General features: G+C 46.9%; 3 protein-coding genes, 2 long non-coding RNA genes and 1 other non-coding gene across 10 annotated transcripts; 2 read left to right on the top strand and 4 right to left on the bottom strand.

Moving 5' to 3' along the window:
* Positions 1–17,375: 17,375 nt before the first annotated feature.
* On the top strand, positions 17,376–22,907 carry nptx1l (neuronal pentraxin 1 like). The gene is made up of 5 exons (XM_006635202.3): positions 17,376–17,944; positions 18,520–18,727; positions 20,189–20,433; positions 21,005–21,184; positions 21,726–22,907. The coding sequence occupies exons 1-5, from the start codon at positions 17,507–17,509 to the stop codon at positions 21,945–21,947; spliced, it is 1,293 nt and encodes a 430-aa protein (XP_006635265.1). The 5' UTR covers positions 17,376–17,506; the 3' UTR covers positions 21,948–22,907.
* A 36,873-nt stretch (positions 22,908–59,780) lies between these two features.
* On the bottom strand, positions 59,781–88,299 carry LOC102682323 (endonuclease V). 2 transcript variants are annotated; one of them, XM_069194602.1, is made up of 9 exons: positions 88,176–88,299; positions 82,479–82,650; positions 79,494–79,628; positions 78,980–79,019; positions 77,724–77,836; positions 73,492–73,560; positions 73,221–73,349; positions 62,694–62,763; positions 59,781–59,953 (listed from the first exon to the last, which is right to left on the bottom strand). In XM_069194602.1, the coding sequence occupies exons 1-8, from the start codon at positions 88,253–88,255 to the stop codon at positions 62,707–62,709; spliced, it is 795 nt and encodes a 264-aa protein (XP_069050703.1). In that variant the 5' UTR covers positions 88,256–88,299; the 3' UTR covers positions 59,781–59,953; positions 62,694–62,706. The 2 variants fall into 2 exon arrangements, with proteins under 2 accessions (XP_069050703.1, XP_015211442.2); XM_015355956.2 differs by lacking the exons at positions 59,781–59,953; positions 62,694–62,763 and adding an exon at positions 67,339–70,849.
* A 992-nt stretch (positions 88,300–89,291) lies between these two features.
* On the bottom strand, positions 89,292–123,453 carry si:dkey-237i9.1 (SEC14-like protein 1). Of its 3 annotated transcripts, none has more exons than XM_069194600.1 (17): positions 123,036–123,453; positions 120,108–120,197; positions 105,004–105,153; positions 103,981–104,112; positions 102,802–102,930; positions 102,120–102,354; positions 101,637–101,746; positions 100,908–101,097; positions 99,259–99,347; positions 99,100–99,170; positions 98,427–98,598; positions 98,092–98,226; positions 97,381–97,515; positions 96,702–96,953; positions 96,128–96,306; positions 95,281–95,307; positions 89,292–93,348 (listed from the first exon to the last, which is right to left on the bottom strand). In XM_069194600.1, the coding sequence occupies exons 2-17, from the start codon at positions 120,168–120,170 to the stop codon at positions 93,243–93,245; spliced, it is 2,175 nt and encodes a 724-aa protein (XP_069050701.1). In that variant the 5' UTR covers positions 120,171–120,197; positions 123,036–123,453; the 3' UTR covers positions 89,292–93,242. The 3 variants fall into 3 exon arrangements, with proteins under 3 accessions (XP_069050701.1, XP_069050702.1, XP_006635264.2); XM_069194601.1 differs by lacking the exon at positions 123,036–123,453 and adding an exon at positions 122,547–122,816; XM_006635201.3 differs by lacking the exon at positions 95,281–95,307 and having other exon boundaries at positions 123,036–123,452.
* Positions 123,454–128,128: 4,675 nt separating this feature from the next.
* Positions 128,129–133,081, bottom strand: LOC107078443 (uncharacterized). The gene is made up of 4 exons (XR_001479379.2): positions 132,750–133,081; positions 132,349–132,475; positions 131,596–131,688; positions 128,129–129,605 (listed from the first exon to the last, which is right to left on the bottom strand). It is a non-coding gene; the product is annotated as an uncharacterized lncRNA (long non-coding RNA).
* On the bottom strand, positions 131,164–131,332 carry LOC138241328 (small Cajal body-specific RNA 16). Its single transcript, XR_011190554.1, has one exon. It is a non-coding gene; the product is annotated as a small Cajal body-specific RNA 16 (non-coding RNA).
* On the top strand, positions 132,430–140,164 carry LOC107078444 (uncharacterized). 2 transcript variants are annotated; one of them, XR_001479380.2, is made up of 3 exons: positions 132,430–132,479; positions 135,220–135,320; positions 140,058–140,164. It is a non-coding gene; the product is annotated as an uncharacterized lncRNA (long non-coding RNA). The 2 variants fall into 2 exon arrangements; XR_001479381.1 differs by lacking the exon at positions 140,058–140,164 and adding an exon at positions 138,433–138,617.
* Positions 140,165–143,555: the final 3,391 nt, after the last annotated feature.

Here is a 143,555-nt window from a genome sequence, read left to right as displayed (position 1 = left end):
CTACAGAATTCATTTCTAAAAGATCTTAGGATCAACATTTGCACAGAAAGTTCCCATGAAACTTCTTCCTCGAATCTCACCAGCACACCTCGCCCACACGCACACCCACACTGTGGAGCTGTCAAAATCCTGATTGACTAATCACCCCGCAGCTCAAGCAGGGCCTTATGGCCAATCATGCAGTCGGGTGTGTGAGAAGTGTGTCAGAACCTCCATTCGCCCTTCGTCCTCCCGGACAAGGGGAGGAATGGATCCCACATTTAAAGAGCGATCCCCCTGAAAAAAGTCTGACATCTCTAATCTTAGATCCGAATAATAATATGAGTCTACCCCATGCAAGCATCAAATATATTTTGGAAAGGAATAATTTAATTGCAATTCAAGAAAGGCATGCTCCTTCTAAGGGTTTTACTGGGGCAAGATTGCATGACATTTGCTGTAGTCCAATGGGTTTACCATCATCATACCATTCTTTGCTGTTGTCTCCACAATAATTGCTCCCAAGGGAAACCATGGTGAGAAAAAGCCATACGCTGTCGTATGGACCATCCACCTCAGGAATGCTGACAGATGTTGTACGTCCATTAACAGGAGCAGGAGGGCGGATGGGCTGCTGTTTACTGTAAGAAAACACTGGGAAAAGCCAAAAGGGCAACAGAAGCACCAAGCGTGAGCAAATATTGACAGTTAGATGAGAAAAAGCCACTCAATCTTCTTCCACTCGGATGAAGGGGATTCGGGAAGCTGCATGGCTTTTAGTAACGGGACCAGACGTCAGTGGCCATTCAATGTGCTGGAGATAAGGAAGGAAGTCAAGGGAGCAGAGGCGAGGGGGACCGCAGGCCTCCAGCGCCTCTGACCTGGAGCACCACGCGCAGCTACACGGACGCCTGCATGAGCCGCACTGTGAGCAGAGCAGGGTCTCCTTCCAGAGAGTCCCTGTAATCCTGACGAGTGCTGCCAGCAGCACAACCTGTTTAGGGGGTCGTGCGTTTGGCAACAGCGAGCACAAGAGGCTGCATCAAGATTTGCGTCAGCAAAAGCATCAAGACTGAAAAAAGTGAAAGCAACAAGCCTAAAATGGGGTGTCCTTCTTGAGCTCATACAACGCATTCAAGAGCTTTTGGAGGAAGCCTTCTTCTAAAAGGCACACAAGTACTCACATTTCACTAAATGGCCTGCAACAAATCTTTTGAGGAGAGACATCATGTTCCTGCATCAGCTCACCAGACCGGAGCTGAAGTCAGTGTGTGCAGCGTTAAGTGGACTGACAGAAGTGGTCCCTCCCTCGATGGGATGCTAGTCAATGGCTAGGCTGACAGCTGTACTCATGCCAAATCTCAAGAGTACAACCACAGTACCCACAGCGCGGACACCAGCCCACAGCCTTCCAGCTAAGTGCCCACAGCCCACACTGCTAGCCGAGTCTAACAAAGACAAAACTCAGCCAGCAGAGCGCAAAGTGTGAAAGAGACGCCAAGAACACAAGACAAGCGAAAAAATAAAGAAATGGATCACATTCACCGTACAACCAGACTCTGGCCATCCATCTGGGGTCTCTAGACGAGGACTCGAGCCCTGAGCTGGGGCTAATTGTTCCAGCTCACAGTGACTGAATGAGTGGGAACAATCTGGCAGCTGCTCCAGCTATGCACCGGGCCGCAGATGAAAACTTTAAGTGGGGAGCCCGCGTCTCCTCCGAGCCTGATTGACACAGGACTAGCAATTCAGCAAAGTCAACAGACGAGGGAATGGGGGCGGTGGGGTTAGAGACCTGGGGCTTCAGTGGGAAAATTAAAACACAAAGGAAGAAAAGTTAAAAACTTCAACTCAAAAAAGCATACTGTGCTGATTGACTCCCAGCAACAGACCTAGAAGGTTACCACACATCACACAGGATATGAGAGTTTACTGCAAGTAAACTGTAATCAAGGCAGTTTAGAATGCAGGCAAGGGCACCGACATCATTCTGAGAGTGACATGACATCATTCCGAGAGTGACATCACATCATTCCGAGAGTGACATCATATCATTCCGAGAGTGCAACCAAGCAAACAGAGGGATGGTGAGGCAGAAAACAATGCTGTTTGACCACTGTGTCAAAACAAACGTCAACGGAAACCTATAAGAACTTTTATACAAACTGACTTCACAGACAACTGTCCATTGCACTGCATCAGCCACTTTTCAAAACCAGGTGTGTCTTGCTGAGCTTTGGAGATCACTCCTGTTTGCTTGGAGAGACCTGAACATCTCTGAAACATCTGTGCCACCAATTGATAACACAGATCAGGGCTGACATGGAAATTAGAGGAAGAAACTCCTCATCAGTCAAAATTCTTTGTGCAAACCTGTTTTCAGCTTAAGACATTTCCTGCAAGAGGTGTTTGACTGTTTTTACAATACAGCCTACTTCGTATACCATGCCAGATGGCACAGAAAGAGAAAAAAAATCGAATTGTCCAGTGCATGATTGTACTTTGATTAGTGGCCTTTAACACAGTTCCTGCATGAATTCTCCCATCAGATTCATGATTAATCATTTTAATATTTTCATATTTGTAAATCAGTGTAATATGTGTTAAAACACTTTATTTCTTTCATCTTTCTTTTTCCAGTTTTATCCTTTTCTTCTTTTCATCTTTGTAAAGCACATCATTATTTTTTAATCTTGTTAATAAATCAAAAACATTGACTTTATGCCAGTTAATATTTTCATATTACTGTTGAACGCTGAAGAACAATCCAATGCTTACATATCATTATTCTAAGAAATGAAAAGCAGGAGCAATCACATTAATAATGATCTTCTTATTTTGTGTGAAAACAATTTGTCAGCATTGATCAGAGTAAATTTTAATTACTCAGTGTTTCCACTGTTTGTGGGTCAGCTTTGCCAGGTTAACAAAACATGTATGGAATAAAATCCTCCGTAACAATGAATTTTATCTTTTTAACTGAAGAGGAACAGCTTTTATTGTTTTGGGGGATGTGAAAATTATAGCATCAACACATTTTAACCTCAGTCTCCCACTGAGATTTTAGCATGCCACGTTCTGTAAGGCAATGCACAATTAAAAATCACAAGGGCTAGTCTATAAATTACTGGATCTATCACAGATACACCAGATAAGAATTTATTTGTTCTGGGTTTGGCTAAAACCATTCTTATTTTCAGTCTGAAGTGGGGCAATGGAAAACTGTGAGTCCAACATAGCTCAAACAGTGAAGGCATTAATTCAGAGCACAGATGGAGCTGGAGTTCAGACATCGACAGCTGCAGTCCGAGCTGTGGCTCAGGTGCACCGACTGAGTCCCAGTGGGGTTTTGATGTGTCTGGGCCAGTCAGGGCAACCTTAGTTAGCCCCGAGTTCATGTGTGGCTTAACAAGGAGCATGTTAGTTAGCAAGTGCATTACCCAAGGTCCACAGAGTTCCCTGGTTTTCATTCCACTCTTAATGATTAATTGATTAATTAAGGTAAGTATTTGATACAGAGACAAATTACCTGGTTGAGTTCAGGCCTTAATCAGTAGCTGATTGCAAAGTAACTGTACAAGGTGAAGCACATGCCTGACCTACGGCCCTGTGGTGTAACTGGTGAGAGATGCATCAGTCACCAGTCAGTGCTAACTGCTGCAGGGGGAGTGTGCCCTGGGCTTTTAAGTGCTGCCCTGTTTTCCTTGTCCCCTGACTAATTGTAAGACTACTGTTTTTATCCATGATAATGGCAGAATACTGAGCGAATTAGAGGATATGCAAAGACTCCCGCTACCCCCCGTCCAAGTTTACACGCCACAGAGGTGGGGCGGAGTGGTGGCTCTGTGGCTAAGGATCTGCGCCTGTGACCGGAAGGTTGCCGGTTCAAATCCCGCAGCCGGCAGAGGACTCCTACTCCTTAACCCCAACTGCTCCAGGGGCGCCGTACAATGGCAGACCCTGCGCTCTGACCCCAAGCTTTTCTCTCCCTGTCTGTGTGTCTGTGTCTCCCTGGAGAAAAGCTGGGGTATGCGAAAAGACACATTCCTAATGCAAGAAATTGTATAGGGCTAATAAAGAAACATTATCATTATTATCAGGTGCTCCAGGTTGATCGAGCGCCCCTGATCCACAACCTGGGGCTGGAGAGGAGCTACAGGAAATAAAATACGGATGTCTGACAAAAAGCACAGCAATGCAGGCCAGCCATCAGCTGGACACCCCTCTGTCTCTGTATCCGGCCAGAAGGTGGGCAGAGGGGTGGACGTGAACCAGCCGCGAAACGGTCAGTTCCTGAAGACACTGCTGCCTCCTCCTTTGCCTTGCCTTCCGTAAGCATTAACAGAGGAGGCAGGAGAGGGAATGAAATATTCAACAAAAAAGAACATCTATTTTTAGAGCTGGGAGAGCTTCAGTTCTATTATTCATGCCGCTGCGCGGGGTGGGGCGGGCTGACAGCCCTCCAGGCCCGGCCTTTCTGCCCACCCGGGCAGCGAGTTCCGGCTGGGCCGCGCAGGAGGAGCAGGGGAGGCTGGACGAAGCAGCGACCCCCCCCCAGCCTCGCGGCCCACCTGCCCGACTCCGCCGCGCATCACCCAGCTCCCCGGCGGGGCACTTGCAGGTTTCACCCTTCTGCTGCTCTTCCTGGGCGAGCCCCGGCGGCGTGCTGTGCTCCGGCCGGCCCGGCGGGGACAGGCCGGGCCGCGGAGGGGTGTGGGCGCGTGGGCCGCGCGGGAGCAGATGAGCGGTGGGTGTCTGTGTTGGCGGCGCAGGAAGGAAGCCTCCTTCCCCTCGCTGAGCCGCTTCCAGCAGTGCCAATTACGGAGCTGGTGAGTGTTCTTCAGTTTCACACACAGGGAGCTCTGACTGAGCCTGTCCGCCTTTTCCTCCACTGGCCATCTATGCCACAGCTTGATCTTGCTCTCAGGCTTCTGCGGGTCCAATCCAGGCAGGGCTGAAGTCATGTCTCCTGCCGAGCATCTTGCAGATGCTACAGGCAACACTGCAGACATCAGCACCGATGCCGTTTCTTCAACAAATTCCCCAGAACATCTGCGAGACCCAGGGAGTCTTTGTTACGGCGGGCATTACGAACCCTCTGATGGAGGCCGGGGTGAACGAGGGCGAGAAGGGCGAGGCAGGAGAGTGGTCGATGGGTCCTGGCGTGGCCGCGTCCAGAGAGGAGAGCTGGGCAGGGCCAGACCAAGGAATGGGCGCAAGGTCCGAGCTGGAAAGGGGCCCGAGGGGCAAGGTCCGAGAGCACAAGATGGCGAAGGTTGTCAGTAACGAGAGTTCAGGAGGTGGAAAGATTCCTGATACGGAGCAGTGAGCAGAGGGGTTAAGCAGTGAGGGAAGGGGTCTGGTGTGGTAACTGGGTAATGGGAGTTAATTAGGGCCTGCTGCGCTCGTAACCGTCTTCTGTTACTGCCAGAAAACTATAGTTCGGCATTTAAGAACACATTAATTACACTACATAATTGAGCAAAGTGCCTTGTTTAAGAACAGCGTTCGAATCCTCTCATCTGCCGCTGCACTATATGATCAATGAGCAGAGAGCCGCACAAGCAGGTGGTGTAGAAGTCACTGACCCCCCCCCTTCCAGAAATGAACAGCAACTCCCTAGGCCGAAAGCCCAGCCTGCTAAATAAACCAATAGATAATTACTTAAAGTACCTCCAATACTCAGTCCTTTAATTAGTGATCTTTCCCGCTAATTTAATACAATTCTATTCAGTATCCCCACATCTGAAAGACAGCACAGGTGTTTAAAAAGAGCGATCAATGAAGCCAGCTTTGAAGCGGTCAGCTGCAGGCGTCACAGAGCCCAGGGCAGCGGCCAAGGAGGGGCCAGGGTCTGAGCCAGCCTTGATTCCGCAGAGGTCAAGCAGCTCTGGCCCCTCCCTCTCCCTCTTGTGTCCTGCCTCACATTAACTGGCTTTCTAATTCAAATGAACTCCCAGGAGGGAGGGGGGGTGTTTCAGTGGCTCTGTCTTTAACGTAATCCATAATCTTTTAGACTGGAAAAAAAAGATAACAGGCTATTTCTGTCCCTGTGCCCCCGCGGGAGCAGGCACTGGGCTGTAGTCAGGTTACACTTGCCCTCGGAGGCGGCCACGTGCTCAGATGGATGTGCGCCACACAATAACCTCGCATGGGTACCTGCTGCCTGCTCATCGACGGTGCTCTGATCGAGGACCCGACGAGCACTGTGGTGCAGCGAGCTGGCTGTGCTCTCTGGCCTCCATGAGGTTCTGAAGACATGTATGGAGAGAATTTTCAGAACTTCCTCTGCCAGGAAATACACTATATATGTAATGGAACAAGTAATATTGAGCAGTGAACAAGGTTTATTCCCTGCTGAAAAGAGAAGAAAGGAAAGGAAACACAATGTTTTGGGTGTGGAGCCTTCTTCAGGTGTAAGGCTCACACCTGAAGAAGGCTCCACAGCCGAAACGCTGTGTTTTCTCTCTTCTCTTTCCGGCAGGGAATAATCCTTTACTTGTTCCCTTGCAGCCTGACGCAGCTCCCCCGCTGAACCACTATATATGCAGACGTGGATATACAGTACAGTGTGAGGGAGCTGCACAGGAAATATAAGGAAGATAAAAGTCACACAGGCAGATAAAATACTTGCACTGAAGAAATGTACAAATTAAAAAATGTAAAAAGAACAAGATTAAAAAAAGTTTTAGGTTGAAGCTCGTCTGATGAGATGGAGTCTGGGAGTCTGCCGCTGTCTGGAGATCCACAGCAGTGGAGACAGGACGCTGAAGGTGCGGCTGAGCAGTGATTTCATTTAGCCCCTGGGCAATGGATTAAACAGAAACATTACATCTATGGACCTCAAATCTACTCGCTGGAATAGTTAGGAGTTATCCCATTCAGAGCCTTTTATAGTTGCAGTAAACTCTCGTCATCAGAGTTTATATTTGCCTGGCAGTCAGTGTGAAGAAGCCACAATGGGTGTTGCAGAACCTTGATAACATGCTCTTTGCTCTTCACATGCTGCAGTCCAGACGAGCTGGATGAGCAGAGCGCAGTGGCTTATGGTAATCGGTGCACCATTCAATAAAAGTGCCAACACGGATGGTCCTGTTTTGCAGATGGAAAGAAGGCACCTTTACATCCTCAGAGGACAGAGACCTCAGAGGACAGAGTTATGTCAGAAAGCAGAGCGATGTAGATTTACAGAGGTGTGGACGGACCGTGTTGGAGGACAAGGTCGCTCGGGCAGTTTGAGCAGGGCTCTGTGTCCAACGCCTTTTCAGTGGCGCCTCTACCGGCGGCGACTAGCTGTGTTTCTGGGACTGAGTGTGAACAAACACACAGATGACAAAGACTGATCGTTTCCTCACCAGAAATTTAAATTTTATTAAATAATAAAGGGGAAGATAGCTCAGCAGCCCTGCCCAGCTGCTTTATTACCTCATGCAGTTTTCAGCCATAACCACCTACTGTACATTTGTACCTGTTAAAATAACCGAACAGGGCACATGACCATACTCAGGGGTACAACAGCAACAGGCCACCTGGGATTTGAACCCACATCCTTCTAGTTACAAGCCCAGAACCCCGACCGCGGCTCTGCACTCACATGCTTCCAGAAGCCTGACAGTGTGCTCATACAAGCCCAAAGGTCTCCAGGCAGATTCCTTGACCCAGCCTTTACCCATATAGACAAACGGAGAAACCGCTCAGTGCTCTAACATCAAAAGCATTTGAAGATTTTGTTTGAAATGCAAGAAGGAATCCAAACAGATACAAAAGATTTCTTTTGATATTCAAGCCGCATGCCAGGGAAGTGAAATACATACTTGTCTTTAATGAATGGCTTTAATAAATTCACTCACAACACAGCTGCACACACATGCATGGAGAAAGGATTAATCTACTTGATTGCAGAAGGGGGGGGTGGTCTTAGGGGAATCAGAACCTATTTTGTTAAATCATTGCATTCTCCTTTCAATTTACATCGTGAAACAGGAACAACATGTAAGAACGCAGGGGCTGAAGGAAATGTACTGGGAGGAAACTCACATTATATAGGGAGGATTAAAATTTCATCTTGCTGCAAAGGGATTTTGTAGAGCAAAAAAAAACAGGTTCTGCATTGAACAACCAGAAAAACAATGGGGAAAAGTAGAATTTTAAATTTGAAGAAATCTCAGAAGAAATCTGTAGCAGTACCCTATACTGTATATATATTTATTGTGGCTTCTGTTCTGTATATGCAGTTCTGACAGTAATGCTGGGTCTACTCACCTATTTCCAGGGCAGACTAGGCGCAGCAGGGCGTACTGTCCCATGAGGGGCATAGTGTCCCGTCAGGGGTATACTGTCCCATAAGAGACGTATTGTCCCATCAGGGTGGTGCTGAGCCCAGCAGGATGTAGTGTACCATGGGGGGGCTGGGCACAGCATAGTGTGCTGGTGCTAGGCGGGTCTCAGGACATCCGAACCTCAATGCTGAGTGAGGAGCAGGGCAGAAGCAGGAAGTAAGTAGGCTACACAACATGACACACCAGAAAGACATGAATAATCACAGGGAACTAGGAACAGGAGAGAAGTAGAGCGCCCTCTAGGTGTACTGGGCGTGACAGGGCCGTAGTGTCCCATTAGGGCAGGCTGAGGGTGACAGGGCATAGAGTCCCAATCAGGGCGTACTGTTAGATCAGGAACATAGTGTCCCATCAGGGGTGAACTGTTCCATCAAGAATGTAGTGCCCTTCAGGGGCATACTGTCCCATCATGGGTGTGCTGATCACAGCTGGGGGTATTGTCCCATCAAGGGAAACAGAGCTCAGCAGGGCATGTTATCCCGAAGTATCCCATGTTGTTACATTCACCTGTGGCTCATTACTGTTGGACTGAAAGAGAACAGTGCTCTGCAACAGCCCTGGTTCCTCCATTTTCAGCTTTATTCAGCACTCATTGAGGTCAAGCAGATGTCGTTCACATTCTAGGAGATTTTCAAGACTTTCAGTTCAGAATGTGAATTGAAATTCTATTGCCTAGGGATCCTGCCTTTATCCTGTTGGCTGCTTCTGTAATGTCCTGTGTCCCCTTAAGTGTTTCTTATATTCATGGATGTTGCACAATGCCATTCAAAATGATTGTGTACTGGGATATTATGCAAACCTTTCTTCAATTATTTAAAAGTCTGGACAACAGATTCTTCAACTACACTGGTCTTCCACCAGCAAGTTATAGTTAAATAACACGTGTCCAACTCTTTTTTTATTTCTTCTCTGAAACTCATCTCTAAAAAAGTGTGGAATGGAAGAATGATGTATTATATTAATTTAGGTTGACTCCTACATGAGAAAATTACACCCTTTAATAAAACATGGGCAAAGGATGTATAACTTATTCATCTGTGAATGAAGAGAAAAAGAAAAAAGAGAACTTGAGTTATGACTTCGAAGGATCTGTTTAATTAACTTCATGCCACCTATTTCTCATGTCTCATTATAAATACATGCTGGTGTTTGATCAGCCCTCGCTGAAGGCCTGTGCTGGAACACCTTGATGACTCTACATCAGCAGCCCTGGGAGGTCACGCCCTTGCACCTGTGCTTTCAGGACGGCGCTTTCCAATTGGCAGCGGAGGGAGGCTTGTTCAGAAACAGCTCGATCTCCTCTAATTGGGCTTTGTCTGTCAGAAAAGACATCATTCAAATTACTACTGAATTCGAAACACCAGCGTCAGATCAGAGCCACGCTCTTTTTCCGCCTTCGCCGTCTTGTTTATTCCACATTATATCTTGTCAATTACCATTGGATTTTCTCACTGGAAAACAGTCTTCATTTCTGCATCCAAGATGACCAGAGACCTCACAGAGTCACAGAGGATGAACAGGAACACAGGGCTAAGGAGGCACATAATTCCACAACAATTCTATTTCACCAGCAGTCTCCTGGTGGAATGGAATTATTCCCCTTCAGCCCCTGCGCTCCCGTTGTGGGGCAACGCTTGGATGAAGGCAGGCCCAACCGCAGGACGATATCCCTGCTGCCTTCCTGGAATTGTGGTCCTACGGGCCCCAGTGAACCCAGCTATCACCTGCCTGAAGCAGGGCTTTTAACTCCCTAAAGCAGATCTGTCCGCAGATTGGAACCTGAAAGTTCCAATCCCAGCACTCCAAAAAAAGCATTGGAGAAAGAGGTGGCAAGCTTTAAATGCAGCTAACAGTGGGATCACGAGTCAATCACAAGCGACAATACCTTGTTGGTTTGACCCGCTCCCACCCGCGGTTGTGAGAAAGAACCCGCACCCACCCGACCCGGTCTAAAATCTGTTTTTTTAGCCCGTGCCCGCCGGACCCGTGGGTGTGGGTCAGCCCTCACATCACTAATACCTCCAGTGAGGAGCCTGTATGTGACAGGAATGCCTCCAGTGAATTCAAAGGCAATGCTATAGGTGTGCCCGATGTATACAAGCAGCAGTGAGCATCATTACGGAGAAGAGCCTCTCGAGCGCCTTTTCCTTTTACAGGTTGAGTCTGAATCTCACATCAGTGGAATTGAGAGGGATGCCCTCGCTCTTTTTTTTTTCTCAGATGCAACCCTCCGGGGATCATAATCCAACTCAAAAGCCTTTGATCTGATCAACAGAAAACTAATTTATTACGAAGGCGCTAGAAAACCCAGGCAATTTCCTTCCGCTTTTTGTGACTTGCATCTGCAGTTTTCTACAGAGAGCAACAAAAAACCATGAAGAGGTACTGTATACAGACACACACAAGCATTATTCACAAGCTGCAGTGTACAATGTAACACACTTAAGCACCATGTGTAAGCTCCATCTGTCATGCTTGGATGCCCAGCCGTAATAAAAGTATAATAAAATACTGTATGTATTAACTGCTGCAATACTCCTTAATCGTATTTGATATACTTATTAAACAGTACTCTATAGGTCCTCCCAGAAGAGGAATCACATTGAAACAATTGGACCACTCTCCCTTCATGTGCTTTGCTGTCAAGAGCCAGTTAGTTACCCACAAGCATGTTCAGCTGTACTGTACCTGAGAACCCAAACCCTCTTCCTCCATTCGCACTCCCCGCAGCTGTACCCAAAATATTTTTACAAACCGGTGACTGATTGATGTTTTCATTGAGATGACAAGTGCAGCTCGAGCTCTCCTGCCTGTGTGCAGTCTAAGGCATCTCTCTGTCTAAGAAGACTGCAGGGAAGCAATGGAGGCTCTTCTCAACAACGCGCAGAGAGGGGATCACCAGCAACACTCAGAATGGAAACTGCACTGAGGGGTTCGTCAGGCGGGAGGGTCCCACCACAGGGGACCCTGCTGTGGCTGAAAAGACATTATTTATCCTTTAGGTTGTCAGGGAGAGCTCATTAAAAAAAAATCAAGTTTTACATTGTAAGGCTTCGGTCCTAAGATTGGGAGTTTATACTGCCGCCATCGAAGTGGGATGAAGAAGGGAGGAGGACAGTGTGATTGCAGGAGGAAGGGACGGGCCCACTGTGAGGATTTTAATGAAGTGAGCAAAGCCGGAGACGATTATCAGTGGAGTTATTAATACAGACATAAATCACTGCAGCCCGTTAACTGACTTCTCTTCACTGTACAGGGACAAGACTGAGACACCTCGCAGGACAGAGGATGCTGTCACAGTGGACATCCCTCCCCAAGAGTGACTACTCCCGTCACGAGTTCTGCGTGGTATTAGTTCTGGACTGTTCTCCAGGTATGCCTAGTTTTGTCCCCCATCTGTTTAATCCCTGCGCCTCCAGTGCTCAGGGCTCAGCGTTGCTGTCCGGATGTCACGAGGCCCACCCATCACCAGGCTGCTGGACGCCTGAGGGCACAGCCTCCTGCCCGACATCGCCTGCCCGGGGCCTGGAGGACCTCGCCCTGTGATCCCAGGACGGCCCATGTTCCCGTTTGCCCTTCCCTGGGGGTTTTATCCTTGTGTTGTCCCAGGATGGATCTCACGCTATCGGACTCGAGGACCGTGCCCTGACCCTCCTTTGGATCCGTTCGGACTGGGAGGCCTCTCTCTGTTCCCCTGTTCGCCTGTTCACGCCCTGTCACTGTTATTTTGATGCACTTTCGAACCCCTGTGAGTGTTTTTCGCCGAACTACCTCCCCTGTTTTCCTCCAGCTCTTACTGTTCGCACAGGGTCTAACTTCACAGCCGAGACAGACCGCGGAGCCAGTCCCTAACAGAGGCACTCCAGTCCAAAGGAAGATGAAAGGTAAATAATCTGGCAATATAACGGTAGTCCTCCCTGTCCCTCTGAGCACGCCCCAGAGTGGGGAAGGGGACCATTAGCTGCTGTTAAGTTAGCCCAGGGCCCAGGCCAAGAGGATCAGAGGGCACTCCACTCCTCACACATTGTGGACTTTCACTGAGATGGGGGCTGCAGAGAAAAAGCGACAGAATTAATTTCACAGAGGAGAAAAAACGCACTTTGAGCTCCCGGCTAATATTGCAGAGGTGGAGAAAAAGCCCGAGAAGCCATCTGTATTCATTTCCTGCCCTTCAAGGAAAGCGAACGCGGCACATCCTTAGGATGATGCCGCTGTGTCCAGTTTGGATCCGGTTCCAAGGCCAGGGCATGAACGTCAGCCATCCTTGCACGCCCTGAGAGAGCAGGATATAGCAGCAGCTCTGTGCCAGCATGTAAAATTATAGTTATCGATCTTTGTAATTAGGTAGCGTGTTCTATTATCAGGCAATGCATTATTCAGGAGGCGCAATGGGACTGAATATTACAGATTGGACCACATTTGTTACACTCCAGCTTTTGCCTTTTTCTGTAACCATTGATCCACTACGCTACTAATCCTTGTGCTACAGCTAAGATGCAAGTCAGGCCTCGCTGTAGATTCTAAAGGCTCCAAACACCACCTGCTCTGCAGAGGAAAAAAGGCCTTAATAAATATTTGTTCCGAAACATACAGGACAAGAGATCCTTGATGTTTAGCGAATGATCGCATGGGTCCTATGCAACCGAGACCTTTTCCAGGTGCAATGACTGGAAAATATCCACACATTGTGTGTGACTACTTGAGCTTCACGTTCAATTGGAATATGCTCTGTGCTCTTTCTGTGCAGTCTTACTATTTGGCTAACCATTAAGTTATATGCAACAGTTTACAAGGGCTGGAATAAGAATGCGACTTCTACACTCTCAATCATATGTACATTAAGCAAGTTACAACATACAGACTGTGGGACACAATGCAATCACTGGGGTGTGATAATAAAGGGGGATACACAAGGGGGTGTGCTATATGTGAGAGCTAAATGAGTCCAATAAATATGGTGACATTACAGCAAGTGCTGACAATTACCCACGCTTGTCTTAGAGAACCCAGGGTTACGGATGGGATTTCGAATGTGACTTTTATCGCTCTGCCCTGCGAGATCAGGTTGCTCTGGTCATGCGAGATAAATACTGTAAATAAAACGACGGGGACCTGTTGTAGTGCATCACCTCAGAGGTCACTCAGAGGCGCCCTCCGCAGGTGGAACAGAAAGGACCCCAAACCAGCTGAGTGTTTGTTGGTGGGGGGGGGGGGGGGAGGTTTATAGGGCCACAAGGCTCGGAGGATTACACTTAAGGAAAGCACATACTGTACGTTAGGTTTTCCCTTGTTTAACGTCAAGATCTTGCCTCGGGAATCCAAACAGAACAATTATCGCCCTACACACAACAAAAATCACCTACTGTGTCTCTGCAGCGAGATATATAGATATATTTATACGTGTGGGCTGTCGATCACTGGAACCACTGCTACTGTACACCGCGACGACTAAAAAGACAAAGACGTCTTTAAATCGATCAAAGAAAATAGTGCTGGATCGTAAAATAATGTATGGATCCCGTTAAAAGCTTGCAGCAACTGAAAACGTGTTACCCGCTCTCGAAGTAAGGACAAGAACTGTCCGCTTTTTTTTTTTTTGCAACAGCCTTCTCGCCGGGGAGCAAGGCGCAGTTCGTGTCTGAGCACACGGCGCTGGACGAGGAGGAGAGAGAGCGAGAGACGGGGGAAAGGCTGGCGAGTCTTCACGGAGCCCGAGAAAGCTCGTGTTCTGCAACGGCGCAGTTTTTGGATGAATTAGCCGCTCGGTCCCCCGCCCAAAAAAAAACAAAAAGGCCGCGATCGCACTGGCGGGGACCGGAACGGGCTACACGGGCTCGTCTCCTTCAGGCTGGGCGTCCCGACGGCTTCTGCACCGACGCGGCACAGCCCCGGCACGCCTGCTGTCATCAAAGAGCGGCTCGGAGCCCGACATCAAGAGGCTGCTGAGCAATTCTGACGTCCGCACAGCCCGCAGGACTTTCAGCGAGACGCAGCCTCTCCGGCTGTGCGGGTGAAAACCCTTTGCAACGGGTTGCCGCATTTCCGCTACCGTCCGCACGGCAGACCCCTTCTGCGCTCCTCTTCTCTCTCTCTCTCTCTGCTTTATAAATATTAATATTACAGCCGCGGGAGCGGTTATGCAACCCCCAGTTAAATTAATTATCGTGAATGAACGGCTTCTACATCCCTTTAGCGCCCCGCAGCAGAGAAGTTAAATAAATGATCCTCCCCCCCCGCCCCGCCCCCTCCACCTGTCTTTTATTGGAATTCCAGTTGCAGGTCTCGCTAAATGTCACTTGTGAAAAAAAAAAACCCGTCAGGTTCTAAACTTATGGGGTTTGTGTGTGTGTGTGTTTCTGCGGTATTTGGCGAACACACGCTCCGCCGACGTGCGCCCCGGCTCTCACGGTGCAGTGTAAATAAACTCGTCCTGGATCCGAGACGAACCGCTCCACAGAAGAAACCCGGCTCGTCCCGAGACTGAAGAAGGGGCACATAGGAAAGCAGTTTTTAAAACTCGCAGCGCTTTCCCGTGACTGGAGCACAGCTTATATATATATGTGCGAGTATTAAAAAAAGTGTGGAGAGAAAGTATTTTTTTCTGTTTTGTGGGGTAAAAAAAACAGATTGTTTCTCCTCCTCACGACACCTTCTTTGAAATGTATTAAAATGTAAATCCTTTTTATGTTTTTTTACGGAATGCAGTGCTGTGCGACTTCCAATCAATAACCTTTGCCCCGCACGGGGCTAACATTAAAACAACGTACGCTTTTCTCTTATAAATATGTATGGCAGATTTGCTCCTCGCCGGGGGCACAGCTCGCTCCCTCGGGCTGCTTCGCCAAATCGCGGCACATCAACCATCCGCGCGGAGGTGTCAGAATCCCCGCGCGCGAGTCCGCCGCGAACACGTGAGCTGAGCTCGGGGACGGGGGGGGGCTCGCTCTCTGGATTTGTTCCCATAGATCGCAGAATCGATCAAGGCAAAGTCGCTGTGTTTTTTTATCCCCCCAAAAAAAGAAATCATCATCATCGTCATCCTCCTCCTCCTCCTCCTATTCACGGTAACCCACAGCGGTGCTGTAGAACCCGCCCGATCTTGTCGACCAGAGACACTGCGCCGGTTTGCATGCCTTTTACAAACTTTCCCTTCCCAGGTGAGGTCTCTTCCACCGGTCCACTCGGTAAAAACGTGCTCGGTTGTCTTAGCCTTGTTTGCTCATCATCACCATTCCTACCTGACCGGAGAAGCCGGGTAAGGCCCACAGAGTACCTTCAACGGGTGGCATACGTTAAGATATAAGAATACTAAGGGATGCAAAGCACATACTGTACGGTGCATAATATGGTGTGTTGCATTGCACAGGCAAAAATAAAAGACAACCGCTCTGCTTTAGACAGGCGAGAAAAGTGCAACTGGAAAGAACTGTGCGATCGCCGCGTGATCGGCGAGCTGGGCGACCGCGCGGGGCAGCGCGAGGCAGGCAGAGCGAGGGCCCGGCGCGCTCCCGGGATACCCGCTCGCCTCAGGCGGGGGGGCGGGATCGTGGTTTAAGGTGGACCGGGAGAAAACTGCTTTCGCTTTGAGGTCTTCAACCAAGTTCAAAATCACGGAGAGGTGCTGGAGCTTGGTGAAGCAATGGGCAGTGATTCCGGGAGCTACATTATATGCTGACAGTCACCTTTACCAAAAGGGTTGTGGGGGTGTGGAACAAACTACCCAGCGCTGCTGATGAGGCCGATACCCTGCTTTCTTTCAAGGGCGGGGGGGAGAGGGAACCCTGGATCGATTAAGGGCTTATTTCCACACGGGCTAGATGGTTCTCTCTTTTGCAAACTGTCCAGTGTTCATATTCAGCTGCAGACAGGCGACCGTCCTGTATTTGTCCGGATGAGCAGGACTAGACATTCTCTGAAAACAAGAAGTTCACTCCTCGCAGAGAAGTCAACAAAACAAGGCCTGCCTTCATCTGCTGTTCTCTGAAGAATCGCCTCGTTCATATTTCTATGCCCACGACCTATTTTCAAACGATTATCGGCCGCCTTTTCTTTTCTGACTTGAAAGGCGCGGCCCTGCTCCCCCTGTGCTGTAGGCCTGACGAGTTCACCTCCGTCACGAACCCCCGCACGATTCCCCCTCCGCCCGGCAGCACAACAGAACCAAAACATTGTTCTGAGAACTCGAGTTGCAAACGCGGACGAGCGAAACGCAGTATTTCAATCCCCCCACACCGCCATGGTTGGTCTACACGTCAGGGAGGTACCCTGTGTTTGAGTATTTTAAAGTGGAAGTAAAGGGGTATTTGCAGACTATTTCGAAATGCAAAAATATGAAAGCGGTGCGGACATTATTTTTAATTTGTTTAATCTTTTTTCATAACTTGAATTTATGTAGTAGTATGTACCCCTGACGATATTTTTGTTTTGAATTGTTATATGTACTCTTGTTTGTATTGTAATGTTGGTTCTTTTGTTAAGCATCAATTAAAAAAAATGGTTGGCCTACACGTTGAGCTGGGGCTTAACCAGGCTAAATATCATTATTATAGAAGGGGTCTTCATGAACGCGTTTCTACCGAGAAACGTTAGAATACGATCAATTAAATACGATCCCTAGCACTATACATTCCACTGGTATAAAAACACACATGGTCCTCTTTAAATTCCACTTCTGATCACCGGCAGAGGTTATTCGGATTTGGTCACTTGCTACTGACACAGATTTGCAAGCCCGGCAGAGTTGCCTACAGTAGCCATTTTAAGTGCAACCAAAGCATATCGTCACAGCTCCAAGGTGAGGCGTACTCCGACACGAAGCCGTCAGAACGCCTTGCTCTCGCCCCGAGAATGAAAAGGCGGTCTGATGTAAGAATTCATTCAACGATAGGTGTTGCGCAGGCCGCCGAAAGTCAAAAGGACGCCGGTTCAATAGCTGCGGAGCCAGAACATCACATTCTGTCCACCTTAACAGGAAGGGAGGCGGCGATAAGGCTGTTACCCTGAGTTTCCTCCCCACTGTGATGCGGAAAAGCTGCTCTGCACTGCCGGGCCCTATATAAAGCAGGCGGGTACACAGAGCAGCTCACAACTCAGTGGACAGCTCCGCGGTGCTGATCTCTCCCCGCAGCAGTTCCGCAGCGACTTTCTCCTCCGTGAACTTCACCACAACCTCACGCCCAGAACCAGCCATGCGAGTCGCCGTGGAGGGGATCCCGTGGAAACTTTTTCTGCTCTCCGGCGTGCTCCTGGGGGGGTCGAGTCAAGACTTCGGGCAGACCCAGTTCATTTGCACGTCCGTGCCCAAGGATATGGACCTGTGCGCCGCGACGATGCAGAACAGCGGGCCGGCGGAGGACCTGAAGACCACGGTGCTGCAGCTGAGAGAGACCGTGCTCCAGCAGAAGGAGACGATCATGAACCAGAAGGAGACGATCAAAGAGCTGACGTCTAAGCTGACCCGCTGTGAGGGCATGGCCGAGCCCGGGGACTCCAAGCCGGGCTCCAGGAGGAAGGACACGGGCTCTTCTAAAAACACGATGGGGGATGTATCGAGGGGTCCCGCGGACACGCTCAGCCAACTAGGACAAACTTTACAATCGCTGAAACAGAGGCTGGAAAACCTCGAGGTACGTATGTGTCTGAAACACTGAGCGAAGAACGCCGGAGAGATCTCTTTTTATTGTTGTTGTTGTTGTTGTTGTTTTTGTCTTTACATCTGTGCCTTTTGTATCACCCCCCAAAACAAGGCTTTAGGTCTTGTTTTATTTTGCGACCGCCTGTTAAACAAACCCCACGAAAAACCCCACTTTATTCTTTCTCAGACTTCAAGTAGATGGTGTCCACACCTGCACTGTATTTAGAGGTTTTTCCAAAACTAAGTTTTTAATGTGAAGAGTTTTATTTTTTTACTTTTTTTTTTTTTACATTCATCGACTTTGTGGTACTCGAGCCACCTTCTTTCACGGAGAAGGCTTGACCGCCGCCGCCGCTGCAGCAGAGCCACCTGTGTGGCCGGGGTGGGAGGGGGAGGCGGACGGGACGCACTCAGAGGCTCGCCGAGGCGCTGAGCTGCGAGCGGGCTCGGCCGCTCTCAGCCTCACACGCTGCGCTCCGCGTCCGCCGAGAAGCCTTTGCGGCCCCGTTTGTCACCGAGACCCCCGTAACTCGAGCCGACCCCTCTCTCGTTTCCCGTCTCCCGCAGCAATTCAGCAGGAATAACAACTCGGCGCAGGCGAGCAGCCTGAAGGACCTCCTGCAGACCAAGATCGACGACCTGGAGAAGCAGGTGCTGTCGCGGGTGAACAGCCTGGAGGAGGTCAAGCCGGCGCTGAAGAACGAGACGGAGCAGCGGGGCAAAGTCGAGTCCACGCTCACCTCCCTGCACCACAGGATCAGCGACCTGGAGAAAGGTGAGTCGCCGCAAAACGGCAGCAACAACAAAACGACAACAAACACAAAACGCAACAACGAAGAATTAGATGGACCCGTCCCTTGACCTGTTCAGGCGCACTGTGCTTACAACGTTATGCGCTGTCTAATTCTAGATCATTTGAGACTAATGTGTGCAAGGCCGGAGAGGAGAAATGAACCCCCATTTTATTTTTGGGGGAAGGGGATACCGTGCTCCCTGTTTTTTTTTCTTTTTGCCTCTCGCCACACGTGTACAACCGTCTCCCATTCTTCCCGCAAGCCTTTTCCGTTGTTTTTTTTAAAAAAAAAACCCAACGAAACTGCGCTCTTGTGTTGCGGAAACGTCGCTGCGTCGATCCCACCCGAGCCCAAGTCGCCCGCTCGTTCGCTCGTGGGGTACCGCTGCACTGCGCCGCGCGCAAACTTGAGCAGGGGGGCTGCAGAGCGACACCTCTCGGGCTCCGCCTGCCTCCCCGGCCGGCCGCTGACAGCGCGTCGCACTGCGTGAGATCCGCCGAAGGCTCAGTCCAAGACAGGCGGCCGTCCAAAGTGTTGCGCTGGGGCCGCGGGTTTTCTGGGTGACCTAGAGCAGTTGTTCCCCCCCACCTCCGCTCTGTAAAGCGAAGCGCTTTCAGTTGCACAGTCGCGGAGGGGGGAAACCCGTCAGAAAGACAGCGAGAAGCTGCGAAGAGGTGGAGGAGAGTGAAGGGGAACTGAGGGGGGAGGAGGAGAAGAGCGGAGAGCGCTATTCCCCCCGGGTTCAGCCATGTGACTCCTATCGTGCCGCAGGAAGCGTGGAGCCCTGCGAATCGCTACTCGGGGTCTGTTATGTAACTCGAGGGCTACCCGCCGCAAGCAGGAGTTTTCATTACCCGGGCGGAAAAGCTGCCTGTCATCCCGAGAGGTCAGCGTGCAGATGTCCACAGAAATGTACCGGAGTGCTCTAGAACAGCCCAACGGTCGTTTTCGGGTTCTGTTCCCGAGGGATGGAGCGGTCCTTGGCCGTTTTTTTTGTCCCGCCTCGTTAGGCGCGGTGCGTTTCTGGGACTGCTCTCCCCGCGTCCGGCAGAGAAACGTGCCGTCGGCGCTCCCGGAAGTCGTGGGAATCGCAGAAGCAGAAACGCGCACCCGCGGGACCACAGATGAGCGCTGCAGTTAAGCCCTGTGTTCTAGGAAAAAAAAAAACGCAACGTCCTTTACTGATGGAAAATGTTACCCTTACTGTAACAACGGAGGAAAGGTTCCCATCGAGAAGAGCCCATCCAGGGGGTTTGGCAGTGATGAGTTAACTGATCTGAGGTTCTCATCCAGCCATTACTTGCTAGGAGCCCAGACATCCACTTCAACAACGTGGCTTGGCAGCTTGTTCCCCGCCCCCGCCACCCTTTGCGTCAGGAAGTGCCTCCCGTTCTCGGGTGTCGATGCACTAAAACGCCACTGGGCCCTTTCCTTTGCGGCAGGTCAGAAAGACAACAGACCCCTGGATAAGTTCCAGCTCACCTTCCCCCTGCGGACGAACTACATGTACGCCAAGGTGAAGAAGAGCCTGCCGGAGATGTACGCCTTCGCCGTGTGCATGTGGATCAAGTCCAGCGCCTCCCCGGGAGTGGGCACGCCCTTCTCCTACGCGGTGCCGGGGCAGTCCAACGAGCTGGTGCTGATCGAGTGGGGCAACAACCCCATGGAGATCCTCATCAACGACAAGGTGAGGGCAGCGCGGAGCACAGCCGGGAGGGGCCGGGACCGGAAGCAAGGCTCTTCTGGGAGAGCCTGCGCCTCTCCCCTTCTGGGGGGGGGGCCGCGTCTCAACCCCCCCCCCGAAGGCGAGAGGAGTAACGGCCGATTTCCCCTCTGGATGATCGCCAGCCCGGCACCCAAAATCCAAGCCGCGGTAATTCCGCGGAGATGAATGCGCCGCTGATTAAATTCACGGTGGCGGCAGACCCCACCTCCCCCCACCGGGGCCCTGACTGGAAAATGTCTAAAGTTTGAGAAATGCGAGCAGCGTTTTAATCGCCTCGCTGATTTACAGGCGGGGCTGGAGCGCGCACAGAGCCCGGGTTAATTTTGCTCAACTCCAAATAAATTACTGCTTTTTATTTTTTTTTCTGGCTCTGGCCACACGCCTGCATAATCGCCTTCTGAAGTGCACCCCCCCCCGGTAGGGCCCGGTGCTGGGGAGCAGGGGGGGTATCGTTCCGGTCAGGGGGCTGGTTTGTTTGGAGGTGTCTGGAGTCCTGAAGGCCCTCTCCTCCCTCCTCCCTCCCCCCCCCCAGGTGGCAAAGCTGCCCTTCGTCATCAATGATGGGAAGTGGCACCACATCTGCGTCACCTGGACCACGCGCGACGGCGTCTGGGAGGCTTTCCAGGACGGAGTGTTGCGGGGCAACGGCGAGAACTTGGCCCCCTATCACCCCATCAAGCCCCAAGGAGTCCTGGTCCTGGGGCAGGAGCAGGTAAGCCACACCTCTTCTGTTTGGGGGGGGGGGGTAATGCCCTTTGGCCCATTAAGGGAGCTGCAGCTGCGGTCGCCACACGTGTCCCAGGCCAGACACGCCCCCTGTGGGCCCCCAGTGGCGCGGAGAGACGCCTCAGCAGTGGAAGAAGCCCCTTCACGATCTCCTCTCTTTAAGAGGCCAGGCTGAGGAGAGGGCTCTAAATCCCATTTATAGCTTCCATACTGGGGCCACGCATGAGCAAACTATTATCCTTCTGATGGCGAAATGAAAGGACAGGGTTTTATGTCTTCCTGCGGCCAGCGGGTCCAATGAAAAGGTGCAGTAAATTAGCCGATGAAATGTGCCCCGGCGGTGGAGCAGTGGACCCGCGGTGCGTTACAAGTGTATTTCACTCTTCAGTGTAGCAGCCATATCACCCTGCAACTCACAACTGGCAGCCCACTGGAGCTCAGCAGGTGTGAGCCTGCTCAATACCTGGATGGGAGACCTCCTGGGAAAAACGAATTAATAATTATTATTATTTCCTCCTCTCCTCCAGGACACACTGGGAGGAGGGTTTGATGCCACCCAAGCCTTTGTCGGCGAGCTGGCGAATTTCAACATCTGGGACAGGAAGCTGTCGGCCGGGGAGATCTACAACCTGGCCACCTGCAGCAGTAGGGCTCAGGTGGGCAACGTTTTCTCCTGGTCGGAGAGCAGCATTGACCTCTACGGGGGCGCCTCGAAGTGGACATTCGAGCCCTGTCGCCAGATCAACTGAGGACTGCAGAAAGCGCAGAGCCGACCGACCGACAACAGGAACAAAAACGGCCCAGCACAGACACGTGTCTGCAAGCTCCTGTCCTTCGAGTCTTCGTTCTTTTTTTTACAGTCCTTTAAGAAAAAAAAACAACAACAAAAAAAATCGAGAATTAAGAAAACACAGATGCCGAAAGAGTGTAGAACTTGTCTTCTTCTTCTCCTTCTCCTCGCTGTCACTGGTCTCGTCTTGTTTTCCGCGGAGCCCCAGCAGGAGGCGCTCCGCCGGACTCCGACCTGCACAGTCCCCCGTCCTGCTCTTGGGGAGGCGGCTGTGGCAGAGCGCGCCCACCATGGGCTGGCGCAGGGCTGCTCCCACGCTGGGGACACTCTGAGCAGCCGCTCCGCTGGAAAGACACTCCGCCTGGGAAAAACCATGAACCCCACCCCCCCCCCCTCCCCACTGGGAACGTGCACTGTGAAAGACAAGGGACCCACATGAGGACAGGTTTAAAGGACAAAACCAAGGACGGACCTCCTTTCAGCTCTCCTTACTTCTCTAATATTCTTATTGTTTGCTTTAAATGTTTGTGTAAAAAAAAAAATGTTTTTAATTGCCAACTAAGTTTCGAGCCTGGGTGCCTTGGGCTGGTTGCGGAAATTCAGCACATCCGTTCTGATTTGCAAATGTTCGTTGTTTTTTCCTTTTTTTTTTACAGAAGAAATTTCCTCTTCTAATAAATGTATTCAAAAGCAATTTGTTAAAGGCCATGACGTGTTTCGGCAGGTGTTTGTACTCTGTATTGGGAATGTTATCTGTACAGTAACAGCATGAACGACGCAGTGCTGCAGCAGTATCGACGAAAATCGCTTTCCTGTCCTCTCGGGTTGGGTTTTTTACTGTATTGTTATATGCTAAAAGCATGGCAACACTGAGAGATTATAAAACATTTAATTTTTGTAATAAAATTGTGATACATAACATACGGATTAATTCCTGGTGTCCGGGGAGGTGTAGGGAGAGAGAGGGGGAGCGGGCGGGTGAGAGAGATGGAGAAGAATGGTTCACGCTTAGAAATACCAAGAGATGAGCCGCAATTTTTCCACGTTCCTCCCCTCTTCACTGTGAGTACTGAGTCGTGAGAACTGCCACTGTTAGATTCCTGGTTTTAATTCACAGCACTTTGCAGGCACGTCCCCCCCCCCATCATTTCAGAAAGGACTATTGCATTTCTATTTCTATTAGTGTTCAGGACCAAACCGCCAGGTGTCTGCAGTGCCGAAGTGTGGCCCCTCCAGGGGTCCAGTATCTCGGGGTTGGATTAAACCACAGCAATCTCCAGTCCAAGCCGGGACCCACAGTACCCGGATCAATACAAACTAGCCCAAGGGCTTGTAAGTGCTGCGACAGCAAAGAGGTGGTGATGTATCTGCTGGCCAGTCGCGTTTCAGCCGAGTTCTGTTCTGCAGCGTCAAAAGTCATGGATTCCAGATGTGCGACTTTGCACTTTTGCAGAAGTGGTAATTGTGCGTTTTTCGTAGTTTGGGAGCTTTGTACCCAGGTGGTAAAAGCGCTGTCAAAAACATGGGTTGAAATTAATTAGTTATTAGTTAATTTGATTTGCATCTATCCAAAGCAGCTTACATGTGGAGCCCCTCGTCCAGCTGGGTATTTGACTGGAGCCATGTGGGTGAAGTGCCCTACTCAAGAGTACAGTTCTGAACACTCACCACTGTGCCCCTTTGTTAGGGCAGCGGGAGTTTTAAATGTGAATTCATGTGAAGAGCTGGGGAATGTCAGAGTCCATGGAGCTGAACTCTCTGCAATTTTAAACACATGGGCGGAACATTCAAAGAAACCAGAGAAAACAGCATTTTCTCCAACAACAGCCCTTAGTTTTTCACAACTGCAGAAAGTCCAGTAGGAACTGAAGCTAATAGCTTATAGAGTACATTATATTGCCGTATGTCTGAGGTGTTTGTCCATGCTCTGGAAGATCAGGTGTGTCTGGGTTCACTATGTGCATCAGGTCCTGAACTGAGAAAGAGATGGTTTTGAAGCTCTGAAAACACAGGAGGTAAGTCCCATACAGTCATTACCATGCCATAGATGTGAGGACGCTGTTTCCTGCAGAAGAGCTCACTCTGCTCTATTCTGGCTCTAAATGTAATTGTAAAGGAAATTGCTTCACAGTGGTGCTAAACCTCACGTTCCTACTCTTTAAACGCAGTGATCTTTTCACTGGGATGTGGAGGTTTTGGATATCGGTGTTGGTCGTTCATGGTGATAATGCTGCACCTCTTCCACTGTCGGAGCAAAGCTGCTTGACCATGAACCTCGTTCAGCCGAGAGCCTCCTGTAGGCGGCACACCTCAATCGCCTCGTTAGCAAGAGGCCAGCCTCCTCTTCACTGATCCTGGACGGGACTTGAGGCTTATTTACACTTTTCTCAAATAATTTTTAAAAATCTGTGGTTAGTAGGTTCCTGGAACACATTCCATCCATAATAGAAATCTTTTTCCACTAAGGTTTCATTCCTATGTTAATACTGTTGGGATGATCTACTAATTCTCCCTCTCCAGCTCAAACTGGACAAATGGGAAACACTTTGATGCATCTGTCCTCACCTGTCCGTATGTAACTTAAAGGGATTTGGTTGTCCAGCCTTTAGGGGTTGAATTCCATTAAAATGTGAATTTTTAACACTGTGTACAGCACATTGCCTTTAATGGAGGGCTCCCCAGTCTCCCAGAAGGTGTGTCCATGGGTTTTCAGTCCAGCGAGGCTGGTCATGACCCGACTCAGCTCATCAATGGCTCAGTTACAGTATACACCTCCTCTCTGCTCGGAGGTCTGGAGAACGTGCCAGGACCCTGAGTGAGGATCCAGGCTGTAACGCCTGCGTGTGTCCTAACAGAAGTCTAATGGGAGTGAGGGGGTTAAGGAGCTTGGCAGAAGGGTGCTCTGGGAGAGAGGGGTGTGTGAGCAGTGAGCTGGCGGAGCAGTGCTGTGCAGCCCCCAGCTACCAGCTAGGGGGAGGGGGAGAGAGTCCGCAGAGCAGCCTGTCTCAGGCGGTACTTTCAGCACAGCATCTGCAAAAACAGCAAGAAAATGCCAGAGAAGTTGGGACGCATGGAGAAGAGCCTTAATGAGAACTTACACAAACCCATTAGTGTACAGTAAAGCAGATTAACAGTTACAAATGTGCTTCAAGAAGGCAATTCTGCCCTAATCGACCACATTACCCCAATGTCTGTTTGCAGCCCCTAAGCTAATGCAGTTAGCAGCTCACAAAAAGAGTGTTTTTCTTATCTAAATAATTCCCCTTCATTGTGCTAACCTCAATTTATGCAAAGTAGATGTGTTTACTTATGCCTCTGTATGTACTGTATATGGATCTACAGACACAAGCATGCTCGTGCATACATGCATCTAAGTGTGTGCAGGTCTCCGATCAGTCCCCATGGCACGGCATTCTGGGTTATTTATGAGCTTCCCAGCAGTGAGACAGGGAGTTATTTAAACATCAATACTTTCTCCAAGCTCAAGCCTATTTACCATAAAGTACAGCCATTTCCAGGTCCTAATCTGGACTCACAGGGTGTTGGGTTTCCACAGTGAAAGAGTGCAGCTGTTCCTTCCTCTTCCTGCCCAGCCTTGTACTTCTGTTTCAGAATACAGCTGTGATCACTGGGCACCGTTGTCAATTAGGCCTCTCAAGAAAGGGTTTAATTCACACCCCTGCGCCGTTTGCACAATGAGTGTCTTAGTGTGTAAAGTAAGATCAATAACGTGATTATTTAATGATAATAAGATCTCCTCATTACCAGTTTTGCTGTGATGCAGTGGTGGCCAGTTCAAGTCCGGTCATCCACTGAAGACTTGAGCGGCCGTGTGATGCAGGACTTCACTGGCAAGCTCAGAGGGGCCTCTTCATTGCATGAGATGGGCTGGGGTTTAGGGGAGCCATGTGGTCTCGGGACATGTACTGACAGCTGCCTATATAGTGCCTCCAGATCCTTCTCAGCACACGGAAGCACGCGGACACAGGCCCGGTTCGGGAACTCTCCAGGGTTTGCGCCCCGCCTCGGACCGGCGCCGGCATGCTCATTCCTGCCCTTCCACACCAGTCCCCAGAGCAGCAGCCCTTGGGTGTTTATCTCCAGCTACTTGAAGTAGAAGGAAATGGTGTTAGATTGATCCATTTAAGTCAATAATGAGATTAATTAGGCCGTCAAGAGCCCGGGGGGGGGGAATTAAAAACCTGCTTTCTGGTCCTGTAGGACTGGCCTTGCAGATGGCTGTACTAGGGGAGCCGGGGGACAGGAACAACAGCTCAGCGTGCTCGTGTCCCACCTTTCAGAGGAGATATCGGCCCTGCCACAGGTGACCTTGCACCACTTGCTGCTGACGCTCCCCACCGCCTCTGGATAAAAGCCCCCCTACCTGAGAAAAACCTGCCTGAAGTCCAGTATGGTCTGCTGGATTGCCTAGATATGTCGTGCAGGGCCTGACGCAGACGATAATTCAGAAGTGTCTGGGAAAGATCTTTAAAATGTGATTCGTGTCTTAAATGGAATATACTTACACTAAATTATATATATATCTAAATTATGCTTCCTCTCTAGTTTTGAACACAACACTCAGCACTGGGAGAATATTTTTCACAGCTGCCATGTGAAAGTAGAGCACAGCACCCAGCGCAGTCATTTCCATTTGATTAAAAAAAAAGAACTCTACCCAGCCTCATTTTTTCCAGTCAGTGAGAAGTCCCAGCCGGAGGCAGGCAGCTCCGAGTGCAGCGCTCATGGCAGTTAATGAGCAGGGGGAGGCGGTGAGCTGGACGCGGGGAGGTATAATAAGCCTGCAGTCTCGGGGAAGGCGAGTGCAGCTGACAGCCCCTCACAGCTGGATCTATTGCAGGCGACACGGCTGATGTCATCCTGGCCCCCTCGCCGAGCCGGGGGATCTGATCATCCAAAACCAGCCCTCGGACAGGCGTGTGTGGTCAGGATTAGGGCAGGGCGGGCGAGACTAGAACCCAGTCGTGCCCTGCAAACAGCTGGGCTCTGCGCGGATCAGTAACTCTCCTGGGGACAGAGTTCTGCCCCTGCTTGCCACTCGGACCCTCTGCCATGCGGTGATCTGGTGGTTTGGGCTGCAGGAGACACACAGTGTGCCACGCAGAATAACGTCACACACACTTCTCCCTGCAGCCCAGATCTCTGCTTTGTGAGGATATACAATGATAATTCCTTGCATTTGTACATCTTTTTTTTTTCACACCAAAAGATCCTGAAGTTCTTCACACACAGAATAGGAGGGCACCCATATCTTCCACCATGGAAAGCATTGAAACGCAGCATCCACTGGGTGACACTCGGCACCGCAGCACCTGTACACAGCCGGCTAGCAGGAGCAGTGAAAACTGCCTCATCAGTAATCAGAGGTCAAGCAAGGCAGTCAAAGATCAATCAGGCTCTTACAAACAGCCCAGGAGGATCTTCAATGACAATATGCATGAATAACAACCCAGACAGTCAGGACCTGGGTTTAATGTCCTCAGTTCAGTATATTTTTCATATGCACAAGTGCGATGAAATGCTTATTTGCATGTACTGTCTGCTCCAAACCAAAGACATTAAGGAAACACCAAAACCTAAACACAGAACAGCAGCTGCAACAACAACAACAAAGTGAAATAACACACAGCTTAAATGCCAGTCGGCAGGAGCAGCGTGCTAAAAGTGTGAGTCAGTCCAAACCATGCCACCTTCCAGAGCACAGCGCCCGCTGTCAGCACACTGGGGTGTAGGGCTGGAAAACTTGGTCCAAAGGGCACCTGGTGATCCAGCAACACCTGGTACAGCCGCCACCTGATTCCCCTTCGGGATCTCCAGTCACCAGCCCAGCCCATCGCACCTTCCGAGATGTGAGACTACAAGGTGTTAACATCGCCGCTAGTGAACGCGGGCTTTAGGAGAAAAGAGAGGAGCTCCCCACATCATCCCTGGAACCTGCACAGGTCAGGGCTGACAGCACCGCTGGTTCAAACAGCAGTTACACAGCGTACCATCTTTAACATGACACGCTCGGAGGGGCCAGGATCGGACTGCTGCATCACAATGCCAATGAAAAACGTAGAACGTAGAGCCCAGCACTACAAAACAATGAAGGAAAGACCAGTCGGCCCTTCATCCTTTCCATCACCCGCCCTCCTGCACTCCAGGGCAAGCACTACAAAACCAGGTGGTCAGAGCAGGTAGCTGGGTGCCCTTTAACTCCTCCTTCCTTGTGCTCCTCGGCTTCCTCTGTCTCGGAGCAGGAGATAGAAGAGCCCCTGCATGTGCCAACTAGAGAGACATGAGCAAACGTACCCGGCTGCGGACCTGCGAGTGGAGCCTTCGACCACCATCCCCTCCCCAGGCTCCAGACCTGAGGGGGAGGAGTCCAGCCACAGCCTTCAGAGCCACCTTCACCAGCCCTGACCTTTTAAAGCCCCTGAGGTTCTCCCAGATACACTTTGCACAGATCAAAGCAAGCAAACAGGAAGTGCAAAGGGGTGAAAGTCATGGGAGGGAGATCTTAGAGCTTCTATTTTATGTTCATTATGATTCCTACTGCATACTGTATGTCACTTTTGCATGCAAGTATGAGAGAAGCTCAGAGCTACGACAGGGAAACAGAGAAATCTGCACTGGATAGTTAAGTCTCTGCAAGAGGCCGAAAGAAACGGCACTTTCCCCCTTCATCAGCAGCTTGACTTGCACGCTGGGGTGTTCTGCATCACTGAGAACCTGCACAGACAGGAGGAATGGCTCTGAAGGCCCCGCTGTTCTCAACCAGAAGACACTGTTATTAACATCCCAGGGAAGGAAGATTAGTGAAAACGCTGTTTAGTGGGCTGCCTGTAGAAAAGGGTCACAACCTTAAACTGTACAAAAGGAAACACTGGGTCTTGGCTGAAATACTAAGTAGGGTCTCACAGTGGGAGCACAGCAGCACCGTCTTCTCTCTGGGTGTGTGGCCACCATGTGTTTATATGTGTGATTTGTTGCGCCTGGGAGTTTAGCCAGTGGCTAAAGCAGGCTTTCCAGATCTGCTACCCAAAAAACCCTAATACGTTCTAGGGTGGATCTCTCATTAAGTTAACGGGCTTCTTGACTGGACTAATTAATTAGACCCATCCCCAGTCTCAAGTTTTTAAATTCAGAAACGAGCTTCTGTTGGTCTTTTTTGCCGTCGATTTTGCTTCCCACAGATCAGTTGCATAGCCTGTCCTCGGCACGTCCTCACAGACTGCTGGAGGGCCGGAGCCCAGCAGGTGGGGCTGGCGAGTCAGGCGACTCCGAGACGTGGAATGGGCCCCAGGGCTTCAAGTCCAATCGCCCACGGCTGAGATAGGTGGCGCTGAACTGCATTCCCAGAACACCACTTTAAATGGCAATAAACTGATTGCCATTCCCTACGACATCAATCATGGCATGACTCAGTCACGCGCATCATAAATAAACCAGACACCTTTGCCTGACGTTAGATTCGTTGGAAATATCTAGTGCCGTATTTTTTCTTGCATGATCTTAATTAACGTAACTTATTCTAACGGTGTACGTGTGGTGGGGTAGGTCTGAGCCCATTGTGTAAGAGAATATATTGATCTATTCTACATTTGTCTTAAAACTGAATTCATGGCTGTAGCCTTCACGCTGAATGCCGTATAATAGTGAAATGAATAATTGATTTTATTCAGTACAGGACTTGGCATTTATGTTTCAGATGTATGCCAATGTCATATTGTTATTTTATAATCATTATTCCTTAGCAGGCCACAATATCCAGGGACACCTCTTTCACAAGAGACTGACATTAAGTGTACTAAGAGCAGGTTAAAAAAATAAGGTATAAGCCCCCCCCCCCAAAATACAGAAATCACATTAATACGACGACAATGAGGTGAGCATCAACAAGGAATGCTGGAAGCTTTTCCCGTGCTGTGTTTTTCAAAGCAGATTCCCTGAGTTTATCCAAACACAATCAATGGTTTGGAAGGCAGACTCCTACTCAGGATTACTGACCCCGTGTGAGGAGGCCTTCTGCCTCCAAAGTGATTGTTTCTGCGTTTCTCTGCGCACAAGTGTTTACCCTAGGCAAAAATCTATACCTGCACGTTTCACATGGAAGCCTTTCAGGGAGCACTGGGATATTGACAGTCCCGGCGCTTGCTTACACTGACTGGCAGAAGCTGTGGCACTTAACGTGCCTTGACAAACTACCTTGTGTCCCAGACACCTGGTTTCCCAAATCCTTCAACACTAGTGATGAATCTGTTCTATGCACGTACTGTATATACTGTATATATAGGAAAAAATGGAATTTCTTTCCAAGGAGCATTTGTCATAAACTTCCTCGACAAAAAAAAGCACCACAGGCACATTCAGGCTCGGCCCATTACAGCAGCGCACCAGCTCTCCTTCTGCTCCTGCCGTTGTTCGAATGCAAATGAATGAACGAATTGCAATGGAGGCACAAACAGGCGCCGTGCTTCAGCCGTACTTCTGACAGCTTTCCGGGACTTTCCATCGCCGACGCCCTCTTCTGCGGCGCCCTCGGGGAAGCGCGTGCTCCAGCAGCCCTCAGCTGACCGACGGAAGCGAAGGAAAGCCAAGGGACTATGACCACGAAGCTCCTCGTGGCGGCTCTCAGCTCCGCACGCCGCGGCCCTCGGGTCACCTGGCTGGGGGAGCCCAGCAGAGCGCCGCGGAGCCGCGAGGTCCCGGGAGAGGCACAGCTGCAGGGATTGTGCCGAGACAGAAGAGCTAGCTGGGTAATTGGCCTGAATCTGCCATTCACTGCTGCAGCGCCACGTTCTCCGGGGCTGGCAGTCTGTCTCGAAGAAGCCTTATTACTGGGGAAGATGTGACAGAAGAGGCATACCGGCATTTTTTGCACGGAAACTCCAAACACTTCCCACCATCTGGGAGCAATGCCAGAGGCTGTTTTCCATAATTAGGTCAATCAGTAACTGTGCCAACAGCTCTCGCCCCTCTGATCCCACTTCCACTCTTTCTTAATGGGAGGCATATGGAGCTGCTTACCTATAGCGTGGGTGCCTACCTGGACTTGTCCATGAACGTGAAGGTTCAATGCTCGCATAATTTCCCACAAGGACATCTTGTTAGGTGATGAGTAGAACGCATTAGATCTGGCATGGAGCTGCAACACCTGGTCGCTGCAGGTGCATTGCTACTCTCCTGCTCACCTGGCGCGTAGGCACTGCATATGGCTGTCAGCAACCAGCGAAAACTGAAAACACGAAATGATCCTTGAAAAGAAGCCGCGCAAACCGGCCGGGGACGCAGGTGAGCGGGCAGACGGTGCCGTCTCGGTGGGAACAGCAGCAGGGTGTCCGCGTGCAGCCCCCCCCGACGGCGGCTGAAATGCCAAGCCATTATTCTCGCCCGCCACTCCCAGCGGGCACCAGCACGGGGCAGGTAGTTAAGCTCCAGATCGGCGATGTTCTGCACAGCACGGCAGACTCCAAGGTGGGGGGGGAGGGAGTGCAGAGGCAGAGCTACACTGGGGCTAAGCTACTGTACCTGTGTTCTCGTTTCTAAATCGGGGGCAGCGTGGCCCCTCTGGACCCTGACCACCCGCTGCAGAATCTGTAATGCACCAGGCAGCAGGCAGCTAAGCGAGTTCAACTCGCAGAAAAGACAAAAGCAGAACCCCAAATGGGTCCTGCAAGGGCCCGTCTACTGCAAATAAACGTCTCACCCCAGACACCAGCCGAAGCACCGGATTCAGAGCGAGCCTCTCAACGGTTACAGGAGGTTGCTAGGAAACGACATTTTCAGAACCGCAAGGTATTTCGTCGCGCAAAAACAAACCAAAACAAAACACAAGGCTGGGGTTAAAATACACCGCACAAAGAAGGAGCGCTCTGAATGACAATAAAGGTACACCGCTCAGCGACAGAGAAAGGCCACGCTGAAGGACGGGTCCCATCTGAAACTCCGCCACTTACAGCCTCCTTCTTCTTCGCAGCAGCAGCAGGGGAACACAAATCCGCTTTTTTTCTGGCGAGTGAGTAACGAGGGTCTCATTTCCCACTTGCTTTGCCTTTTAATTAAAGCCCAGCTGTGACACAGACCACGGTCTCACGTCTCAGCCAGATAGTCATACCTGCCACCCCAGGGCCCACCCGCTGGTCAGAACAGCAACTGCAGTCATTAAGGCAGCCAATCAGCCCAGGGGGGCAATTAGTCCAAGACCACATCTGATTTCACACCTCTTTACTCTGGGAATGACTGACAAGGCAGCACAGCGTGGCATTTACGTGATTACACCTACTAATTACGAGATTAACTTGGGACCGAGCAAGCACACGGGAACAAAAACCCGTAGAGCACGAAAGATCTCTGGAAGGAGAAGTGGGGGCCGCCGCTTCGCCACACGCGTCTTCTTTAATGAAGCCACACCTGTCTCAGACTGAGGGAGAGCGACTGTGTTTGCGGACTTCCTGAACGGCTTTCCAGCCCCTCTCCCATGTGTCGATAATCTCGGCTCTGCTGTTTTCGCTTAATTGGAACTTTTTTTTTTAATAGAAGAAATAAAGGGCAGCCATAATGAAACCAGCGAATTACCCACCACTGTTTTCTGATGGTGTAACAGTAACTAAGCCCTGGTGTTTGATCTCTGACTGTGGGCAACACTGAACTATCTGAAAAAAGACCCGGCTTTTCCTCTTCCGAAGAGGGAAACTCATGAGAAGCTGTGGGACGGGAAGTACGAGAGAGTTTGAACTAAATGTCGTTTATAACAAAAGTTCAGGAGGGAAGACAACAACCAAGCTCAATAAAACTCAGCTGTCAGTAATTAGCAATCGCTCCCGACAATCCATTCCTCTCCCAAACACTATAAATACCTGCTAGATCCCCATCTCTCTCTCTTGCATCCCACCTCCACCCCATCTCCCCCTCTGCAGCTGCCCCTCGGTCACCCTGCAGGGGGTCCTGGTCTCCTCGTCCTCAGCCAAGTGGGGTAAGCCACAATTTCGCTCCATGGCGCTTTCTTCCTGGGTGTTTGTCATTCCTCGTGAAACCACAATGTGTCTGTTCAAACAGCAGGAGCAGAGCAGGTAATTTACAGCACTCACGGCCTGCACTAGATGGTTATGTAACAGAGCTTCCTTTTTCATTCAACAAGAATGAGAAACTTTGGGCGAAAGCGACCAGGCAGGTCCTCAGAGCTTGCTCTTCTTGTTGTGATGTCAAAACAAACTACCTACCACCAACCTGCCAAGGCAGGTGTGCAAAGCTTTTTGCAAAATCTCAAGGATGCATTTTTGGCAGCTCTTTATACCTCGTGTTTCACAACAGTGTGTGAATGTTATGTCATCTAAATTTTACATGAAAGGCTGCCACCATATTTGCAAGAACAGGGGCTCCTGCTTCCTGTCCCTGGCAGAGCACTCATTGGGCAGGCTGGGTGATTTAATACCCAGGTGGATTTACCTGTGCTAAATAGTCCAGCTCTGACCAGTCCAGGTAGAAGGTATGTCCACCTGTGGACATCAATCTTTCTCATACTGTGGGGCTGTTATCCATCTAAAACCGTTGGATGAGCCTTGATCTTTTCTGAACCCGGTGTTCAGCACCTGAGCTTTTTCTGGTTTCTGTTACAGCTGATGTCTCTCAGTGTCTTTTGCTTAGTGCCTTTAACATCTTAATTGATAAGACAAACTGTTGAGTTCATTACAGTCTTTAAAAAAACGTTTCAGATGTCAAGGAATTTGTGCAAATGTCTGGTGAGTTAGAATTATGTCTGAGAGCTGTTGTGCTCTTGGTAAAGAAGGTCAACATCACTGGCGTTACCCAGTCTTTCAGGACACTAAAGGCCTGTCTGCAGTGTGATCTTAACGAACTGAATTAACTGAATTATCGGGGGGGTTCCTACAAAATTCAGAATACCATGGAATCTCTTCAAAATGACCTTGAATGTAATTTGAGTGTGCTACAAATACATACTAAAAAAAGTCAGAGACCTTAAAGTCAGAGCTGTAATATTTTCATTTTACAGATAGGCAGAGACCCAGCACTAACTGCGTCACTGAAGTTAAAATCTAATTAATATTACATACTTTCTGGGAGATGGCTTGATTAAGATTCTTCCTGTTCATGACCTCTTAAAAATTCGCTCCGCTAAGGCCGGAGAGGATGTGCTAATGGTTTTGACTGTCAAACGAGGATGAGGAGTATGGGCGCAAGTGCTTTTCACACCTCCGTTTAAACACAGCACTACTGCCTTCAATTGCCAGCTCGATATAAACACTCAAAACCATCATCTTCCAATCAGTCCATGAAACGGTCTCATTAGGAAAATACCCCCCCTACTCAAGCAAAGCAATTACAGCCATGAACCCAAGATTTACTATGTGTGCAGTTCAATTTTTGTCTGCCGTTATGAAAATCGGGTGTTCCTGGTGTGTTTGTTTGTCATCAGAAAACAGCCTTACAGCCTGGACTGCTCATTTAACGACTGCTGTTCTGTTTTTGTGGCGCCGTCATTATCTGCCCGATTCTACCCCAGAGCTGCGAAGTAAAACGGAAATGAGGACGAGACGATCTGAAAGAAACTGGGAATTATTTAAAGGCATACTGGAAGATGTAAAAAACAGGTACACTCATATACAGGGAGAACGTTCGGTACACGAACTTTCGCTGATCCGAACATGAAGAATGTGTACCTTGTAATTCGGTATAAGAACGAAACGTCTCTTATCCGAACTCTGAAGTTTAGCCGAGAACCCCCTGCAAACATCTGAATGCAGCGCAGAAAAATAAGTGATGAGTAAGCGGAGTATTCAACAACGTTATTCCGGTGCGGTTAGTTTCTGCCCGGCAAGACGGGCATCGTGGTTACGGACGCCGTGAGACAGTAGTGCTTTGTTTACGGCTAAACCTTGGGCTCTCATTTTCCAAAGTGTTATTTTTTTTTGTTTGTTTTGTAGCTGCTGTTCTTTATGGGGTCTTAAGGAAGAGAAAAAGATTATTTTGCGTAACAGTCAACAACAGTATTCACATCGTTCTAGCCGATCGCTTGGATAGCGATCTTTTTCAAATGAATGAAAAATGTAAATATGATATAAATTATTTTACTGCCAAAGTTGGCTTATTGGAGTAGAACTGCCTTGTTCACTAAGCTAGCTATAATGCTCTGTATGGTATTATATGTTTAGAGTGTTTTTTTTGAGTGAACTTGTCTTCGGTTCAGAACGGGGTGGAATTTTCCCCATAAGAAATAACGGAATTTTTATTTTCGATTTACGATGTCCCGCCTTCCGAACAGATTCTGGGAACGAATTATGAGGTGTGGGGTGTGAGCATATTTCCAAATATGACAGGGAAGTTTGAAAGCACTGTATTTGACTATTTTTTAGCAGTTCATTCGAGGAAATTATTAACAAACAATTATGATGTTCAAGAGCACATGCAGTGTTCACATTTGAAAGTAGCAGGGCTAAGAACCCATTTTAAGTACATCATATTTTGTAATTTTATAAATCTATGTATAGCTTTTTATTTGCTTAACTGTTCTGTCCATGGAAATCAAAAGGAAATTGCTTATAGTTACTGTATCGACAACGCTGTTTATTCCATGTGTTCCTCCATTACCAGAAAGCTGCTTCTTCCTTTTGTGGGTCACACAGCAACAGGGAGGAGTGACTACTGTTCATCTGCTTTACAGTACATCTGAGCAAGGGCAAGGCTTACTGAAAGAATAAAGACACTCCTTCTGAGGCTGTATAAGAAATAAGAGGGGGTATGAGCAAACAGGTTGTAAAAAACACATACAGTAGCCCTGATGGGGGAAAGGGCAAACCAGGGGTGTTTAATCTTCATCCTGGAAGGAGCAGTGTGCCTGCAGGCTCGCTGGATCCGGCAGGCAGCAGCTCCTGCCAGGTGATGTGCTGATGTGGGCTGGTAGGAGCGGAGCTGGGATGGAAGCCTGCAGACACACCGGCCCTCCGGGAGGGGGACTGGGTTGACGCTCCGCACCTCTCCGCTCGGTTTCACACACGGACAAAGGTGAGGCCCTCGGACGGAGGATGGTCCTGTCCGTCCATCGCCGTTGCGAGCGGCGGTGTGCAACAGTACACAGTGCCTGGTCCATGATACACGCCCCGGGGGGCAAGACAGAAAAGCGTTGGGGTGTCCTGTTTTTACCAGGAGCCTCGCTTACAAAAGTCTTTTCCGCTGCTGTCGGAGGTACGGCAACGACACCCCCCGCCAGGCCCTGCGCCAGCGCTACAGGACCCACCACCCCAAAACCCCATTTGGTGGGTGGGAAGGCAGGCTGCTCTGGCAAGGGCGACTCACAGCTGGAGCAATAAACAACGAAGAGATGGAGCAAATTTATCTGAAAGCACAGCCCAGGGATTCCCAACCCTGAGCAGCCATTGTGTGCAGGGCTTGCTTTAATCCACCGAGCTCTGAAGTACTTAACTGAATAGATAATTCGCTTCAGCAGGTCTTTTACATTGGCCCGTGCAGATTTCAAGCGACCTATACAAAATTTAAATGTACTTTGGAAATTTCCAACTTTTGACTGTATGAGCTCATAACAATTTAGAACATCTAATGAAAGCTATGGTATTTTTTCCAAAGGAGAAAATGAGAGCTGAGCTGGAAAGCAGGCCGGTGTGTCACAGGGAATCAAAAAGCACAGAGGAACTTGAGTTTTTCCATTCGGATTTACCCTTTCAATCAAGTAGCCGACCCATTCAATTACTCAACGTTTTCTTTCAATAGAGATCTGACAGTTCGTCTGAAAGATGCACCCAGCTGGCCTGGCCTGCTTATGTCTGCAGACTACACTGCTGCTGTCAGGCACCAGCAAGCTGATCTCATCCTATCAGCTCAAGAGACCACAAACCAGGACAGAGCTGACCTTTGTGTCTTCAATACCTACAGCTCAAAGCCAGGCTGGGATGACCCTGTGACCTACACAGCCTGTATCTCTGAGACACTCCAGTGCAATAGTGGAGATCCAAAGTCATCAATTCTAAGAAATGTATACACCTACAGATGATCAGATAATGACATGACTATAAAAAGTTGCTTCAATGGTTTAGGTCAGTGTTACTAACATCGCAAGCAGCTCGATTTACGTGGGTACATTTTTAAAAGCTGGAAAAAAGGCAACATGTAGTCACACAGACACACAGTATCTACACCTTCACAAACTTCAATCCTGCCATTAAATTAGCCCAACATAACATGTATTTAAAACATCTTAGAATTTGAAAACAATTCCTTATAACAGATTTTCAACATACAAAGGCATTCATTTTGTGCAATGTGTAACGCAACATACAGTAGTGCCATGCACACACACACACAGTCCGTGACAGGAGAGCCCAGGTGGTGTGGAGGCAGGTGTGTGCCGGTGTACGCTCACACACGCACTCCACTCCAGCCTCCTGTGCTCTCTGTCTCTGCAAGACAGAGGGGAGAGATCAGTTAGAAAGGAAGGGGCTGCACAGGGGATTGCTCCTCCATCTCACGCCAGGGGAACTGGCCGAGGAGCAGGACACTTTCCTAAGATCTGGCCGGGGAGCGTACTCTCTAATGGATTACCTTCATTTCTTTAATCAGTTTCTCTCTGGATTCTTCTCACCATCAAACTCATACTGCTGGTTACTGCAAAACACACAGCCTTTCACACCATAGCATGAAGCACTTATGCTGAGGAACTGAAGAGACTGCAGCCTGGCCTTGTAGCACTGAGCTACTGAACACACTGAAGCCCAGCCCTGCAACAATGACTACTGAATACACTGCAGCCTGACCTTGTAACACTGATCACACTGCAGCCTGACCCTGTAACACTGACTACTGATCACAATACAATCTGGGCCTGTAGCACTGAGCTACCGGACACCAGTCTTTCCACAGGAGGAGACCTGCCTTCCGTCAATAGTGACAATGTGTTTTCCCCCTGGTGTTGACAGCTCCTGGCACTGCGGGCAGCTTGCACGGCGAGGAGGCTGCGGTTCGCAGGGCATGCTTCTGGTAAGGAGGCCGAGTGGCCCTGCTCGCTCTCTTCTCTGCTCCAGCCGAGCGTGCTGTGCTGAGACACACTCTGACACCTACAGCAGGTGCTGAATTAGCATCAGGGAAGAACCTGAGCTGCGGAACTTATTTGCACCAGCGGGCTGGGAGGCTGTGCAGAAGCACTCGGCCTCGTCAAGTCTCAGCAGCCAGAGCCCAGTCCCTCTCAAGGGCCAGTTTTCCTCCCGGCGAAGCTCCTTTCCATCAAGGACTACAAATGTCACAGAATAAAACGGAACGAAAATGCAGCTCACGCGCCGCCAGCAGAGGCTTTGCGGTCAACATCCTGAAAGATTTACAAGACCAGAGGAAGAGAGAAGGCTCCTGTTGCTTAGCAGTTTGAGTCCCCTGAAGTTAAAAAAAAACACTTGGTATAAAACACACTGTTGAAGAGGAAAAGGCAATATACTGTTAATATGCTGAGAGGCCTTAAAAACACAAACCCTACTTGCTCCATTTCTGACCTGATGTATTTTTAACACTTCTCAGGATATTATTTTTAAGATTATTTGGTCGTCACTAATTCTTTTTCCTGGATTATAACACCCATCCCAACTGGGGAGGATGAGCAGCGTTGTACACATCGCAGGGAGCACAGGCACGCCATCACAATTTAGAGACATCTCTTAACCCTGTCAGCTTGGTTTTGGGAAATGACAGGAAACTACAGCTTGTGGAGGAAACACATACAGGCCCAGAGAGAACACGCAAACTCCACACAGAAGGCATCCGGGGCTCAAATCAAACCCAGAACCCAAGAGCTGTGAGACAGCAGTCTTCACTGCTTCACCATCTGTCTGACCAACTACACAGACCAACTCATTAAATGAGCTCTGCTGCCATATTGTCCAACCTGTTTGGGAATCGGCACTAGGTTCTTTCAATGGTATACCAAGAACTGGACTAGCTACTGTTTCTCTAGAACGGCATATCAGATCGAACAGCAAAGAGTAATACGCCAACAGCTAAACTGCTCTTCAAAAGTGAATTAACGAGGTTCCTAGCTGATGTAATTATGTGTTAATTGTTTCACATTAAAAACACTGTTCTTTAACAAAACAATCCATTATTTAAGGATTAATTTACCTAATTACGTAAGCCGCAAAACAGCACAAGGGGACTGTTATGTAAACTGTGAAAAATATTTCATCACTATCTGCAAATCATGATTATAAAGAGTACAGTCAGAGCAGCACACTTTCAACCTCGCTACTGTACAGCTGCGTGTAAGATGAACACTTCATTTCCTCTGGGCGATTAATTACCCAACTTAATTAGCATCCCTGCGAGCAGTATAGAACAGGGTGTGAATACAAAAAAGTCAGTGTTGTGGCACATTAACCAGTCTAAGAATGGTAGCATTTCCATCTGACAATCCTGGGACTGTTGAAGCCGACCAAATCAATTTTGATAAGCATATGTAGAGGCCAGAATGGCTGGGAATCTGAGCACCTCGTGTTTTCAAGTCTTGTCCGACTTCCCAGGAACCGCATGGGTCCGGAACCGCAGGCTCTCACGAGCTCGTAAAGTGTTGCAGACAGAGGCTGAAGAGGAAGAGACCCTCCTTAGTCAGCCTACCTTGGTATTAAAAAGTTGCTTTTTTTCCCCCACTAAGAAAGAGTCACTTGCAAAAAATGCCACAGCAAAGACAAAACAAATTGGAAGTTTCTCTTCTTTGACAGAGAGAAGCCATGTGAAGAGATCTGGGAATTAAGGGATTGTCCTACACCGATAAGATGAACCTTTTATTCTTAAACAAAGAAGACCCGACACAAGTAAGGTACTAAAAAGGTAACCTGGTGAACTTCTACAAAATCAACTGTGAAACATGAAACACACCAGCAAAAGCTATGTATATAAGTGCTTTTGAGAACAGGACACACATCTTGACTCAAAGGGTCGAGGATTCTGAAACTAGCTGTTCAGCCACGCTGTTGGAGCCGATATCCCTGGCTTCCTTCAAGATGCATCTGGATGAGATCCTTGATCATAGGCCTCCTCTTGCTTGCAATCGATCTTCTGTTCTTAAAGACAGTGGTGGATAAATCGATAGCGTTTGGATCCTTGAGACCCAATTAAGACTTTAAGCTTAAGCCCTAGATTCTCTGAGGGCTATAAATTAGTGTGAGTTTTAGAATATGGAAAACTCAGGGGAGAATATTAATTCTCCTCAATTTACAACTCCCGTTGACCCGAGGGGACACACACCCTTCCCAGCACGTGAGGGGATTGTCTTGAAAGAAGCACTCACCTGGGGGTGGTTAGCCTTACCTGCCCTTTAAGATCCAGGTGTGCTTTCGGCACCCTTGGCAGAGGTAAAGGCGAAAGACTGACCTCTCAGTGCATCCTCAAAGTATGTGAGAAGGAGGAGTGATCATCACCTCCATCCGCTTATACTCATCTTGGAGGGGGGGGGGTCGTCATGGCTGTGACGTGCCAAGGTCACAAAAGACTGTTGATGACTCTCAGTACATGTCTGCACAGACACTCCGATCCAGCGTGCCAGAAAATCAAGCTACTTAAAAAGGAGGAGATCGCGGTTTCCTGGGGCGGTATTGGGAGAGCAATGCCTTGCTGAACATAACTTGTGGATATTAAAACGTCTTCAGTATTCCGCGCCAGAATTGTTCATGCAGTCTGCAATTATGTGGATACACACTGTTTTAAATGTTCAGACAAAGGACACCATCTAGAGGTTTTGGCTTTAGAGAGGCTGGCTGGCGGGGTTCGGCTCAGAACCTCGGGTCAGTAATTACTGTGATCCCGGCACGCTAGGACAACTCTCACGCTTCTTAAGATTCTGAGAGCTGCCATGCTGCCATTTACTGTTCTTCACAGAGGGCATGCTTGTATAATTAGGATACAGTCCTGACAGGAGAGCACAGGCTATTGGGGCTGGCTAATGATCCACGAGTCTCTTGCTGCCTAATTCTGGCTTATCTGAGAGCACATGAAAACTGCAAGGGCAAGACGCATCAAACCAAGGTGGCAACATCGCTCTGGTTCATTCACAAGTGTCTTCACAGCTTCCTGGAAGTGGCAAACAGACGGGAAAACGTTACGTTTCCAGGCCTGAATCATGTATGCTGAAAGCCGGGAGGCACCGGTGTGCTCATGTGAACAGGGTTGAGATGGATCAGGCCATCAAAGGTCTATTTCATGTCCCTCTCCATCACAAAGGCCCGACGAAAACACTGTTGGAACAGGGGATGTGAAATCTGAAAAGGATTCTTTGGATGAGAGGATCTTGCGGACAAATAATGGGTCAGAATAATATGAACCAATGTCCTTGAAACAATATATAGATCATTTTTAGTTTATTTGTATAGTTTTAGATGTTGTTCACAGTCCTCCTTGACGCTATATACTGTATACAGATATATTCAAACACATACTGCATAGGAGCTCATACGATTTAAAGGAGATCTCCAAGAGGACGTGTCCTTGGGTAGAGCGGTCTGTATCTTTGCACAGAAGGCAGCTGCAGTGTGCTGTGTGACAAGGAAGTGTCCTGGGAAATATCCCACACCTCCAGCACACACAGCTGCAGCTTGTCCACTGCAGCCAAGCAGAGGCATGATGGAGGGGGTCTGGAACGCCCCGGTGATCACACCTGGCCACACCTGGCTCAAGGTGACACCCCTGGGAGGGGCCTGTTCCTGAGCAAGTGAAGGTCAGTCTGCTCTGGAAAGCCCAAACTACTCTTTATGTAGTGTGGGGGGGGTCAGCTGACTGAAAATGTACAGAAACCTGCTGGATTCTGGGCCTGGAGGACTGGAGAGTTGGAGCTAGAAATGACGTGAATCAGAAAGGGGGACAGGCACTGGCACACACTCCGAAAAAAAAAAATAGGGGAAAACAGAAATGTTTTAGATCATAATCTGATGCAAAAAAGAACTTACATGAGATTATAAATATGAAACGTTTCTGCACAGCAAAGAATTGAAACAAAATTCAATTTTTTATATTCTGTGATTATTTGATATTTGACATGTACAATCTATCAATGATGTGCAAACTGCATGTCACAGTAAATATTTCAAAGTGTATGAATACAAATATGTTGTTCTGGTAGGTTCATTTTGCTAGGATTTCTCTAACTCTCCTCCTGGGGCACTGTCAGTGAAATAATCTTACGTGCTGTGTCAAAGGAGTTCATATATTTCACTGTGATTTTCCTTTGCCCTGACACTGAAGATGAGAAAACATTAAGTGTGGCCGATGCACTTCCAGACAGTTTCATGTCTGACTATTGTGAGTTACAGCCAGAAACCAAGAGCTCAGCCTTTACTGCAAGCGTGAAGCCAGACATGTGAACACAGGTAAAGCACACAAAGAAATTCTGCAGAGTGGAATGCCTCTCTGTACAGGCAGCGACAATGCAGGGCAGTCATTGTGCTCTTTATAGTGCGTGTCGACATCAGGAGCTCCAAGGACACGGTGACATGTGCTGAGCTCCAATCGAACCCGCTGACATCGCCAGGCGCAGCCCCCACCAAGCTCTGCTTCCTCCGACACTTGGGCTGGATTCTTTCGACACCTCTTGTTCCTGCGTCAATGTGCTGCTTCTCTTCCCAGCCAATTAGGCTGCTGGCAGCTCCACATCACAAAGGCATTTAAAATTGCCCTTGGTGGATGTAACATAAGGCATTCAACAATGGGTTGCAGCTTTTCACTGATCTAGGTTTTGAAGACAGTTTTAAAGGAGATAAGCTAATTATTCAATAATGCTCAGCTCAGTAGGAACTGACTACATTGATGGTTAAGAAGGGAAAGGTCATGCTGGGACATGACGGCAACTTCATAACGCTGGATATACTGCATATGAACTCGAAGCATTACAAAGATCAAAAAGATCACACACAGCTCGGCTGGGAACACAAAAGACACTCTTACAGAAATGTGAACAGCGTTTCATTATTCTGAAACAACAGAACAGATACTCGGTATCACCAAGTTCAAACGGATCTGCCTGCTAATAAGCTACAATAAAGACATCGCCTCAGCCTAAATACCTGCCAAAAAAAGATCCGTCTTTCCATACGTTTGCCCTTTGCAATCCATCCCGAAATGGTTTAATCGTGTTTGACCAGTGCTGGATTAATGCTACCAAATCTGGGGCTATAGCACAGACCATGAAGGTACTATAAAACAGTGAAGACTGGAGCTACACAGGCCTGATCAGCCATGCCCTGGGGCAGCTGGGAAATGGGTCACATACCCGAACAGGAAGTAGGGTTTGGTCTAGGGAGCTCAGAGTGGGTGCACTCAAAAAGACACCACGGTTTTGGTCTCTGAAGGACAACAGGGAAGGTGGGCTCAAACAGACCAGCTGCCTCATGGCCCATCCAATGAGAATGAACTACAGGCCAGGTGTTTGTTTCATACATTTGCAAAGAAACAAAAACAGCGGACTACCAGATCCTGTTCAGCTTTGTCTGTGCCAGGGACAAATGGAAATATGCATCACTAATCAAATGCCACATGGATTGTCTGACCTTGTGAAATATTTCTGTTACATACAAGAGAAATACAAACAACATTCTGATAGCTCTTTAAGGTGGTGTTAGTAGAATGTATGCTTGCCAGAGCATTACAATAACTGCTGTTACTCTTAGTTGTAGAGCCCTGCTATAAGATAATGAATGCCTGCGCTGCAAACAGCCTTCTCCCTGGGTGTCTGTGTCAGCTCCTGTTACAATACCAAGTGCTGCTGTGTGTGTGGCTCCTGCAGTTTGTGCCTGGGGTCGAGTCACAGGTTTTACAGACATGGCCAGACCTTGCAAATACCACCATGCATCCATCCACTATCCACACCCACTTCATCTGCGGGGGGTGGTGGCAGACCCCCAGCCCATGGGACACATGCAGCTGCGGTTCAGAGACGTGAATTAACCCGGCCAGCATGTCTTTCGACAGTCCTAGGGAAAACGTGCAGCCCAGCCTCCACACTGAAGGCTCTCCAGACTGGATTTGAACCCTGGAACCCAAGAGCTGTGAAGCAGCAGCATGAAAACCCTACGCCACTCAAAACACAGCAAAAAAAAAAAAACCAAAAAATACAGATGATTTTTTTTTTCCCCACCGCTGTTCCATGCAGGTAGGGGGTCTTGCCATTAAACAGCAGTGGAGTCCTTGGCTCAATTTTGAAAGCGGCTTCTTCCAGTTTCTCCACATCAGTACAGGAGCAGCACGAGGCCCAGGCTCTGTCTAAAGTGACGCTTCCTCTGACGCCAGCTGCCGTGTTGGGGAAGTGACCGTTTCCACAGCGACTCCTCTCACCTGCCAGGAAACTCATTTTCACCTCAAAAAAGGGCTACAGGGGCTCTGCAAGCTCAGGGGGGAGGGTAGTTTGGGTGCAGTGGTGGGAAAATGAGAAAACAGTCTCGGGAAGTTGATGAGCAAAAAGGATGGCACAAAACTAGACTTAACCGGATTGGCTGTAAATCTCCCCATAACACACGCTCTGCCATCACTCTGCTTTCCTCTCATTTCTTATTTTAAGAGTTTCTCACTCCTAATCCTCTTGTAAACTAGAAAAAAAATCAAATGCCATCCACTCTGCTCCAGTTCTTTGGATCTGTTCCTACAGCATGATCTGTGACATAAGCACAGCTGCTCTCGGCGCTCTGCCTCCAGCGCTCTGGTGTCTAGTGTGGTCACGCGGGGTTGCCGCTCTCTTCCCTCTGCCCCTCTGGATCCATGAGGGCAGGGAGCAGGAGCTTTCTAGAGAGAGAGGGGCAGGTGCACTTAGAGAAAAGGAGACGCTTTTAAAAGCTCCTGAGGTGTCTCGAGGACATGGGGAAAAGGTAACCCGAACCAAAGAGAAACTAACATGCACAGTAGGAAGCAAAACAGTTTTCAGTCACTGCATCCTCCACAGCCCCTCCATCACCATGAGCTCTTAACACGGCTCCATATTACGTCATATTTTTCTGAATGCTCACGTTCTGACGCACACGGTTAACGTGGAATACGGAACCGGGCCCAGCACTGTCCCTCCATAAACAAGCGCCTCCTTGCAAGTACCGAAATCCATGAAGGATGCGTTTTTTTCAAGCAGCCTCTGAGCAGGAAGACCTGCGATCCTGTGGGACGGATGGGAGCAGGAGAACCGCGTGAAGAGGTCAGAAACAGAGGCTGAACGCCGAAGCTCAACCTTAATCAACTGCAGCATAAAACCTTCGAGATGAGAGGGGCAGTCTCATAACGAGGGGAGAAAACCCTGATTGCTTTTAAGCTGGCTTTTACATCTTCATCCCCCTGCCTTCACACAGAAAGGATATATTTACTTAACGTCACTCTTGTCACTTTGGAAATGAAGTGTTACACAATGCAGTCCCTGAAGCACCCACATCCATCTGCCTGAATGGTCTATCGCACCTCCAGCAGCGGTGGCCATCCCATTCCTAGACAGATGGGCTTTCGTCTAACGCAGTGTACAGGCTCTGCAGGAGAGGTAATCCGGGGGATTTTCTCTGCTCCTTCCTGTAAACCAATCACTTCATTATCGGACTATTGTTTCTCAGGGAATCAAGTGGTCACGCCGGGACAGCGGAAAAACAGCACTCAGCTTGTACGTGTGGTCCTGTACCACCTGGGTGGCAGGACTGCAGCTGAAGCTGAGCAGAAGGATCTGCCTTAGCAGTCTGTGGCCCACACCTTCCCTCTAGCCCTGGAGTTCTTATTCTGCTGCAGTTTTGCTTGTCCTTCCCGATCACAGAAGTTGGGATGCCATTGTGCTTGTTCGCCTTAATGCCAGGGGTGCATATGCCTTCACGAACAACAGATCAGATCGGATCTGTCAGACAGGCACCCTCGCTGGCTAATTCAGACATTTGTTTTACAGCCCAGTGCGGACTTGTACTTATAAAGAGGTTTTCCTTAAAGTGCCTGAGCCTCAAAGATCTCCGGCTAGCAGGGTGTCATAACCGAAACCCTATTCTTATAGTGGTTATTGGCGTAGTGTAGAGATGGAAGTGTTTCGGGTATGAGGAGTACTCAAGGTGATTACAACCCTGGGGCCCTCTCTTTAGGAAATCAGACATTTTTCAGAAGCTGTTGACACAAGTCTTCCAACAGTTACTCAAGACAGTGGCTGCACCCAGGGACTGGAGAATTGCTTGTGTAGTGCCTCTCCATAATAAGGGCGAGAAAACTGAACCAAGCGATTACAGACCAATAAGTCTAATTTCTATAACATAAGGTTATGTAAGCAACTATGAAGACTAAATTACAGGAACACCTACATGGAGGAAGTAATATCCTAGAGAAAAGTTAACATGGATTCAGAAAAGGTAGGTCTTGCCAGACCAGTAAAGAGTTCTTTACAAACAAAAGTACTCGATATTCACAGAGAATGTTATGCTTGTTATGCTGGGCCCGACAAGGTGTTGAAACGGGCTCGGCGAAAAATGGTTCCACAGGGCGTAAAAACTGAGTCAGGTTCCTTAATTGACCTGATAGGCCCAGTCTGATCTCGTAGAGGATGGCCCCAATGAGTCTCCAGCATGTGTGGAATGCATATTGGTAATTGGTGGAGGTAATGGGGCGGTGCTGGAGCTCGTCGGGGTTTAACAATGATGCATTCAGATTTTCAGGACACTTTGAAAATAAGCACCTAAAGAATTAATTCTCAAATGACAGATGGTAGGTTTGTAAGACAATATGTGCACTTGGACTGAGAAGTGGTCAATAAATAGAAAGAGATAAGGGATGAAAGTTCAGAGTGGGATGATGTAATTAGTGGGGTCCCACAGGGATCTGTACTAGGTCCACTGCTCTTTCTAATTTATATTAATGACTTGGATGCTAGCATAGTTAATAACCTAGTCAAGTGTAAAGATTATACCAAAACAGAAGGATTAGCAAGCACAGTAGGAACAGCATATACAATTAAAAAGATTCAGATAAAAGGCTATCCAAACCCTTTGCAATTAAATTTAAGGGCATGCAGGTACATTATAAATCCAACGTTGAACACAACATAGGAAACTGAGCTGAAAGAGGTAACTTCTGTAAAAGATTCAAGTGTCTTTTTTGTCATTTATGTGTCCTAGATAATCAGTAGAAGAAAAAATGATATACTATTCGGATATACTGTAAGAGGTGAATAATTTAAATCGAGGAATGTTATAATTTAATTGCATAATGCCCTGGTAAGGCCTCAATCTTATGCCCAATTTTGGTCACATTATGGAAAGGATATATCCTCTAGAATCAGTCCAGAATGAAACAATCCAGGACTCCGGGACAAAGGAGTGTCCTAAATTCACAGGCTGAAAGAAGTGCACTCTTGAACAGTGAAGACCGTGAGGGGATCAGATACAAGCATTTAAAATCCTCAAAGGCGTCAACAGAGTCAACCCACTGGACGTCCTCAGAATGGGAACGGGGGGGACAAGTGGAAACTAGGTGAGGGTGCAAAAGGGTGAAGAAATAAGCAACTCCACCATGTTGCTGAAGCCAATACCCTGGTCTCTTTCAAGAAATGGCTGGATGAGATCCTGTGGTCAATGAGATACTGATTACCAAACAGCCTTGATGGGACAAATGGCCTGTTCTACTGAAAAGTGTAACACAGCTTCATTATTATTAATTCACAAATTATCTCGGGGGAATGGCTTAGTGTACACACTGTGCCCTCCACTGAGGACACTTGTTGGGCAGGTGGGCTCAGTGCTCTGGCTCCTTCATGAGGGATGGGGACGGCGAGACCATGGTCTGCCGGGCACTTAGGAAAGTAGGATCAGTTCCAAAAGTGGAAGAAGAGATTGTGCTGCTGCCACAAACCGGGATCTTCTTCCAGCTTTCTCTGAGCAAGCGAGTAATATGATAGAAAGCAGCTTGCTATGGCTGACGTACACCAGACAACTTAGTCTTAGTAGAATCTTAGAGCCCTTTAAGCTTAGCTAATTAAAGGTTTACCTAGCCCCTGTAAAATGCTTTTCTCTACCTCTGCTTAGCACTAGTGAAAATCTCAAAGCTTCCAGATCCCCTCTTTCAGTGCTGCACAAAGTTCTGAAGCTTCTGGACAAATAAAGCCCTTTCGAAAGGCAGGGGAATTTTTTAGCTGCATGAAAGCTTCGGAGTGCTAGCGCATGTTAGCAATGTTTGTCGAGTAGTTTGTTCAGGGATGGCATTGAAGAATGGTAAACAATGAGAGGTGGCCACCTAGCCCCACTGGTAGTCAGTGGATCCAAGGATCTCACCCAGTCGAATCTTGACAGAAGCCAGGGTATCAGCTCCAACAGACTGACAGGTTCAGCTTGTTCCAGGCCCTCATTACCCTCACTGCTGTAAACAAGAGGCTCCTGTTCTTATTTTGTTTCTTCATTTTAGAAACGCTATAGTTTTGGTTACACCAACCCCATTTTTTGGAGTAGTCAATTCCGAGAGTCAATTCTTTCCCATCTTTGCCCGTGGCTGTGGGCACCGCAGCTGCACAAAGGGGAGAATGAGGAGGTCTAGGCTGACTCCTCTGACCCACCCACTCGGCATTTATCATGTCACAGACAACACAGCCCTGGGGTTCAGCTCCAACTGGAGGAGAGGCACGCCCCTCACTTGACAGCACCACATGCCTGCAAGTGCCCGGCACGCCACAGGGGGCGCTGTATCACTGACAGTCCTGTCTGACTAACTGCACAGCACTTCTCAGGAAACACTGCGGCCCCTCTTGGGGCATCAGTCACAGTGGGGTAGTGCCATGACTCAGGCTCGAACCCGTGACTATAGAGCTTAAGCTGCACTCTGGCAAGGGCCTTTACCACCGGGTTGAGCCACTAACAAGGCTTATTATAAGTATAATTGCTTACACTTATATAGCACGTTTCTGGACACTCCACTCTAAGCACTTTACAGGTAATGGGAATCCCTCCACCACCAGTGTGCAGCCCCACCAAGATGATGCGACAGCAGCCAGAGTGCACCAGTCCTCTCCCCACACACCAGCTCTCCGTGGGGTCGAGAGCAGTTTGATGAAGCCAGTTCAGAGATGGGGGTTATTAGGAGGCCATGAATGGTAAAGGGCAGGAGGAAATTTGGCCAAGACTCTGGGGTTACACCCCTACTCTTTTAGAGAAACGCCGTGGGATTTTTCATGACCACAGAGAATCGGGACCTCGGTTTTACATCTCTTCCGAAGGACGGCGCCTGTTTACAGTGTAGTGTTCCTGTCACACCTGCTGAGCTGCAGTGGGTTGTCAATTGTGAGTTGCAGGGTAATACGGCTGTGTGATCGAGTGATCGAGTAATCTAGTGATCTGCTTGAAATGCTCTGTGTCCACTGGCTTGTGTTTCACTATCCAGTTGCCAGAGCCTTTGGGGACTACACTTTATCATACCCCTTTGTTTTACAGTGCTTCATCACGATTTTACTCAGGTTTACTACGTTTTAATTTGGTTTTTAAAATGATGTTCTGCAATACACATTTAGGAAGTAACATTTTCAAAATTAGGACTCGTCCAAACAGGAAGTAAAAGGACAACACCCGTGTTATTTCCATGGATCTCAGCGAAAGCAAAGCCACCTGAAAGAATGTGATCTTCTTTAAAGTTCTTAAAACGTTAATGTCTGCCTATGCGATGAGAGGCACAGACAAAACATCCCTAGATTGTCTATGCATTTCAGTCGGCACAATGTATTTTACCACCAAGCCCTAAAAAGCTTTATAAAGCAAGTCAGGATATTAACAGCACTGTGGCAATGGTGTGTATATCTTCCCCAGGATATGAACCATTTACCTGGTAAATGGTTCGGAATTGTTAGTCAGGAGCAATTTCCTTGGCATGTCTGCCTCTGGGAGCTCCTCATTTTAATATGAATAATCCGCGGTTGGACGCTGCCCATATTAAAGGGAAACTGCACACACCGTGCACTCTGGGCCCCGATCTGAGATGTTTTATTCGAAAATGTCATTCGCTGTTGTCCTTTGTGCCTGAAAGGCCTGCCGAAAGGTTTCTGAGCATAAATTTCCAACTTTCTCCACCCGTAATTAGACCTACACCTGCATCACTATTTGCATATTAGACAAATTAGTCGCCAAAGTCTGTTCTTAACTCTGTACCCTCTGAAATACCAAATTTCTTTTCTCAACAGGGATCAAGGAAATGGGAATGTGTTAAAAATGTTTTTACAAGAAAAATGAGGAGAAAGCAGAAAATCATCGCCTATTGTATAGATGCTTATTACTTGAGTGGGTAGAAAGGAGAGGATGCTGGGAATGTGGCAGAATGGCCAAAGAATTAAATCATGGCCACATTCTGACGACTTCTTATCTCAAACCAACAGCATGGAGAGACATCCCAGTGTCTCCAGCACAAAAGCATCTCAAATGGCTTTTGGTGGGATAACCGTAACAAAAAAAATATTCAAAATTGATTGCACATATTTAGTAAATGTTCTGCAGGCTAACTTACTAATGATAAGTAGAAAATGCACTGACAGGAATTACTCCTGCAAATTATTTACTGGAGCCTTTATCACTAACGAATGTCCCCGGTTCTTCCCTCTGTGGTGCAGCACAATAACATCTGATCAAGGGAATAGAGGAGGATTCTCGAGTGGGACAATTACCAAGACAATCCTGCTGTGCCGGCTTTCATTTCAAGTGTTCTCCTGATTCTTATCAAACAGGATATCCGAGAGCTGCCGTAAAGATGCTGCAAGACGTTAATCCATTTCTCCTGAAAGACTATAATATTAATTATCCCAAACCAAGGACTCGTAAAGCCAAGTGTATGTTATGGCACAAATTATACTGCAAAGAAAAGGGAGTTTAAATGTTCCCTTTTCTGTTGCTGTTTGCTAAACTGCCTTTAGGGGAAGGTTACATAACCTAAATCTCATTGCAATCTCCCTGTTTACTGCCCATCCTGCACAGCTCCTCCATTACAAAACAAGTAATGTCAAGGCGGGGGTGGGGTTTGCTTTTCAATTTTCCTTCTGCAGTCCTCCTGCACCTGATGTTCACATACTGTACCAGCCACAGATCAGCTTAGACCATCCTGCATCTGCTTGCGTTCGAACAGGGTTCTGCTGGGGTTAATTTCTGCCAGTAGGAAAACACTCAGAGCACAGATCTCATCTAGTAGTTGCCAGAGCTGGTTGGTCTCAAAGTGCGTCATACGCTGCTATGAAGAGGGGTGACGTACAATCAACAAAAGGAGTCTTCTATCAGGGTGAGCTTGTCCAAACCCTAAGAATTTAACCCCCCTTCAGAGCCCTCTGTCACGATGTGTAGTTCAGGACCCTATGCTGACAGTATAATCCGGAAATGGATGGAATAAGACTTAAAGGGAAACAGTAGGAGCAGGACGGGATGGCCAACAGGGGGGCGTGAAAGTGGCGATCCGGTGCTCGGGGGGCTTGGCGCAAGCGAACATGTCCAGGACAGTCCAAAAGGGGGAATATTGGGGCAGTCCAAAGTCCAAAACAGGGAGGTCCATCCAAGACAGAATGATTAAAAACAGGAACATGGAACAAGGAGATAAAAATGGGGTGACGACGCCAGGTGCTCTGAGCCCCGGACTCAGCTGGGTCAGGATGTCGATAGGAGGCCTATGCCCTCAAGCCACAGACATAGGGCGACTTGGTGGTAGGCGTCCATCTTCCAATGCAGAGCTAGGTGTAGCGAGAGCGCAGGGCTTAAATAAGGAGGGACAAAGAGGGCAGGTGCACATAATCAACACAAATACGAAAGGGTGGGAGGAGGGATGACGATCGTGACGCCCTCTCACAAGTGCATAAAAATACAGAAGAAACTTTTACAAGGAACCCTCTTTTCTCCTTAAACAGGGGTAATGCGATGCAGTACCATCCTTAATACAAGTGGATGAATCCGCCTGTCAGTCTGAGCTCTTGCACCACTGTTTTGGGAGAGGGTTTGGTGAGCATGGGAAGATGGGAAGAGGCGAATGTATACAAATGTATAATGTATAATGTGGCATCATGTGTATGCACAAGTGGGGGGTGTAAGGATCTGAAGGGGGTTAAGTGTTGATGCCCAAGCTTGAGCATTCTCACAAACAGCTAAAATAAGACCTCAGGTGCATGGCTGCTTGTCTCATGCATGCTCTTAACAGTCCATCAATATTCATCGGTGTCAACAATCTTTCCTTCCCAGGCACAACTCACTCATTCAATAAAACCCTCTCTGCTCGTTCCTCATCCATCTCAATACTGGAAAATCAGAGCTGCAAGCCACCTCTGTGTCAAACGCTTAATATTGATAAACATAAACACAATGAATAATAGTTCAATTCAGCTGGTGGCACCAAATTAACTTTTTATAAAGCTCTTATGGAAAAGCCACTCAATTCAATCCAATTACCGGCTGCTTGCAGTTTTCTTTCAGATGTTCGTTAAAACTGCATTTACAATGGAAGTTCTGGTCTGCAGTGTGGGAAGTATAACAACAAAGATAATCTCATACAGGAGTTTTAAATCGCAATCATAACTATCTCTCTATATGTATCCCTTGTAAACAAAACATGTTGTCTTGCACGTTTTTTAATTAATGCATATCCATTTAGAAGTAGCCAGAGCTACAAATTACAAAAAAACAGAAAACATATACTAAGCTTGTCTCTCATTTGTCTTGTGCATAATTCACCATGCAGACCATGGTCCTTACCACTGAAGGAAACAAAACCATTTAACCTAAACAAGCAAAAAGAAAATGTGTGTCTATGTGTGCCTCTGCATAACATTCCAAATTCAACAAGAAAAAAAACCTAAGACAGAAGGAAAGAAACTAGAACAAGAATCTCTGGTTTCTTGTAATCAGCCTGCTGTTTCATTTTTCTCTGTTCCCACATCATTCCAGGTGCATTTCCCTTTACTGCAATCCCCAACATCAAAGACTGCACTCTTGCTAGGTTAGAAAGGACTCTCTGCAATCATGGCATTCCCTTCTTAAGGAATCCACCAAATTGCTCTCCTCTCTCTACCTCTCTGAGGTCCAAACAAACAAGCTCCGACATCCAGCATATTTCTGGCTCCCACGATGACGTCACCCAGCACGCAGATAGATGCCAGTTATCAAAAGGACCCCTGCGTTGCCCCTACCGCCACCCCCAGGACCTTCCGTTCAACTTGTTGCCGACCTGTTTCTGTTTTCTCTTCACATTCCCTTTTCCCAGTCTCGCTCTGATTTTCCTGTTATCTGTCACTTATCACTGCTGCTTCTGTTCCTGCTCCCTCTAGCTTTCCTCATCCTTCCATTATAATTTAATATATTTAAATCTCTTCTATCTCTGGCATCCAACATGGTGTAACTGCAATGTCTTTAGTGCCTTTGGCCTAGGGATCCTCCGTATTAGCCCTGGCTGCTCTCAATGCCATCTCCTTAGTTGGGTCTGTCCGGCGCCCTATCTCTGGCTCAGTCAGCAGGCATTTTACGGTGTTTAATCTCTGCCTCTCTCCCTGCCCATGACCAACACGACAAGTCCTTCAGCAGCCCCTAGCAGTCCTTTAGCAGCATCAGTTGCAGCCCCGGCTGCTCCTGATGTTATCTCTTTGGCCTCTTACCTGCCTGGCGTCCCACCTGCGGCTCAGTCAGCAAGCGCCCTACAGCCTGCCTTCTCTTTCAATGTATTGTCTGCATTTCCTCCTGCCATGTCCCTGTCATCCAATACAGCTTAATACTGCTGATGCCCTCGCCCCCTGGGCTCCTCCTTCTCAGCCCCTTTTGCTCCTGTCGCCATCTCTTTCGACATGGGTCTGCCAGGTGTCCTAACTCTGACTCATTCAGCAGGCGTCCTACATCTTGCAATACCTACCTTCTCTTTTCAAAGTAATGTCTGCATTTCCTCCTGCCACTGTCCAAGACATCCAAACACTGTTGATGCCTTCGGCCTTGGGATCGGCCCTCTCAGCTCCTGCTGTTCCTGATATCATTTCGATGGTACAGAGTCTGTCAGATGTCCTTATCTCTGGCTCAGTTAGCAGACATACTACAGCCTTTAATCTCTGCCTCTCTTCCTGCTTCTTCTCCATTGTCCAGTACCTGCCCACATACCTTGGTGTCTTCGGCCCCATGGCCTTCCCACTGGTTTCTCCTTCTCTGTCCTTGCTGCTCCAGATATCACCTACTGGGCCCTGGGTAAGTCCAGTCTGTCAACCTCTAGCTCTGCCATCAGGTGTCCCTCAGCTTTCAATGCCTGCCTTTCTTTGGGGATTCAATTGGAAACAAAAGGTAGTTCTCAAATGGCTTTAAATCAATATTTAATCATTGCAGTTCATATAACGTGCTGCTCTCTCTTCAACAAAAATCTAGATTCTCCATTAAGCAACTCCATTGTCCCTTATTTCGAATGGTTGCACCCTTCTTAGCCGCACATCATGATATTCTTTAGCACTTAAAAAGAAGACACTGGTTTTCAGAATTACAGTATACATCCAAACATTTTACATTCAGAATGATACATTCTGAAGCAGGCATTCATGCAGCTATTAATAGTGTCCTTATGTTCTTTTTGTCTTTGAATTGCTGGGTTTTGGGGCTCACTTGTTTCTTTTTGGGGTTCTGTGCCTTGGCATTCCTATGGCCGGGAGGCTACCCCGTAACCAAGCAGGTGAGGTGAACACGTATTATATTTAAACAAACATTCTGGTATATCATTGTTCCCTGTGAAGTGGAAGTGGAAAAGAAATAAAGAAGGTATTGCCTGGTAGCAGACAAACATGGGGAAAGAGACAGAAGACAAAAGAAGCTGATACCAGAGCTTAGTTTTAAAAAAACTAACGGTTGCAAAAAAGGCGTCGCCAATGAAGAATCAATCCACTCGCAGCTGTGTCCCATAGCCACGTCAGCACTTTGCTTGCACAGCGAAAAATGCCGAGGGATTGTCTCCAGGTTCCGACAAGAACGCAAGAGCTTTTCTGAGGAAGCGTCCCGGAGAAGTTTGTGTCAGTCCTTACTCGTTTTCAGTAGTGATCATGTTACTTTGCTGTGCATAAAGCCTCTCTTGGGAGAGCAGGAAAACCTGCTCTATAATTAGGAGACAGGACTGTTGAAGGTAATGAGGTATCAGGTGGGGGCTGAGAGGAGGATAATGGAAAACGCATCATCCATCTCTATATGACATGAGGACAGCTAGTTTTTTTTTCTGAAGTGCTGCAAAACACCTCCAAAAAATTACCCTTTTATGTAGTCTTAATAGCTCAAGTCAACATTTTATGGTTGTGGTCTTTAGTGCAGAAATTGTGTACATAGGGCAGGTTGGTGCTAGGAACATGGAATAAAAAAAGAGATTCGCTGTGAGTGTTATGAATATAGTTATCACTATGATTAACAATCATACTGTAGATCACAAACGTGCTCACTTGACCCTCCAGGTAGGGTTAGGGTTAACATTCACACACTAGTTAGACCATTTTTAAGCTCAGCACTGGATTTTTGGGCCCAAATCAGGTTAAGGATGGGTGGTTTTGTAGTCCTATCTGAAAATCGTTTTGCAGAAACTCTCTGGGGCCTGGATGGCACAGTGCACCACTTGGCAATTGTATCTCAAAACCTGAAACAAGGAACTAAGCATTGTTGAATCTCACTTTGACAGAGGAGCCTGTCACAGGCACAGGTAGCACAGGAAATACAGTATTCATACACCTTCCATTGAGCGGTTGTTAGATAAGATCCTGTGGGTGCATGCTCAGGGCTTGACTAGTAACTGCTATTACTTCATTTCATATACATGCACATACATACAACACATACTTAAACATAGGTGTGAGTGAGTATTGTGGTGTGAACAGGTGAATGGAGAGCACTCTCAAAATGGATGATACTCACTGTTTGTTTGGTGTTGGTACTTCTAGGGTGGGTCAGCCAGTGGTGGCCTCAGAAGGCCAAACCTAACCCCACTTCTCAAGGTTTATTTATGGAGGTGGGAAAAACCACACGCATGTGAAGAGAGGGAAATGTTATTGTTTGTATTGTTGATTTTCTGTATTGTTTATTTGAACCAGGATCAAAAGAACTGTATAATTCAGATAGGTGATGTTCTTTGGTTAGAAAGGAATTAATTATGAATGTATAATTTGTGAAATTATTATGAATTGGAGAAATGGTTTGTTCCAGAGGGGGAGGGGCTTGCATGCTATTTAAGCTGGCTCCTCAGCCTAAGAGGGTCGTTGTTGTCGAGTCAGGTAGTGTGACTTAAATCAGAGAGAAAGCAATGGGAAAAGGAGGATTTGTCTTTATCTGAAAAATTATTTTTGTTCCTTTTTGGGGTTTTGTTTTCTGGTGTGGGGGACTGGGAGCACTGTCAATAAACTGCACTTATTTTACTTGAGTGCTTTGTGGAGGAGCAATTCTTTTATAAAATGGACCTACTATGGCCTTCCTCAGGCCATTGTGTGACTCATTCAGATGCAAGCGCTTCGATCATTGGTATTGATTGTTTCCCACTCAATCTTTTTGGTGTGGGGATCGTGTCAAAATCCTATGCCCAGAGAAGTTCAGATATAGATAGCAGAAATGCTCAGTTGACACATCAGGTAGGGTAAGGATCTGCATTCACATTCTACTTAAACAATTTTTAAGCTCAGGGCTGGATTTTGGGGTCCAAGTCAGGTTAAGGACGAGTGGTTTCATGCTCCTATCTGAAATTGTTATTTTGGGAAACTCTCTATGGCCTGGATGGCGTGGTGTACAGCTCCTTAGTTGTATCCTGAAACTGAGTCGTTGGGATCTAAAGTTGTCACCAAGCATTATTGAATCTCATTAAATTGCAAGAGCTTTGCAATGCAACACGAGTGCCCCTGTCGGTCATTTTGGCCAGCCAATCACGTACTGCGGTACGACGCAGTGAACTGTGGGTAAATTTGCACAGTACGGGGTTGTACCGTGCATTTTGAATGGCTGCATCTGTATATACTGTACATACTATATAGGCCAATAACAGAAAAGGTCTGTGTAAGCCTCTCTGTCAGATCACACATGATTAACAGGTTCGAGCCACCAGGTTCGGCAACACTTGTGCCGGGGTCAGTGTGTGGTATTCTGTCACAGACAACTAAGTAACCTGTGTCAAGGCTGTAAGTGTCAGTGCAGCTGAGCTCTGAGGCAGCGGCACCACAAACAGCACCTGTCTTGGTGGCTACAGAGGCAGTAGCTGTGTCATCAACAGTTTAAAAGGGAACTGGAAAAACTTCTATCAAGAAGTCTTTTAAACTGCAAAGTGTTCCTGGTGCTTGGGACCGTCTCCACCTCGCCTTTCAGAAGGGGCAGCTTTGGGAAACCTTGAAAGGTTTTCCTGTCAAGGGGTTTGGGATAAAACTTTCACCTTTCAGCAGAAAAAGCATCTTTAATTTTTTTGCTGCTGCACAATGCGGAATGAGAAACTTCCTGTTTTGGTCCGATGCTGTGGTATACAACACCACTGTAATGCACTTGGAATCAACTACCGAACCGTGCTGGGATCCCAATTCACGGAGATCTTGCAGGGAACAGCTTCATGAATTCCTAGAATCAATCAGCTCCTAATACATACCGGGGCCCCAACGGCCTCTCTCATGTGTTCTCATTAGATCAATGCATGGCTTGGCAATAAAGTATCCAATTTCATTTCCTGAATGCAGTGCATGAAAAACATTCATTCAGGTAAATGCAATGATCTATTTCTTACTATTGTGTTACACTTACATTACTTACACCACTCTGCACTGCATAGCTTGAAAATGGGCACCTGAAACCAAACAATCGTGGAGGCATAACCTTTTTCCTTGTCACAGAATCAGCAGGGGGATTGCTTGGACTGTCGTGGCTCTGGTGCTTGTGACTTCAGATACCATAGTGCTCGTCAGCCGGTTGGCACATATTTAATTAAGATTTCATCTCTTCTGTCAAAAGTAGATTGCAAGCCCTGCTAACGCAAGAGAAAACATCTTTGTTCAGGCAACAAGATGCCACAAAGCACTGAGATTTACAGGCTGTAATGGTGGGTAGTCTGCGATTTAATCTTTCACAAAGCCTCTGAAATGCTGGAAAGCTCCACTGTTACTCTTTAAAGCACAAGGGAACATACTTAGGTTTCTGGATAAAACAAATGGTCACTGTTCTCATTTTAAGAAAAGATACTGGCTGAGCAATAAAGGTAACTTGCACATTGCTGGTTAAGCTGTCTAGAGGAGACCAGAACATGGCACAGATGAGAGAGAGGCTTTTGTTTAAACAGTTTTGATGTGATTGAACTCCACTGTCTGCTGCACTACAGTTTATGGGAGACAGGGGAGAAAAGGGAAAGCAATAAATATTTTATCTGCCCAATAGCTGCTTTGAAAATAAACAGTGTAAAATATCATTACATCTGTTTTTATTAAAATTAATCGCTTCTCTCCAAATGCATTGTAGATTTGGAAGAAAAGTCTATTACAAGTGCTAGCAGCAATAATATATATATATATAAAAAGGGTGCTGCAGTTAATATAAATCCATTGATCGCAAGCTAAAATGGTTAGAGGTTTACTACTCTGTTAGTGCTAAAGTATACCCAACACTTTAAACTGAGAAACAGTGAAATTTAAGGTGATTTATAGCATTTCAGCAGTGGGGGAGTCAGAAATTAAAAGTATTCCACTAGAAGACTAGATCCGAAGTAGCTCAGACCCTCTCCAGTCCCAAACTCCTGCAATAAATATAAGCAAACTGACCCCCCAAAAAACTTGTGGTTGCAGCAAGATTTCAGAAAAACAGCCATAAAACTACAGCTCTTACGGCTCTGGGAATTAGAGTTTTCAATCTGATTTTGTGGACATTTAGTGGTATTAAACTCCAATGACTTCAGTGTCTCAGGGAGGATGAAAAAGTACTAAAAGTTTGTCGTAATAGGTCAATTAAAGCTATAACGGATCCCTATCTGGTTTTTCCTGATTTTCTCGCCCCTCCTAACCCTCTGTCTGTGATCTCAGACATGGGAGTGGAGAACTACTTATCCACCACCTCTCCCCCTTTCATTTCTGGGCACTAACATCTGTCTCCGTTGACTCTGCTGTCACATTCTCACTGTTCATCCTCCTTTCCTCTTGTCCTGTTCTGCATCCTGACTATCTCTCGCCATGTGGCCCACCCCCTCCTCCCTCCCTCTCGAACTATCATGTCCTCCTTTGTTCTGCCCATTGCCACACATGAGCCTGGTGCAAATCTTCAGGGCTTTTCATAAGGACTGCCGAAAACTTCGTCTGAAACAACGTCCATTATCAAGACACGGAGGCTAAAACACACATTTGTTTATGAAACCCCCACAGTGTACTGATTTGTCTTCTGCACAGATGAAATGGAAAGTGAAAATGAAATTGTCTCCCTTTTTCGAAACGCCCCAAAAAAAATGGTTTCATTTGTCGCAGCCCACAACTATAAAGCCGTTGTTTTTCTCTGTTCCTAATTTCCTAATTTAGTCCTGATTTCTAACTGCTTTCCTCTGTTTTTGTCTCTCTGCAGTGGCAGATGGAGAGGCAGAGGACTGCCAGGGACTGACAGGCAGAGTTCTTTTATCCTGCAGCCTGTGTGTGCTGCAAAAAGACTGCCAGTTCTAGAGCATGAGCCCAGACACCTCATGCCTTGGGAAAGGAGGATTATTTCAAATATCACAGAGTCCAGACAGAAAGAGAACAGGCCGCCAATCACTTTTAAAATCCCAAACAGATCTCCATGCCTCACCATAGATCAGTTAACATTCCCTCTAATGATCATGCGTTTTCTTAAGCAAACAAAAGTAAAGGGGAAAGCTTTATTTGCCCCAAGGTAAAGCTCTAATTAAAGAAGCATGTGCTGCTTAGAAAATCATTTATTATTTACAGGGTTTAAAAAAAAACACCATTTTGTGCTCCAGATTATGTCTGTTCCTTCGTGGTGCGGTGAACGAGGACCAGGGTATCTTCAGTTGGATGGCTTCAGTCAATGACTGCTGGCTCTGAGACAGGGGACGAGCAGACAGAAAGAGAAATAGTATCAAAGTCATCAATCTGACTCCCAGAAGACAATGGGCATATGCCACATGTGAAAATGGAATAAGGGAATCACGCTGTAAAAGGGGTAGGTCCGAAGGATTAATGTATTCATGGGCACATTCTTGGCAATAAAAAGACTGGAAAAGGCTATGTCCTTAATTGACGAGTTTAAATTCAAAATCTCCTAAACAACAAAACACTTTATTAAGATGAATAACAGTGTACAAGACGCCATTAGTCCATTAGTCCTACCAGCTGTGGTCACTGTGAGTGCAGTGCATGTGAACTGTGGTAAGAGCCTGTAAGGTCTTACTTATTGCTGGTCGTTCTATTCAGTTGATGGTCACCAAACCCATTACAGACCTAGATGCCCAATTTAATTTCAGCATTAATCTCCCCTTTGCAATGTTGTTCCAGGGACACAGAGCTTCTTTCTGTCTCTATGCTATTTTTTCCAATGCATGTGAAAATTCCTGTTCTAAATTCAGTTCTCCATGACACCAGAAAGGACTGCATTGTACCGTACTGACCCCGGCAATCACACAAAGTTCACTGTAGCAGAAGTGAGGGGCATGCAGTGGGAGCGTTCTAGCATAGCATAGAGAGCAACAACTATGAAAATGACACCGAGGGGACATTACATGTTGTAGTCCAGCTGTCCAGCAGTGCCGAGAGAAGACATTACACTAAAGCGGATTGCAAATTACACACTCAATTCTAAACAAGCCTTGTTTTCGGATAACCGACCCGCCTGCTCACAACTGCTCTGCGTGCTGCTCCTGCGGCCTGCCAACTCTTCCTGGCTGTTCTCTGGCCTGCGGACATGCAGTGCCCGGGCAGTGATTGGAGCACACCTCCTGCAAGCTTCACATTTGTGCACACTCAGGGCAGCATCCAGCACGACAGGAGCCGGCAGAGAGAGTCTATTCATGAAGCAGCCGTGTCTCCGCGGCGATAAAGGCGTATCAACTCGGGCGCTGATGGTTATTGCTGTTTGAAGAGAGATCCCCGATACGGAGCTCCCGGGTGCACTTCATGCATCTCCGATAGGTCAAACAGTCGGCCCCACCCCCCGCCTCTCCATCTCAGTAGATAATTCTCTTTTTCATACTCTAACCCCCCCCAACCGCCCTCCTCAACATCCCTCACCCTCTCCTGACTCTTTTCCCCTCTTGCTCAAGCTCTTATTGTAACCCCCCGTCCGCCTCTTGCACCCTCTCCATCTCCTCTCCCTCTCTCACTCGCTCGTTCTCGCCCTCCTCGGTGTCTCTCGCTTCCTCTTTATCCTGCTCTGACTCACCCAGCACCTCCACCATCCTCCATCCTCCTCCATCCCCCAGCCCGCCTTTTCGCCTCCAACAGGGCTGAGGCGCCGACAAATCCTATTATCCCGCCACTCGCCGGTCCCCTTTCTCCTCCTCTTGTCAATCCGATTCCACTCCAGCCTCATTGCCGGGACCTGTCTCGATAAGGGGCAGCCGCCGCCGCGGTGAGCAATTAAGGGCAAGAGGTGCAGATGGAGAGCGGCCGCTTCAAGCACCAAGCCTTCTCCAGCCTGCCGCTAACCACCTTTTAGAGAGCATCCTGACAGACACACGGGGACACTGCAGGGGACAGGAAGAGCACGGGTTTGTGGGTGCATCCCGATCTGCAGCGAGGCCCCTGAGGAGAGCAGTTCACTCAAAGCCACTGAAACACTTAACTCAAACAGCCCGTTGGCAGCAAAATGAGTAAAGAAGAGGCACCCCCACTTTCATTCTGTTCGCCCGAGAGGGAGAACTTGAGGACGGACATTATCCCCCCAATTCAAACTTTTCCAGCGATTACAGGCGTCCTCAACAATGCAGAATCACCTGTGGGAGCGAGTTCAGGGCTCAAAAGCCCTTTATTTTCCAGAATAAAGCCGTGCCCCAAAGCATGGAGAAGTAGAGACAGCAGCATCAAAAAGATTCACTATTTAAAAGGTGCCTCATTCTGACTGCCTCAAGGGGTGTTTTTAAAACCAGGTGCCCCTCTGAGGTTATTGATGAGCTGAATGCCGCACAGTCAGGGTCACTGGAATCAGCCCTTCTGTGAGAGGCTGATATGAACAGAAAATAAGGTTATTTACCTGGGACCAAAAGGAGTGAAACTGGGTCTGGTTCAACTCCTTTAAACTACTCATAAAGAGCTGGACAAGTTAAAGGGGATGGAAAAAAAACAAGAAGAAACACTTGTCTGTGCTGCTTGTCTGGAGTGCTGGAAAGAAAATGAGGGCATCAAAAAGAGGGTTTTCTGCTCTTGTCCTCAGCTGCACATCCGCCTCACAGCCCTGCCTTCTCCAGACTTGTTTCCTTTCTCTCATCACCCCATTCTCTTGCTTCACCTGCGGTGCCCTGGACACCTGGTTAATTCCATTAGAGCTGCCCACATCTGAGCCCCCCCGCCCATCCTTTCCTAATCACCCTCTTCCTCCTCATTGGCATTCTTTTACCATCTGCTCCTCCTCTTTTCTCCCCTCCTACCCTCCCTTTCACTGCTCTCCTGGCCTTCCTCATGATCCCTCTCTCCAGCTCATCCCTCTCTCTTTTCAACCCTTAGATAGTTCAACCCTATCTCCCCTCTCCCGCTCCCCCCCCCCAACTCATCCCTCACCCCCTCCTCTCCATTCCCCCTCCCCAGTCTCTCTCTCTGTTACTGCCACTCCCCCAGACTGCAACTCACCTCCCTTTGCCCCTCAGCTCTCCACGGCTGGGAAGTGTCTGCGCAGGTAATCCCGGGAACGAATATCCGCCTGCAAGCACAGAGCACAGCAGTGCATAAGCAGTCTATCAGGGCAGGGCAGTGCTGATGCAGTGCCTCAGAGCAGGGCTGCACGCATTGGGCTGGCTGTCTCCTGTCAAAGTTGCTTTTAAAGCCTTGGAAAGCTAGAAGATGTACAAAAGCAGAACCTGAATATGCACTGGCAAGCAGTTTCACGGAAAGCTTTTGTGTAAGATATGGCTGTCTTTTTTTTTTCAAATCATTCAGTATCATTATATTTTCAAGATTTATACAAAAACCTACAAATCCGTGATGTACTGGGCATTGATTGTTATTAGCTCATTTTCTGGTCACTTCTCAGTTTTTCTTTCTGTGCCAACTCTTTAATTTTCTTTTACAAACATAGCATGTGTAAGAAAAATACTTTCAGCATGTGAAAGCTTTGTTTTCTAGTTCAATGTTTTGTCATCCTGGCATTACTCCTACATTTGTCTCCCACTAGGCTACATTTCTAATAACAAGCAGATGGTATTTAAGTGAGCCTACTGCAATGAAAATGTAATGTATATATTTAAACATTTTTATTTTCCTTCACTCTAATTTCCTTACACATTTACAAATAATAGTACAATATTTATGAATGTGAAGTAAAAATCTATTAAAAGTTCAGGTGCACACATTTTCCATACTTTAATATACAAGGAAACTAATCAATTAAATTCACAGCTCAAGGTTTATGGGAATTGCACAATACCAGTACCATTTTCACTTTGACATTTTACACAATGAGCTGTGATCACCCCTATTCTTGTGCATGCGTACGTGTGAAAGAAAAATCACAAAGCTTTCAGGCTCCTACATTAGCGTGGATTTGAAACTCTCACGACACACACATACAAGTCAAGTACACAAAACGTTGCCTTTGAAAACTCCACTGGAAAGGAGGCAAAATCAATGGACGTGCATTTAAAACTGAGAACAGGAGGCAAGCACATCTTTACACAAAGGGGGTTGGGAGTATGGAACATGATGCCCAGTCATGTTGTTGAAGCCAGCATCACTTTGTTTTCAAAGTTTTTCCAAGGTCAAAGCAGACTTCATTTAGGAAACAGATGGATCAATGAGCTACTAACTGCTAAATGACTCTAGATGGGCTGAATGGTCTCCTCTCATTTGTAACAGGTCTAACTCACAACTGGCACTCCACTGAAGTTCAGCAGGTGTGAGCCTGGCCAGCCTGGCAGGTTGCTGCTGGAAAAGGTGTAAGTGGGACCAGTAGGGGGCGCTCACCCTGCAGTCTGTGTGGGTCCTAATGCCCCAGTATAGTCACGGGAACACGACTCTGTAAAAAGGTGCCGTCCTTTGGATGAGATGTAAAACTGAGGTCCTGACTCTCTAAGGTCATTTAAAATGTCCGGGTGTTTCTCCATAAGAGTAGTGGTGGTGTTACCCTGGTGTTCTGGCCAAATTTACCCCTGGCCCTTACCAATCATGGCCTCCTAATAATCCCCATCTCTGAACTAGCTTCATCACTCTGCTCTCCTCCCCACTGAGAGCTGGTGTGTGGCGAGCGGACTGGCGCATCATTCAGGTGGGGGTGCACACTGATGGTGGTGGAGGGGATCCCCATTACCTGTAATTACCTGCTTTGAGTGGAGCATCCAGAAAAGCACTATACAATTGTAAGGAATTATTATCATTATCATTATTAGCTGGAAACATAACCCTAATATTCCACTATTCTGGAGGTTTTCACGGGACATTCAGTGATTCTACAAACATCTGTAATGTGGGGTGTGTTCTCACTGGTACTTCCCGGGTTCAATTTCTAGTGACTCACCTCCACTGCCCTCAGGTACCTCAGTTGTCTGCAGGGCTCACGCACGTTTCTGCGTGGTGACGACAGTATATGCAAGCTAATCACCCTTATCATGTCCAATTTGGAAACGGTTGTAAAACGTGGTGTAGCTTCCCCTTACCATTGTGTGGTGTTAAGGGAAATGTCAGTAAAAGGTCCTGTAGCTGTTTTGAAAAATCTTTTTTTACTGCATCTCCACATTCATGACAAACATGACTTCAAGAAGTCAAGAAGTTTTTTTTTTTAGAAAGCTTATCTTAAGGTCACATATCTTAATGTTAAATATTGTAAACAATAACTCCAGTTCCTATTTTGCAATAAATAAGGCAGGAAAATCAGCATCCTATGACTAGATATTTCTAATGCGTGTCTTTGATTGGCATAGACGTCTTCACAGATCTCAGCCTTTAATAGTTTTTGTCTTATCCTTTTTCATGGCTCTTTTTGGTTAAAGTACTCAACTAAAGAGTTTTTCATGAAATGCACTGCTTTAAAAAACAGACTTCAGAATATTTTTTAATTGTCACTGGTCTAACAGTTTGCTGCTCTAAGTGCATTTGTACACATAATTCAGTCCTGGAAGTGAATAAGACTTAGGTACTGTAGCAGATTATGTTTTTTGGCAGCAAAAGAACAGTGCAGGCAGGTTCAATCTCAGCATAGCTGTGACCTTCATTACTAACACCCAAGATTTTACTCTTACGGGTATATCTAATTGAGCTATGGTGCTACCAATTAAATTCACAGCATACCCATAAATTACCATCTTCCTCACGGTGTCACTTTTAAATTTTGCCCAGCAGTAGTCTAAATTATATTAAGGGAAGAAAAAAAAAAGAAGAAAAAAAAACTCCCACCATTTTGCTCTCCGCCGAAAAAAATAAACTCAAGAGAAAGGAAAAAAAAAAGAAAATTTTCTTTTTATTTTTCCGCCACAGCCCAAGGAAAAGAATGACCCCATCATTTCGGACCTCAGTTAAACCTGATCTATGGACTCTGCGCCCCCCTTCCTCCCAAGAGACAGCTCAGCAAGACACTACGCCACAAAGCCAGGAGGTAGACAGCAAAGGATACTGGGAAACTCCAGGCCAGCAAACCAAGACCAATCTGTGAAAGGAGACGTGAGCTGTTGGGCATCAGTACAGAAGGGCTACTGACTGAAAGCATCAACTGAGACAGAAACGAAAACCAGTGCATCTCCAGGTTCCAAACCTTCCCACCTGTAGCCTCTTCCCCAGCAAACCCACAACAGGCAGCGCTGACCATGGTGGACAGCCACAGGGCCACGGGGGCCACAAGAGGAAGGACAGAGGGTTCTTAATGATAATAAATCCTTATGTTTATAAAGCGCTTTACAGGTAATGGGGACTCCCCTCTACCACTGCCAATGTGCAGTCCCTTACCTGGATGATACAGCAGCAGCCAGAGTGCTCCAGTCCACTCTCCACACACACCAGCTCTCAGTGGGGAGGAGAGCAGAGTGATGAAGCCAGTTCAGAGATGGGGATTATTAAGAGGCCATGACTGGTAAAGGCCAGGGGGAAATCTGGCCAGGACACCAGGATAACACCCCTACTCTTTTTCGAGAAACACCCTACTATTTTTAATGACCAAGGGAGCCTTAGCCTTAGCAACCTTAGTTTTTTCCAAGGAGGTCTCCCATCCAGGAACTGGCCAGGGTCACATCTGCCGAGCTGCAGTGGGCTGTCAGTGGTGAGTTGCAGGGTGATATGGCTGCTGGCACAAACCAGCCTCAGCTGGTACTGCATTTAGGCTGGGGCCAATGACACCGACAGCCCTGGGGTACCGGTACCCTCTAAGGAGGAATCTGTCACATCACCTTCTGCAGAACACCTCTTGTTTGCGAGGGCAAGAGAACTACAGGAAGGTTCTGTTCCCAGGGTTCAGCAAAGACTCCAAACTCTGTTTTTTTTTTGTTTTAAGACACACATTCAATTTATATGACTTACTGATCTAATTTCAACTTGTTACCCAAAGTGGTTTAGATTAGACTGGGCAAACAGCTGATGGACTACTTATGCTATAAGCTCAATTGTGGGTCTTAATGCTAATTAACTGCAGTTGGAGGCTCAATCCTCCAGTAAAAAGGATATACTGTAGGATATACAGGGCTGCAAGGTGCACCAGCTATATCGAGACTGGGAACAAAGCGAAGTTAGTTTCACGCTGAAAAGCAGAAAGAAGAAAAATGGAAATGTTCGGTCTGTGGTGGGAGTATGAATACAGGGCAGTGGGGTGGGTGAGGAGGATAAGAAAGCGAGAGAATAGGTAGGGGGAGGAAAGAAGAGGAACAAAGACACTAAAATCTGAGAGACAATAATAATAATACACTTTATTTTATATAGCGCTCAAAGTGCTGTAAAGTGTAAAGTAACTCAAAGTGCTTTACAGTAAAGTAAAAGTTCTCAAAGTGCTTTACAGGTAGAGGAAAAAGTTGACAATGAGAGAAAAGGTAACAAAATTAGTACAAGAAGAGGCAAGGGGCTGACACAGAACCGGTTAAGTAAAAGCCCTTCTGAAGAAGGTTTTGAGTCTGGATTTGAAAGCGCTCAGGGAAGGTGACTCTAGGGCTGGGTGATATTGCCAAAAAACATTATCATGATAAAAATGTTCATATCAGTCGATATCGATAATTATCACGATAAATGTCAAATCATTATTTCTTTCAAGTTTAAAGGCAGATTTTTTCTCCTGAGTGAAAGTTGAAGAAACCAGACAGTTAATTGGTAAATTAAACAACTTTTTATTTTAAGAACACAACAAACACTTGCCAAACAGCAGAAACATTAAACAAATCTGTTAGCTGCCCGGTCTGCAACACGCACGCGCACTCGCGCAGTATTTTGTGCGCATGAAAGCATAAACATATATATCGAACATTTATCGAACTTTTGTAAAAATTCTATTAAGGAAAATATAATTATCGCGATTATTATCGTTATCGAATTATCGCCCAGCTCTAGGTGACTCTCTGATATCCTTGGGAATAGAATTCCAGAGCTTTGGTTCATAGCAAGAGAGGCCCTTTGCCCATAGTATGTAGACGAGCTTTGGGGATGAACAGGAGACCAAAGACAGATGAACGAAGGCTGTGAGTTGGGAAGTAGGATGTCAATAAGTCAGACAGGTACTGAGGTGCCAAACCACGAAGGGCCTTATAGATGAGCATGAGGATTTTGAAGTCATGAAACAGAAGCCAGTGCAAGGACTCCAGGACAGGAATAAGCTTGCGGTCAGGATTCTGGCTGCCGAATTCTGAACATACTGAAGTTTATGCAGTGTGGATTTGGATACAGCAGCAGGTATGGCAAATTCTGCAGAAAGCAGAAATGTGTAAGTGAACAGAGAGCTCTTCATTTGCTTACTTTTCAGAGAAGAATTAGCCTGTACTTTATTCCTCTGCAGTTTGCATGCTGACGTAGATTCCCTCTAACCTCCTATTAAGAATGTGTGCATGCTGGCCTTTTCAAAGACAGCCATGCTGCTGCAGACTGCCACACCTCCAAGCGTACAGTGCACAACGAGATCTCAATTAAGGCACAAAGCAGGCTAGTGAAACCTACAGTGATGCATCTGCATGCTCCACATTCCAAATCTTTGTTTTCATTATGCTTAAAGGGCTGCAAAATAAAAGAAGATAAAAATACACACAAATATGTAATTTCTCCCACATAAGTATCATACCTTCACTCGAATACTTAATGTGCGATTAGCATAATAAGATATTTAATTTAAATGAGCTAAACTGCATTTAAGCTTACATCTAAAAAAACGTCTGTCTCATATAACCATGTCAGGCAAGAACAAACTTATACTGCCCGACAGTATAAGATCTGGAGCACAGTTTTAACGAAAAAGGGCTCTGTAAGAGTCTGTAATAGTCTCTTTTAACTATAATGAACTGGCTTATTAGATACGATGTACACACTACCCAGCTCAAATTATACAAGTGCTTTAGAATAAAAATGGAGTAAACTGTTGTGCACTTCACAGGAGAACCAGACTGAATTATTTTTAATTAGAGCTGTGTTTCTGGACAGTATTCCTTTGTGGAAATGAAGATACTTTGCTAAAACAGCCCATTTTCAGCCATACATAGCACCTCTATATTTTGATTCTTTTTGTGTCCTGTAACAGGTCTAAAGTTTTAAGAAATATTTGTTCCTCTCCTACAAGAACCAGGGGACGCACAGAGCCCCTGGACCGGCGGCTGCTGGGGGACGTCTCCGCCTGCCAAGCTGGTGTCGATCTCCACCGGAGTGGGAGGCCGGGCTGGAGCCGCCGGGACTGAGACACTTCCCAGCGCGCATCGCGGGCACTTCCGCCCACCAGTCCGCCAAGCAGCGCTCATCCTCTATTTTTAAACTTGCCCTGCAGCCCCCATGGGTTAAGCCAGGACAATCCGTTTTCCTGGCTGCAGCTCAGAGTCTTTTTAAACATGTTTCCCATCTCAAAGCCCAAGCAGCAGACTTTTCTCTTTACACAGCAGAAAGATCGAGGCAGCTCTACTGTGTCAAGATTCCTAATATATTGCGCTTCTTACTTCAGTCAACTCGACCATTTGGCCACCTTTACTGGGGAACAGCAAGGATTTTTGGTCACAAGCAGCACAGAGACACGCCGCCATGCAGACATTAAAGGGCATCTCCTTCCCCTCCCCCTAATTACCAATGAGTAATTAAGTTTTCATTGCATTGTGTATGGAGACAAAGTGGGCTTCAGCTTTAATGAGTCCCTCAGCTCTTATAAGAGGGTGAAGCCCTCCATGCTAATTTGACCCAGTTCTATCCCACCTTCTCCCTCTTTCAACACTTGTGCTGTTAGAATCATTCTAAGAGGAAACTAACGGCTCTACATTTGAGGGGAACTGATGAAGTTCAGCCCCACTTGGGGCAGCAGCTGTCCCACTGCCCAGCGGACCAGGGACAGGAGAGAGATACTGCCTCGCCAGTTCAGCTATGGAGAAACTTTAGGGAGAACCGCCTGTCCAAGACAGAGTGGTATTTAGGCAGGGCAGTGGACTGAACCCCCCTCCCCCAGCAGAGAGGCAGTGCTCCCCTTCTCTGGAGCACACTTCATGAAACCTCCTGTTAATTTACACTGGCAGAAACCTATGCTGCCAACTTAAAAGCCAAAAAGTCCGACGTCAGGTGTGTGGCAGCGGTTAAGACTGAATTAAGTGATCTGAAGGTCCAAATTCCAGTCACGGCTGTTGTAGCCTCAAGCAAGATACTTCAGCCGGGTTACTCTGGAAAGCTCAGGCTTGTAAATTGGTCCTGAAATATATAGTATAAATGTATGGGTTACTGTGAACTCCATATATTGCTTTGGTTAAAGGTCTCATTATTAATCATTAATTTGATTAATTTGACATCTCAACTCATTGGCTTCACCAAAGACATTTTAAAAGCGCCTCTCCGATATAGAAATAGTATTGCAGGTGTCAGAGCACAGGCTAGGTTCTGCAAGCACATAATGAAGAAGACACTAGCATCCCATACGCCAGTTAGATTTATTACAGATTTACTTCCACCTTCGCCTCCACCTTTATTGCTCTAATATTATCAACTTTTTTCTTCAATTAAGAGCTCCTTCCTCTGCTGATAAACCTCTAAATACATGAAATCTTATCCTGGCAAACTTCCTCAGGGACTGTATCTGTGTGCACTAATACCCTGGCATGCCACACTCTGTTAAGCGCAATCATTAGATTAAAAACTAATTCCAGCTATTAGCATTGTTCGTATGTTCATTTGTAGAGGGAAAATTCTCCAAAAGCGACAGGACTCTAATTTCCTATAGACGTTTATGGGTCCTGCAGCTCCCTGGTGGAATAGAACTCACACATCTAAATGCATGTGTTATTAACATTCTTATTGAGATGAAGGCCAACCCTTCATCTGTCTCATGACCTCTGGTTTCTGTCTCATGACCTCTGGCAAGGTTGGGCACAGACTGTCTTGCAGCTCTGGAACCTGGGTCCAGTTCCTGGGGCGCTGTCTGTGTGGAGTCTGTGTGTACTTTCTCCCTGCGTTCATGTGGGCTTCCTCCAGGCACTCCGGTTTCTTCCCACAGTCCAAAGGACATACTGGAAGGGTAATGGGCAACTGGGACAATTGGCCCTGGTGTGAGCGGGTGCGTTTTGTGTCTGTGTTTGGCCTGCAATGGCCAGGCATCCTGTCCAGGGTGTATCCCACTGTGTGCCGTGTTAGGCTCCAACTTCACCAGCGACCCTGTACTGGATAAAGCAATTTAGAAAATTGATAGATATGCAAGTTGTGACTGACAGCAGGCATGGTGACACATGAAATGAGGCCCCAGTTCGTGATTCTTGCACCTTAGCCGCCTATTTTTTACAACAGGGTACATTCGTACATACCAGCCAGCCAGTGTAAGCCTCTTTGGAATCTCTGAGTGGGGTTATGGACTGTCCTGTAGTAGAAGATGCTATAAATCTCTGATGACTACAATCGATAAGACAAATTAATCAAATGAAGGCCTGGTCTGTAAAAGTCAGCTACCACACAGAAGGCTGGTCCCTGGGTTTTCTTTGCATTTGTATCTGGCGGTGAAAGATTTTCATGCACTGAGCAGTCACGGGTTACAGGAATGCAGAGAATAATCTGGCATTTCTGATGGCAAGTCTGTTCTCTCTCTGCCATTTCACACTGGGTCTTCGCTCTCTTTCAAAATTCAATTTACTTAGGAAGGACAAAAATCAACTTAAAAGCTACTTAAGAATAACTAAACCAACCCCCTTTCCCCTGACCCATGACAATTTGTCTCCTTACTGGAAGTGCATCGCTTTCTATGGACTACAATTCAGAGAAATACATTGTTCATAATACAGGATTCTTTTGTCTCTCCAGAATGACAATGAGAAATGTCCTTCTAGTGCAAAAACAGAGAAAAGAACTCAAAGCCAGATTCTTTATCCCATTACTAGTGTGTTGTTGTGCAAAACATTTATTTGTTTTCCTTCTTGTGATTAAAGTGGCTGCTGAGATTCGACCTTGACTGCTGTTAAAAAGAAATCCCTGTTATATTCTCTCTGTTACTGTGGTAGTACAAATAGTTCCTGAATGCTGTGTTCTTTAATTACACTTTTTATTGTTTTTGGTTGACTGCAATGGATTCTTTTCTAAATGCATTATGCTGGTATATGATTTTTCAGGGGAAGGCATCTGAGTGGTCTCACTGGTAAAAGTTTGTGTCTGTGCCACAGTATGTCATAGCAGAGGTTGTGGGTTCAAGTCTGGGCTATGTTACAATAGACGTTCCGAGTTCAAGTCTTGGATGTGTCATAACAGAAGTTGTGGGTTTGAGTTTGGGTCACAGCAAAAGTCACTGGCATGAGTCTGTGTTGCAGGTCAGCGTCTGCGCTATGTCACAGCAGGTGTTGCAGACTCAAGTCTGTGCTGTGTCATACCTGAAGTCAAAGGTTTGAGTCAGCACTAAGTCACTGCAAACGTGATAAAATCAATTAACTCTATAAACATATAAATGTATGGACAAGATACAGTATTCTGAAGGCTTTCTGTACTAGAAGTTGATGAAGCTAAACATTTGGAAAAGTACCCTCCCTTGAGATCTGCCTATGAAAGAAAATTGAAACAAGGAGGATCTGAATCAGGAACTTTGTGAACTCCTGTCTGATTATAGTCAACCTGGACTACACGTACTGTAGCTACAGTGGCAAAGTGCTCTTTCCAAGTAGGTAATGAATTCCATGAACCATCCTTTTGTATAAAAACACGCAGTACTGGTTTCCAAATTCGGCTACATAAAATCAATGCTGTAAAGAATACAGACGAGCACATTGTTCAAGAAAAGCCTGCAGTTTTAGTCAGAGCGAGTTTAAGTGATTCATTACAGGCCTGGGAATACAAAGACGTGTGGGTTACAAGGAGATGCTGTTCTGCAATGGAACAGCACAGCCTTGTGGCAGGACTGTTGTAGCGCATTCAGCTGGCACAGACTCTGGGGCTGCTGATACAGACATGCAGAAGACCTGCCCAGCCCTTGCTCTGATTTACATCAGAATATAATGCCAGCTTTTTCCCCCCTAAAATTCAGCGCCCATATTATTTGCATCCTCTATTTCTTTCCTTCCCAATTTGCAATCACCTGAAGGCTGGTAACACAAAGAACGAGGAGCCCTACACAATTGGGTCCCAGTACTAGTACATTTTTCTTAATAAGAAAGAGAGGTAAATTTGTCCACCTTCTTGAACTTAAAAGGCTTTAAGAATGAGCCACTTTCTGACTTCACCGAAGACTATGGTTCCTGCTGAGAGGGGCTCAAGAGGATGGACATGTGCTCTTTCAGCTGTAGACACGCCCTACCTTATTGTCACAGCTGTACGGAGATGTTACAGTTGGGGGGGTGAAAGAGCAGGTACTGGCAAGCACCAGGGGAAAGGAGCAATGTGACATCAGCTCTCTGCAAGCTTGACATCACTTTTGTCTCCTCACATTCTTCTGTATTATCTCACTGTGCTAACAGGTGTTCTAGAAATGGACACAATTAAGGGAAACGCACACGGGCACTTCAGACCCCCCTCCCTTTGTGACACGCTACGGTAGCCCCGCCCCTTCCCGGCTCCTACCTGTCTGATTGGCTCGGGGACTCGGTATTTACAGCAGGCGTGGGTGAGCCGCAGAGCTGTGTCCAGGCTTATGCGGTGACCCACTGAGACGTAAATAGGTTTTGTGCTCTTATCCGAGCTTCGCAGAGCCTGTGAGAGGTAAATAAAAGAGAAGCCAAACGGGGCGGTCTCGTTAACCTGCCAGCTTCCGTCAAGAGACCAGCACACAGCTTGCGGAACGCCTCCCATCGTCAAACCCGTACTCGCCGCCCAAGATCCCAGGAGGACTCACCTGGCCCAGGACTCTCCCTGATCTGGTCTTCAGAGGGAAGGAGTCCCCTCCTTTCTGGAGCAATGAAATCTGTCAAAACAAAGCAGAGGGAGCTCTGGCTGAGAAAGACAGAGAGCCAAAAGGGGAACAGGGAAGTCTTTAATAAGTGTCACAGGGGATTCTCTGCCAGGTTTAGCAGAGACACAGCAATGTGATTTAGTCACCGATGTACCAGGAAGCGCCTTCTTCTCAGAGCAGAGCACGTTAGTCTGCTGTGCTGGGAATAGGGGATTAGCAAAAAGGATGCTAATTCCCCCCGATGGCAGTAAGGGAGAGTAATTGCTTGTAGGTGACACTTGTAGAAATCCCTTGATTTGGACTGGAAAACTAGCACAAATCCAGGCTACCAGGGCCTCAAGCTGCTGTGGGGGCAGATGCACACAAACAATTTAAAATGTTGCATTTCCCTTTCACTCCCTGCTCCGTATTTAAGACACGAAAGGTTCATGAAACCGGCTGGTGACTTTCTGATGAGGGGACCTCTGCACGCCTCTGTCTGAGCAAGTCGCCGAGCCCCTGAACTGAGAGTCATTGATACCGTGGTACTTCGTCCCGGCGCCAGACTGCGATGAAGAAACAGGCAAGGAAACGAGCCATCACAGGTATTTACTACCCACTTAAGAATCACTTGACAGTCATCGCTCAGCTGCTCAATCAATGCTTCATCAGCAGGCAGCACATTAGCCAGTTTGGGTTCAGTGATCGGAAGGGAGGTCTGTGGCCCCCGTCGGGTGAGAGGCAGTAGAGCCCTACGCCCGCACCAGACAGGTCTACCGCCAGACTGCGTTGTGGCCCAGAGAGTCACTGTGAACACCGGAGATGGGGAGGACAGCACCTCTTCACCTGATCTCTGTCCCCACGGGACAGGAGTGCAGGCTCATGAGAGTTAACCAAACTTAAAATACACAAGCACTTTATACACTATATTATTATAATACATACCAGGATACTATTCTTAAATGGCATCTTAAATGAATAAATTCACTAGAACACCAACGTTACCACGTGCAAGCATGAGTAAGTGTTCAGCAAATACACAAGAAACCTGTTTAAACACTACCTATCAGACTTAATCCATTCCAAAAAATAATTACGATTTAGATGTAAGATGCCAGTACTTATATCCACCACTGTTTATGTGGTCCATGCCCGTGCTCCGATTCTAAGTGCAAAGGAAGAAGAGGAATTTGATTCCCTCTCCCTCCTACCCTGGAACAGCTGTGCAAATGTGTCAGTTAAACAGCAGGTCTCTCTCTGTCTCTCTGCTCCCTGCATCTGAAATACGCCCTCCTCTTCCTTGGTGTTCACTCTCTTGCAACTGCTGGAAAGATCACACATTAATCCCTGTCACAGGTGCCCCAAGAGGGCACTGCATGGAGAAACTGTGATATTAAGCACAACAGATGGATAGCTGCACCTGCACTGCTCTCTATATTGCAGCCACTTTAATTCAGAACACTTTGTACCATAACAATTTCTTAAAACCACTCAAGATGCTGACAAGGGGGGAACAAATACGTCTGCAGCCAAAACAAACAAAATAAAAACAAGACATCTAACCCTGGAAACTGACAGGCGGATCCAAGCTTTATTCGGTAAACACGAGGCATTTTGAGTGATCTCCAAAAACTGTACTACTCCCAAGTGCTTGGACTGGGGGACCAACTCAGACACCACCCAGTCACATCAACCAAACACCTGCAAATCAGACGCTACACTAACAAAGAAAAGAAGCGCAGTCTTCTTAATGAGTCTTTAAAGGTCCCACAGGAGACCCTGGACAATCCAATCATCTTAAACACTTAAAGCCCTGCACTTAATTAATCAACATGGGAAAAAGTCGCTGGGCTGGGTAACTGTCAATTTCTATTCTTATTTCACAGTAAATGTTTGCACTAAAACTGTAAAAATATTTATATAAGATCCACATGGCCAACTGTCGATACTATATGTTGTTGACTGCTGTGTTTAAAGGAACTGTTACGAAGGACACTACAGATAAAAGACTGACTTTCCTCTTATTAGTGAAGCACAGAGGTACAGCTGGAAAGTGTGGAAAGGAAACAGAGAAGAGAGTACGACCCTCTTTGAATTTGTCCTGCAGGCCTATGTTGGCAGAGGAGAGCAGAAATGCAGACAGGGAGACTGAAATGATACCCTGTCTTCCCAAAATCTGTTCCAGCACCTGTGACTACAGCCATCTCTTCTTCATGCCAGGCTCTCGCCAAGGAGCAGAAGATTTATTTTTTAGTATCATGATTACTGCTCTCTGTTGAACAGTGCCCCATAAAGACAGAGAGTTTAGAGTCAGAGAGTTCAGCAGAATGTGCGAAAGCACACACACACACACACACACACACACACACACGTAGGTAGTGTTATTTCCCTTGCCAAGCAATTACACCGTGACAGGGCGATCAAGGCAGCAGCCAGAAAGTCCTGTGTGTGGGGATGTCAAAATGACACAGATTTCTTTGCAACAAAAGACAAAAACAAACAGCATCCCTGGCCCCTCGAGAGCAAAAATGCTCGGAATGCAGAGTCACAGGCTGAAAGAGAACACAATGGCTCAGAGAAGGAAAAACGCACATAAGCATGAGCCCAATTCTCCAGCACAGTCTGTTCCACATGACCTGTCAAGTAATCCTCACATGGCCAACGATCAGAAACACGGCTCAGAAACGAGGCCGTGTTTCACACCGTCCCCCGCTCGGCGGCTTAAACAACAACAACAACCCCCCAAAAAAAGCTGAGGCATGATGCACTTGCAGTATGTTCAAAAAAAGTCCAGCAGCTGGCAAGGACCGTGCCCTTGTTCATTCCCCGTACTAGTGATCTAGAGTCTTCTCGCGTATCTTCCAGGAGATACAGCCCTCGACTGCCCCAAGCGCTCTCCACCTGCAACGTGGAGCTGCCACCTGGGCCCTTGACTGGTGACGGGGAGGTTGCGGGGTCTGTCCTGGGTGGAACACTGCTGCTGCACGCTCGAGCAAGGTACTTCGATCAAGACAGCTTCAGTAAAATACCCAGTTATACCCAGCATAAATCGTCATATATATATACAGTACGTTGCTTTGGATAAAAGCACCTCCCAAGTAAATTAATACTACACAGCTGCACAAGGGAGCGGGCACTTTCAATAGTATCTGCAAGAACAATGGCACCAGATATGGCAGCTCTTCTCTGGAAACAAGGGAATCTATCAAATACTGTTAGGGCTGATTTTACTTTTTGCGCTTAATTTGCAGTGAGCATGGGACTGTAATTTAGCAGGTACACCTATATATTTATTACTAAAGCACTGGTCCTCTGAAACCCATTTAACCATTATTCCTAATCTACCAGGCCACAAAAGCACTCTGAGTGAACTGGGACATGCAGCTTCATATTAAGAGTCAGATTAGCTCGGGCACGGGAATGTGTCCTGGGGACAGTAATGGCAGAACCAACTGCTTCGTAATTGAGCTGGAGTGAACTACTCGGAGATAATCGCTCCCTGCACACATGCGCCCTTGCTCACTCACCTCCTTCAGTTTCTGTTTAGCAGGGCACTTGCTCACCAGCCTCGACAGACGCCCAGCACTAATGATCTCATTCAAGAAAGTCAGGTAAAAAAAAAATACCCCCCCCCTGCAAAATACAGTATGCGTAGAGCAGCAGTAGTCAGGGGCGACTGGGGAAGCAGCAGCAGCACTGAGGAGGAGAAATATTCAGGCTGGACAGGAACCCCTTCCATGAAAGAAAGCCCATGCAAATGTTTTCACAGTTGGAGGGTGCAGAAGGTGCATCACCTGTACCCATGAACACACACCTGCCCCTTCCTGTGCACACAGAAAGGAAACACTAAATGAGCTGGAGGCGAGGGGAGACACAGAAGGAATCCTGCTGGCTGGATCTGGAAAAGACTTCTTGTGCTATTCACCTCCAAGCCATCTGTTCTCTATGTACCTCTCAGTGCTCCTCTCTTGCGGCACATTCTTGCTCTTTCTCTTCCCTCCCCCCACCCCACAATGGCCATCTTTCATTCCCTACCCTTAACACGCCCACCTCTTTCTTTCCCAATGCTCACCCGTTTCCAACTGTCCACCCCTTGTCTCTGTGTCCCTGGCTATTCCTATATCCTTCACTCTCCCTTCTCCACTCACGGCACCCCCACCACCACCAGATCACTGCCTTCAGCATCTCGCCATTACCTTGTGCTGGTGCTCCTGCTTGTCCTCCATCCCGTCCACCTGCAGTAGGTTCTTGGCCACGCCGATGCAAGGCAGCCCGGCAAGCACCCCCAGGTGGCAGGCCAGCCCAAACTCTGCAGGGCCCAACACATACAGCCACTGAAGACACTGCACACTCCTGCGGGTGTGAGCCAAGAGCAGCAGTGTGGTGCAGCGCTTGGGAATCTGGTTGGGAAACTGCAAAGCTGTGGGTTCACATCGCAGGTGAAACATGGCCTCTTGCAGCCCTGAACAAGGTGCTTCACCTGAATTGTCCAGGGGTGCAAATGTTGGATGCTTTGGACTCGTTTGCTTTTTTAGGAGATGTTCTCCCGATCATCTATCCTTTGAGGCTGCTTATAAACCTGCAGGATGGCAGTTCTCTGAGACTGCAGAACTGGACATTCCTTCTCTAGACAAAAGTTTTTGCATGCTGGTGGCCTCTATTGAAAACAAAATGTAAAGTTGGATGCCTGTTTTGAAAACAAAATGTAAAGTCCCTGGTTTTTCATACTTCCATTGATTTATGAACCTAATTTGTTTTTTGAAAACTGTAAGGTGAATATTCAAAATTTAAAATTAAATTCAAGTACAAAAACAATTATTTGTTCCTGAGGTGTAGAAAATCTACCAATTACTTTACTGTAACACTGCACCAAATCTTCCGAGTAGAACATTATGGTTTGTTTATGGTAATGACCCTATTAACCCTAGAACAATAGTCAACAAGAGAAGCTTAACAGAGAAGATAAATAAGGCATAAAACTTCGTGGAACTCAGCTATACTGAAGAACTGTGTTGTACAAGACCGTACAGAAGGTTACTCTGTGAGGATGGCATCTGTGAAGGATGTTCCTTCATCATCACAAAAAGTTCTTCATAAATCCAAAAAATGCAAGCTTCATTATAAAGAGAATCTATAAACCGGGTGTTTGTAAATTGATGGTTTTGTGAACGACATAATTGTATGACAGCCTCCCTTGAGTCCTTAGCGACTTATTTCCAACAGAGCAGGTATCCTGTGAAACTGATTAGTAAATGGTCTACTTGATAATTCATTAAACTGGTGATCACTCTGTTTTCAAAATAAGCACAACACATACGGATTCCTGCTCAGGAGTTACAGCATGCTCTTCGCCATAATTATATACAGAGAAGAGAGGAATTTGAAAGAAAAGCCAATCAATTTAAACACATGCTTGCCAACAAAACCCCGACACAGCATGCAGCAGACTCACCCCTGTAGTGGAACAGCCCGTTCCCATCCACGAATATCACCTGTAGAGACAGACAGCACGCTGAGAGCTCCAGCACAGCCTGTAAACACTCAGGAACGGCCTGCCTGTTACCAGATGACTCCCCAGTGTGCAAATGAGGAACTTTTCTTACTTAGCAAACACCACTAACATACAGGCAGTAACAAAAAAATGAAAATGAAACAGGAGGTCTTAGATATGGTGTGGTTTATGATGTGTAATTTCTGCAATGCAAGTCAACTTAGCAATTCACGCATTCACTACAGGTGCTATTAAACATCATAACAATCCCTCCCACAGCCGTTAAAAATGTTAAGCTTTCATGACACCAGTCTTTCCAGAAACCAGTGTAGGAGTCCTGCAGAGATGGGTGAAACAGTCTGTTCATTTCCCCCCTCAGACGAAACTGGACAGCTGCTGGGCAGTGGGGTACGCGTTATGAGGGCGGAACAGGATGAAGACCCGAGCGAGCGAGCTGGGCGGCGTGACCTCCGACCTGCGGCAGGCAGCTGGGGTCACTCCGCTCCAGACGGTGCACAGCCTCCGCCAGACAGGGCGCTTCCCGGAAACCCAGGAAGCCGGCAATGTAGGGGGCGCCGAGGTCAATCATCTGGCTGTCCTCGTAGAGCACCTGGCCGGAAGACGAGAGCAATCGGGAAGCAGAGGAAGCCAGGAGGCGTGGGCACGGCGTAACAACTTCGGCAAGCACACCGAGCGCTGGCAGAGAGGTGCCATCACCTCCTTCGGACACTTCTCAAAAGACTGGGCGCACATCACAAAAATCCCCCACATCAGAAACCATAACATACCTGAGGAGGTACCTTCTGACTCATGTGGGTGCTAAACATAACCCCTTCAACACAACTCAGTGCCATATTCTGTTGCACGTAATCTCCACCATGGATAAGAGGAGCACAGACTGCATCTGCAGCTGATGCAGGGGCTCCCAGACCTGGTCCTGATGCCCCCCCACACCTGCTGGTTTTCATGCCAGCCCACCTTCATTGGGAAGCGGAAGTTGCTTCATTGGAACATTTCCATCTTGTTTATAGTCACAAGTTTGGGATTAAAGATTAAAGCTCCAACACGTATGAGAGCTGGGAACGAACAGTTCAAATTCATCTCATTATTAAAAAGTCAATGAAGGGTCTGACTGTGTAACTGGAGAGCTCAGCTGGGATGAAAACCAACAGGCGCGTGAGTCATCAGGACTAGGACTGGGGCACCACTGAGGTAATGTAATGCATTCCTGACGAATGAAAGGACTAGTTTTGCTGTTTGCAAAGGTGCAAAGGGCAAAGTTGTTGAACAAAACCCAGCGTGTTTAATGCACTCGCCAAAAGCCAATGCAAAACGGGTCCAACTTGGCATCAGATCCTTCTGGATTGCCGGGACTACTCACCGCTGCCACTAGGGGGAGACTCTGTGAGCACTCATCTGCATGCAAAGGCAGAATGAGGTGTGTGTGTGTGTTGGGGGGGGTGTTTGATGAGTGCCAGGTTGGGAGGCAGTCAGAAGTAAACAGATGTGACTGCTTCAGCTTGGCAAGGAACATTTAATTAGGACTGTATATTCCATTAAAACAGCAAATGTGTCAGTGTATCAATGTAATGAGCTGGCAAAACAAAACCAACAGTGGGGGGAGGGAGCGGCGCGAAGTTCTGGAGCCTGGCAGCACCGCCGGTGATGCTGGGAGAGCAGCTGGGACCTCAGCCTTCAGAGTTCAGAGAGGAGGACAGAAGACTAAGGGCAGAGCACAACATACGCACACATCACCACAATTTCATTAGCTTAATTGCATTCATGTTTTTGTGCCAATCAACGTCAGCGCCTGTCAGGCGCTGGGAGAGCGCACCCTGGATGTGCCCTTGCGCAGCATCAGTCTGCGCCCCTCCGAGCGCCCTGCCCCTCACCCTGTGTGCACTTACACACTCACACACTCACACACACTCGCCCTGCAGCCCGCTCCAGTCAGACCCCAGGGACCGCGCAGAAGGCCACCATCTGTTTTCGCTCTCGCTCCTGTTGCCGACGGGCCTGGGGAGTGTGTCTGGCATTCCAAGTGCGCCGCGCCGCACCGCGAAAGGAAATTTCACCGAAACACACCATAACCCTGCAGCCCACCAAGGTTCCCAGGAGCGTGCCTCTGCGATCACACCTCCGTCACTGCCACACGGTACGGGCGGACCTCAAGCACAGCTGGCCTCTGGCTTCGCCTCTTTCCCTTACCAAGTGATTAAGTCTTATAGATCCCCCAGGCTGCAACGTTTCTCCCAAGACGGACCAGAGCTATGACTTAGGTGCCTCGTGCAGTTTCCCCTGCAGCCTCTGCGTGAGACCAAGGGAGAGGAAACCTGCTACACAACAGGTTTTGGAGAGGCTGCAATGCAAACAGATCAAGTGGCGCAGCTGTGAGGGTCAGGGAGGGCAGCAGATATCGAGATCCTAAGTTATTTCTGCCTTTTTAACCTCTGCGTGAACATTCGGTTCAGATTTCTTTGTAAACCAGAAGACTGAATACAAAATGGACAACTCTGAGGAACATATAAGTTTAGGACTGAAGACTAGCTGACATTAGACTATATATTTTTTTCTGATATTGATAAGAAACGTATCCATTTCCTTACGCCAGCCACCGGGCACCATATCACACCACAGGGCACAACTGGGTGCCACGCAAGGCTGTTGACAAACACCCATGGGAACAAAGGACACCGCGTGGCACACGTCACCGCATCCCAGCAGCGACTATGGGAACAGGCAGGAATGCTCCTCCAGCTCCTAGACAGACACCCCGCTAGGTGTTTTCCTGGCTTTAGAGCGTGAACCCAATTAAAAAATCAGCTTAATTGGGAAATTAAAAAAAACATACAATAAGCAACCCCTGATCAGTAAAGATCACATGCACCAAAAAATGGCGTTTTCACTTTTATTTACCACTGTCGGAAACACTCCAGATCGCACCAATTAAACTATACCATAGAGAATTCTGTATGTTAGTTTTCCTTGAAACGTTTGTCGTTTCCTGTGTTTTTCCACAGTGCTTCACCACTATTTTGTAGGGTTTACTATGATGATTGTACTTTCCTCTACTGGAATTGCACGGTCTACCACACGAAGCCTTTGTAAGGAAGTACAAAGAACCGCCTGACCGAGCTAAAAACAAAAACCTGCACCGTGAGCTGATATTTTCAGAAGCCTTCCTACTGCCCTTCCAAGCCTTCAGACGCTCAGCTGTCAAACCTGCAGGAGTTTCAAACCCTGAGCGAGTTACCTGGCAACAACTCAGACCAGCGGCTTTGAGGTTTCAGTCCCGTTTGAAGTAACGGAGGAGCACCGAAACAGCCACCCATCAAAAGAGCCTGGGCTGGCTTGCTCACTGGGGGGGCCAAACAGGTGCCTGTTTAACCCCCCCACCCCAGCTCACTCTTATTCCTCATGGTCCGCATCTCCCCAACCTGCCGGGACCTCGGCTCCCTACCTCGAGCTCCGGATAGCTCAGAACCACCAGCTGGGCGCAGGCTCTGCGATCGTCCCCCTTGATGAAGGACAGGTCCACCCCGCCAACTCTGGTGAGCCCGTCGAATCCGGGGGCTGTCTGCCACTCCTCCGTGTCCCCCTCCACCAGCTGCAGCTTCAGCTGGGCCTGCTCGCTGCAGACAGGAGAACAACGCTGAACGGGAGCAGTGAGCAGAGAGCCTCCCCTCCCCTCCCCAACACCACCACACCCAGGACTGCTTCCCATGAAGGTTTTATTCACGACGGGGCAAAAATGAGCTCCGTGCCTTTTCCTTCCCGGACTACCGACGGATCTCCAGCCAATATTCCAAAACTATCCGCTGGAAGAGTGAAATGTCTACTGAAACATGCAGGACACTGCCTGGACACTCCACTCAAAGGGCTTTACAGGTAACGGGGACTCCCCTCCACCACCAGTGTGCAGCCCCACCTGGATGATGCAACGGCAGCCAAAGTGCACCAGTACTCTCCCCACACACCAGCTCTCAGTGGGAGGAGAGCAGAGTGATGAAGCCAGTTCATAGAGGGGGATTATTAGGAGGATATGATTGGTAAAGGCCAGGGGGAAATTTGGCCAGGACACCAGGGTTACACCCCTACTCTTTTTGAGAAACGCCCTGGGATTTTTAATGTCCACACAGAGTTAGGACCTCGGTTTTACGTCACATCCGAAGGACGGCATCTTTTTACAGTATAGTGCCCCCGTCACTATACTGGGGCATTAGGACCAACACAGGCAGCAAGGTGAGCGCCCCCCTGCTGGCCCCATTAACACCTACCAGAGGGATCACAGGTGCTTGTGCTTGCTCCGAGTGGCAGGGCTGCCCTTTACAGGAGGCACAGTATCACCAGGGTTTTCTCCCTCTCTTGACTGTTGCAATGAAAATGACTAAAGGTGGGAATGCTGCTCATAACCCGTTCGAGTCTCCCACAAATTTATTCGGACATCCTTCCAGATCTCACAACCTGAGCCCAGCTGGGTTACCTGCTGGTGCAAAATCACCCACACATGCCGTCACAGGACAGGAGAGGGAGCGTAACCTTTGCTCAGCTGAGCAGCCTTGACCTGGCTTGTTCTCTCTTGCTTAAACGTTTTGACCATTACCTTGGGGAAACAGGAATCAGATTTTGTCTCTTAGCAAAAAGGGGTCTGAAAGGTTTTTGTGACTCTGCAGGCGCTGACTGTACCGCACACAGGGGGGTGGGTACACAAATGAGACATTAGCTCTCCTAGTCAAGCTGTGGATGTTAAATGATCAGCTAATTAAGGTTAACAATACTGCCCATGTCCAGCTTCTTTGGCCAGATGGCAACTGGAAGACAGGTGGCGACATTAAACTGAAGGTGGAAACTGCTGAAGGAGTATTTGGTGTACAAGAGAGGCTCTTAAATTATTCTCTGCATTCTTCTTATTTCAAAGTCTGCAAATTAAGATGAGCAGTGGTTAGGATGTAATTCCCTGTGAGTACAAAGCTGGGAGAAACACCCCATTCTACATCAGGGCACTGACTGAGCGATGAAATGCTATGCTGCCACATGACTCTGCGAGTCTCCAGAGAATGTGTAAGAGAGAGGGTTTTAGTTAACTGGAGACCAGAGGAGGAGGAGGCTGCCTGGGGAAAGTGTCCACTCCCTGCCCTCACACTCCCCTTGCTGATCACAAATCAAGTACACATTTAACAACGAGATGGCACTGGGAACTAGATATGATGTGGAATTATACTCCTATCAGCACTCTCAATAGCTTTGCAGATCAATGCCATTGTGCCTTCTGGCAGCCATCCACTGGTATCTTGGCAGGAAGCTGCTCTAATGCAGGAGAAGCAGCTCGATAGCACAGTACGTAATGAGAGACCTGATGGAGATTGGGGCAGTGGGGGCATCCCATAAGGCTTCTCCCGATTAAACATTTATTTTCCCATTTCGGCCTCGCTGGAGTCAGCCAAGCTCCGGTCGGTATTCCGGCTCGCACAGAGCCAGAGGCACGTCCAACCTCCATTCCTTCCGTTATTAATCCCGTAGGGAAATTGGACATGGTGCATTCTCCACGGATGCAAGGTCTACCCTTCTGAAAATCTAAGAAGGCTGTCCGCAAGCTCACACAGGCCCTAATTCAAAGAGGGGGGGAAGATTTCTGCAACTTGCCTTTGGATGCTGCACACAAAGCTGACAGCGGAGTCAAACCGGCAATTGTGCACTCTTCATAAAAAGTTTCATTTGCATTAAAGGAAACAATCCAAACCCAACCTTGCATACAGAATGTAACAAAATTTGTCTAACAAATGGGCATGATATAAAGTAAACAAAGTATAATGTGCCAGGCAGTGATATAAGAGTCTAAACACTGCAATTTTTAAAACAAAAAGATCTGGAAACTGACCAGCAAGGCTTTTACAAACATGGTTTATGTGATGCATGCTTTTTTGCTTTCGGCAACTAAGGCAATAGAATACCATTTACTGTGCAAGTTGTGTTCAAGATGTATTCAGCAAAACGTCTTGCAGGCAGTTTTAAAATGAAGTACCTGTGCAAAAACCTTAAAAATGTATATGAAATTTTACAAATGCATCTTCTGGGAGATTACAAAGGTAATTTTAGCTGACTTGTTTTATTCTAAGGCAGTAAGTTGCAAAAATTACTGGCCTTAATGTGTATACAGAGGCACAAAAAAATCAATCTGTATGTTTGGCTAGAGGCGATTGATTTGTTCCGACGGGTGAAAATGAAATTTTTATTTATGCAAATGTGTGTGTACCACATTGCAGACGCGCATTACAATAACATGCCTCCTGAAGAGAGGAATACTGCCATTTTCAGACAGAGGCAAGTTATGCAAAACCAGCACACGTCGCTTAATTAGTCGACAGGATCTAATTAGGCTGTGATTAAATATTAGACAGAGAAACGGCGTGAGACTGCAGTGAGTGCGTGGTCTGTGTAGACACAGGGAGGCCTCTGCACACAGTGTTGGCATTTACAACACACAAATATTAATGTGTTGGATCTCTGCAGCGCTAACCTTTTGTGCGCCCTGTTAAATTGGGTGAAACAGCTCCTGACAAAACAGAACGCACAGTATCAAAGCAAACCATCTGTGGTACCCTAAAACAGTACTAATGCTCTTTATTACACATGTGCAAGACCCTGTCAAAAAGTTTGATTCTGCATTATCAACACTGTGTTTATTTAGCATTTTTCATATTTGTTTTTCCCCCCGGCACTTAGCCAAGTACTCTTCCTTTTCCAAAGGAACACAACAATTGGAGAAGATGCCTGTAAAAGCTTGTCAGCAAAACTTTACTGCATCGCATAAAATCCGTGCTAGTCCACACATACTTAGCCCAGCAAAGATTTCATTAGGTTTTTCTTTTTCAACCTGCAGAATAAACAACAAGACCAGTAAAAAGTGTGGTTTAATGTCGTCAATCCTTTTTATGAAAGTGGCACAGAACACTTGCCACTGAATTCAGACAGCAAGGACAATAAACGGTTTCAAGTGAGGCACTGTCCCTCCATTTCCAACAATTCATTTTACATGAGGTAAAAATGCAGTCTTTGTCTTTGGTTTACTATACTTCACTGTGCTGTCTTACACTTTACCAGGCTATACTGCAGTATGCTCCCTATCCCACAGCACATATCTTCAGTATTTTTACTTTAGTCTGAGTATTTCAGTTCTTGGCTTTCTTCTGTGGGAAGGAACTGGCAGGGGTCAGCACGACTTGAGTGCTACGTTTGAAAAAAGAAAAACTGCACGTAAAGTTCTTTTTGAACTTCAGTACATCAACTTGTTTCCAATATTGACACCCCGCAAAAAAAAACAGAACACAGGGACTGCACACAATTTGTAAATGAAAAAAAGTTATTTATATTGTAGTACAACAAAGCACCTGCTGGTATGGCATTTTTTGTAAAGCTAAATAAACAGATCTGAAATGGGCAGCACTTATTGCACTAATGCTCATTCACTATCCAAGAAAGACCACAGGGTTTACTGTGAATGGATGAGCAATTTGGAGAGGATCTTTCAAAAGAGATGGTGTGGATGGAGTTCGAGTCCATTGCTGCAGCTCTGCATGCACAGCAGGGATCTTCTGGGGACTACCTGGACAAGCTTTACAAATTCTCCGAGCACTGCATGTGCCTAAAGAAACCTACAGACACACAGGCCCTACAAAGTTTGACAATTGTGCAGTATGCAAATTACAGTTCAGGTCTTTCTGACCAGCAGGTACCTAATTGATCCAAGAACCTCATTCAACCATTTCTCTAAAAAGAAGCAAAGATATCAGCATCAACAATATGGCCAGGTGTCATGTTCCGTTCTTCCACGAACAAGAAGTGCTTCCTGTTTTTGGTTTTAAATGCACTTCATAGGTTCCACTTGTCAAGTACAGCCTGCACGAGTGATAATTATGAAGCCATTATGTTCTGAGGAATATGAAGACTGTAAGACTGGGTATTGTCAACAGAGGACTAGATTTCTTCCACACAGAACACTTTCAAGAGGAGAACTGTCTTGCTCATCTGCCGTCTTTGCAACCCTGGTCTTGGAGGAAACTTTGTTTGCTTTTTTTCAGAGGGAGCTCTTAATCTCAGTCCAGTTGATCTCGCTAATTGAGATTCTTGCTTAATTAAGAGTTTTTCACCCTGATTCTACGCTCAGTCTTTAGTTTCAAGAATAACTCACAGTAGGGTTGTTTTTGTGAAGAAATTCAGCAACAGAACCCAACACCATTCACTCCTCAGATTTATTACAACAAGGTTTATGGACAAACACGTATGGGATGACCAATTAGGGATGCCTGGACACAGGAGGGTATCAAAAACTCTCTGCTGGCTACAGGTTCGTTTACTGCCCCTTTTCGCACCCGACTAAGAGCTGGTGTGAAACCCAGAGCTCGTTTCAGGCTTGATTCCAGTTCATAACACCCTGCAAGTCCTTAAGAAATGAAAACGAAGCTGAGCAACTAAAGGTCAATTAGCCTAATTAGAACTGTATTGGAACAAATGCGGAGAAGACACAGGCACCTGAAAGACAAGGGTTTGAAGCCACTGTTTTAGGTCTTTAATCATCAAGCTCTTACAAAGCTGACCTAGTTTCTTACTTCTCCCCATGAAATCACTAATGAAGACCTACAGAGAGAAGAGCTGTCCTGGAAAGCACCGTTGTTACTTTCCACCTGCCGTTCTCGACAGCTAGATATGTTTCACCTCGGCACAGATAGTGTTCCGTCACCAGTTACGTGTGTTAAGAGGACCCAGGTTAACAGTAAGGTGTTGCCCTATACTTCTCAGGCCGAGAATATATCTATAATCTATACTTCCTCTGAGGTTTTCCACTTCCCCACACGTATCGACTCTTCCCGGACTGTGCCAACGCTTTCGGACACAGTCTATACCCCCTCTAGGTATTTGCGAAACCTACACCGACGTCTGTCGAGAAGTCAACACCTTTTAGGTTTTCACTACAGTGTAAAAATGTTCCGTGAGGCAGCACGGGTGTTTCACTGAACCGAGCGCAGAGCTGTTGCTGCAGGACATTCTGCAGGGAAATAGTTTTGCACAGCTTGTATAATGCCCGTAAGGAACCCAGTTCGGCCGAATTCGGGTATTTATTTAGACAAAATGCTCACTGGAGAGCTTTTGGGTTTCTAACCTTTCCCACTGCTTGACAACCTCCTCCTGCGGCACTGCCGGCTTGTCTAAACCCACACAATGTGACCAACCGCCTGCCATTCTCTCTCCCAGCTGCTGCAGCAGGTCGTTCTTCCTGAAACGCGGCCGCGGCTGCGTCATTTCCGATACGTCAGGACCGGTCAGCCCCGCTTTGAAAGAAGAGCGCTGCCGTCGATTGCAATGATTAAGTTTGTTAAAATGACACGTATAGCTTGAACAATATATTTCCCCGAGAATGTAGACTTTGAAACATTAATACGTTGTACATTAAATACGTTTCTGATCGTTTCAGAAGCTTCAGTGCGGTCTTAAAATTGCTCCCTCTGTTTTTTTAATAGGTTTTCATTCAGTTGCCAGAAACGCACATCATCCGGCGGGAGGTATTTGGATTTTTAATGCTCAGATGTGAGGATTATAACTCACCTGCTTTAGTTCCTTTTCCTCGTAGATCAGCTGGGGTCAATTCAGTCGGACTCTGGCCATCTGGCACTTCGAAGCGGTAAAAACCGAAACAGATTTGGGTCATATTGTAACTTAGAGCGTCTGTGCAAAGCGTAAGAGCGGCATCTAGTGGACACTACGCGTAATGTCATGATATTGGTCTTCGACGGCAGGGGGTCTACATGTCTAGTTCTGGATAAGAAATCCTGCTGGTTTCGTAGGTCTCCTTAAATGGGCCGAGACCTTGGCAGGTAAGTCTAAATAAAATAGGTAATGACCGATTTAAGTAAACCCCCCCCCAAAAAACATGGGTTCTCTCCAGGATGGAAGCTGCAAGCGCTTGCACTATAGAAGTGGCTTTCCAGTTCCTTCGATGTGCGTGATGATCCAATCCTGTTCAGGCAGCTGGTCCTGAGCAGGGTCACAGGGTCTCTGCCGACATGTACCAAGCATAAATCTTCTGGGCGAAAATAACCTTAGGGATGTGGCATCTGTACATCCTTAAACATCTCGGGAAAACAGGAGAACAACTGCATACCTGGAGTTCCTTACATATGGAACGTCTCAGCAAATACCCAATCAATCAATGTTTATTTATCAATGCACGAATGCTGCTGGTTGCTGCAGTAGATCTGTCAAATAAATAGAAGACACCTTTTTTCTCTCCAGAATTCAAGTTTAATAGATTTCTAAAAATATTTAAAGGCGCTATTTCATTTGTGTATATTAACTCAAACACAACTGAAAACAAACCCTCAGCGAAGTAGATATGCATACTGTAGAAAACAAAAGGCTGACAGAAGGAGAGACTATAGGAGTGACAAGAGAGGTGTCGCTTTCAGGTTTACTGAGCAAAGGACAGGTGCTCTGGGTGCAGAACTGATCAGAAACTCCATTCAAATTCGACTGCAGAGCAGTATGAAACACCTCCTCCCAGAACAGCTATTCCTGCATCCCCCACCAAAACTGGACAATCCTTGAGCAAAACTCCAGCACAATGTTACTCTTAAATCTAGCTAATTCCATCTTCCAAAGATTCACTGATTCAGCAAAGCAGAGATAAAAAAGGTTTACAAATAAATACTAACATTTAAATAGACTTCATAAACTCTGCACAAGCAATGATTTTTTCAACAGCACAGCTGCAGAAGAGAATCTTGTTTCCAAGCACTGTTCAAGTATTTGTAGTAGTTTTTCTTTTCAGAGATTCTACTTTTGCATCTACTTACAGAAATGGCTTTCATTCTCCTGACTTTAACTTGGATCACGACTATAGAATCTTAGACTGACTTGAATAGTTCAAATCACGCAAATTTCCCTGTTGTTTATTAAAATTGATTTGAATAAATCCCTGAACTATAGCTAACAAAACTAAAATCAAAGGTGTTCAAAGAGGATGCTTATTTCCTCTTCTGTTAACACCCAAATCAGACACGAACTCAGATGCACGTTTTTAGTCTATCCCTCACGTTTTCCCTAACACATTTTCATCTCATTGAAGCTCACTGCTAAGTGTTAGTGCCAGAATGAGTTGTTATCACTTCAGATAAGTCAGAAAGGGTTATTTCCTGAGACACTGTGGCCAGGAGTTACTCTCCCAAGACAAACCAGAGGTTTGCAGGAATCTCACTGTAAGCATATGTGAATGGACAAATCCATTCATAAAAGCGTGAGGGTGTGATAATTAACTTTATGTACAGCATCTAAGAGACTTCATCACTTTTCTTTTGGAGGTATGGACAAGAAGTTCTCCAGCTCATAAAAAAGATTAAACTTCTGAACAGATCACTTCTGATCTGCTGCCACGAGGGGGTATTTACAGAGTGGACACCCCTCCTCAGAACTGGAACAGTCCATTTCCGTGAGCAGGGGTCTGGTTCCACACTGTCGCCTTGGTAGAAGCAGCATGTAACAGGTGTCTTGATGGGGAAGACACAGGGGTTAAGAGCACCTCAAGGCACCGATGTCATGTCCGAGACACACAAAGTCACAACAGGAGGTACAACAAGCAGAAAGGCGTGGGGACAGTGGAGAAAATAGGGGCACACCTGAAAGTAGACTAGTCTCGGAAGCTGAGACTGAGAGGAGCTGGCAGTCTCACTGCGACGATTGTGTGCTTTCAACGTCAAAGGTTGCAACGGATACATATTGTGCAGTCACATCTGAGCTGGTAACATACCATAATGAAGAGAGACATACCATTTGAAGAAATAAAAGAGGAAAACAAATAGTATGCTTTTAGCCATTAATAAAGCCTATGGGTGAAAATTAGAAAGCCTGACCATGAAATGGTTTTCACATGGACACCACCAAGACATCTTGTCAAAAGGGTTAATTACACTGTACAGCAACATTTTGTTATTGCAAATGATCTATACATACATATATTCACTTCAAAGTAGATACATTTACATTAAAAAAGCTGTTAGAAAACTGAGTTACTTTCTAATCTGGGTTAGCCAAATACCTCCAGAATTTGATCCATGACATGTCATGGATGCTCTTTTCTATCAGTCCATCTTTGTCATTTTGTTTGGCGTTGTGATGACCAGTAAATGTCACTGTTCCAGATTTTCATAGGAAAAAAAAGCGTCATCTCAAAAAGTCCATCTTAACTGTCTGTGAGCAGCTCTAAAACACCACAAACTTTACGATAGACCTTCGAAAGTAAAAATACCATTTAAAAAATCTGTAGCTGAAATGCATGGTTCACTGATTTGCAAGGCTATCAAGAGAAATACCTGCAAGACCTTTGTAAATATGAGATAAATTGTGCTTCGGAGGTTAGACAGTTTAGAGGTTAACTGCATTCCCATTGTTATATAACTTTAATGTATTCATGTTATACATTTGTAATAAGGGCAAGCATGCCAGAATCTGGGACTATAGTGTTCATTTATCATGTATCAGCCACTCTTTAAAATGATCATCTTAGTCAGCATTCATTTTTCGTGGAACCTAATTTTCCGTCTTTTTAGAACGGCCTTTTTGAGAAAATGCTTCTGTCTTTAGAAAGACAGAAAAGCAGCCTTTCGAAAGGCAGCCGCTGGAGTGATCACACCGACATTTAAGGAAAGAAAAACTGCTTCTCCCGTGCCCTTCAGCCAGTGAAACATAGGCTGGGATTCGCCTGGAATCCATGTTGCCTTCATCTACAGCTGCCTCCTAATTCACGCCTCCCGCGACTCTCGCCGAGTTCAGTCAGGCCCTCCTGCTGCCAAGCGCTGAATAAAAGGCCGCTGGTTACTGCGCAGAAGCCGCGACGTGGCTCCCGAACTCTCACGGCTCTGGGACGCTCTCTTGCCCGAGACCCCCCCCGGACAGTCTTGATCTCCCTGAATGTGAGCGCACTGGGAACACTGGTCGGCCACTGTAGCTGGGCCAGGACTGCAGGGATGAGACCGGGTATAAACAAGCTCCCCTCTAGTTTTAAAAACTATATAGGGCGATGACATATTTAACTGACGATAGCATTTTGGTTAAAGTCTATATTGATACATGAGTGGCCACTAATTTTTATTTTGCAGTGAGAGGCAAGAATTTCACTGTTAGTCAATGAAAAGGCTTTTCCATACAAACGCAGGTTACAGATTAATGGGAGGCAGTCTGGGACTTTTTAAATCAGTAATTCAACTGAGCGTCTGAAGCAAAAGCCCCCCACACCTGCTGGATCTCATTCCAGCCCAGCTTAATCACTTAATTGACGCCTTGCCCGAACGAATAGGTGTCTAGGAACATTTGAAAGCTTTTAGGCTACCTAGGAAATGCAATAGTTCATGGGCCACCTCCAACAGGGATAAGACCTGAAGACGGTCAAGCGTTTCAAATCAATCCTTTGATTAAATCAATTAAGGGGTCAGAGAGCGTGGCTGGACTAAAGACCCGCAGGTGTTTGGGACTCCGGCACCACGATGGGATCCACTTCTCTAATGTCCATTCCCACCTGTATTTCGTGTATTTTCGCGACTCTAACACAGTGGCATGGACACATTTGCCCAGAGACCCCTAGATAACTCTCGAGCTGCACTCCAGCATTTATTGTTTTACTAAATATAGCACCCAAGTCACAAAACGACTCACCTCCATCTTTTTCTAACAACAAAAAAATGCAGTTTCTACTGTTAATGGCAGATTTTTGGCTACTTCTAACCACTTCTCTCCAAGCTTGACCTATGTACAATCCATGACATACAAGTTCCATTCCAGGCGGCAAAATAAAAAAATGTGCTTTGTGGCTTACAACACGTCCTGTTTTCACAGCGCAATGGTTTTTTTTCCACGTCTTGTGAAAAGTTTCTTTTTGTCACTGCTGTGTTATTAAACTCGCAGCACGTCGAAAACTGTTGTGTTAATGTGTTGATTTGTTTCCTAACTGGTTGCCAGGAAAACGCATCTCCTGGTGCAAAACGGAGCCCTTCTATGACATGATTCTTGCTTTGTAGATCGTTTCTGGTTTTATTGTGCAGGCGCGCTCTTCATTGTGAGCAGGGTGCAGGGGGTGCAGGACGAACGGAGCAGCGCAGGGTCGTGCCTGAGCTCCGGCAAAGTCCCGTCTCTCCTCCCCCGGGGGGCGCTCTCTGCCCTGCTCTCCCACTGGCACGCCGCACTACCTGGAGATCATGGAGCTGGACTGGGACTGGCTGGAGGAGGTGGTGGCGGAGCTCAGCTGGGAGAATCCGCTGTGGCTGGACTCCAGGCTGGTCATGGAGCCCCTGTGAGGCAGAGAGAGAGGAACACACTGTTAGCACGGAGCCCAGGAGCAGGAGCAAGAGTACAGGGAGCAGACAAGGGGGCTGGCCAGCCTGCCTCGAACACCACAGTGCCTCACTTCTCTAGAAAGCACCAGGATTTCTGAAGCTCATTAAGGGGCAATTGATCTTTCCTTATGTGGCAATTACGAGCTGAAGCCAGACCTTCCCATGTCAGGGACTCCTAGTCAGTGAAGTAAATCAAATTTTATTTTAATGGCCTTGCAGGAGCTGGAAACAGAGATGGAGATGCACAGAGCTCCAGTGTTAACTGCAAAGCCAAATTAAAGTTAGAAAATATTTTGGGGCTCATTTGTAGTGATGATCATCAGCTCTGCTTTCTTATCAACAGGCACAGAATCCTAAGGCTTATGAGAAGCGGTCCCCCAAAACACTGTGGCTTGGCCAGTCACCCCCGTGTGAAGAGACCATCCCCAGGTTCAGTCAGGTATGCACAGTTACTGTCAGTCATGCATTGTCAGTAAAAAGAGAAAAACAAAACCAAAAGGAAAACCAGGGCCCTCCGATGATCCTCGCCGGCAACACCCAGCTCTAACCACAGACCCCCCTACTGATCCACGGCACATCACAGCAGACACACACAGGCAATCTGAAAGACTCGGCACAGGAAACTAGGCCACAGCACTACATGCTAAAAGACAAGACTCTTCACGCCCTCTACAAAGGAAGTTTTTCATGAAGGGAAGAGGTGTGGAGCTCCAGCTGACTGGAAATCAAAGGTGAGGCGTAGGTCTTTATAGCACAGGTGTGCTGACCTGTAAATTACTGCCTGGGAATTTGTTACTTAAGCATTTGAGTTACACTAAAGTATAACCAGCACAATAACTGAAGGAAGGAGCTTCTGGCAAACTTTCACACTTCATTACAGATGTGAAAATTAAAACGTAAGTGGTATACCACTAATCTAATGAGTGCACTCATTTTTCAACTGATCTTTCCTGCCAGATTTCTTGATCTCTCAGTACAGTGGCATTTATGTTCAAAGACATTCAGACTTTATTCTACCAGCACTTCACCATCTGATTTGTTTTTGTTCATTTTTATTTTTGGTTATGCCCACATGACGTGGGATGGTCGGTTTTGAGTTTTTCCGTGTGTCGGCTCGCAGTGACGAACCCCTTGGCCCTGACGCTGGGGAGAATGAGTAAGTGCGGGGGGGCTCCTTCGACCCGCCCACCTCCGAGCCAGTCGTCCACGGGCAGTGCAGACCCATCAGTGCCACCTGGAGATGCTACCAGTGCCGTGCCCCTGCTAATGCCACACCGCCCTCTTCAGGGCTTAGACAACTGAGCATTCTCACTTGGAGAATCCTGGCTAGTGACATGACCCACGCTTGAACCCGGGATCACAGTGCGACTGCATCTTGTCGTGTTCAACAGACCACTGTGATCAAAATCTATAAATAAGGGTGCCGATATATTAATATATTAATCTATATGTATATTCTAACCTCCTCCTGTGTGCAATAGGTTGAAAATGCACACAGACCCATTAGCAGCACTTCAAACGTTTAATGGTGCTAGAGGTGTCATCTCACTGTTTCCAGGGGAGAAGACTCACCCTACACCCACGCTGCCCCGAAAACTCTTGTTTCTGTTAACAGTCAAGGTAAATGACACAGCCGACACCTCTTCCTTATCCAGGGAACCTTCCTTTGAATGGGGGGAAGGGGGGAGGAAACAGCCCCCGGGCGTGAGCTGTTCAGTTCGCCTGGCCAGGGAGAGGCTGCTCCTAGACCACGGAGGAGACCAGTCGCCTGCAGTAACCCAGCGTCTCACCACCCTAAGACAGCGACTGTAAAACACCCACGACCCTAGTCCAGAGAGCGCAGGAGCCGAGAGCAGAAAGCAACCAAATAAAATCAAATCGACTTACAAACTCTGCACATCACAGCAAGCATTTCTTTATAAAAGAAAGAAAAATAAAGACTGATTGGAAAACGTGTGCTAATTCCGAATGCACAAAGTGGATTTGTTATCATCCCATTCCTTAAAATGTTTTTTTTTCCCCAAAAATACTACTTAGTCTAAAAAAATATACCCCATGTAAACAGATTTAATTGTACGTTCTTGCTTTGCAATAGTCAAGCTTGATATCCCTCCAGATCGATTGAAAGCAGCGTAACAAGTACATGTGACCTGGACAAATCACTCTTAATCTAGAAAACAAAAGGCCAGCACGTAAGCTAGCAGAAATCTGAAGTGGTGGGTGGCAGAAATGAACTTTGCATTGATTGTAAAGAGCGGCGAAGAGCCCCAAGCAGCAGTTCGGGACGCCAGGCTCAGCGAGCGCCATAATGTGCTGGCTCTTCCCCCTCTTATACCGAGCTTCAAGGACTGATGCAGCACCGCTTCAGGTTTCCTTGTGCTCGTGAACTCCCACATGTCAATGCCCTGCACCCTTTGGACTGCTAATGGCACAAGACTACCCTTTCACCCGGGTTTGCCCTTTTCCCTGTTCCACATGCCCGGGTGCCGGCAGCGCAGGCCCGAGGAGGAGACCACGACGCAGGTGAAAGAGAGAAGGATTGGGCATTTCTTAAGTGATACCATTCGTTTGCGTTTGTTCCAGTATTCTAGGGTTCAGAAATTGGCCTTGTTGCTGCCGGTTGGACTCGCGAACCCAAAAACAAAAAGCAGAAGGGATGGAAAGGGGGCGGCCGCCCAGAACCCCAGGTTACTGGTAGTGGTTCCTGCCGGCTCACCGCGGCGGGAGGCCTTACCTGAAGTCTTCCGAGCCCAGCACCTCGGTGTAATACATGACTTTGCACTTGTGCGAGGAGACCTGCAGCGTGGCCAGCACGTCGTCCACCCGCGGCAGGTTGGTGGCGGCGCAGGCCGGCGTGCTGTGGAACTTCCACTGCAGGATGTAGAAGCCTGGCCAGCGGGTCACGTGGGATCCCTGCGGGTAGGCAGGGGAGGGAGGGGCTGAGCGAGGAGGCGGCACACAGCTTCTCTTGGGCGTCACGAGACAAACACCAAGGACTGGCTGGAGCACTGGTGCCCCTCTAGCTAACCCTGGCAATGAACCGGCAACAAAGCACAGCTAACACCTGGTAAAACCAAGAACTACGAAATCTAGTCCGAGACCTTTATCTAATGTACATGTAGTGACGACAGATCCGATATTTTATAACAAACCTTCAGCGGTGAGGTAGGACTGATAGTTTTTATCAGGCAAAGCTTATGGTCTATCCCTTCCACACGAACGAGTTCAAGGGAGGTCAGGAATTTAAAGAACTCACTGCGCTCAGTACATCTCGAAAGTGGGCTCGGGAACAGCCCCTAACTGGTTACCTGCACACTCTCTCCCTCCTTGCAGATGAGCGGCGACTCCACCATGCTGTAGTCCTGCCCCGGCAGCCAGGACTTGTCGATCAGCTGCACGTTGTTCCCCCCAGGCGAGGTGATGCCATGGGCCCCCAGGGTGTCCTTCTTGGGGGGCTGGGGGGCTCTCTTGGAGTGGAAAATGTTGAAGACTATGTCGCCTTTGCACACGTCAAAGTCCCAGGTGATGACGGAGGAGGCATCGATAATTTCAATCAGCAGCTGAAAGAGCAAACCAAGGCTTTCTGTGAAGCAGTGCTTCAGCATCAATGAGGCGACTGCAGAGCGTCCCCCACCACTGCAGGCCTGAGTGATTCAATATCACATGCTCAGAAACACTTCTGCTCATGCCACCCCCTGCCATGTGTCTCAAGGGACGCCCACCTTATCAGTGCAAGAACACGAACGAACGCGATGTACAGACGGCAGATGGCATAACTCGCTAGAACGAATACTCCTGTGAGGAAAAAAAGCAGCACTTTGGAAAGAGCCCGAAGTTCTTTTCTTTTGGTCAGCATCCCTTAAAGAAAGGCTGTACAAGCTTTTATCACAATACTTCTATGCCTGGGGTACAGACATCTGCCTTCCCTGACAGGCCATACAAGACGCCAAGTACTGCTGACTCGGCACCTTTCGCGCGGCCGGGTACCTCGTGCGGGGCTCCCTTGAAGACGCTGGCGCTCTGGTAGATGGTCTCGGTCCACAGGCGGATGTCCTCGTTCTCCAGCTCTTCCGCCGTCCTGTACAGAGACTTGGGCACCAGCCCCCCCTCTGGAACTTCACACTAGGAAGTAAAATAAAAACTGTCTCTTAAAATCCATTTATCCCCGGAAGAAACCTAGGAATGGCAGGGTGTAACAAAATTCAGATTTATTCCTCCCTTGTACACTGTTCCTTGTTGGACTTTCTAAGTGTACAGTCAAAAGACAGCAGGAGTGTTCAGCTACTTGTTAAGAAAGGGCTCCACTGCTCTCCAGGTCCTGGTGCTCTTTACTGATGTACTAAACAAGACTTCCTTGCATATATTTTGGAAAAACACCAAATTAAAGCTCTCAGTCCAGAAATTCATGTAATTGTGATGCCAAACTGCAGGTGGCAGCAGACAACACATTTAAAGTGCTGAGGCACAGAACTGCAGTAATTATGAGCCTTGACATTGCACTCAGTGTCTGAATAAGCAAAAAGAAGAGTATAATAAAGACACTGTCGCTACAATAAAAGGCAGCAGCTTTGGAATATGAACATCACAATAAATGTGCTCGATAACAACATCATGTGCTTTTGAGTGAAAGCTCAAAAAGTTGAATCGCCGCCATTCAGTTACATTCAGGTTACTCACTGAATAGTGCGCCTCCCTTACCATGCACTCCCCCCCCAAGAAGTCGGGAATGATCTCCTTGTCGATATAATCCACCAGGCCGCCCGGGCCCTGATAGTCATTGCCTGCGTAGATGAGGAATTTCTTGCGGGTGTTCTCGTCGATGAAAGGACTGACCTGCGAAGGACAGGATTCGGGAGGTCTCACACTGGTTCTGGACCGCAGGCAGAGCTACAGCAAGCCAGAAAGGACACCGGCTACAGCTGAAGGGGCAAGAAGGCGGGCGCACTTGCGAACCCGACATTTTATGTAAGGAATTAAAAACAACTTCACAGCCCAAGAGTACAGAAGGAAGGGAGAGGAGGCGGAGTGGTTACCAGGGTCCAGAGCACTGGGAAGACGCGGGGGGCCCTCAGGATGAGCAGCCGCCCCAGGGTCTCGGGGTAGTTGGCCTCCACCACCTCGATGATGCGCAGCAGGGCCTTCACTCCGGGTCGCCACAGGTGCCTCATGTTCAGCCCCTCCAGGTCCACCAGGCAGGTCCAGGAGCTGAGCAGGCAGGCGGGCGGGCGGGGAGGGGAGGGAGAGGGCAGACAGGCTGGGTGTTAGAGCCAGGCAGGACAGGCAGAGGGAGCCACACCACCACCACAGCAACCTCCCATCATGAGGCAGTGACCCAATCTGGCCAGCCTTTCAGCTGCTGGGCTCTTGCAGAATAAAGCTCACAAGTGTACACCTAAATAGTGCTTCACTGGTAAACACGCGGAACTTAAAAAAATCGAGCTGGAGCCATGTTGCACAAACTGCAAGCGTTATAATACGAATAAGACACTGACTGGCCTGTATAGCATTTTTTACAAACATACTCAACAGCATTTTAATTTTCACAACAAGTACTTCATAGATTGGAATCACTGTGCAATGTACACATTAGAGCAATCGATAACCTTTCAACAAAAGACCATATACTGACATCGGCTCACAGATATGCATGAATAACGTCTGGAGAGCTTAAACAATATATACTTTGAACATGTTAGCTCACAATACCTTATTGGTCTACCAAAGACTTTGGTATTTTCCTCGCATCGTCGCAGCCCTTCCTCGTTAATAGAAAGCACCTGTGTGTCGAAGGACAAGAGGCGCCAGTTAAAACTGCTCTCCGCGATCAAGAGCTGAAAGGGCGGCGGGGCGGGGGTGTTCCCTTACATGTCTCAGCAGGGACTCCTCCCCGAGGGCTCGGACCAGCCCCTTCGTGTCCATCTGGCCCAGGCGCAGCACGTAGAGCGGCCGCCCATCTGCCGAAACGCAAAGCCGGACGTGAGACGGGGCCTGACCTTTCAGGGCGCAAAGCTCAATGACGGCCAGGTGAAGAGAGCTGACACAGTCTGCCCTTTCCAGGGCGGTCAGATCAAGTCCGGAGAACATCAGCTATTGATGTGGACTTGATCCAGAAAGATCAGACCAATAACTACAGGAGCCAATAATAAACGTGACCTTTATTTTCTTTTTGGGGGGTCCATGGCCAGGGTGTTTGATTCTGGCAGTTTGGTGCAAAGATCTTAGAAATATAGCTGCAAGATCTTAGAAGCTTCTCCTGGCCTGCTTGAGCCCCCTGGTTGGCACCAATTCACTGGCGTCTATTTCAAATGAGATGAATCACAAAAGCATGTCGGCACTTCCACCCTGACTCAGCTGGGCTCCCGGCAAAGAAGGATCATTTCCGAGACCCAACAGGATCAATTTCACTCTGCTGGATTAATCTTCTCTCAACTCATAACCTTCTCGTGGTGAATGAAGCAGGTTCTCGTGAGACCGAGAAGATCGAAACGTTTTATAAGCAGCTCTGAGTCAAAGCAGCCCACTGACGTACTCAGCGATGACCAGCTGTTACTGGTACAGAACGTGTGGTTCAGGACTGGTCACTGCTCTCCTAGGGAACATTTCCGACAATTCTGCAAACGAAACCTTACACAATGAATCCACATAAAGGAGGATTTTCTACTCTGAACTAAAATGGTAGGCGTTTGTGATACGCAAACCATTTGCAATCCCCTTCTGCCCTGTCCTACCAATGCCCAATCTGAAAAATAATAAGCAAACAAAAAAAACAGTATGCAAACAAGTTTTAATGTGCACCCAGATGTCCCACAAGAAGAAAGAGGCTTTGGAGTGGATGGAAACACCTGGGAATCGTTTCCAGAGGTCATTTCAGAACTCGGGCACAGTTAGAGCACTGTCTGGAACAACAGGTTAGACCCTGCTAATAACGACAGCGCTGGCCACATGAGAATCACAAGACTCGCCTCCTCACTGACTGGAGACAAACGATGAAACCGATGAGGAAAAATCCTATTTCACACTACTCAAATCTTTGAGACTTCAACCCCTTCCTTGCGTCATCAGAGAAAGACTTTGTGAGAGTTCTTGTTTTTCAGATTTTTTTTGCTAACCAGTAACCGCAATCAATGGTTAGTCTCAATTCCTACAAAAAATCTGTACTAAAGATACTTTTTTAATAGATTTGTTTTTGCATGAATGACTTCTTCTGTGGCAGCAAATTTGGAAACATGACAAAAATGTGTACAAAAAGACTCATCTGTTTTCGGCTCAATGAGCTTTGTTACATGTGGAAACTAATGATGAAAATAATGGCCTTTCCTTTTTTATAAGGGTCAAATAAAAATCACAAACACCTAAAAACCAGGTCACCCTCGTCAGCACACAATGTACCAATTTAAACATGTTATAGCTCTTTAGACAATGCTTGGATCAGTAGATTAAAGCTGGGTAATCCAGGGTTTTCACAGCAGCTCTGTGCTAGTGGAGAGGATGCTGGGCAGGGTGTGGAGGTGTACCTTTGTCATGGTGGTGCCAGCCCCCAGTATAGAAATCCTGCAGGACCTGGGGGGCACTCCAGGTCTCCAGTAGGTAGTCCACCTGATGCTGCTTTCTCCAGGTGAGGGACTGACACAGGATCTCCCTCGCCTTGTCGATGTTAAAATCACGCGCCCTCAGGAATCGCAGGATGTGCTCATCCTTCGGGATCTGGAAAACAAAGGTCCAGGGTTCAGGAGATTTGAATGGCCAAGGTCAACAACACACCCAGGACAGGACAGTCACAACGAGGTCAAGATTTTGTGCATTGCCTGCACCCAGGAAAGTGACAGTCTGGTGTAAAGCAGCCACTGTATTATAACATTTTAATCACTGCAAGAACATCTCTGCTGAATTCAATACCTCATAAGAAAAACAGAACAAAATGCAAGAACTGGATACAAAAAAATGGAGCAGGAATTATGTGAACTACTGACACCAAAAGCTATTATATAATGTTGTGCAAAAACAGAAAATGAATGAGATAACCTTGAACCCACAACAGATCAATGGATGGGAGCCGGGGGGTGCATTTGTATCACCACAATGCAATGCCGTTATTGTAATGCTGACATTCTGAATTCAAACCACCAGCTAGCATCTCACATGGCTGGTTTCCAGTTTGAAACTTCTGCCGGGAGGCCTGAGTGAGCAGTATCGGGCGAGGAGCATGAGGTCCAGAGGCCCGGCCAGCGGTACCGGGTGCTTACCTTTCCCTTGTGCGTCTCCTGCAGCCACTGGCGGAGGCGGATCAGGCAGCTCTCCTGCAGGGGCGTCAGGTCTCCCAGGTAGCGCTTGATGTAATCAGCGTCCAGTTTGTCTGCAACATGAAAAGTGTCCTTAATTATTGAATGATGCTCAGATAAAAACACCACCCGGAACGTTTCTGTTTTCGTAGTCCTTTCACAATATTCTAACTTGACACGAGGACTCAAGTTGCAGCTTGGGGGAAAAAAAAAATAGCATCCTGATAAAGATCCACAAGCGACCGAAAGTCGTGTTTTTAGCGGCTTGTTTTTTTAAAAGCCAAAAATGTTAAAGCTTTAAAATATTTGCGGAATGGAAGCGGAACTGAGCGCAGGCAGGGACCGCTGTGCGCCGTTCGAGGAGCAAGGGCGCTCATGCCAAGCGAACTCCCGCAGCGCTCGCAGGAGATGCTGCGGTGTGGTGTGGCAGGGCGCGGCAGGGCTGACCGTCGGGCGTTCCTGAGACGGGCTCAGTGAGGCTGCCGGGCAGGCTGGATGCCTCCTTGCTGCTTTGGCTCTCCTTGGTGCTGGCAGTGGGGATGCTGATGGCAGGGGAGACGGGCAGCTCGGGCCTGGCAGTGGCGCTGGTCTTGGCAGGAGAGACGGGAGGGGTCCAGCGGGGGACCCAGGTCACCCCTTCTTCCTCCAGCTCTCGTAAGTAATACTCGATGATCTCCTTGCCCTGCAGCAGCAGTAAGAACAACAGTGACTGTGCATCCCACACGTGCCTTCATGACAAGCTCATCCCTGTCCCTCCCTCTGGCCAGCCGTTTCAAATGACCACAGAAGGACTGCTCCCACAGGCCCTGAGCAGCACCAGCCCTGGACTCGCTCACTTTCACATCAGGCGGCTCAGAGCCTGTCAAACTACACCCGAGATTTAGGAGAAAACAAAAGAAAATCCTCCTTATAATTGGAAGAATCTGAATGAGAAGTATCAGCTAGAAAATAACACTATTCAAGACAAAGATGTGCGAGTGATGTGAAACTCCACAATGAGCTGTCATCGGGAGAAAACCACTGTTCCCGCAAGAAGATAAGACAGATGGCAATGGATTAGCTGAATACTGGATACCCCACTGACAGACATGAAACTGCAGTAACCCTGCAGCTCCCCAGAACCCTGTACCTTTTTAATACTGCTGGCGTACTGCTTCATCGCAATCTTCTCCACTGTGCTCTCAAAGCCGAAGAAAGACTTGATGTCCAGACTTGCTGACTGCTCGAAACAAGTCCAGTCCTCATTCTCTGGGTGAACCTGGTGCCCCCAAGCCATATTGGAAAAACAGAAACAAATTCCACGCTCAGAATTCACAGCTTTGTGCACACACAAATTCATCCGGTCAGGGAACATCAGGTGAACAGCTGTACCTTGGCTAGCTTGCTTTGGGACAAAGTTTTAAAACAAGACGAGACCATTCGGGTCATCCAATGGGTTCTTGGAAGAAGTCTGGGCAACCTATCAAATTCAGAATGAATCTCACAAATGTTCTCCTTTACATAAAGCCTGCCACAAACGCACTATGGAGCAGAAGACTGCAGGGCTCTCTTCATTGACCACAGAGTTTGTTTTTTTTAAAGTAGAGTGCAATACGACTGTCTGGAACAAAGATTACTGCAGTGCTGACGCCATAATGACACACAACACGCGTGTTCAGCCAATGACTGGAACCAACACGTATTGATCTAAACAGATGTCAATCTAACGAACATTTTTAAGCAGCTATAAAAAATGCACTCTGCTAGAGTCCTTGACTTTGCCAGTTTGTCTTAGTTGTTTTCAGTACAGATTTAGTTGACAGCAAAAACCTGTTCTGATCAACAAGTTCAGCCCTATCCGCAGGAAGTTGATCTGACCTGGTCAAGAGGGTTATGTTTTGTACAGTAAATAAGGATATGAGATCAATACAGGGAAACAATTATAATAAGCACAGATACACTACTGTTAAAAGTCCACACAAACTCAAAAGAAATCAAGACCTCTGGAACGATGTAGAGAGTAGAGCCTAATTTAGATATTCAGTAAGTTTCCATGATGAACTGCATTTTATAGTCCTGCCTTTTAATTCTGTTTCAAATATAAAATTATGACCCAAGAGCTGAAAGGCAGTGTAACAGCCTGTGAGGTCTGTATCCTACATGCCCATAGCTTCCAGTACGCCACCTTAACACGACAGAGAAAAGTGACACTTCTATTTTGATATAGATACCTGGCCCGTCCACTCTACCTTTGTGAAATGTTTTATTGCACTAAGCAGACAGTGTAAGAGGGCTCTGCTGCTGGCCTGGAGGGGTTTTGCTCACTTACGGTGTAGCAGCACAACTCGTTGATGATGACCCTGTTGGAGAACGTCTCATTGTAGGCCTCGATCTGTAGGGTCCGCTCTCTGCGGTTCAGGGAGTTCTTCTGGATGAAGTAAACGTAATCCACCCCGGCGATCTGCACACAGATGGGAGAGAGAGGGGGGGGACATTCATGGCTCTGTGTTGAATTTCAGAAGTGAGTTTATTCAATTGGAAAGATATAGGAAAGGTTCGATGGCTTCCTGTGTGTTTGCAACTTGATGCAGGCAAGCTAATCAGTCTCGGAATCTCACCGAGCTTCAGAGATGTGGCTCAGTACTTTATTTCTAATAGAGCTCAGTCAATGAAATTCAACCAGTTGAAACTGTCAACAGTTACAAATGTCTTGGCACTATTGCAGATAACTAGCTAACCTTTGAGGAAAGCCTGGATGCCATATGTAAGAGAAGCCAATGGTGAATGTTCTTCCTAAGAAAACACTCTTTTAATACGTGTACTGTGTCATGACTTTATTCTATAGAACTTCCATTGAATCTGTCCAAACAGTCTCTGCCATAGCCAGATTTGGTAACCTTAACACACACAATAAAAACAGACTGAGCAGGACAGTGAATGTAGCCAGCCAAATTATTACTGCACAACAGCTACAGCATTCACACATCTACGTCAAACAAATAGTGTGGAAGGCCAATATAATCACTGACTGACCTTTATTCCCACAACTATTAACCTGCTAAATCTGGACAAATGAATGCTTATTTATAAATATAGCCTTACCCATCGTACATGCACGTCTCTTATTTATCCGCGTGTTTATGTTGTGTTTAATGTATTGTGTATTGTGTATTGTGTATTGCGTTATGTCTTTGACCTGCCTGCAAATCAATTTGCATCTGGGACGATAAATAAGGAATGGCTAAATGCCTTAAACCACTGTTCTGTGGAATACCTACATACTAACAGACACAACAGTTTTGACAATTGAGGACGTATGTACAGTAGCTCAGGGGTTCTCAAGGTGCATTACCCTCTTTAACAGCCGGGGGGCGTCCACGTCCAGCTTGCAGCGGCGCTCCAGCACGTGCACCGCGCCGTCCTCGCTCTTGTACTCGCTGACCACGTCGCTGTCCACGAACATGGGGATCAGAGGGCAGGTGGGGAACCGCCGCTCGTAGGCCTGCGGGGGGGGGACAGGGGGGTCAACGGGGGAGACGCTCCCGGCTCGGCTCGCGCTGCTTGTGTTGGCCGTCAGGTGCTGCCCTGCAGCGTGACTCCAGGCTGTTTGTGTAGTGGGCTGGGCTCAAGTGTTTTTCTATTTGTCCACGTCTGGGCTTAGACACTCTGGGACTTTCCCCCCTACAGTTCGGTACACACCAACAGGGAAACGGCTCCAGACGTCACCCCTTCATTAGTTCCAAACACTTTCCAGTTAACAAGTAAACAAAAACAAAAAAAAAAGACTTTGCTACTTAAGCCCCGGGGGCTGATGGATCATCAGCCAGATAATTAAAGTAAAATCAAGTCCAGAACAGACATCTGACTCTTGTCTGTTCTAACCTGGCAAATTTCTAACACAGTCGGAGGACTAGTTAGGTTCAAGGCAGCGGCTATAAGGCCCTGATAATAAAATGCATTGCATGTCAGATTATAAAACTAGTAAGTAATTAAAGGCTTGTTCAGACCTCCTCTTTCCATTTCTCCCAGGTCCTGAGACATCACATCATCTCCCATTAGTCTGGAAAACGCACAGCACTGCATTTCCTAACAAGCATAGGAAATATTTTTCCAGGAAACGTTTTGTTTTGCCGTTCACTGTACAGCAGAAAAATCACTTTTGTTTTGAGACCAGTGTAACGAAGCACGAGGATGAAGGAAAGCTGACAGTCCCCACTCTGTCGCTTCGATGCAGAGGCCACCGACACCAACATGAAAGACATCTCGGAAAATACCATGAGGCAAAAAGAAAAGTTATTTTGTAAAGCTGTTGGTTTGAACAGCTGCCCAGAGTATCCAGAGCGTGGAGATCATGTGCTGATCACGCACAAAAGGGCCTCCACAAGTCGCCAAACTACGTGTGTATCCACACGATACCCCAAAGGCAAATACACCCCTGTCCGCAAAGACGCCTCTCCCGCAGCCGACGAGGCGGGGGGGCGAAGCAGAGTGGCCCCGCTGCCCCAGACCACACTTCCCAGACCGAACTCTTCGCCGTCCGGAGGGCGAGGGGCTACTGGCTCTCTGCTGGCAAACCGAGCCCCCAGCGGGAGTATCTCTGGCAGCCAGCGCTTCCAATCCGAATGAGGCACACGAGCCAGCCAACACCAGCCTCGGGGTGGGCAACCTGCTGCACGACAAACACGCCAGCTCTGCCCCCCAGGAAAGAAGCTGTAGACCGTCAGCTGAGCACAGACAGCACAGCTATAACAACACTTCCAACAGAGGAAAAGTCACTTTCAGTCCAGCAAACCTTGACATTGCCAGATTGCAGTAGAGTTAGAAAATTGATTCCAGCCTTAAACGTTGGAAGAACAATAACATGAGAGAATAAGCATGACCCTCTGTGACCCCCGGAGCCAGAACGGACAGACCATCTTAAACCGGAGGCAGGGGGAGCAGGCTGGACGCGTTTTTGTCTCCAAGGAACAGAATGAACTTTTCCGAAAAACACCTCTCCAAACTGCTCTAGGGCAGGCCAGCTGAATGATTCTTCGGAAAAGATTTCCACCCAAAGCCAAAACAGATTTCTGCAATATTCCACAAGCTCACACCCAAGACTTGTTGCAGCACAGGCAACCTAATAAAAATGCAGTTTAACAGCTTCACAAGGCTGCTGCGCAGGATGGTTTTTAAAGCGCTTTCCATTTGTAGCATTTAAATAAATGTCTGTTAGAAACTTTAATGATCTGACAACAGTGGCCTATAATGTCATAGCTTCTGGCTATCTTGCTTTTTAATATACTGGTATCATTCAATAAAAGAAAACAATGAAAAGCAACTTTGGCTGACCTCTTTTTTTCCCCAAGAGCAGCCAGGATTTTATCTTAGAAAACTGAAAGCCTGAGCAAACACAGGCTGCCACAGCAGCCAAATGTGCAAAACACCCTCCGAGCAAAATTCAAATCATGTTAAATAAGGAACTTGAGAAACAGTCATGCATATTAAACAAACACTGTGAACTGGCTCCTAATTACAGACCTAGACCTGATCCTTAAAAGCTCAGCCAACCCTGAAAAAGCAGGGTCACAAGATGTGTGCAGTAGCTCCATGAAAGAACACCTCACCTCTCGAAACCCGACTGTCAATGTTTATGACATTTGTGGTGAAGGCTGACTTCTCTGTATACTAGTGAATATGAATCATGGTAAAATGTAACACAGTGTGCTTACTTAAGAGTTCCTGTCCTGCATGCATTTCGAATAAAAGCCTGTTACAGTAATTGTCATTTCAAACTGTAATAGGTAACTGGACCCAAGATAGATTACAATTAGACATGCGACCTGGCCATGCTGGACTCTCTGCTCGGGAACTCGTTCAGACCTCTGTGCCATATTCTTTTTGTTCTTTTAATTGCAGAGGCTTTTGCAATTCACACGAGACAAAGTTAACCTTAAACACTTCCGACACCAGCAGCCTCTGACATCAACAGTTGCTCCACAGCCCCAGGAGGTGTCTGCACGGGCTCCGAGCTGGGACTTCGGCGAGAGATCCTGAGTGCAGGAGTGTGGATCAAGGTGGGGGCTGAAGTGAGATTATAGTCACTGCCGGGGAGAAGCAAACAGGTGCAAAGCAGTGCTCAGAGACACAGGTGCTGTGCCAAATACTAAAAAAGACTACTGAAAAAGTGCCTCTCTGACTGTAATGGAGTGTACTTCTAGCACATTCACTTACTGTGCTTAGTATACTTGTTTCATTGAAAAGAATTTACAGCACTGCTGCTCTGTGCCTGTGCTCACTGCTATAGCTGCCCACTGCACAGCAAAACTGATACTTTCAGGGGTGCAGTGTGCAGAAATAAAAGCATGGCCATTTTTGTTTTCACCAAACAATTAAACAGATCAATTAAACGTACAGAAGGACATGCTGAACTACCAATGCACAATACAGGTCAATGGAAGACAGTCAGGACTAAAATGCTGTGGGTTGTGTTTGCAGAAGTGTAGGAAGTGAAACTGGCATGTTGGAAGCTGAAAAATAAAAAATGAATGATTTTAATAAATATTAAGAGAGACTCGTCTTATTTGTAGCTATTTTTTTCTCTATGTACATACTGTATGAGGTCTCATGGCTAGTGTATGAGTAATCTCAATGCCCAGGGAGCTAAATGAAACGGTGATGCTTGCCAGCAGCTCAGGATGAGTTTCAAGGTGCCCCCGTCCCCGGCCCACCCGACTGGAGAAACGAGCTCTCTCCCTGGGCCTCGCCTGCACATCCGGCCTGCCGGGGGGGCAGCCGGCAGAAGCTGCTGCACAGACAGTCACGTTGCAGCCTCTCTCTGCCAGCTCGGACACGACTAATGCAAGTTAAGCTGTATCCAATCGATCCTTTCCCCCTGCATCAGGGCGCCAGTCTCCACACCCCGAGAGTCAGATCTAGAAGCCACTGGGAGCGAAACTGAGAAGCAGCACTGGAAAAATAAGCACCCCCCACCCCCCAGCTTTTCACTTAGCGTCTGTCTTTCAAAAGCCAGCAAAGGAGCACAGAGTGCACTGCAATTCTGGCAATGTAAAGCCATGTCTTAAAAGTACACAGTCGTGCTGTGTTTTCAGTTAAATAATGAATGCCCACACCTAAACCGTCCCATTGAAGCATTTAATAGTATCCCCTGTCCACATCCTGGAGCCTCAACACCCTGCGACTCAGGTGGGAGCAGATGGAAAAACAAGATCTGTATTATAGGTATGCTGCCCAGGCACAGCAAACGCGCTAAACCCGTGGCAAACAGATCTGAACGCCGCAAAGACCTTCTTCAGGATGACTGTTGAATCACTGACGCAAGAGCATTCAGGACTGAAATCAGGATCGTCATGTGAGGAACAGTGTGCACCTGGGATTAGTGGTTATAGCCAACTATACTTCTAAACATCATGGCTTGGGGCCCCTGGAAAAACGAGTGGAGGAGATCACTGGATCAATAAGCTGCACAGGCTATGCTCATTTGTAACCCTTACACTCTTATAAAGTTCACCCAGGTAACCTCTGTGTGGCACCTCTTTCCTAACTGTCCGCTGAACTTGTGAGCTTGTGCAGCCCCTTTCACCCCTCGATTGTGCTATCTTGGAGAAACAAGGCTCTCCGCACTTATATCACAGGATCGACTCCAGTCTGCTGGACACACATACAGTCTGTAAAGCAAGACAATCCAGGCACAGACAGCCATAACCTTTCTGCTACTGCAGACCGAGGCTGAGATAATAAACGATTAGCAGACGTGAACTTTTCTGCAGGCTATATCAATACACAGTGAAACAGAAGCAAATCCTGGAAAAGGTCATTCTCTCTCTCTCTATATATAAGGTAGGGAACAGAGATTCAATAACAGGTGCTTCAGCTGAGACGTTGTAAGAGGTGTCTGACTTTAGCATCCATCTAATAAAAACTGTGAAAGGGCAGCACAGTACCCTAGCCACCTAACTAATTCTCATTCTGCCGAAGCAGGACTGTTCGATCAAACAATCAAAAAAGAGCAGAAATGAAACAAGACCTTTGAACGCAGGAAAAGATGTATTATATTCTAGAAATGCAGAAGAGCGATAATACTGTAATTTGATAAGAAAAGAGAAAAACTCACATGTTCGATGGGATGGAATCATCAACATAACTGCACTAAAACAATTCTGAGCCATACAAGCACTTCTAGTCTCTACTCTTACAAGTGAATTTGATTAATTCTGATGTAAAAACAATTGTTTAGTTGCCTGAAGACCACAAGTTTTCTACACTTCTATACACACAGACTCAGTCTTGAGTAATAGATCAAACCCTGGACAATACAGACCTATTGGATTGCTGGTGTTCAGCTCTAACTGCAGCTGGGGTTAATCTTACTGAGATGGCTAACAGTAGCTACTTCAAAAAGGAAGCCACAAGCCTTTATGTACAGTACACATGATACTGTACCTGGAGTGACCTGATCTAGCAGGCATCAAACAGTAAAAGGGACTGCTCTTCAAGGAAATGGTTAACCAGCACTGTGTAACCTGGACTCCAGTCAGGGGTAGCCTGGCTCAGAGACCTTTGCACATGAAAGCACTACTCCAGCACGGATGTAAAAAAGGTTCAGACTTTATTCACACTTTTATTACCTAAAGGTAAACAATAGAACAAAAGCCTAGCTGTCTCAGCTCAAGATAAACTTCAGATTACCTTCTGTAAAAATACAGCTGAGCAGCTAAGCTATTTAACAGCTCCAAAACAAATCTCTTTTCCAAAAGGAACTTGTGTTTTCCAAACTCTCACCATGAATCACGTCCACATACTCATCAATTGATCGCCTCCTTGCTCCCTTTCCCCTGTGGTTGTGTGTGTAGTGAAGGCTCTGCTAGCTAGCAGAGGTGAAAGGTCACCTTTTTTAAATGTCACCTGACATATTGCCATCCTTCAATGGGTCAGGTGACTGAGGACGGCAGGTCATTCTGGGCAATGTGTGTTCAGACATGAACTGGCCTTTCTGAACCTACTGCCCTCTCACTATGCACAGCAGGTCAAAACTGGCCTGGCGCATAGCGTGACCGAAGGAAATGAATCGCATGTTCTGTTTTTCAGTAAACAAGGATGTTTTTTTTTTAAAGAGGGCAGGGGGTGCAGAATGAGCCATAGCTTGGGAATAGACAATTGTTATAAAAGTGCTGCTCTTGCAGAAAGATATTCCCTGTTTTACGATCGTGCAGACTATACAGTTTTTACAATACCACCAACTTGTAGCAGAACAGCACAGGAGCCAACAGGGGCACTGCCTTGAGATACAGTTAGTACTGACACTGTTCCATAACAATGGAAGTGTCCGGAAAAAGTATTAATCAATTACTCACACAGCTGAGTTTGTTTTGCAAATCATATTCTCTTTGAACACTAATAAAATTTAAAAAAACAAGAACAGCAGGCTCCAAAACTTAATGTTATAGGTATTTTTTATATTCAAACTATGCTCTTCCATTACTTCACTTGAATTGCATTATTCTATTACAGCACCTAGGGGTGAAATCTGGGTATCCCTGTATTTTTATTTCTGAACTACCTGGATGATGGTGCCTGCCAAGCAAACAACAACAGGTTTACAAACCTCGGCGGACAGGAGGATACCACACAGGTCAGTAAATAGATTTTAAAAAGCCGAGGACGTTCTGCAGAAAGAAAAACACACACCGACAGCATCCATAGATACTTGCACGTGAGCGGAGATGCAGATTATGAGGCAGAGACCGAGGCCAGAGCTGTGCGTGCTGCAGGGTGGGAAGAAAAACATGCTAACTCCAGGAAACAGACTGCTTACGAGGCAGAGCGGCTTGACAACACTGGAAAGTTCCAAGCCCTGGCCTGCTCTGGTGCTCAACAGGCCGCCTCGGGGCTGCTATCCAAACAGCACTGGGAACACTCAAACACGGATGCAGAGGTTATCACCGGGGCGGTGCTGTTGACACAGCGGCAGGGCTGCGAGATGGGGAGAGGAAGCTCCTACAGGGAACACAAGATATTGCAGACGAGCACGGTCAGCGGCCTGTGGGCACACTCTCTTCACCACCCCACCCCCCCCCGCGCGGAATCCAACTGGCGGACTCAGCAAAATGTCCTCAACGATGAAAAGAGGACTCGTGCACCCCAGAGCTTTGACGCTAACAAAACAAGACGGGTTCATGCTGAAACAGGCAGTTATTCAACACTACCTCCCCCCTCACCCCTCTTAGTTTCTTCTCCGAGTCCCAGGGAAGCATCCACACACATCAGCCTCTTCTCCTAAAGAGCTCTACCAAACAGGACGTCAGCAACAACGTACTTAATAATGGCTAGAAAAAAACAAAGTGCAGACCTGGATAAAAGAGAATCAATTAAATAAAAACCCAGGGGCAACACTGCAAGGAAAAGCATAAACAAAAGTCACAGTAAAATTGAATATTCCAGGGTCCCTCCTCACAGCTCTTCTCATCTGTGGATAGCGCTGTATTTGAATTTCAGTCTAAACTGAAGAACCCAGGGGTGATATCTGATTCAAGCTTGACATGTGAAAAAACATCTTTCTTCTACCTCAGAAATATCGCCAGACCGCGCCTTGTACCGCCGCTAACCGTGGCCGTAAAGCTGGTCAGCATTTTAGTCTTCCCTCGAAATTAAATACCGTAAAGCCCTACTCACCGCGCGTTCAAACTTGACCAAGTCCAGAACTGGACAGGCAGAACCCTGACCGGATCTTGTGTAAGTGACCGCATTGCTCCTATCCTGGAGCCCTTGCACTGGGTCCACTCCATAGGCTTGGCATCGCAGTACCTGACTGACTTACTGTCATCCTATTCCCCACCTCACAAGCCCCAAATCCACATACTGCAGGTGACAGGGCCTCTCTTACTACACACCCCAAAGCTCTGGAATTCCAGCACTAAGGACATCTGGGAGCCATCTTCCCTGAGCACTTCCAAATCCAGGCTCAAAACCTTCTTTAGAAGGGCTCTTATTTTACTGGTTCTGTGTCTGTCCCTTCTCTTTCCTACTGTATTCTGAAATCTTATTGCAGTTGTGTAACTGCTCTCTCGTCTCCCTGTATGCTTTTTAAAGGCTCTGTATAAATAAAGTTATTATTCCTCTGCAATGCTGCGACCACTGTTTGCGCAGTGGCTTTTCAAAACTCAACAGAAGGAAAGCATGCTTCGGCTACGCTGGCTCAGGCACGTAGAGGGATCTGCGAGGAACTGCACAGAGCTGAAGAATAACAGCAGTTAGCGACGCCGCACAGGAACGGAGAAGCTGGTGTGAGAGAGGTGGATCTGTCACCTGCGCAAGATTCAAAGAAAACTGGGCGGAGAAGCTGGCTAGCAGCTCCTGAGAGAGGGAGGGATTGTGGGTAAGGATGGACTGGGTTGCCCAAAACGGAGCAGAACAAGAGACACCCAGCTACAGCCATCGTGCATGCGTGTCCAGATGCGAAGAGGAAGGCGCATGTTAAGAGCCAACTTCTGGGACCAGTTCCCTAAATGCAGCAGCCCACACCCCCCCCCATTTCCAGAATAGGGAAACAATTCTGGCAGACCGCCCTGGCTTGTGGCCGGCTGGGGTCTAGTCAGCGTTCTTCCAGCACGTAGCCATAGAGAAGACCAGACACGGGGGGGGGGGCTGTCCTATCAGCTGCCAGCCGCCTTCCGATAAAAACAGGAAATGGCAAAGCACAACAAACTCCTAAAGCTTGCCTCCTCGGGCCTCAGCAGAACAGCCTGCTCCCCTTCCTCACGGTTCACCTCGGAGGGCTGTTTCAAAACGCTTGTTTTCAGGGCCAAACGCTGTCGTCATTCACACCTCGAGACTCCACCACAGTCTCATCGGCCTTTCCAGGCAACTGTAACCCAAGGCAAACAGCAAACCCTCCCCCCCGGTGAGATTTAAAATGAGTTTTTCTGAATCACATTAGATCCTGGCCAGCTTTTCCACAAACACTGATGCAAGATCCCCCCAGACTCTGACATCACCGCTTTCGAACAAAACAACGCCGGAAAACAGCACCTTTATAGGACAAGACACAGGGCCCAAGACTGCTGCCGGTTCTCTTCGTGGCGGAGGGGAATTCGCAGGTGCTTACGCAAGGACTCAGGTGGCCATTCACAAAGACCAGCTGAATAAGAAGGGACTCGGTGAATACACCGGCAGGGGCTGCGCAGCTGGCTGTACTGGAAACAGCGCTCCAGCTATGCTCAGTACTGCTGGGACAAGCTCCACTAACACCCAGAGCTGCACCATGGAAGTGGTAAAGAGGTATCAGGAGTGGCAAGGAGGCACTGTCATTCCAAAGACACCCGACCTGACCAGATATCTCCGATGCCAAACCAATCTGTCTGCGCGTGCGAGTGCAAGTGTACCGATCTCACACAGCCATTGGCATGAAATGTACCATAAACAGTCAGGATTTCGGAGTACCCCGCCTCACGTGTTTGAAATTCCTGACTTGCCTAGCCATCTGGGTGTGTCACAATGAAAAAAAAAAAAGAATTAAACTGGGACACAGCTGCCGTGCTCGTGCAGCAGTCAGGAGAGGAGAGGCACGTGTGGATTCTCCGCGCGCCGCGGACGCGGCCCAGGACTCCCCCCGGGATTCAGGGTCCCTGTGCTTCAGGACCGAGCGGCTCATGGAGAAAAACAACACCCCCGACACATCGACACCGCACTGCTGACCAGAGGGAGGGACTGCCTGGAGCTGTCGAGCACAACGAACACCACCGCTCGGCTCGAAGAGGAAATTCCCTGCATGTGAACCAGAAATCACTGTACAGCATGTCAGCAAGAGCCCGGCGGGCTTACAGTGATTCCCAGCAGCGGAGCGGGAAGACCTGGCGAGCTCCTGCTCGGGCAACGGCCGCATGCTCAAGTCGTTAGCCTCGCCAGGGCTTGACGAATATTCTCCCAGACACTGGCGTCACCACAGCCCGGCCGTAATTCAAAACAGACTCAAGGTCAGCAAATTCCACCACTGACTCCCAGCAGGGCGGCCCGCAGCAGAAATGCTTTAAGCGAAGGAGGAATAAATTCAAACGCGGCAGCCTCCCTCAAAGGCCTGGCCTTGAGGTAGAGGAACAGCTACAAACGAGAGGAGCCGTTCAGTCCGCTGAGCCTGGCCGCTCGGAAGTAGTTCAGTGACTAGAGGACCTGGCGGAGCTGTACTTGGAAAGAACCCTGGGCTTCAGTTTCCACAGCGTGGCAGGGCTGGACATTTTGTTCCACGCTTACACCACCCTTTGTGTAAAGGGGTATCTCGTGATCTCAGTTTTAAATGTGCTTCTGTGGTGCTGCCGCGCCCGCCCTCCGGCTTGTGCATCACCGTTCATTCCAGTGGGCTGTCAGGGAACGCATTGGAGGATTTCGAATGCTTGAATCAGGTCCAAAATCCACCGATATTCTGAATGGCTCTCTTACTTTAAATATCACATATGAATGTCTGATCTGTGGAATTACTGTGTTCTCAAGACGTGGGTTCAAACACCAACATTTGCACAAAGCAAAAGGCTTATTAATCCTTAGCAGACTCATTAGGTGATGTGCTTTAACCGAGATTTGTAAGGGGAAGAGCAGTGTTAACACAACCGCGGGTGAAAGCAGTCGCCGAGGCTGCGGAGGACAGCACCGAGAGCACCTGCAGAGACACTGGTGTGGATCGACAGCAAAGCGAAATCTGGAACAGCTACATCCCCAGTGGGAGATGAGGGAACAGCTTGAGCAGTTAATCAAATTTCTTGGCTGCTGGCCGGTATAGACTTGACAGTAAAGAATCCTACAAACGCACACATCTGCTCGTCTCTTCCTCGAGACGAGATATAACTGACTCCACAACCAACAAGTGAAAACACTGCCCCTCCGCAGTGCACACAACTCTGTACCTCTCCACTGGAGACACACCGGGCGACACACTCACAGGAACAGGCCACTTCAAAACAGGCTCAGATAATGAGGGCTTTTTTCTCTGCTGAATACCAGTATTCAGCTGGTTCAAAAACACCCACGCAAACTCCGACCGAACAGGCAAGCCTGGAGCAGCGTTTCCACTGCTGCCTTAGTCTTTAGAGACATGAAGACAGAGCTGCAATATTCCCAAAGCAGTCATCCGGAGCCGACTGGAGAGTTCCATCACAGCAGAGGACGAGCCCCCAGGGGGCAGCGGCGAGCGCAGGGAAGGGGCCGTGACGACAGCGGCTGTGAACTGGGACACAGGGAGCGGATTGAAAGGGCTGTGCTATCGCCCCACATCTCGGATCGCCCCGAGATTCAAACTGTTATACTTGCAGAGGTCTGAACGTTATCTCTTCATCATCTGAGCTGTACTTGCAGTGCTTTGACGCTGTAAATGCTGCCCCATGACAAATTCAATAACTAATCATCTTGGGGTTTTCATACTGTAGACAGCCTGTGTGCGATTTCTCAAGAAGCCGTCTTGAGTCAGGAAGTATCAGATAATACATGGCTCAAATTAATGCCTGGATCTCTGAGGAGGGGTGACAAATGTCCTTCTCACCCAGATGACTTATGAAGTGGCACAACCGCCATATGTCATGGTGGTGAAGCACATCCTTTTTTCTGAGGAGGGAAACAAGACAGATCAGCACATGCTATTTGTAAACAGTCCCTGTGCAGCAGTTTTTACATGAAACCTCCACTTCCCCTTCACAGTGATGTGCTGCATCCTGAGGCACACAACAGATAACTATAGTGCTCCTTCTGTCCTTAAGAGACTGATGTCAAAACTGAAACAAATAGGAGAGCGTACAACAATTTGTCTTTCCTTCAAGATTCATTTTCCTTTTCTAACAGCACCTCGGCTTTGATCTAAAACAACAACAAAAATCACAGTGCGATATCCACATCCTGTTATTGCAAGGCACTCCAGTGCAAAATTAGCAACGCAGGACAGCAAAGCATGCCCAGCATTATTGTTGCTTCAGAAATGTTCAAAGTGGCAAATTTCTGCAGAACTACAACAGCAGTTTCATTCTTGAATTAATCATCAGACACACTAAGAGTATTAAAACAATAACCCGGCATCCTGTGCAGATTCAAACTGTCTACAAATAAAACTGCCCCAAATCCCTGTCTTCAACCTGCCTCTACAGATTATGACACCGCAGATAAGAACATGTCATATCTCGAGTGGTGTAAAACAGTACAGTACTTTACTCCTATCACTGCTTTTGCATGAGCTAGTTCCAACGCTTGTATATTCTGATAGCATCTTCTATGGAGAAGCACATTGCCCATGTGAACAGTCTGTTCCCACACTGCAACACCAGGGTGCTCATTAATTCAGGTCTGAAAACCAGGCAACAGACTGCTTACTTTAAAATGGAGCTTCTGAATTCTCAATGCATCTCCCCCCCTGCTCCTTAGGGGTCATACATCAGAAGGCTGCTTCTGGCCAGACCAGTCCAGTCCAACACACCTCCAGTGACAAGCCTCTGCAATCACACATGTCTGCCAATAAAGTAAAAATGCTGCTGCACAGTTTAATGCTAAAGCCCGATCATGAGCCTGATGAAGCCGGGGCAATGTATCTATCTACCAATATTATTTACTGTTAGTACTGTAGTCTCTATTATTCTAACTGAGCACCGAATTCTATTTCAATGTATGAGCTTTAACCAGACAAATGTGTCCACTGCATCCCAGTCTTATTCCAAGACTCTGCGTGTGATTGAAGATACATGTGGGTTAGTCTGCTCTGCACTGACTGGGGTCAGGGAAACATCAGCAACCCAAAGCTCTGAGTTTTATGGTTCATCAGTTGCTTCTTTATCAGTTCAAGAAGCTGATTCATCAATGCATGTTTTTTTTTTTTAAAGAATGCATCAAAAGCAACTCACATGGTGAAGCCCCTGCCTTTTTTCACATTCTGAAATGTGGTTTCATCCCAGGAAAACACTGGCAGGCAAAGCTGGAACAGGGATCGGCAGCAGTGAATTCCTGAGGCTGTTCTGAAAAGCTGCTAATTCACACAGCAGTGCTCTTATTGGCCATTAAAGCTCATAGCCGAAAGCACAGCTGACAAGATCGTAGCTATGATGCTGGAAGGAGTAAAAAAAAACATGCTGGTTCTGCGGGGAACAAGCTTGGCATGAATAATGGAGATTACTGGCTTTTACTTATATATAGCAACAACTGCATCAGACTACAGAGTCAAGGGGGAAAAAGAGACAAGATAATGTAATGGGTGCTTCAACATTTACACATTATAGTAATATACACCGTGCTTAAATGAGAAGAAAGAGGCCTTTTAAGTTCAGTAACACAGGGAATCTCTTCAAATAAACCTTAAATACTTATTAAGTATATTTGGTATACTATACTTAGTAAGTATTTAAATGCTTAAATACTTTAACTTATAGCAAAAGAATAATACAGAGTCTTAAGTTTTATTCTGAGGCTGAGATAGTGGCACTAATTGCAGCTGTGTTATTCATAGGAAGAATCTTCGAACGCGAGAGAGAATTGAAGAATGTTTCAAAGATGAGGCCCAGTAAAGCAGAAATTTCATGAAGGACAGAAGCATACAAAATGTACAACAGAGAGACAAAGAAAACTAGTTCGTGGTTTAGTTCCAAGAAAGAACAACATCGAAGATGTTCAGCGCCCTGAATATCAGCTGGCCTGCCCTGCCATGCCTTGATAACTGCCTTGGCAGAGTTGGCTTTTCTTCAGCTGGCTGGCCTACTCCCTCACCATTCAACTCTCTCTCTCTGGTCAAGTGAGAAAACGTGGGCTCATCGTCACAGAGAGTCTGGCCATTCTTTCCACTGTAATGTCCGCAATCCTGACCAGGGAGGCACGACGCAGACAGCTGCTTTTACCAACATGACAGGTCTCGTCAGAGGAGGGCACAGTCCACACACAGGCCAGCACACCCCGTCCAGCCAGCGGAGCTGTGGCCTGCCACTTGCCCTCAAACGGCGCACAGGGGATCGCTAAAGACCGAAGTCAGCACCAGCGAGGACAACCCGATTTGATGCTCTACTTACCAGGGACATCAGGACAAGACCTAGGGATACACTTTGTACAGACTGCCTTCCTAATCCTAATCATGAATGAGAAAGGACTGCCTGGGTTATTTTGGTTTCTTGCCTGGAGTTCCCCAACAGATGGGGAGATCTGACAAGATCAATTTTAACCCTCTTATGTCTTTCAGAGTTATTCCTCTACAGCCAGATAGGAACATTTCAAATTCACTTTTTATTCAGTCTATTAACAAGAAGATAAAAAATGACCCCTTGTATTTGACTTATATTCTTTCTCTTGGGTTCATGCAGTTCACTTCCCTTCAGGGATATAACTTTAGAAACAGTGACAAAGTCATAGAAAATACCAAAACATGATGCGCAACATTTTCCAGAAGTCAGAGGAGTCACATGATTGGCCGACACTGAGTGGATCCACTTTTTAGAACTTTATAAAGGTGTATGTGAAGACAAAGGGTGTAGATGCAACTTTCGTGCAAGATTCAGTAACCGAAAACAGCTTTGTGCAAGCAGACATCTCAAAATATTACCCTTGTAAACACAGCTGCTAAGACACATTCTCATATTTCTTTAACTATTTAGCATGGATGCCTATTAATGATGAAAGAATGAAAGCTTTATTACAAAACAAATATCAGGGTTGCACAACCGTAACAGGGTCTGCCTGCTCACAGATGAGTCCGTCCCCCATTGCCAATCACATGAATAGACTATGACAGTAATGACCTCCACCCACAATAACTAAAAACAGCAGGCGGCTCATCAGCACAGAGCAGGAAAATCAGTGTATATCTTAACACTAACCACAGTGAGTCCGATATGGTCCTGTACTTCTTATCATTAATTGCTGAAATGCTGGTTATTGATTACTGAAAACAATTAGCACTAAAAAAGAGAAAACTGAGTATTTACAAATGCACAATGCATATGTGCAATGGTTTCCAGGGTGGTGCACTTCTGAATCATGACTCAAGAGCCACAGACAAGAAAAACACTGTTAAAAGGCATTTGGCTTTAACAGGAAAGACCGAGATAGAACAAGCAGTGAGAGACAGAACTACCAGAACTCCTGGACCTGGTGCCATCAAGGGGCTACAGCTCTGAGCTTTGCAAAGTAACAAACACAAACGATCACAGCACGTCCGACAGCAGTGCGAGACCCTAAACCAAGGTTAACTTGTTCTTGAACGGTGCTGCTTCTCTCTGGAAAGAGTTAGAACGTTACTGACTGGGCCAGTTCAGCACTTCCCGTCCCCAGACAAAGAGATCCATGTTGCAACCTCTTCTCCATGCAGTGAAACACAAACCTGCTCTCCATACTGGGCCCCCAGCTCTATGAAAAGGGCGAAGCCACTCTCTCATCACTCACTACAGGCTTGCTCTGGCGCAACAGACCTGCACGGACAGCACAGGCATTTAGGGAAGAGACGTTCCAACTCACCGCCATGACCAGCTCGAAAGGGTGTTTGTAAACCCGCACAGGGGACTGGTACTTCTGCACCATGGCTGCAGTATTTCAGGCTCCCAATGTCTGCAGGGAAAAGGGGGAAAAAAAGATCTGATATGAAGAATTCATTCTATGGAAAAAGAAAACCAGAACAGATATTTATTATTGCAGGGGCTACACATTTAACCCGAGCATGCAAGGAAGAAACGCTTTCTGGATAAAGCAGCGACATGCTGGAACACGGGAGTATGGGGGAAGCCAGATTCCCAGCAGTGGGAACACGCATCCACAACAAAACCCACCCCCAGTGCCAGAGGTAGAGGAGCTGAGGAGCTGCCGGCCCCAGCACACTGACTCTCCGCCTGGAAGGGCGCTCAGCGAGCCCGGTCCCGACACCCTCGTCCGCACAGACACAGATTGGTCTTTTCACACACAAGTAGGCGATTCTTCCAAAGACACCATTTTCTTATGTACTGTCGACCACCGGAAAACCAACGAAGCAAGGAGAGGAGCCGAACTCTCCCGGTCAGAGAGCGGCTGTGTTTGCGAATGTCACCCAGAGAGAAGGGATTTCCACTGATTCAACACTCCTTCCCAAACAACAGGCTATGACAAAGTGTTCCAGGAATGTTTTTCTCTGGGAAACCAGTCACGGCAGCACAGGGAGAGCTCTGCACTGCCTGGGACCGGCTGGTCTCCCGCAGGGAGAGCTCTGCACTGCCTGGGACCGGCTGGTCTCCCGCAGGGAGAGCTCTGCACTGCCTGGGACCGGCTGGTCTCCCACAGGGGGGTTCAGCACAGCCTGTGTGTGATACAGAGACACGGCGCAGAGAGAGGCAAGCCCCACCTGCAAGAGAAACCAACCTCATTCCCAGCCTCGGTCACAGGCGCCATTCCACTATTTCCATTTCCATCCCATTCTGGGCATAAATGCTACAAATGTCATATTTCTTTAAAACCGATCTGAAGAAAAACCACACAGCGAAGCACTACTGCAGGTCACGTATATTAATGAAGGTATCCCAAGTAATCCAGGTGTTTGTTTTTAAATTATAAGTTTAACAGTCATATAATAATCAATATAATAAGCACAACAACATATAATAATGCAAATCTAACACAAGGGTTGCACACTGGCACGCACTGCTGCCTCTCAGCTCTGGAGCCCTGGGCTCAATTCTGGCCTGGAGAATGTTCTGTGTGGAGTCTGCATGTTCTCTGGGCACTGTGGTGCTCTCCCACCCTCCTAAGTGCCAGAAATAGCTTCTGATACCCTCCTTAGTACCTGCAGGTAATCTGCCAGCCTTTACTTATCAATATAGAATCATACAGATTATATATTCTACCGGGGTGGGCTCTGGGACTGCTGCAGTCCTTACAAGGAATAAGACACTTTCTGATATTGGACGGATAAGAACACAAGAAGGGTTAAGAAGTAAAGAAATCTATGCTGGCCTTATCTTGCTCATTGCGTTGCTAATAGCTTATCGATCAGAAAGTCTCATTCAGCCTTTCTCTAAAGAAACACAGGGACTTTCCTGTGTAGCTGGGCAGATCAAGCCCATTATCCACAATCTGGCGTTACAAAGGAACATCTCTTGTCCCTAGAACTACACAGTTTTAAGGCGACGTCACAATATTTAAACAAAATTCCCTTTTGACATTAGCACTTCAGTTCAGCTTTCCAAAACTTTCCAGTAATTTTCCAGGTAGCTATGATACAACACGAGCTCATGGTATGTTTATGCATGCTTCAACATGTGAAGATATGTGTTTAAATATAAGTCTTCTGTGGGCTGCAATTTCCAAAGAATTCGCACTGCAGTGTGGGTGGAAAGGCTACATAATAATAACAGATGTGCTGATAATACTATAGCAACTGTACATTATATAATTAAGGTAATACGTCAGTTGTACTTAACCTTTTTTAGTATAATACCTAAACAACCTGCGCTTATTGCAAATACGTCAAAATATCGTGTTTGATGATGACAATAAAACGCTGAATAAGATAGAAAACCGGTCAACGTAGCTCATGCCACTTCTGAAAACCATTTTCCTGCACGAAACCGGAATATTTCGCCAACAGAAAAAGAACCTTGCTTGACAATCGCATTTATTGAATCTCAGTTCAAAGCTCCAGTAAACTGCTACTTGTGTGCCTTTAAAAAAAATATATGTAACAGAACAAAACACGACACCTCCCGTCTAGGACTTTTGAAGTTAAACCAGGGTGTGTGTGGGGGGGGTGTTATGTGGACTTTTTGACACTCGAAAGTCCTTCAAAATCCGTTCATACTACAAAACAAAACCTAAAAAAAAGGCGAAAAGACGAGTAACTTGATACGTTACCTATACTATGCGGCTGTTCTCCCCAGCACAAAAATAATAAAGGAGAAATCCCCGGGAACTACGGAAGAGAGAGAAGCTTACCGAGTCGACGATGACACTTGTGATTATTTTTAAATTCCACTCGCTTCTGCCCTCGCCGCGACAGCAGGCAGCCTGGTTTCTCCCCCCGCACAGTGGTGTGTGCAACTCTCAAACTTCAGCAGCAGCAGCAGGCCGGACCACACACAAACACACACACACACACAAATCCCCACGCACACACTTCCCGAAGTTCAGGTTCAACGGACAGCGGAGGGGCCGAGGCTTTGACAGCTTGTGAAAAAAAACAACAAACAACACCATCGAGGCTGGTTCCCCGTCTTCCTCTCTCTCCTGAGACTGGGCTCTGTGTGTGTGTGTCTGTGTGTGTGTGTGTCAAAATGAGTCTCTTAGCGTCTCGGAAAGACTCATTACGATTCGTCTTCCCGTCGCCCTGCCGGGACAGAGGGGGCTCCCGGTGTCGGGACACCATCGCAGAGGTGCCATCTCCCCCCCTCCAAAGACAGCGGAGATCCGTCGCCACACGCCTACCTCGACCTGGTTTATCCGCGTCCTCAGGTTGACTTCACCGCCCAAGTCTGGTCTTCGTCGGCTCCCTCTGTCGCTACCGCCGGCGCATCGTGAATCTCCTGCGCGGTCGGCTCGGCTCAGGCCCCGGGGCGATCGGCGTCTGTCCCCGACACCAGGCGCGCCAACATGTCCCCCTCACCGGCGAACCGGACGGCTAGCACACCGGACCCGCAGCCCGTCAGGAGGAGAAGGCGATTTCCACTTTCCTCGTTTGCTGTAAACGCGGCTGGATCGGGGTGAACTAGATCGTAAACATCCTCCTCAAGGAAAACCAGCCCACTGCACCGCGTCACCCTTTCACAGATCTGCGATCTCCTCTCTCTCTGTGTCTCTCCTCTTCCCCGGCGGTTGGCCTCAGGTCTCGCTTCCGCTCCGCGAACGCGTTCACGTCGGGCTGCGGAGGCGCGCACGTCCGCCGGAAAGAACGCGGACGTCACAGAGCGCAGCGCGACCTCGCGTGAGGGCCCCAGGCTGGGGTGACAAATGCTCTGGGAATGATTTTCTACTGTCTGCACATAGCTATAATCATAATAATGGATCATTCCTTTTCTGGACACTCCACTCAAAGCGCTTAACAGGTAATGGGGACTCCCCTACACCACCAGCAGTGTGCAGCCCCCGCCTGGATGATGTGACGGCAGCCATAGTGCACCAGTACGCTCCCCACACAATAGCTCACAGAAATGAAGCCAGTTCAGAGATGGGGATAATTAGGAGGCCATGATTGGTAAAGGCCAGGGGGAAATTTGGCCAGGACACCAGGGTTACACCCCTGCTTTTTTCAAGAAACACCCGGGAATTCTGGCCAGCAGCCATATCACCCTGCAACTCACAACTGGCAGCCCACAGAAGCTTAGCAGGTGTGAGCCTGGTCAGTACCTGGATGGGAGACCTCCTGGGAAAAACTAAGGTTGCTGCTGGAGGAGGTGTTAGTGGGGCCAGCAGGGGGCGCTCACCCTGCGGTCCATGTGGGTCCTAATGCCCCAGTATAGTGACGGGGACACTATACTGTAAACGGGCGCCATCCTTTGGATGAGATGTAAAACTGAGGTCCTGACTCTCTGTGGTCATTAAAAATCCCAGGGCGTTTCTCGAAAAGAGTAGGGGTGTAACCCTGGTGTCCTGGCCAAATTTCCCATTGGCCCTTACCATCATGGCCTCCTAATAATCCCTATCTATGAATTGGCTTCATCACTCTGCTCTCCTCCCCACTAATAGCTGATGTGTGGTGAGTGTACTGGTGCACCATGGCTGCCGTCGCATCATCCAGGTGGGGCTGCACACTGGGGGTGGTGGAGGGGATCCCCATTACCTGTAAAGCACTTTGAGTGGAGTGTCCAGAAAAGCGCTATATAAGTGTAAGCAATTATTATTATTAATTTGTAATGACCATAGAACGTCCGGACCTCGGTTTTACGTCTCATCCGAAGGACAGCGCCATTTTACACTATAGTGTCCCCCGTCACTATATACTGAAAAATTAGGACCCACACTGACCACAGGGTGAGTGCCCCCTACGGGCAACACTAACACCTCTTCCAGCAGATTCTTAGTTTTTCCCAGGAGTCTCCCATCCAGGTACTGGCCAGGCTCACACTTGCTGGGCTCCAGTGGGGCTGCCAGGTGTCAGTTGCAGGGTGATATGGCTGCTGTCCTTTCATTATTCACCTTCACTGCAGCCTGCACTCCTTTGATTCCCAAAATATAACCTCTCACCCCTTATCGGAAATCACCAAAGAAGGTCAATTCTCCAAGCCTAAGATAAATCATAACTATGGAATGAAAGAAACAGGATTATGTTTTATTTTAATTTCACAGTAAAATGAAGAACACGTGGAAAAATATACTTTCCTATATTTATATGTTTAATTGGGCTGTAGAATTAAGAATACATGAAGAATTACACATATTTATGAGTTTACATTGCAATACATGGGCTTGATGATACAAAATTAGTTGTACTTACATGCATGTGTTTAATTGTTGTTTTGGATGCTTTGCTTTATAAACTATCCGGCCTGACTCGCTCTACCAGAAAGGGCAACCACTGACCTATATAAGATTGTTTTATTCAGTCCCTGCACTCTGCAGATTCCTCGTGGGAGTTATTATCCTCCCACAGTGTTTAGCTTTATTAAGCTTAATAAATATTTTTAAAAAGACCCCCCGCAAGGTCACTTGAAAACAAGTTTCTGGTGTGTACGGTACAATCTCTTTACTCTCGGTGTGAGTGTAAGGACAAGACGTGTAGAGCTCAGAAAGCCCTATGCCAAGTCAACCCAGCTCCTGGCCAAGTGCTATCCCTCAGGCTCACGTGCTCGGTGAACAAGGCAGCCTTGTGAATGGGGCAGGGTGCCGCAGCCTGTCGGGCCAACCAATGGGGACGCAGCAGTGCTCTCCTGACTGTCCGCCCCCAGCTCTGCGCCGCACGCGATGGCCTGCCCGTTTACAGGAGTCACCTCCCCGCCGCCCGCTCTGCTCAATCGGTAAGCCAGAGGGACTGAGACACCATAGGGTTTTTTTCTATTGTCATAAAAAAAAACCCCCAGAGACAGAGATGCATTCATGTGACTTTGTCCTACTGTCATGAAAGCGGAAACCCGGACACAGAGATGCGTTGAAAGGGTTTTTGTTTTCTTTTCTATTGTCACACGAAAAGCTGGCAACTGATCCTTCACAAGCCAGGCAGCAGCTGGAGGGAGAAGAGGCCAGAATGGCGTCATTCAGTCCCTCGCTTACAGATCTCTTTCCCTTAAGGGCGTGCCTAGTGACAAAATACCGTCAGCCTGGAAAAATAGGATTAATTCTGTAAAAATCTAAATCAATTGTCTTTGAGTCTGGGTTCACACAAAGGACATTGCCACCTGATGCTCTCCTCTGTCATGTAACACAAACATCCAGTTCTATTAAGCCACAGATAAAAAACAAGTTGAATTGAAAGGAGATGCATAATGTCTTATGACCCCAGGAGAGGCGACAGAGGCTGAATGATTCGACTCTTGTCAGGAGGGCCTTGTGGAATTTGCAGGAAGATATTGAAATCACGAAAGCATGAAGCTGCTGATCTATTAGGAGACAAACCAGGAATGAAGTTTATGTTCTGTTGTTTTTTTTCTACAAGGTTTAGAATAGGTTCTATTTGAAGAGAAAGAGAAGTGTGTTGCTTGTAGAGCAAAATGCCAGTGAAAGCAAGCCTGTTTGTTGAGTACTTAAATATCAGAGCAGTTTCATAGCTGGAGGCAGGATGAATTGAACACGAAAATGCAAAACGTATTTAATACGCATAAGACGCTAATCCAGAGCCTTGGGTTCATCAATAAAAGATGCCAGGGACTTAGGAATTATTGTAATGCATACAACACAAGTACAAAAAAATCTTGAAACCCCATCACATATTTGGAAAATGTCCTGTTACAGCTCAGCTCCTATCGTCTTGACACAGGTGCCGGAACAGGATGTTTCTTATGCCGTATCAAGAGAGCTGCGATGCAGTTGGACCTTTTTGATGTCAAAGTCGAAAAGGTACATGAAAGGCCCAAGTTATGGTCACTATCAAACACTCACCCTGTACTGTCCTACAACTAGCACTACAGCCCTGGCTCTAGTAATTATTTACCACATTGGTTCAATTCCAGATCCTTAATTATAGTAAAGAATCCAATGAATAAACTTTAACTTATCTTTCTTGTTATAACTAACTGCTCTTTCAGAACAGTTGAGTATTATTTTAAGGTGTAAAATACAACTCACTTATCAATGTGCCCTATGATATACTTAGTTTAATTACTCAAATAGTTCATGCTATCTTTATAGATTTGCATTATACAACCATTCAGCTTTAGTTGTTCATTTGCCTGTTCAATAACAGATGTCAATAAAACCGAACTCAGCAATTGTGACTCATAGGTGGAACTCACACCAGAAGTATAATTCTAAAAGGATAAGACATTAGCACAACCACTGAGGTCAATCTCTGTGGTTAAGAACACAACATTATGGCACAGCTTCTGCCTGTTCTGAGAAACAGTCATATTCTGAAAATTAAAAGAACTCTTCTGTAAGAGCATGACATAGCAACTTGTCTAGTTCAAACCCTATCAAGAGCAAGAAACATTAAACATTACACCCTTGTATCTTTATATTTCTGAATTAGATTCATTTACAAATACCTTCAATTTACTGATCCTTAATCCATTCACTTGCCACAGTACCATGGGACTATGGCAAACAAATTGGAGTCAAATCCTATTTTTGTTTCCTGCTAATTTGCAAATTAAATGATTGTTTCAAGCAACAGTTCCTATTCTGGAAATTCTGTCCCATTAGGTCATTTACTTTCCAAAAACCTTCTTTAAGTAGTTTCAGGCCTGCATCACAGACTCCTCTAATTTGAATTTGAAATTAAAACATTTCTCCCACATTAGTCCCAGTTGGGTAACTGGAAACTTGAGCCTTGAAAAACTGTTTTTCATCCAGTTCTGAGCCACATGAATTTAAGAGCATAACTTATTTTTATGCCAAGGAGGAAGCATGAAGTTGACTGTTTCATCTCTAGAAATGAGGAAGGAATTTATGAAATCACGTGTGAATTCATTCTTCACTTGCTAAACAAGGGTTCCCCAGTTCCTGAAAAAGATACAGATGGGTCAGGGAATCCACAGACATGCAGTCCCACTGCACACCTGATGAGATGGAGAAACTGCATCACCAGATTAACTGGGGGGGGGGGGGGGAATTCTAGGGGGTTAGATGGTTGAAACCAAGACTAGAATTTAGGCAAGATAACTGGATTAATACCCAGTCTTACAAACAGTGCCATGTGTTCTTCAATTACCAAGAAGTCAGGATGTTTGTGTCATGTGTCACAGGGAGGACAGCACCATGCACCCGGTCACCTTGCTGGAACATTCATTGTGGAAATTCTCATTCAAAAGGAGAATACCAACTTCACTTACAGACATGCAATCTAATCTTGGGAGATCTCCCATTCCAGTGCTGACCACTCCCAAAGTTCAGTTTAGAGGACCAAATTAAACTCCAGAATTAGGCAACCGCAAAAGACAACCAATGCAAAGTTTATTCATACACATATCAAGCTAGTGGAACAGGTAATAAAAGCACGCAAGCTTATTACAGAACTGAAAAGGGCACATTAAGCCCACAGATAATATGGAAATCAGGAAGTTCAACATTGCGAAACCTGTTTCAATCCAAAACAAGCAGCTTTAGGAAGACAACCAGCTGTACTAAAACTGTCAAGTGTAGGTCAAGAGAATTCCTTCTTTCAAAGGCACAGTAGGATACTATACTGTGCTAGTAGGAACCATTTTCTTCAATAAATAACAGGATGCACTCTGTTTATCTTCCTTACATGAAAAGGCTTAGGTCAAGGGATATTTACCTAAACTGAAAAAATGAAACCTAGGATCTAACTTCAACTGAGCTTTTCTGTCTACCTCAGCACCAGTAATACAAAACTTCACACAATTTTGGCAAAAGAGGCAACTGGACTGAAGTAATATTTTAAATAATGTCTAATAGCTTGAGATGGATTCTATCCCGATTGGCCTGAGGATTATGTCCATAACATTGGGTTTTGCTTTCTGCTCAGCAGCTGTCCACAGGAATGAGGCTGAAGGAAATACTGTATTTTCTGACACAGGGCACCCGTTCACTTCTACAATTATGCAACATGCTTTCAGCCAATAACTGTGGTGTTAGTTTAAAACAGATTACATACTTAAGCCAACCATGCATTGAGAGCTAGACCTAAAGTCCATGTGTATGACAAACACCTAGAGAAAATGGCCGTTTAAATATAGTGTTGTGAGTGGCAAAGTACTTCTGTTACCTCACCAGGGAGAAGCTCCAGAAGCAAGACAGTTAAAAAAAAAAAAAGGCTGTGTGCATGTTCCTCCCAGATGTTGAGAGAAACCTATTGTATGTCCCTGCGCTCTTCAGAGTTAACAGGTTTTGACAGACTCCTAGTGCAATTTAATAAAAGGTGTCAGAGTTCCTGGGGGATAACACACATACATTTAACCATTCATAGATTGTAGTCTGGTTTAAGGACATCCTATACAACTAATCTTACATTACTATAGTACAATACCCCTTCCACTTAATTGCATTTAGATGCAAACGACCAAAAAGAACAGTGGACTGGGATGTTTCTTATCAGTTACTGTATCAGCTTGGTGACAATATGTAGCCTTGAACAGAAGTGCAATTGTCACCATTGCAAAAACAGAAGCCAAAATGCTAGAAAGGGAACAACAGCAAAAAGAAACTCCACTTCCTGTTCTGTAAATGAAGAAACATTTCCAGTCTAGTTCCCTCAATACAGCATTTGTATATGGGTAAAGACAGAACTTGTTAAAAACAGTCACAGCTCATTGGTCGTATCCTTTGACACAAACTGCAGTTGAACAGAATCTTTCCACCAACACTGGAAGTCCCAAGCAGGGTCCTGCACAGCTGCCAGCCTATATTACCAGGAACCGGTTTCCAACAAGACCCAGGTGTAATTCCCTGTAGAGAAGTGGGAAAACAAGCATTTTTTGTTAGATCAAGAACTAAACCGTTTTAGAAATGACTATTTGCACGACCCACCCAGTTACCCATTTTAAAGTAACCTACAATAAGAACTGGCTGATTTAGTTCCATGGAGAAAAAAAAAAACACACACACTAGCATGACACCAGAAAGTAGATGATCATGTGCTTTAAATCAGGGGTTCAAACTCAGTTCCTACTGGGCCTCACGTCATCCAAGATCCGTTACACAGTTGGTCTAATCAGCTGCACTGCTGTAACACTTCCAGCCAGGTGTTTCGTGCCTTTAAATGAAGTTAACGTTTTCAGTAATCAACCGCAAAAGATCTTAAAAACCACCCTCGTCCTCCAGGAAAATAACGAGGTTGGAACATAAACCAGAAGACACCAGGCCCCTTAGGGATCACGTCCGAGACCTCTGCCTTAGAAGCTAAACGCCGTCCCTTCTCCAGGAATTGAAGTCTACAGGAGAGCCGCGCTTCCAGTCAGACTTGATTAACTTCACGGAGATACTCAAAGTGAGCACCCCCAGCTCCCCATCTTTTTACAGCTGGCGATTAAAAAATATCCAAAGTGAACTACCGCCACCTCTCTCACTGGGAAAAGCAGAGAGAACTGAATATTCAGAGTACTGTACCCAAGAAGACATTGAAGTTTGCACATAAAACAGCATAGCTGCCCAAGCTGAATAATGAACCCCACTTACTAGAGGGATTGCAAACATGGGTGAAACAAGAGAGCAGATTGCCAACCTCCAGCACCACTGCCATTTGACACCACCGCCTTCAATATTTGCATGTGTGACTGGGTGTGGTGCTGTTGGCAGGAGTTCGCAGAAATGATCCAGGAGAGACTAGCATTCTATTGACATTTCCCCTTCCCAAAGCAAAACAGAACTGTAACCCAACCAGGCATGTCTTTTTTTAAACAAAGACAGTTAACCCATGCATGTAAATCCATTCGTAATGCTCTAGTAAAGTGTCTCTTACCTTCTTACACTGTTTTCCCCAAAAGGAGTTTAAAGGGTTTTTAAATTCAGCTTAATGGAAAATTAATGGGATGGTCAGATTTCCCCCGACATTTCAGGGAAAATGAAAGCAGCCCTAGATGTACATCTTGCTGTATTTTATTTTGTATTTGCCCACCTCCCTTTAGCAGTCCCCCAGTCTTCAACTGCTTCCTATTTGAAGGAGACTCACCACCCTTTAGATTTAGAATGATTGACTATTTCAAACACATCACACAGCTCCATTCCATTGAGAAGTTGTCTTTGGTACTCGTATTCCCAGTCAAATATTGATTAAAATAAACAGCTCAGGATTAAATGGCTGGAGAACCTATGGAGCGCCTGCAAAATTAAGCAAAAAGCAGCCTGGGCACCGCCTTGCGTTTTTAACTGGGGAAAGGGAAAAAAAAAATCAGCTTACGATACGTTTAAAGGGCCATCATGTGATTTAAAACAAACACTGCAGACAAAAGAGGCCTAAATATCTCCAAATCCTTGTTAATGCTGCCATTGTGCAAAGCATTTGAAGTAGTGTATGCAGTATTATACATGAGCATCAAAGAGCTGACTGCATGCTCACACCTGCTACTGCCAGAGTACACTACCCTGGTATAATCTAGGTCAGGGGCAGGCTACAGTATACATGGCTAACCCTGACAAACAGGGCCAGCAACACAGTAGCCATTTCCCCAGACCAAATTAGATTATGTTAAACAAGCCACTTAACTTAAGCCAATTAGGAGGAAAAATGATTAAATCCAGGAATACCTTTCACCCTTTGCCTACACTCCTGAAGGAGAAATGTTTTTTTTTCTAGGCAGCTCAATCCTGTATCCGTGAACACCAGCACTATATCAAGCTGCTATGGTGTCCCGCATATTACTTCAGATAAAGAATGATGCTTCTTCAGATCAGAGGTTGAGGACGGATGCAACTTACTCGCACAGAAACAGGCTCTTACCAAGAAGCATAAAGGACGGGTGCAGAAGGCTTTAGAGAAGCCAGGTTTTCCTCAGTATCAGGAACTTGTCTTAGAGAGTTCCAGAAACAGGGTCTGCAAGGTGAAGAGCAGGTCACACATTATGCACATTTCAATTACAATGGAACACACATCCTAACAAAGTCTGTTAAGGCAAAGTCTGGCAGCGAGCACCACAGCTTAGTATTTCCATCCCAACAGGCTACAACAGCTGCAAGTGATCAGTACTTCACACTAAGATCCATGACAACACACACACACACACAACACCAGGACCACAGAGCACTACGTGTCCGGAGTTAATCACAATGACGCAAGTCGGTTGTACACCGATTGACTCGCAGCTACCTTGCAGGCACACATAACATGGGATATTGAGGCACAAAAGGAGAGCCACAGTAGATAGCCTCCTGCCTAGGAGACCTGGGTCTGATCAACTCCATCATCCCCTGAACCACATTGAAATAACCTGGCAGCAGCAGGAAAGCACAGGACACAGTTAAGGGAATAACAGAAGACCCCCCCCCCCCCCAAGACGACATGGTCATAAAATAACATCCCTACAGTCAGGGATGGGGGAGATTAATGTCAAACCCTCCTAACCAAGGGCACAAAAAAATGCACCATCACCAAACATACATTGCACAGCACCAGATATTTTATGAATGAGATGCGGAGGCAGGAATTTTGGAGAAGACCAGTGTTGAAAACGGCATGCTTCTCGTGAAACCTTACCTTTATTGAAAGCAACCAGCGCCGCCTGCTGGGACGACACACGTACAACACGTCCTCGCACAGTGACGGTACACGTGGTGTCTTGCTGGGGGGTTTTCTTGAAAAACGCGCCGAGGCCGGTGGGGACCTGTGTAAGTAACACTCTTGTAAAAATTCAGATTGCACAGGCGGTTCGTCGGTAAAGCAAAATAGATTTTACAAGTAGAAATCTCGTCTAGGTATAAAAGTCCAGCTCGAAAATAAAAAAAAAAACATTCACTTTAAAATGGGACCTATTGTACACACGCAAGATGTGTAAACTCACCCATCGAACGATTTCGGCCGAAGTAAAAGTGACCTAAAGGCATGTGAAGAACGAAGAGCGACGCACGCACACACAAACGCAACAAGCAGAAACTCACCGCATGATTTAAGTCCACCAGTTTCCAAGCTCAGAGCTGCAGAACCCGCCACCCTTTCGTGCATCCGAAGGGTCTAGTTCAGCCCATTGTCCTTGAGAGGACAGCAGTCGGGGCATTTTTAGCACACATGCTTCCCGCGGTCTAGCTATACCCACAATTAAACACGAATGTCCTTCTTGAAAGAAGGAAACATCCATTATTCCTTCCAATTCTTGCACACATCCCCGGGAAACTAACAACATTCTTAACCCACCCTACTCACATCTTCAAACCATTCCTCTCCGTATAAGTACCTCACTTCCGCATAAGCTGCTGGGAGACGGCGGCTCCTATTGGCTGTTACCTCAGCCAATAAAATGGGAGAAAGCAGATCACGTGTATCCCGGGCCCGGAAGAGGGGGGTGGGGGTGGGTGGCGGCGGCGGCTTATTAGTGTTAAAAGATGCACAGGGTTTATTGCCTTTTCTAATGCCAGTCTTAAACAGAGCTCAATAGATATGGGGGTGGAAACGGAGGTTAATTCGTTCCTGAACAGCAAATCAAAATACTGCATAACCCAATCTGTTTGTTAAGGATCCTTCTTCACCCTTATGAAGGGAAAGGGGAATGAAGTAAGAGAGTCGTTAAAACACCCCCCCGCAAACCTCCACATCCATGATCGGAAAGCCACTTCTTCACGGTAAACGGCACCACCCTCCTTCTGAAAACAGATTTTTAAAATCCACTTCCAGTTATTATTTATGCTCCTGGAACCCCGTTCGGATCACCTCAGCGCTTTCAGCAGGGCTGCGCGAGTCACGTGTTAGAGCGCCGGTCCGGGTGTGTCTCTTGTCCCTCTATCCCTAGACTGGAGAGCCTAGTGTCGGCAGCAACCGCACCCGAAGAGAGAGGAGAGGCAGTCCCGTTGTCTCAGTTTAGCCAGTAATTAACTGACTTACTTCGTTAGGGGCTGAGATACTGCAGATTGAAAACCCACAGACACACCAACCACCCCCGACCAGGACTGGACAATCTTGTCCTAGTGGACAACGGTATCTGCAGGTTCTCATCTCATCAAATCTCTTATCTACCCAATTGATCTAAGTATTGTCTTAACAGGTGATTAACGCCTTTTCCTGGCTCTTTGGGCCATGAAGATGTAAGCAAACCTTCAAAACCAGCTGTTCAGCTCCTGAGTTGAACAGCTCAAACAGCCACAGATAAGCTGAACAGCTGGAGAACTATTGTGACACACTATTGATGGCAGTGATTGCATACATTCAGAAATTTATTGACTGAGGTCAGATATATATATTCCTGGGTTACAGGTGATCCCTAACAGTGCTTTTTTACAAGGGAAATGAATAGGCAATTTGGATTGCTTTCCTACAAAAGGGATTTTTAATAGTATTTTGTTTTAGTTGGACGGTATACTGTATATCCACGTAACATTTTTGTTTTCTGCATCTCAATCAATTGACAAACTGTTGAATGCAGGGGAGCATTAGTGTTTCAGCCGTTTCAATTCAATCAGACTTCACAAGCAAAGGGAACCCAGACCTTAATACCTAATCCCACTATCTAATTATTATTTCTCTTTCCTCTTGCTAGCAATGGGTTTTAATGCACTAGGGTGACCATACATTTTGCTTAAAATCCACTTTTCATAATTTGCATTTTAAAGCAAGTGCTTTCCATGTTAATTAACTGCCATCCTATTAATCAAGTAATGCGATGCTCTGAGGGGCAACTCCAATATGTTCTAATTAACCCTAAATTACAACAGGGCTTCTGCAATGCTGTTGCCTAATTGATTTTGCAGTTATGGATGAACTATTGTACGTGTGCTACATTAGAAGAACCAGACAGAACAGCTAATCATGTGCAATAATCAATATTTGAAAAAAAAACAGTAAAATGGTGTTTCTAAGCAAGTGATTGGTAATTAACCTTTCCCTGGGCTTGTTACAACAAGCTGTTCTGTTGCACAAACAAGACAGTGCTTAAAGATTTCCAGCAGGTGTCGCTAGTAGCTTTACCTTCCCAGAAGATAACCCTAAAGGTCTGCTTCAGCTGTAGACCATACTTGCTCTCAAAACTCCTTTCACAGTAGGGAAGAGAAGTGAGTCAGGACCCCCACCCTCACTGAGTGTTATACTATTTCTTTTCTCTTCTGGCTGGGGAGGGAGTGGGTCCTTTAGGATTAGTGGAAGTATGCAATTCTATAGGGTAGTTCATTTTCTCTTCTGCTGCGTATTTATAGTCTGTGCGGCAATGTAGCATAACATCAGCAATACTCTAGTCAGTCATTGTACAGTCTCGGCGGGTTTTAGTTAGGATTTTTATGCTTGTGATTTTTTGCTAGTGCCCAGGTCTGCTCAAAGTGTACAATAGGAGAACAATGTGAATTCCCGAGATCCCCAGAAGATACAGGCCACTCTGCCAGGGTCCTCAGCTGTCTCCTGGCAGACGACCTTTAACCTTTTCCCTAGACCCGTAAGCCCCAGGAGCCCAGCTGCAGAAGACCCTCATGAAAGAGATGCTGCTGCCAGCCTGGGCGCCATGGAAACGTGAGAAGCTCCAGTGGTGTTTGGTAAGTGATGACTAGAGAGAGCTGCAGCTCCAGGGAGACAGCCCCTCTCGCTGTCTTCTGCACTCACCCCGCAACCCTCGACCTCGCCTTAGAGCTGCTGTCGTCAGTGCCCTTCTACACGCAGACTGCATGACTGTTCAGACCTGCTGCCAGATACTGCTTTTTCCAAATGAAGAGTCGAGCAAATCAGTGTGGTGCTCCCCAAAACCCTCTCTGGTTCAACGACCTAACCAATTATGAAAAGCATATTTCTATTCTATGCTGCATTGCAGTCAGCAGTGTTTTTGCATGACTACACCACAAACTTCTGTATTTACTTCCCCCAGAAGATCAGAAAACCCTCAACAGGTCAGTTTCTTGAGAGGTCTGCCTTTGTATTGATTCATCCATTATTAATTCAAGCAAGCAGTAATTTAAAAAAGATATGTCTAATAGATTCAGGTGCTTCGTGGCATACATTTTCAAATACTGTGCGGTCTTTCTTGCATTTTTCATTTTTTCTCTGTACGTACACAGACATGCACTGAAACAATTAACCCCCCCCAACACACCTCCCCCACACACACACACAACTCCCACAAACACCTACACACTGACACATGGGCTGCATCTCGTCTTCTCAGTGCTGTGCGAGTTTGGCAGAAATGGATGGGCAGAAAACAGCAAGGAACATCCTTGTTAATATTTAAAACCCTTAGAAGCTGGACCCACAGGGCAGCGTCTGCAGTGTGATGTTGCTTTGTTATTGATACACAAAAGAAAGAGGTCTGTCAAGCTCTTCTGCAGACAACCATGAGGAAAGCTTTAAAAACATCAGTCTGAGAGCTCCAGCAGTTGAAGGAGTAGCTGAATGTCCCAACAGAAGAGTGCCAGCAATGCAGTTGTGCGCCACAAGAGAGATGTGTACATCTCACCCTCTCTCCTGCCCCTGGGAGATGTACATGGTGGCTCCTATTAGTGCTTCTGCCACTGGTGCAAGCCTCTTTTGCTGGAGCGACTATAGGCAGCACATGCATTGCGACTGGTATTTTAATGACAGACTCTGAACTCTAACAGCTCAACTGTATTCTCACAACAGGAAGCAAGCTCTTGCTTCTCCTACGGCAGTTGACATTATGATAAATTGTCTCAGCTCTCTGGTTTTGAAAGAGTGCCCAAGAGACCGATGGAGATAGCAGAGGCACGCAGTCCCTCTCTCATGTTGCTGGCTGTGTGAGGAATTTAATTTAGTAATCTTTGGAGGCAATGTGACAGAAGGCTGGTTTAAAGAGAACCAGGTCCTGACAGCAATCTCGGTCAAACTAATTTACAGATAACCTGATTTTTTTCCCCTCTGCATTCATGAAATTGGAAACTTATGAAGACAAATGTTCTTTTTTGCTGCACCCACACTCACTGACAATAAATCTGTAGGAAGAAGAGAACATGCAAGTGTGATATTGTGTGGTTTTGGTTCCAATTTCACATTAAAAGAAAGCAGTCTTGTATGAACTTGATAGTGATAGAAATGCAAATGCTTTTGCAATTAAATTACATTCAATCAATTAATTTGCAATGGAGCCTTTAGCAGCAGTTAGACAAAGAGTGTTACAGAATTCTACAGCAGTTGATAGTATTGAACAGTAAATATAAGGCAGTGTAAGAAAAGGATACTCTACAGAATTTCTAGATACATAGTTATTACATTGTAATGCACTGATTACTGATTTAATTGCATAACAAAGCAGCTTTAAAAGTATGGAGAGCTTCACTGCACCTCATCCTCAATAAAAACGTAAAACCTCAGTGCTCTGTCAGTAGTGTTCTGAAACTAATAACAGAAGACTAACAGCAGTTGTTAACTCAGGAGACAAAGGAGGACTAAACTGCCGACAGAGCTGTCAAATGGGATTCATAGCAAAACAGTTTGGAAGAATCCTTTAAAACAGTGCTCAGTCTGACGCTTGCTCTGTGGTGTAAACATGTTGACGGAATGCTTTTTATTTGCCTGAATTCTTACTGATCACGTCTTTCGTACGACTATATTGTATTGTGGTGCTCTTGGTGAGTTTATGCTACAGTAACATGTATTCATACTCATGTTGGACCATCACTCACAGATGATTTAGCCTGAAAATCCAGATGTACCTTCAATATCTGTTATGGAAACAAATAAAAAGACAAAGACGCGCATGTCTCTCCGTACTGTCGTTTCAACAGAACATATGTTAAAAGCTGTTAACATGTATTTCACAATTCGTGGTGTTTAAAGTGTTTTGTACCCCAGTAATCAGTATTTATTGTGTCCTCCTCTGGCTGCAGCAGCCTCCAGCCTTTTAATATTTTGATGCAGTAAATTGAGTGATTGAGGGATTTTTCACCATTCCACCATGTGAAATTCCAGTTTGTGTGTTCAACCTTCTTCGGCCGAACATTCCACCTGAGGCTAGAGAATGAGAATGAGGTAGCCAGTCAGCAGCACTGAGTTTTTACACTCTCTCGAGCGTTTTGTCACTGGGTGTGATCGAGGCTTTGTATTGTCATCCTGTGATGATGTCCATTTTTTGCCAAAGGTGTGTTTTGTGACAGTAGGCCCCAGTTTTTGGCTAAAGTAATGAGGTAAACGTTGTAATCCATCTTGTAATTGAAGGTTCGAAGTTACTGTAAGGTCACCTTACAGCTCATCATGTGAATAACTACATTTGAATAGGAAATCCAGTCTGTTTTTTACTGTGGTATACCAAAATAAGCTTTGAAAAGAGATGTTCTTACCTTACCGTGTAACATTCAGTTTGTATTCTGGACAGCACTGGCACCAGAAGGAAATTTACAATGTTATGGCAGAAAGCCACAATATATCTGGAGCGCTCCCTACATTTTTATTACAGTTTGATTGAAAAAAAAGATCCTCATAGGAGGACACCATATTTCATTTAGCGTGAAAGCATCCGCGACACTTAGCTGACTGAGTTTCATAATTAAAGAGTGTGTTTCAAGCTCCGACTAGCCTGTCCTTAAACTCAAACGGTCCAACATTGTCATGTGGAATAATGCCGCCGAAAGCCCCCCCATGTTTGATACAGCAAAAACTACACCTGCGGACTAAAACCTCTGGAAATGGTTGAATCTCCAGATTCCCCTCTCTCCCGTGGGGCGAATCAAAGCTTTATGGAGATGAACGACAAACCAGACCAGAGTGCAGATGCTGCAACTGTGCTCACTCACTGGGGACGAGGAAGACAAGGGAAGACAAGGACATGAGAGTTTTACAGACATGAGAGATCCTGCCTACAGCCCTAGAAGTGTGAAGGGAGACTTGTGAGGTACTGTAAAATATACCAACAGTACAGGATATTTCAAAGACCCTAAATCAAGGATATTTTAATGGCTTGTGATGAAAAGGGAAGGCAGTTCTCTTGAACTCTGATTCACAGACACACAGCTTTAATGTGTAATGCACTGTTCTATATGTTGTCTGAAGACGTTCTCAAAGAGCTGCCGAGCTGGCCCATTACTGAGAAATTGTGCTAAACTGACTTATCTGGTTAAATAAAGGATTATTATCAAGAGGGGAGGGGGAAGTTTACAAACTAAATATTGTGCTATTTACAAAGCTCTATTTAGCTAGGAGAAACTGCGATTCCAGGGGGATTAGGGCACAAACCGGAATATTGCTGAGTGCCAATGCACTGGAATGCCAACCGACTCCTAATCCCAGAAATGTCAGATGCTTAGATGCTTATGAAGTGTGTTAACTATACCCAGCAGGGCCGCGCGGCAGAGCCGGGGAGCTGGCACAGGGGTCCAGCTCTTCTTTCACGCAGGAGCGCGGATCAGCTGGCGCTGGAGAGGGAGGAGGATCTGCGTGTGGGTCCAGTCAGCCAGGCCAGGGCCAGGATCCTGGCAGCAGCGCTGCGGCAGCTCAGATGAAGCGCAACAGAACTAAACTGCCATTAGCCGTCCCTTGAATAAACTGGCCCATCATCACGGGCATCAAGCGCCGTTTGGCAGGGGATGTCAGCGGAGGGGAATTGAAGTCAATGCTGCGGAAATGATGAGGCATTAAAATGTAAACAGCCCTGAAGAGACGGTCTGTGCCGGGCCTGGGATGATGTGAGGCTTGGAAGGGTCAGCGAATTCAGCCCTTCCCTCACGGGATCAATAAAGTATCTATCTATCTCTATCTATCCCAGCAGTCACCCCTCCAGCTCGCTGCCTCCCCGCAGTGACGGAGCCCGGCGCGCGCCGAGGGGGACATTGCGGGCGCCCCTGGGGGTTGTTATTTCTTTCACGAAGCCGGCTCTATGTCCACATATTCACTCTCGCTCCAAACAAGGTTTTCCAGCCTGCTCTTCGCTCGTGCTGACCTGGGCAAACCGCCGACATCCTAGAGCTGTGAGCGATTAAAACCTGGATACTGCCCCACCCCACCCACCCCCGGAAAACACACATATGTTGTCTTACCCCTGACTCCCAGGCTTAGATCCTGCTGAGGAGAAAAGTCTTTGATGTTGTTCATAAGGCTTCCGATTGATGATAAAAGAAGCAGGAGTCACCTCTTTTTCTTCCTCAATAATTTATTTTTCTTTTAAATGCATTAAATTCAGACCTCAGTCTTTTTAATTAGGGCTGTGATCTGTGAACCTGAGAGAGGGTCTTGCATAACAAAAAACACAGCTCCCCTTAACAGCTGGTTTAGTGCTTCACTGTCCGCTGCCTCATCAGTGTATATCAGATATGATGTTTTGTGTCCCCCAGTCTCAGGAAGAATTGATCCCCATGCTGTGACCAGCTCAAGAACCATCTGCCTCCCCTTCTTAATTGGAGCTCCAGGCCAATGAAGTTATAAATCAAGTCAGTAACACATTTTACACTCCAGCTTTCATGCTACTGTTGCAACCTTTCCAAGTGACATTAAACTATCAGCTTTGTCCAAAAGACTTGATGCTTTCAGATTGACACAGCTAACAGTCAGGTGCTCTGAAACATTACTCTCTAGCACTTTTCTATGCTGTTGCTAGAGTGTTCAGTTTTCTCATATTTTTCAACTCCACCTAGTCCACAGATCTAGTCCAGAAGTCCAGAAAGACTGAAGGGTGAATTCTGTTCTGCAGCTCAGGATTTCGATGGTGCCCAGCCTTACGATGTAGGAGCACAAGAAAATGTGTGTGTCTGTGTATGTGGCGGGGTCTGTACACAATGTTAAGGACAACAGCAATATAATCAAATAGGAGAGGCATCAGAGCTATTCCTAACAGCACAGTAAAGCTGCCCAGCTCCCTTTCTCAACCTCCCTGTTGAGTGTGTTTAGGAGGTGGGGGGAAAGCAGAGCTCCTGGAAAAAGCCCACACTAACACAGGGGTGAACATGCAAACTCCACACAGACAGCACCTGACCAGAATCAAAGCCAGGACCCGGCCCCGGAGAGTGGCCATGCTAGCGAGAACAGCAACAACAGCAATCCCATCTAAGGCATACGGTATGTTTCAGACAAAGGATATATCTACTGGGGATCAAGCTGGACTGCTGGGCAAGCAATAATGTAACATTTACAAAGCGTCTTTGCGCCAGATCTAATATTTGCAGATGTCTAGTAACCTTTAAGCCTTCTTTTGTTTCTCTCGTCCAACTGCAGCTGCCTGACCTGTCTTATTCACAAATTTCATTAATAATAAAGGGACATGCAGCAGCCTGTGCACTGAGCTCCATGCCCTAAAGCATGCCTTCCCCACTACAGTGGCTGTGACCCCCAGCATCTGCTGCCTGTTTCTTCCAGATGAGCTCTCGGTGAATTCACTCCCCCCGCTGCTTTCCACTTCAATTCCCTTCAATTTTCTCCTAGCCCCGAGACTGCCGGGAGATTTCAGTTTACCTGTCCAAATTCACAGCAAACGTTTAGGCATAAAATTCTTGAAAGCAAAAACTACGTCCTTAGCTAAAGAAGTTCTAAAGAAGTCAGTAAAGGCGAGGGAACATGAGAAGATCCCTGGGTTGACTGAGGCTGGGAAGACCAGTCCTGCAAGGGCTACAGGCATGTTTCCTAGGAGCTATGAGCACACACACACACACACATGACACACAGAAGTAATCTCTGCCTAAGTCAGTGATCTTCTTCCAGCCTCCCTCCAGCGTCACAGGGCTCAGTGTGCTGGCAGGGCTAGAGCAGGCATCTAGACAGTGCAGAACTCCATGGCAGAAGACCGTCAGAATCCCGGGAGGAGCGGGGAGGGGAGCACGTGTCACACCAGCAGGGAGACCCAGTCCTGACTGATTGAGCCTGACTTGGGCGCTCGGCCTGGCTCTGCTCTGCAGAGAGTGTTGCAGCTCCTAACAGGACAGAGAGTGAAGAAGCGCTTCCTCCTCACAGACGGCAAGATCAGGGCTTCTACGTCCTCTGTAGCACGCCGAGCGTCACGCCACCTGGTACTGAGAACAACACATTACAAGAAACACAACCCATCCCTGCGGTTTCAATACAAGGTAAATGCAGCTCTCAGCGGAGACTTCAGCAGGCTGTGTAGAGTGACGAGCTGCCACACTGGAGGCCCAGGGGCGACTGTAAGTACACTGGATCAAGTGGAGGACACCACGAAAGCTGCACACTCCCTCCCCTTTTCAATGTGGACTGAACATCTGATCGCTCCTTTGCATCCTGCACGCTGTCCCAGCTCTGCACTCGAAGAGCACAATAGAACCTGTCCCATGCAGTGGCACTTGTCTGTAAATCTTTTAGCAGACGCACAGATAGATTGTGACAAAACAATGCTTTCAAACCAGCCCAATACAATTCATGGATATATATATATACAGTATTTATGGTATGTTCTTCATATGGGAGTTCTATCCTAAGAAAAATCAAGTTCTGAGACTATGGTTAGGTCCCCGGTCCTTCAAACACGTCAGAAGCAACATCACACGCTGCCCCAGTTCTGAGCAGGATCGGCAGGGCCACAGCTGTGATTTGCATGAGGGGTTTGGGTTTTCCATGCTATGTGAACTGTTAGTTATGAACTTAGCTGGTGCCCCTGTTCCTGCAAGACTTACAAAACCCACAGTGATTGCTGCCGAGTGTGACCACAAAGGAAACACCACACATGAATGGGCCAGTAGAGTAAGACAAATTGAACAAAATAATTTAAAAAATGAAATTGCAGTATGGGCTGGCTGGAAGTGTTTTTGCAAAACAAAAAAAAAGATGAAATCGTTTTGTTTAAAAGGTCAGTTTTACCCTCTAATATCCTGTAATAGCTCTAGTTCATCAACATGAGAAGATAAATTCTGGGCACAAGCAGCTGTTCTGCCTTCCAGACCTCTCCCTGCATTGCTCGGTCCACCTTCTGCGATTCCTGAGTAATTCCCTGCATGGGGGGCAGGTATGTTTCCTGAGTCTGCAGGAAGAAGGCACCAGAGAGCCTCATTAAAGCCTGCATGCTCAGACGTTACCTTGCTCTCAACTAAGCAATTTTTTGTGCTCCACAGCACCATATGCTGAAACTTTTTTAAAAGCTATTTAAACTCTCCCGTGTATTGCCTGCGTGCTTCATCAAATAGACTACCCCTCATACGATAGACTTTAATTACACAAGCCCGTCAGAGAGGAATTTCATTTAAAAACAATATGTAGGGAACAATGCAAGGCGGTGTTTTACAGTATAAATGCTGTTACTTGACACCAGAAATTGATAAAGCTAAAATCAGGGGGATATAAAACAACAGCATTTACATTTATGAGCAAAAATGTAACAGCAGCAAAATTACAAAACGACTCAAGGATAAGACATCACATTTCTCTGTAAGTTGATCTCCCTGTTCCAAAGGGAGCTGGACTCTTTAGTGATAATGAGATCATTCCAGCGAGAGGGATTAGGGACTAAAACTGTCTGGATTGTAGCCACTGGGCCTGTGTTTCTCTACAGGGAGTTTAAGATGTCCTGCTGAGCAGCAGTATCTTGTGCAGCTCTGACATTCAGGCCTGTATTAAAATCAAGACCACATGCCACCTCATGGATTAATTCATGTCCTCTGCTTTTCCATATTCGCCTGATCAATTTTGTGCCTTGATCTTCAGCTCCACATCCTGCTGTGAAGGACATGTGCTGATCCCGTGCGTCATTGAAATGCTTCCCCACCTGACTTCCTCCACCCAACACATAAGCACACAAGCGCATAAAGCTCCAACAGGCCATGGAGCAGCTAAGAGAAAGACATACTGTACCCAGAGAACTACTGCAATGTCTAGAGTTTACTCCACATGAG

This window comes from Lepisosteus oculatus, chromosome 9, assembly GCF_040954835.1.
Source record: "Lepisosteus oculatus isolate fLepOcu1 chromosome 9, fLepOcu1.hap2, whole genome shotgun sequence".
NCBI classification, from domain to species: Eukaryota; Metazoa; Chordata; class Actinopteri; order Semionotiformes; family Lepisosteidae; genus Lepisosteus; species Lepisosteus oculatus.
Note: the sequence above shows the minus strand (reverse complement) of the source record. Positions and strands in the feature narration are given on the sequence as shown.

Bases quoted from the DNA above. Each gene is read 5' to 3' on its own strand.
- nptx1l (XM_006635202.3), top strand. From the start codon at position 17,507: ATGCGAGTCGCCGTGGAGGGGATCCCGTGGAAACTTTTTCTGCTCTCC. The intron at 17,945-18,519 runs GTACGTATGTGT...CGTCTCCCGCAG, and splicing joins AGAGGCTGGAAAACCTCGAG to CAATTCAGCAGGAATAACAA. The intron at 20,434-21,004 runs GTGAGGGCAGCG...CCCCCCCCCCAG, and splicing joins AGATCCTCATCAACGACAAG to GTGGCAAAGCTGCCCTTCGT.
- LOC102682323 (XM_069194602.1), bottom strand. From the start codon at position 88,255: ATGGCAGGCGGTTGGTCACATTGTGTGGGTTTAGACAAGCCGGCAGTG. The intron at 82,651-88,175 runs GTTAGAAACCCA...TCCTGTCTGCAG, and splicing joins GTTGTCAAGCAGTGGGAAAG to CGAGCAGGCCCAGCTGAAGC. The intron at 73,350-73,491 runs GTGAGTCCTCCT...TACCTCTCACAG, and splicing joins CAGGGAGAGTCCTGGGCCAG to GCTCTGCGAAGCTCGGATAA.
- si:dkey-237i9.1 (XM_069194600.1), bottom strand. From the start codon at position 120,170: ATGGTGCAGAAGTACCAGTCCCCTGTGCGGGTTTACAAACACCCTTTC. The intron at 101,747-102,119 runs GTCAGCCCTGCC...TTCATGTTGCAG, and splicing joins CGTCTCAGGAACGCCCGACG to ACAAACTGGACGCTGATTAC. The intron at 99,348-100,907 runs GTACACCTCCAC...GCGTTTCGGCAG, and splicing joins CTGGCACCACCATGACAAAG to ATGGGCGGCCGCTCTACGTG.